Genomic DNA, 111,990 nt, shown 5'->3' on the forward strand with positions numbered 1-111,990 from the left:
CCCACTTGTTAGGAATGGCGACTGAGGGGATCTCATTAGCCCTGTGGCTTTGAACCAGGGAAGATTAATGTCAAAGTGGCTTTTCATGATCTGCACTGAGGCTGGGGCTGGAATTTGTGTGTGTGTGTGTGTGTGTGTGTGTGTGTGTGTGTGTGTGTGTGTGTGTGTGTGTGTGTGTGTGTGTGTGTGTGTGTATGTGTGTGTCTGGGGCGGGAAGGGGGATAGAGGGGGGTCAGTGGGCTACTGGAGTGCAAAAACTCTGCCACCCCCAGAAATGTTGGAAAGCTTCCCTGAGAGTCATTTTTTTAAGGAACCTTTGCAATACATGAGTGTGAACTATTTGCAACAGTTTGTGCTCTGCATGTTTTCATGAAAGCACTTATAAGAATTCAATGATATGTACATTAAGGACAATATTCTCACAAGGGCATCATTTTTTTTTAATGAGGTGAGGCAACGTTTGGAAAGCATACGATCACTGCATTGAGTACCTGAGTTCGATGTCTTACAGTCTGAATGGAGCCATGGGCCAAACTAATACCCTCAAGTGATTCAGTCGCGGCATCCGAATCCTCCTGGTGTCTATAACGTCTTTGAATAGGCCCACTGTAAATTTACAAATCTAGCTTTTCTGTCTCCTCACCTTATATAAGTGGCTTCTTCTCCTCTAACATTGTTGTAAAGTGAAGTGGACTTAACAATTGAATTAGCCTACTTCAACATGCAGTTTGTTGAATCTGATAAGCTGGCCTATAAGAGCGTGCTATAGAGAAGCCAACCAGCAAAGAAAAAAAAACAAAGTAGTCTGTCTCAAAGGACCTGCATAAAGAGAGGGTGGTTAAGGTTATACAAAGGTGAAAATCATGGAGAGGGTTTAAAAGACGTCAGGTCTGAAGAACTTCAGGTTTTATTTTCGGAAATTTTGACGTTTTATAAGCCTACCTAAAAAAAACTAAAAACACTTGGGATGAATTCCCGGATAATTAAGCTACTGAATTACTTGGATAAATGACCGAATTTCCCCCTGGGATTAATAAAGTATTTCTGATTCTGAAACTTCAGTTTTGTTCAGGGTTGGAAAGGGGCTGTATGGTGGGCTGATTCGGACGACACTTTTTTGTTCTGGTTGCATTCTCTGTCAATATGAATAGTTTGGACAGAGAAAAAAAAACAGCCAGGAGAGAAAGCGAAGAGAAGAACATTTCAGTAAGGTTTTTTTTTTTTTTTCCAGGTGTTGCATTCGTCCCCGCCCCCAGTCATCCCTCCTCCGCCACCTGTCCCCCCCCCCGGGTCTTGTGTGCGAGCGACCGGAGGGTGGGGGGGGGGGGGGGGGCTGGGTTACCTACACGCCAACTCCCCCACACTCGACTTCGTTGGGACATTGAGGAGACGCATAGCAGCGACTGGACAGTAATCGTTTATCAGGTCATCCAAGCAGCCTTACAGCAGGAGGAACACAGCAGGAGGAACACATCATCGACTGCAGTTATTCCTCAACAGGGTCGTTCTTTGTAGAGTAAAGTAGTCCAGGTCTCGTCTGGCTCGGAGCGGACGCTGAGCACAGAGACATCATGTCGGAACTTTCCGTGAATGACCACCTCGAAGGGATTTTATCAGATTTTGAAGGTATGTAGGCTGTTATCTTTAATCCCATCACTGATCTCTGCTTTGTTGGCACGTAGGCTATCCTAAATCAAGTATTGGATGTCAAATCTATCCTATTATGTCTATAAGGATAACTCGTGTGTGCTTCGTGGCCACAGGCTACTGGAGCATTAACTGGCACTTTCTTGTGAAGTTGATTTTCTTTTCTTTTTTTTTCCAATATTTTTTTGTTAAGTGTGCAAAACACTAAAAAAAAGAAAATAATAAAAACTAATAGAAACATGGCATTCAATATCATTCGTAGGATATTTGTTGTTGGAGTGCTACTACATATTATCAATGGACATTAACGCTCCTGCGAGGAGGATGGTAATGAAACACATTGAAATTAATATGACTGTATGAGCTACAAAAGAGATTTCTTCAGAAGACTTTTTATTTCATTAAGTTATTTAAATGCCTGTAAATGCTGCTGCAGGGGAGGAATCAGACAAAGGGGTTGATTTAGACCTGAAGCCTTTTTTTTTTTTTTTTTTTTTTTTTACTTTTTCTGAAGCCCAGATTCAGTAAGAGTCAAAGAGTCCTCCTGTTGTAAAAAAGACAATGGATTAGGTTTTGTTTTTTTTGTTTTTTGTCAGAAAACACTTATTACACAGTACAGCAGAGATAAAATGTGCACTGCCTAGTCAGCAGGGGGCGACAAGATCAACACAAATCAAAAGTTCCTCAGACGAGCTTTACATTTAGAGACAACATAATGAAATGTTTGCATGTTCCTTACCCCATAAACAACACTTTACCAGGAATGTTTCCTGCTCACCCCCTACTCAACAGGGATAGCCTCTGGATGTGAGGTGCCTCTGAACAAGCTAGTTAGGGGCAGCCTGTTTTATATTTTATTCAGTTTTTCAGGAGCACATGTGGAATTGGTTCAAGTTTCTTTTTATGTTTTTCGAACTTTTTAGCAACCGTTTCCTGTCATTTGGTTGATCTAAATAGCTAAATCAGTTAATGGCAAAAGTAGACTAGACTAAATGATATATGACACAATATCTAAAGTGTGGTATTTGTATCAGATACACTGGTTAATGATGTTTTGTTACCCTTTCCTTCTGTGTCTCCTCAGTTCAATTTGATTAAAATGGTTATAAAAGCTTTAACTTGGATTTGTATGCCTTTGAGTAAGACCTACACAATTATTACTGAGGTCAGATGTAAAAACAGGAAACTGCACTAATAACACAGTTCAAGCAAAGACATGAAAAGCCTTTTGTTTGCAAACTGTGGCTCCTGTGTGTGTGTGTGTGTGTGAGAGAGAGAGATTGAGTGACTGAGTATGTGAGCTCAGTCCTTTCAAAGACAGTTTGGGCTTCATCTAACTCCTGGTGCAATTCAGGGTGAAACAGCATCACTAGTTTTAGACTGGCACAGTCACTAGTTTTACACGGCAAATACCAAATGTGGTACATTGCTGTCATCAGAAAGCAACTTCACCTTTGACTAACAGAAACCTGTTCTCAAGTCATTTGTTTTATCCCTATCACTATTTAACAAATCATTACACTTTTGAAGGTGGGTTTGCACTCCCACTGTGATTGTCACACACACAGACACGTGCAGCAGAGCTCTTTCTCATTGGTTAATTATCACTTACTTTCTGAAAGAAATCACATGGAGTTTTGATGGGGCAAATGACTAAGAGAAGGTGACCTTCTGTTTCCTCTGTCTCTAGACATCATTTTACTGCTTTTGGCATTGTTCAGCTGTTTTGGTGATACAAGAAGTCAAGGATACACTCAACACTACCCCCTCCCACGCTTGCTTCACCTCAGGAAATCCTGCCGGAGCCCTGCACAGGGCCTAAAGTACATAGAGACGGAAAAGAAGCTCCTCCTCTTGTACACTCACTCAGCTATTTGCCATATTAGACCCTTTCACATACAAAATGTATATTTTAGGCCTTTACATAACTGCCAGTATCCCCAATGACCATTCCCACAAATAGTTGTGATATTCTCGAGTGTCCAATAAGCAAGTAATACAGAATATAAACCAGTGATCCATCAGCAAGTGAACAAAGTTTACTACAGCCTCATCTTCTTTGAATTTAAGGATGATGACTAACATTGGATCCTAACTCATCCCTTCAACCGCTCAGTTCTGCTGCTGTGCCTCAGTGCGCCTCATATTTATTTATGTTACAGTTTTTCATAAAGGGCCTATGTGTGTGTTCCATGTGTACATGGGTACATTTGTAGAAAAGTTACATGAGCGCAAGTCCAACCCCAGCTGTGTCTTAGTAAATAAAAAGTCACAAGTACTGGGGTAGCTGGTTGTCTTGGTTCCAGACTGGTGGTCTTGATAATAATAATCTATACTTTATTAATCCCACAAGGGGAAATTCGGTTTTATACTCTGTTTAATGAACATGCTACACACACATAGGCCCGAAATACACACACGAGGGGGCTGCCCACAGCGAGCGCTCCAGAGCAGTTTTTGGGGTTCTGTGCCTTGCTCAAGAGCAGCTCGGCAGTGCTCAGGAAGTGGACTGGCACCTCTCCAGCTACCAGGCCAATCTCCGGTTCCCAACCCAAGTCCTTACAGACTGGGCTACTGCACTTCCTGGGCTTCAATCTCTTGGTATAAGGATTCAATGGGGGATTTGAATGGGGAAATTTGCTTCCAGAACCAGAGCTGCCGAAAAGGCGGAAGTCACTGTTGATCTCTGTTAGCGGGTGCAATCCATTCTAGTGTATCTGGCCCATAGTCTATACCTGGGCATATATATAAGCAGCCTTAGCCCTGAGTAGCGATCTGTGTGTAGTCAAGTAACTGATCTCCCCACTGTATACTGTTTTCAGCAATATTTGAACAATTTGTAATTTTAGTTCATATTCATAAAATTCATAACATAGACTAATAATGTTGACTAAGAAAAATGCAGGTATTTATAGCCTATTACCTCTGCACTCTGAACAATTTGGCAATAAAGGGGCCACGCTGACCTTCATCTCCTGTGGCTAATACGCTTACTATTGACAAGTACCTCATACAACCCCACTTTAAAAAAACCATCCCTTTATATTAACTGTGCATTTGTGTCTGCAGTTCTTTACTCAACTCTGTTTCTATTGTGTGTCACATCTTGATGCAACCTAACACAAATGGTAAATGATTTGCTGTAATGTGTCTTCCATACCTAGCGGAGGTAAGTCTTTCTTCTGCTATACTTTTAGATAAGAGAGGGCATTCACATCTTTTGTCTGCACTGCATATAATGTTTGCCAGGATAATTGTAAAAGCATCTGATTGTGGTTACTTAAAATTTCCAAAAGGGGATCCTATCACATGGGGGTGGCAGGAGTAGTAAGATGCTATAGGGGGTTATGTCACAGCACGCAAGTGAAATTCCAGCATGCTTTGCAGCACTTTAAAAGCTGTGACCCTAATAGTACCCTCTGGGGCTGATAAATAAAGCCACTACAGCATTGCCAATTTAAAAGACTCCTTGAGGCTTGCTTAAAAGTATTCCCTTTAGGCTACATATAAAAATTGCCAATTTTACTTCATAATTTACTGTAACATGCTAACAGATTGGTACAAAGATAATTTTGATTCTTTGCATGAAAAGTGTACAGGAGGGGGAATTTTAAATGTTAAAATGACATTCAGTGTTTAAGTTACCCATACTTAGGGGCATGGTTGTTTTGATTGACAAGTGTTTGCTACTACCTGTCTACTTGATGTCAACACAACTAATTCCGTTACTCAACTTAACCCCTTAAGTTGACCCTTTAAGTTAACACCTTTTGGGCATTTTCGTGCAGCTATTGGAAAAATATTATGTCTTGCTGTGCAATTTATAGAACTAACAGAGCATCCAAGAAGCCTGTGCTCAAGCTTAATGCAAGATGATACCAGATATATGCATGGATACAGTATTGCACTGATAATTTGACAAAGAATTTTGTAATTTTAAGATTAATGTCGCTCTGGGACATTGGAGAAGCTCATCATTAATTAGAAGTTAAAAGTAGTTTTAAAAAATCTTGTAGTTTACACTACAGCATTAACTTCTGTTCTGTAACACCTTGACAGTCTAGTCAAGGTGAGGTCAGGCTCAAGTCTCTTTTCTGTGAATCAGAAGACAAAGTAGAGGGTGTGCAACTGATTGGAGGGACAGACAGGATTAGGGGCTTTAGTTGACAAGGGAGATTAGAGGAGGTCAGGGAGGCCAAGAACTGCCCCTCCCAGTCCTGTCATATCCTGGTACCACTCTGCAGCAGGGCGGAAACCCTACAAAGATCAGAGAGGGTCCCATGACTTATTGACCCAGTGACCACACACACATACACACAAAGCATGTTGTTTTTGGACATGACAAGTGGTACTCTATCCAAAGGAACCTCTCAAAGGTTTCCCTCTGACATTCCAACCTGCATTAACCCAGTGAAGCACAACAGCCTGAAAAACATCAGCCAGTCACTAGTTGGGTTATTCTGTTGCAAAGCACACATCAGAGTTTGGTCATGAATACAAAGTTGAGGCCCTGACACACCAAGCAGACGGCAAAGAACTAATGGCGACGAAGGCAGCCTGTGGCGTTTGGATACTACAGCAGCATGCTCAGGGGGCTTTCCCGAACCTTTATCGAGACCTGGAGATAAATGAAACCTCCGAACAGCCAATCAGAGAGATTCCTCTCACCGACCGCTGATGTCGATTCAACATGTCGAATCAGCGAAAAAAAGGCAGACGGGGGGGTGACAGATAGCGTCATATCGCAAAAACTAGGTCGACGACCACTCACTGACGGTCCAACTGGGACCGACGGCCAACGATCTAGTTGGTGTGTCAGGTCCTTTCTAGAGCTATTCAGGTGGCTGTAACATTTGCCAGTTGAACACTCCTCTCCTGATTTTCAACGTAATTAGCTTGAATTCTTTGCTGTGTTCTCACACTTCCCTTTCACAACATCACACAGGCCCACACATACATAGATGAACTGAAACACATACACACACACGGGTTGGTAGAGTCGTCGTCTCTCAACCGAAAGGTCGAAGGTCAAGGGCTCGATGACCAGCTCCTGCGGCAACATGTCCGCTGTGTCCTTGGGCAAGACACTTGACCCCGAATTGCTCCATCGGGCTTCGTTGGCGGCTTATGAATGGGATTTGTTACTTCTGATGGTCTCACTACATCGCAACCACTGCCATCAGTGTGTGAATGGGTATGAATGTGTAGGTGTGACATGCGTTGCAAAAGCGCTTTGAGTAGTCAGAACACTAGAAAAGCGCTACATAAACTTAAGTCCATTTCCAATTTACCATTTACACACACACACAGATACAGCAGTACCAGCCTGTTTCTCAGGTTCTGTAGTCTCCAGCCGCAGTTTTTTTATGAAGATAATAGTGTTGCATCGAGCAAGAGCATGCCGACTTGATGTGAGAGCTTTGTGTAGTTCCAGAAAAGCCCCTTTCCCCTTCCTCTGCTCTGTTTGCTGTTATGTGCATGTAGCACATGATAAAAGAGTAAACATGTCTTTAATGTAATCTAGGTTTACTCAGACAGCTGCTTCCCCCAAAGCTCTCATTCACCAGCTGAATTGTCAATGCCTTTGAATGGAATCTTTAGGACTCATTAGGGTAGTTACTCATTCTCTTTTTTTACTCACATTTACTGAGCTCCAGGATTGTCAGCAGTCACTGTCACTGGGGCTGTCTGCAACTGCTGGGTTCTGCTGATGATAGAGGTCTGCAGCCATCAAGTTTAAATACTCAAGACCAGTGGTACTGCATAATATGATTGACTACCCAGTCCTGCACATTGGACCTGTACCTGCCAGCTTTGTTGTTGTTTTTTTTTTTTTTGCCGGTTACTGCTCTGTTTTCCTCCTGCTCCTCGTCCTCATCACCATAACTGATTTTAAGCTGTCCCTCATTGCCTCCAAAAAGGACACATGCCTTGACAGCTAAAAAACATTATAATAATTCTTAGTAACCCCATTTACACAGGACTGCTTTGTTTTTTTTGTTTTTTAAAACAGTAAGCACAATGTTAACAAACACAGTCAGATGTCACAGTATTACTGAAGACAGAAGACTGAAGTTATTAATAACTGACTGAATTCTCACAGTCATTGTGTATGAACTATAATGTTTAGTGATGTAAGACTAAATGACTATTTGCATAGGCCACTTAACCAATCATGTATAGTCTGCACCCACAGCTATGGGTTATCTACCCTTCTGTGTGTGTGTGTGTGTGTGTGTGTGTGTGTGTGTGTGTGTGTGTGTGTGTGTGTGTGTGTGTGTGTTGGGTTGGGAGGGTCTTGGCAGAGTTTGCTTAGGCTACAAGTATGAACCTGCCCTACTTACAAAGATAAGGATTTCTGGTATCAGGTAATTGTCAAACACTAGGGAAATAATTGCTGTGACAGTCGTGCAACCTTGTCTTAGCTCTGTTACATGTGCAGTCGATGTTTGAAATGACAAACAAGTCTGAGAAGTTTGTTAATGCTTGGAAGGGGAGAAGATGCAGTTGAAGCAGTCTTTTACAAAAAGCCATGAAAAAGGAAAACAGAACAAGGATAACAATTTCTCTGAGAGGATGTCATTGCTGTGTGCGTGTGAACAAAACAAGACAAAAAAACATTAGGGGAGATAGTTTTATCAAATTAGCAGCTACAAAGTAGTAGTGCTAATAGTTATGGTGATTATTGTTATGATGGTAGTGAGAAGTGTTTTGTAGTTGATTCACTAGTTGAGTTGAGAGCATTGGCTCACAGGTGGAGGTGTTCGTAAACGTAATGCCCCAAGTAGATGAGTCCAAGTTGCTTCAAAGTAATATGTTTGGTCTTGGAGTGAGGCTGAGAGCTTTTCCATTGATATGTATTCTGACAGGATGTTTAACCAGTGCATCTTTCTTCGTGCACCAAGTTAGCTCCTGAATGGTGGGATGTAGTTATGTGGACACTCAACGAGGGGATTCTGAGTCTGGGCATGTCCACATTCAACCCCCCAGCCTTGTCTGCACATTCCATACAGGTGAAACTCTCTGACAGACTTGAGAGCATGTCTATTGACATGCATGAACACACGTGTTAACACACTCTTTTCAGGCACAAAACAGTGCAGACACTCTAATTCTCCCTCAGCCACAGTCACACACACAAATAAACACCTTAAAAGAACTTCCACTTAAGCACATCTGGAAGACACATTCCTTGCAGTCATTTCCAATGTTGTAACTCTGAAAATAACACAGGGCCTGGGGACCCATAGACACACACACACACACACACACACACAGATGTCTGCCCATTGACTCACTTCAACTGATGACTGAAATACATCAGACAGAGACAAGGGTCTATTAGGGTACAATAGATTCAAAGTTTCACTGCTAGTGCTTCCAGTGTTTTAGAGAAAGTTAGAACAGCACAGTGACAAAGCAGCACAGTAATAAATAAATGTTAGGGAAATTATGTGTAGGTTCTCTTATTAAAGTTTCCAATATTTGAGGTAAACCTTTCTTAAAAGAAGGGTTAAAATTTGATTTAAAAAAGAGTCTCTAAGACTTGATTAATACTAGGTGCATCTGCAAATGTCATTAGTGTGCATCATCACATCATACAACTGTTTAATTATTATTTCGTTTTTTTTAATTGTATCGATATATTTTTTAAACATGACATGCTTAGTCCTTCAATCCAGTTGGGGTGTATCAATCTGTCAAGATGGAATCAATACTGTTGTTAAAAACCTCTTGAAATGAAATGATTTTTTCAAATACGGAGTAACTGTGTGACACTGAGAGTTTGAAATTACGATTAACATCCTACAAAAAGTCTTAAGGCATTATTGTTTTTGTTTCATTTTATTGTGATTGTAGATTAATTGTGTCCATAAAGCCTTCCCACACCTATAGATACAGCTCTTCAGACTACTTTGGATATTAAGTTTTGGAGTGGTTAAGGTCACTGTTTTTTTTTCAAATTAATAACATAGAATCTTTGCGTACTCAATTAAGTTACATGTTAAATTTGGAAATATCCAAAAAGCCCATTTATCTCTAGGCCAAACAAACCACTACACTTGGTGAACGATTAAAAACATACCAGTTTTGACATGTAATTAGATCAACAATTAGATGAACTATAAAGATTTGAAACAAGTCCTCAAACCAGCGTCCTGATACTTTCCCTGCAGTAATGGTTTTGTCTCTGCTCTCTCATTGGTTCATTAGAACTGATCCAGTGTGCCTCAAGGGCCTGACAACCTCAGACATGTCTGAGCAAAGGGCTTCCAACTGTGATGTCTTGCCAAATTCTGAACCATTAGGGAAGAATGGCTTGGCAGCTAGCCATGTGTATGTGTGTGTGTGTGTGTGTGTGTGTGTGTGTGTGTGTGTGTGTGTTCAACAGAAGAAGGGACATTGTTTTCATGCTTAGGCAAATGGCTTAGATTATTCACCCCAGAAACTCAATCTCAACCCTTGTCAAATTATAAAAATGCAGTATATGTTGTTACAATTCTTGAGTTAGAGTGTTAACACTGGTAGACACTATGTTTACTCTGTTTGAAAGTAATGTATATTGCTCAAGTGAGCAATGGCAAACCATACAATTATATTTATTTTCCAATCAAATTTTTTCTTTTTGTTTAATGGATTATTGTCATCAGTTGTGATGTTAAATCAATTGTCATGTTATTTGTAAATGGTCGAATTGAAAAGCGACAAGATGGATCACACTTTTTTGAGCACCCACTTGTCCATTAATGTCCATCTCACTGTAGAGACAGTATGTAGCTCTATTGGCTCTGGTCTTAACTGTCTTAAGTAGCAATGACTATATTACTATATTAACTAAACTTTTTGAATTTCATACTACTAAATAGGTCAAGAAACATCAGCACAATTGGGCAAATTGTTAGCAATCCCAGCGAAATAACTGATGACCTGTTCCCATGTATATTTGATGACTCTCTTTGTTAAGACCAGAATGAAACAAAACCTGAAACCGAAATCTCTGGAGATGGGAGAGGCCACATTCTGCCAAATGTACAGAAGTAGTTAGTCAGGGAGCATATGAATGTCATAATGGATTAACAATTGAACATTATAGATGTTCATCACTTGTATATCTGACAAAACAAATCCACTACCTTGTGGTTAAAAGAGACATTTTATTTACAACTCTTTGTTCTCTCTCCCCTACAGCACTGAAGAGATCCTTTGATGTTGAAGATGTGGAAGCTATACCATCCTTTTCTACTGCTTGTCCTGTCTCCACCCCAGTTTCTCCTTCGTCCAGCCATTTGTTTCACAACCACGACAAGGTCAATAAGGAGCATGGAGGAGGAGGCCCATCTTCTTCATTAAATTTCACTGGCAACAACAGCCTGGGGTCTACAGCAAAACACTCCAATAACAGCCTGAGTCCTAAACCTAGTCAAGTGTTTAAGTCGCGTACTGTAGGCAGCAGCCTATCCTTTAACCGAGGGACCATGTTTAAGCCAGCCATCCACAACAATGGCTCCTCTGTGGCCAGAGCTGCATCCTTCCAGAGTAGGTTAAACCCAAATGGTAACTTATTGTTCTCTGGAGCAGGTAGTGACAATGACAGCCTTCACAGCTCCACATCCAGCCTGGAGTACACTGGTGGCGGTGGGAATGCCTTCCCACCTTCTAAGCTTGGATCATATCCTAGTACTCCATCTCGGGGGGAGTACCAGCACACCCATCCACAGCTTCCACAACAACACCTGGAGGAAGGTCTCAACTTGAGAAGCAACCCCAACCTGAAGAAGTTCTCCTCCCATGGTAATGTGTTCCACTCTGAGATGGACTCAGTGCCAGGGGTTCTGCTGGATGTTCCAGAGCCCTGGGGTGTGAACCACGGCTCAATGCCCAGCCTAGAGCTTCAAACTTGTGATGGAGGTGGAGGAATGTTTAATATGCAGAGGGGTGGAGGTGGCACTATGATGTCTCCAGGGTTAAGGTATGCCAATTCAAATGCAAGCTGGAATGGTTGTCTTCATAATGCCACTATCTTTGGAGAGCAAGGAGCCAAAAACATCAGTCGGCAAGGGCACCAGATGCTAAAGCCACCTGCGTCTAAGGTTACACGTCTTAACAAGTTTCCCTTGGATCTGGACAGCTTTGTAACCAGCTCCTCAACTTCTTCTCCCACCAAAGTTGAAGGAGGATACATAAGCCCCACTCTCCCGAAGCCTACTCTGAGCAGCATAGGAGGCCCCCAACACCCCACCAGCCCAAACTCCACCTCAGCTAGCTGTTCAGCATCTCTGAGCAGCCTGGACAGCTCCTCTGACAGCCCACCCCTTTCTGTCCACCATTCATTTGAGCCGTTTTACCTATGTTCTCCTACTCTCTCGAAAGGCTCCATACCTTCCCATGAGATGAGTTGCTCACTTGTGCCCCTTTCTACAGTTCAGAGCCCCCAGCTGGAGATTCTTTCAGAGCTTGACGTTATCCAGATGGTTTCAAACCTGCCCAGCCCTCACATCTCATCCAGCCCCTCCAGTCCCAAAGCCATTGAGTCTTTAGAAGATTGTGTAGGGTGTACGAGAGATAGTGTTGGCTCAATCTTACAGAGGATAGCTTCCTTCTCTCAGAATACTACAAATGACACTAAAGCAGCTGAGACCCAGCCTCCTACAGTCCAAAGCAATGAAGGGTTATCGTCTACATTTGGACGTCCTGCTGAGATTACTCCTGTACTTGCATGTAAATGGGAGAAGAAGGGCCAGGAAGGTAAGACTTTTGAAAAATTGTATAGAAAGTTGTATTTGCAGTGTTTTTCAATAATTTAAAAAAAGTTATTGAATGTTTATTTGACTGTGCCAAACATGGGCTACTTAAAGCCCTCTGTTGTTAGTGGTTTAGTTGGTTGTCACCTGTTTCAGTGAGAGTGTGTTTGGGGCTTCTTGGATATCTGGATTTATAGTCAGTATGAGTGTGTGTGTGTGTGTGTGTGTGTGTGTGTGTGTGTGTGTGTGTGTGTGTGTGTGTGTGTGTGTGTGTGTGTGTGTGTGTGTGTGTGTGTGTTTATGCTATATCTATTCAAAGTAGGGTTGTCAAAAGATTATTTTTTTAGTAGCAATTATCGCTGAATTTAAATAGTTAATTTTTGTGAGTCAAATTATTAATTGTATGTTTTATTTCTTTTATTTTGTATTTCTGTACTGTTTTAAGCTAAGGGTACTTCTTGTTTTTAATTTGCTTTTAATTGTAAAGACATTTTAAATCTTAGATTATAACTTTAACTTAACAGTGGAAAAATGAACTTGTTGCGGATCGGAAAGTAAATACAAATAGTTCTATTTTAGGTCTATCTTAAACAGCACAGCTATTTTTGCCTTTACAATAGAGATTGTCACACATGATACTGCTCAGCTAATCAAATGCTTGGAGGAACACACGGAGGAATCAGCGGGCGTCTCAGAAACAGAACAGGAGAAATTAGGCGAGTCAGGGAGGTAGGCATTATGTGCTCTGAATTTAGAAAAGCAAAAAAATGAATGTTCATCAAGAATGGACAGACTCGGGGCATAGGTGGACGAGTGGTTGCCAGCTGAAGCTCATTTCTCTCACTAAACAAGATAGTGTGAGATTGGGACATAAGGGGATAAAGAGAAAAAAGCAGGTGTTTAATTGTTTATTATAAAATAGGTTTGGAAAATTACAAGTAGCAGCATACGGCTGCTACTTGAATTGAACTAAAACTAAAAAATTTAACTTCTCAGACAGGGACATTTTTATAGAAAGGCCTGCCTCCAAGTACAAGCCTGCTTCATTTAAAATCCTGGTATCCTTCTGCAGTGTTTTGTTTTAATTGGTTAGTTGTTTCGAAAACTAAACATAATCAAGTTGTGTAAATGGTCTGACATTTTTCTAGATTACAAAAATTGATCTTATATTTCTAAACTATCTCCCAGGTCAGCTGGCTTTTGCTTCTTCTGGCAGCAAAGTGATTTTTAACATGCTTCGATAAATTTGAATTGATGAGTCCCCAAGATACTAAATGCATGCCTTGTACATCACAAAAACCATAAACCTTTCTTTCATCAATTTTAGTTATTTGTAAATCTCTATCTGGAACAGGAACTTATATGTTCTACCTTGTCCTAGTCCTTTATTTAGCCTAATCTGATGCCAGAATATGAAGTGGGAATCTTGTGTAGTGCAAGCCCAGTTGAGCTGTTGAAAAAAAAGAAAGGAGACGCCTGTGGGGAATTTCCACTTGTCTTCGCAAATGTCATCAGGGAATTAGTCCAATACTTATGTGATAAAACGATGAGATAAACAATGGAGTTAGTTGGGATTTTATTATGGTATATAGCTTGTTTCCTGCAAAAGCCTTAAGGCCCTGACACACCAGAAGCAGAAGGCAAAGAACTAGTGGCGACGAAGGCAGCCTGTGATGTCTTGTCTTGGCCAAAAAGTTGCACTAGACGGACTGCAAAGACTACAGCCGAGTAGTCAAGTGCATGCGTGAGAGGAAATAACTTTCCATGCCAGCAGGCGGCAGTAGTCTGTTGTTAAGATACAAGAAGACAATTTTCACACCCCTGCTGCGCACCACTCATAATATAGGTAGCTTACTAATCTAGAATAATGTCTGATAAAAAGTTGAAAATTGCACTGACATTGTCAGCCCTTGTTCTTTTAGTGGAAAAAGAAAAGAGGCGGAGGCAACAAATAAGGAGAAACCACATATTTTAATGTACTTTTTCCGCACCTGGCACTGCTTCAGCCTACACCATGACGCGTGCACCATCAGCGGTGCAACAATCATGGTCGCGGCGCAGAAGCTGCTCAGTTATTGTACGAATTTCATTATAAAGTTGTATTTATCTTTGAAAGGGAGGTTATCTGTGCATGGCTCAAACCTCTGTCACAGGTTGTGTCTCTGTGCGCTGAATGTTTGCCCTTACGCAATGTGTGTGACAAAGTGGAGGCTGGGAGACCTATTAGGATGGATGGCCTATTACGTTTTAACAAAAAGATGCTTTTATTCCGTTTGCAGTTTGCTTTCAAGGCGTGTGTCTGAAATTAAATGCAGCATACTGAATCTACTCTGTATAACAAGAAACCTGAAACCTGCAGTTTTATGAAAAAAACATGCAGAACATGAATCTAATGCGTTCTTCCTGCTCGTCTGTTTCATATTGTTTCATGTCAGCGAATTTATGTGCTGAATGTAGGCTGCCCACCTATCAGACATTGGAAACCTTAACAGCATTCTTAAATGCCATTCTGAATTTGCCGACCAAACTTTTTTTCTACCTCAACTTTTGTTTGAGCGGGCAAGACCCATGTTTGGATGGACTGAACCCACCCTTACCCAAAGCTTCAGATGGCCACATTCTATTACATTCTATTAAGTGTTTTTCATGAGTTTTAATTATTGCTTCTTTACAATGAGGGGACCTCTTTGGATTATTTTACTCCTAAATTGTACTGAATAGAGAACACCCACCCCACCTACCCTCATCCCCGTAGATTTCTTCATGGTTATACCTTCCACATATTTCCTCTGCCATGAAAGACCTCTTATCTGTCCTTCTGCTTTACACACTACATCAATTCTGCATTCCTTTCTTTCTCTCATTCTTTCAACAGATCATGTAAACTAAAGATTTATCTAAATGGAACCCCTGTACAACAGCTACTAAAATATGTGGTGTCAAAACAGTCCTAACAGAACCATTTTTATAGATATTAACTTTTATCTACTTTAATTTAATAGTAATTCTTCTCTGTGATTTGATTTGTTCGTTTTCTGTTTCCTACCTACCTCTATATATCCTTAGCAGTCATGTCCTGGCTTGTCGAAACTCCCTGACCCAATCCCTCTCTCTTTCAGATTCAAGCTTTAATGATAGTTATTTAAACAATAAATACCTCCCCGGTAGATGTTTAAGCACTCGTCTTCCTTTGCTTTTATCAACTCAGTAGGAGAAAGTTAATTTTGTATTCGGGTAAGTAGAGGTAATAAGGTGAGGGGCAGGAAGATATATAAGGTGCTTTCTATTAATCTCATGCTAACAGCTTTGCTGCAACCATTTAGAGAAAAACTTCCAACAAACAAATAGGCTATGCCTGTTATTTAAAAACAAAGTCATAATATGACATTGTCTCCATGTATAGTATTAGTGTGTTCCAGAAATGTTTAGTCCCTTTGAATGTTTATACATTGATAAGAAAAATTGCAGTTAACCCAATTTATTATTGGGCCAATGGCACGGTCTAACTTAAAGTATGGTAACAAAAGTCCCCCAAATTGCCTCTTTTTTTTTGCAAGTTAGTCAGTTTTAGGGCATCTACCCTTCCATAAAAATATGGTAATAATGCTTTGTATTTTGTCCCTGTATCTTGGAGGGAGTGCTAAGAGTTACACGTAACTAGAAACATTTAGTCTAGGTAGGACGTTCATTTGAATTATTGCAATTCGGCCTGAGAGAAAATTGGTGAGTTATGCCATCTTTCTTTAGACACACAAATATATTTATTCTTAAGTATTTAAAATGGGAAACTACTGGGATATTAGAACGTGTGCATTCATTTTTACTTATAACGTTTAAAAATAATATTGAAGACTTAGTCCATTTCATTTTGTAACTAGAGACAAAACCAAACTGTTCAAGTATATGTTAAAGAGGGTTTTCATATCGGAAGAGAATGACATCATCAGCCAAAAGGGATATATAATGTTGGGTAGATCTAATTTTGATTGGTGTGATTTTCTGAAATACCCTATTGCTAAGACTCAAGCAATAAAAAATATATAACAAAGATGAGATTGGATCGCCTTGATGACTATGCATAGGGTTTTCATAAATTGTTTTGACCATGTTAATAGAATCTGCACCCAGACCCATGTGTTTCAACACACACCACAGAAAAGGCCATTCAGGGCGGTCTAAAGCTTTCTCTGTATCAGATACTATAGCAGACGATGACAGATTATCGAAAGCCTCAAGAATGTGTAATACACAGCTGAAAGACGCCTTTTGACAAATCCACTTTGAAATGGATGAATCAATTTAGGCATGTAGGTCTCCAGACCGGCCGAGAGTACCTACCTAGAAAATAATTGAACGTCTGCATTTAGTAACAATAGTGGATGGTAGCTAGCACATTTTGTTTACTCTGGGCTTTTTTCATGAATATTCACCTAATTGTTAAACATACAGGTTATAAATGTGGATCTTGCAATTTTTTAATGAGGATGATCTTTCTCCATCGTTCCTTGCTGCTTGTTGATGCAGCGTTCTCACAGCCTTCACATGGGATGTAATGATAATTTTCACGATGATAATTCAGCCATGCTTTCTGGGGAGTCTTGTTCCACTGTGAACAGAAGGTCTATTGTGGATCACATGAGAGAAACAGAGATACAGGAACATGTTATTTTATATTATTGCATGTCCTCTCCTGTTTTTCTCCTGCTAATGCTTGTGTTTTAAGGGTCTAAGGGTTTTATTTATACTTTCAACTGTTCCTGCCACAGATGCACTGTCATGTTGTGAGAAACACTGACGGTCATAAACTGCAACAAGCTTGAATCAGGTAAACAACTGCTATACTGCGATAATTGCGATAATTGCGCTTATAGATGAAAAGAAACAACCAATTGAATCCTTACATGATGGAACAACCTCTCTGCTGTTGTTATTTTAGCTCGCTGGGGTGTCCTTCCCATCAGCTAATGTTAGATATATTTCCCGTCCAGTTGTTTGGGTCAAGGCCCTTCAATGTGTTTCCTGCAAGAGATAAGATTATCTCACCCTGGCCGTTAAGGGTTTTTATATTAGCCCTATTCAGACTGCTAGTTCAAGGTGCCATATGTACGCCACTGTCAAGTCTTGCCTATAATATGAATGTCACAGAGGTGTAATGAGGGGACAAAGTGATCCAACTTCTGTTTCGCCATCGGAGGTATTAACTGAGGTGTTACAGCAAAATGCTAATTTGCAACACCTGTCCACTGGATGCTTTTAGAAATTAACAGATAGAAATAAAGACAAATTAAAAGGAGAAGAACATGAAAACAGTTAAGTTATAAATACAGTGCAGTTCTGAATGCAACAGGGATAAAATACAGTTACGAAGAGAAGGCAGCAAAAACATACAACACACATTTGTGATCTCATGTACGTTTAGGTGTGGGAACAATGTTGTTTCTCCTTAAGCCATGATTTAATACCTTTGTTAAAAACATTCAAACTGTGTTGCATTTTCATTTCAGTGGGTAGACCATTCCAGTGATTAGCTCCAACAACAGAGAAGGATGATTGTCCAAATGAGTTTTTGGCCATTGGAATGCAACAGTTACTTAAGCTTACTGAAGCATGTGTGTTGACTCGACTTGAATCCTGACGTCTTGTTACAAATTCATCAAATGGAGAAGGTAGCAGACCATGCAGACATTTAAACAGTAATTTGATATAGTAGAACCTTTAATCCAAAGCAAAAAACATCAGGATCTACCATAAAGAATATAAAAGAATATAACATTCCGCATCACTTTGAAAAAGCCTGACTTATCCGGACTAAATTTCCAGAGGGATCGCAGGAGAGGGACGTTATATAGAGTTTGTCTTCAGCATATGAACAGAGATGTCCAACAGAGAGGCACAGCAGCGTCCCTATGAGTGTCATTCCATAACTCCAAGTAGTTAAGAGAATGCATGCTGTCCGTTGTAGATAAAGTGGTGGAAGAGGTGACAGTTAAAGTCAGTGTGGAATCTGCTATTTAATCATACTCCTTTCTGACACACACTACTATTCACAGTGTACAGATGTTTTTTTTAAATGCTGTTATATGAACTGATAAAGGCAGACGTCATTGTAGTCGATGAATTCCCAGACAAATCTGACATGTCATTTGGAGAACATTATTCTTTTTCTGCACTTTGAAATTTTTGGGTGAGATGTGACCGCAGTAGTTATTGTGTTTTCAGTTAATGTTGTGACCTTTTCGTCACGTTTCTATGGTTAATGGTAAATGGACTTGAGCTTGTATAGCACTTTTCTAGTCTTCGGACTACTCAAAGCACTTTTACACCACATGTCACACCTACCCATTCAAACCCATTCACACACTGAGGGCAGTGGTTGCTATGTAGTGAGACCATCAGAAGTAACAAATCCGGTATATACACATTCATACGCCTGATTGGACACAGGTGCTGACAGACAGTGCACAGGGGCGGAGCAGTTTTTGTTTTTAAGTAAATCAAGCTGTTCTTCAGAGTTCCAATCAGCATCAAAACCATCTTAAACATTGTCATTGTCTTCTTCAAAATAATCATTGTGATCATTATCATTCAGTGAGTAGGTGTTGATAAAAGGGTTTTAGATTTTTCTTAAAGGTGCTAAGGGACACTGTTCTTTCCACCAACAGGGATTGATAGAGGAGAAGAGTCTAGTTAGAGACTTAAGGCCCTGCTGTATTGACGGATCAGATGCCTTTAATTGTCAGAGCGTCGTGGGTGGAAGGCAGGGTAGACCTGGATGAGAGAGTTTAGGTAAGGAGAAGCCGTTTTTGTAAGTATTTCCTTCAACTGGTAAACACGGTGACATCAGCTGGGTATCGTCAGCATAGAAGTTGTATGAGAAACCATGAGAACGGATTACTGCACCAAGTGAGGTGGTGTATATTGAGAAGAGTACCGAGAACTGACCCTTGAGGCACCCCTATGGAAAAACAATAATAATAATAATGCATTAGAATTTTATGGCGCTTTTCTAGGTACTCAAAGACGCTTCACAAAGAATTACAACAAAACAAAACAACAAAGAAATAATATAAAAGGAGGAGGATGAGAATAGAGTTTGTTAGTGGTTGTAGGCAAAGTTCTTGACGGTAGTGGGTGAGGGGGAGTCTCTAACGCTTTTTGGGAGTGAGTTCCAGACGGTGGGAGCAGCAATGGAGAAGTCCCTGTCCCCCCATGACCGATTGTTGGTCCTGCAGGGGGGGGGGGGGGGGGGGCAGGAGGTTGCGTCAGCAAACCTGAGAGTGCGGGTGGGGGTGTGCCGGTGGAGGAGCTCAGATAGGTAGGGGGAGCCAGTTTATGAAGGGCTTTATAGGTGAAGATGAGAAGTTTGAAGTGGATACACTGGGGGATGGGGAGCCAGTGGAGGTTATGAAGGACGGGGGTGATGTGGTCACGGTTACAGGAGTGTGAGAGAAGACGAGCAGCAGAGTTCTTGATATATTGTAGTTGCTTCAGTGTTTTGATGATGAATGAAATTGTGCATTTATCCCTAACAAGACATTCTAAAGGATCTCCCTTACAGGTTATCATTATCAGAACTGTCTCTCTGAAATTTGACAACAGCCATATTTTAGATCACTTTTTTATTTACACAAAATCTATAACAAGTGTATGTTTTTCAAGTCTGAGAGTATTCTTTACCTTTTTGCTTGGATCCATCAAATATGTCAAAACAAAAATCAACAAAATGTGGAGGTGATGCTCGTTCTTGTACGGTCTATTTGAGAGAGGATGTCCCTGCTGTTCAGGAACTAAACACCTGTGGCAATGGACTCCAGGGGCTCCTGGTAGACCCCTAGGAAAAGTTTGGGTCGATTCAGGAAGTCAGAACACTTCTCAAGATAATGTTACAACCAGTTCAGCCTTTTCTCCCCATGTTCCTCCTTCAGCTTTAGTCTTGCTGGACTGTTCAAAGATGTTGATACCAAAAAGGCCTAGTCCACACGCAAAATTGAGGCTTTTCTGTGTGTTTTGGCCTTTCGCACACATGCAAACAGTTAATTTACAAGAAAAGAAACTGTTCTGTAAACAACCAACACACTTCGTTGAATTCTTCATGCCTATATTCTGTGAAGGAGCGACTTCAATGCCTGAACTTCCCTCCCCAGGAATAAATAAAGTATTTATGATGCAGCTTAAGAATGTAACAATTCATTGAGAAGTACACTGTGGGAAGGCGGCACAGAAAAAAATGAAACATGATGTTAAGTGATACAACAATTGTACAGCAGCGTGAGTGTTATTACTCTATAAGCAACATCCACTCAGTAGATACTTCGGTTATCCTGGCTTTGGACATATTTCACACCCTGATATATTACCAGTAACGTTAACAGCGAGCTCTGTGAGCCGTCATGAACAGGTTGGTAACTAAAAACTCTTCCTTTAGAGATACATTAATGTTTCTGTAAATACTACGATTGAACCCTTTGTTGTTTTCCTAAGTCCACTCAGCAGACACTTCAGTAATCCTTACTATGGGGGCAGTCTACACACTGTACTATTACTGGTGACTGGAATGCTTGAGAAAAGTATGATCCAGGTGGATTGCAAACCCTGCTGAACTGCATGACATCCATGCTTAGAACTGCTTAGAACTACTACACTATTGACCCTGACGTGCACTGGATCATCCTCTTGATATAGATAACAGCACCCGAAGTGATTGGAGAAAAAAAGACAAGCACCTATGTAAGTCCAATTTTGTGCACAACTTACACAGAGCACATGCGTGAATATGTGAATAAGTAAATACATAAATGTTTGCAGGTGTGGGACTTGAAATAATCAGATGTGATGTGCATGTGCTCGCATGTAAGTCTGTCTGTTAGTCAGGCTTTGTGTAGTACACTGTGGTGTGTGTGTGTGTGTGTGTGTGTGTGTGTGTGTGTGTGTGTGTGTGTGTGTGTGTGTGTGTGTGTGTGTGTGTGTGTGTGTGTGTGTGTGTGTGTGTGTGTGGTTAATTTATGTTTTGGGTCCCAGGACCACATGCTACTTTGCTTAACTTCACATCATTTAGGAAACTGTAAACTTCAAATACCACCTTGAGCAAAGGTTAAGAGCCTGACTCATCTTTAATGGACCCCTTAGTGTGGAAGTGAGTATTTTTGCATTCTTAAAAACACATGTTTGACTTCATGGAGGTTTGTCTGTTGTGACATGCTTTTTTTGTGACCAGCTTTTACCTTCCATGACTAATCTGCATTGAACGTCTTTCAGTTGTCATAAAACTGCACCTATTCACCAGATCACACATTGAACCGAGCACTTTGACTGCTATTGAAGTAGAATGGTGGCGCTGTGTTTATTTGCATATGAAGCTGGACAGAGTGTTCCCAGGTGGCAGGAGATATATATGGAGATGTGTTGTTTTGGCCAGGGGTGAACAATTGTGCTTAGAGCAATACTGTAATAGAGGTATTCAATCCCTCTCTTCCTCTCTCTGAACTGGCTTTACAATTGTTGTACAGACACTCTTCACCTCTCTGATTGTATTCATTTTGATGTATATTACGAGTACATTTTCTGAGACTCTGCACAAACATTTAGCAGTAGTACACTTACTGTACTGTACACTACGTACTCAGCAGAAAGACAAAGTCATAATTTAGTTAAAGGGAGCCTTATTTTTTCACCAGTTTGTGAAAACAATGACAGTTTAAAGGGGAGTAAAAATTGCAGTTAGATTAATTTGTGTAAAGAAACAAGACTGCAATGTTCTTTCTCTGTGTATGCTGGTTGTGGAAATAGACAACATTTTGCTAATTTGTCAAATAAAACAGATTTCTAGGCTTGTGAGTAAGATGTAATAAGATGTTTTGCTGCCCTCACATGGACAGACATTAATAGATGCCAGTCTGAAATCTGGAGAGACAACCTTGCAGAAACTGCTTTCCATTCACAGCATCTTGTTGACAGCACTAGAACACTGCACTGTGCAGAGTACTACAAGGTTATAGAAACACTTCAATCTGATAATCTGTTTTAAATTAGTTAAAAAATCAAGCCGAAGATCTAACCAGTAGACAGTTTCCCGCACACGCCAGGAAGTGAAACATCCTCTGACACACGTACACTCTCACCCACCCACACACGCCTCTCCACATATACCAAGGTACAGAGATTACTTTTTGGTCAGTTGAATATGTGTGTTAATGCTGACATTTGTGCTCGAAATAAGGTAAATAGCTCTTTCCTTCCTGTTTTTATTCTCTTAAACATTCAACTGGAACAAAGCCCTTTGTTTTTATGAGGCAAATTCTTTTCACATGATTTTAACGCTGTATGTGGGCAGTTGTATAGTGGTGCATTTTTTCAGAATACTGAAACTTCAGGTCCAAACATGTGAAAATACATTTTTATGTTTTACAAATGTGTGTGGTTTGGCATATTAGTGCAAATACATGTTGACGACATCTCAATTCTAGTGCGAAATATAAAACTGTTCAATGCTTCTCATAAACTAGATAATTGACAACATGTTAAGTTATCTGTGATTGTCGTCCAGGGTGTATGATTGGACTTTTGTTGTTGTTTTTAAGGCAAGTTTTGTGATGTAGCAGTGTTGTTAAGTACTGGCTTAAAAAGCACTTGCTCAAAGTTCAGTCCACAAATAACACAATAAGGGGCTGTGCACAGGGCATACACTTGTAGGATAAACAAAGTTGTTCATGTTCATAGTTACTATTCTAAATTTAGCTTGTATTGTCCAAAAAAGGGAACTACTTCATGTTAATTTCTTTATTATTCTAGCTGCACAGAGCTACTCTTTTTCATTAGACCCATCATTGTAGTCAGCATTCACTCGCAAGTTTTACCCAAATGACATTATATAAAGTTTATATTATAAAAGTTTTATTGGTTTTACATATATCATCAGGGCGAGCTAGAGAGACAGGATGAGTCAGAGAGGGAGGAAGAGAGGGAGTCAGAGAGGAATACAGAAAATGAGAGGGACAACAAGAATAAATGTTGCCTGTGACCTGACCTTTTTTTAATTATTAACATAATGTACATATGACCTACGTGATTTATGAAACCTTTTTAAATATAACGTTTCACAGGGACTCCAATACTGAGTTAAAGAGCTTTGCAAAGCAACTTCACCCTTACCCTATCTCTACTTCATTGCTAACAGAGGTTTTGCATTTGAAATTCCCTTGCTGTCCAGATTCTGGCCCTGGTCATTGCAAACTGCCTCCTTGTCCTTAAGACTCTTTTGGCGCCAGCCTCCCTAACTGAGGTTCTCTGTGAGCTCATGGTTGAGCACCAGGTCCATCTTACAGCTACTGTAATCAAAATCAAACCCTTGTCTCGAAGGTTCCAGATGGTTAGTGGGGACAGCCAGCTGCTATGGACCCCTCCTCCTGGCTCCAACTGTGGCAACTATTAACGTCAGCCTTACATACAGTATATTAGAAATAATATAAATATGAAAGCCAATAGAGCTGCTCAACTTCCACCTCTGTAATAAACGTTATTAGTCCTCCCTGTTTCATCATTGTTACAGCTGTTCATTAGACTGATCAGTCTATTATCATACTTAGCAGTTACTGCTAAGACTACACATACTTTTGCGATTATCCCTGGCATTGTAGCTATAAATCTATCCTATTCATTGTTGTTATTGATCCTCTGTTTGTCCTTATCCTCCTCCTTCTCCCTGCATCTCCCTCTATCCCACTTTCCAAGCCCAACACAGTTTCGGCAGATGGCTGTTCAACGTGAGTCTGTTACTGCGCGAGGTTTCTGCCTCTTGTAAAGGGTCCTATAACATTTGTTATGAATTTGTGTTATTCAAATAAAGACTGATGGATGGGTGGGTGGGTTGATTGATTGAAAGCCGATGGTGAGCTCTGTGCCCTTTGTGAAAGACCTCAGTGGATTTATGTACTAATGCAGCATGCCATCTTCAGTGACATACTGACTTCAGATTTGGGGATAAATGAGCGACAGATGAAGCGTGTCTCATTCCCAGAACTGCGAGCTACACAAACATCTCCAGTCCTTATAATTTGTATAAAATAACACAAAAAGGGTATGACCTTTTGAAGAAGTGACTGTTGTTTTAAAGTGATGGAAATCATAACTCAGAGCGAAATGAGGTGAAATACAATAAGAGAGTAAACAGAAGTTATCCTTCCACTGAGAGACTTACAAAGCCGTGTGATAAAATATATTGACAATGAGATGATATAGGTAATAATCACATACATTTTCTTTTGTGATTTGCTATATAATGTGACATTTTAATTTGTTGTTGGTGAGTAGCTGAGTCAATTGTTCATATGATTCAGTATAGTAAAAGATCTAATCTAACTCTGAAGTGAACAATGTTATGATTATTGATTAATGATACACTCGTGCTTTCAGCACACTGTTTTACAGTTCGCCACATCTATTAAGTCTAACATAAGATGCTTTTGCTTTTAACAGCAATATGTTCACTTCAATTTTCATACAGTTTTAAAGATGTGAACATGAGTCTGTAACAGTTTTGCAGCAGCTTGTAAGAACATTTACAGAAATTGCTTTCACAATCCAGTCACACTTCTCCATTTTAGTTCCCTCTCGTCACCTTTTCTCTTCCTGTTTGTAAAGCGGACTGTACGATAGAAGAGGATGTAGCCTTTGGGTTTCAAAAAAATGAGTCAATGTGAAAGTGCCTAAAAAACTTGCATCCTAATTTCTGATTTGATTGGTTCAAAATCAAGTCTGAGTGTATGGGTCCGGGGAGGAAATTGATGTAGTTCTTCTTTTTTTTTTTTTTTTTTTTTTGCAAAAGAATGCTTAGAATAGTCTTTTTCTGTAAACAAACCTCTTCTTTATTGCTGAGAACATGCAGATAGCTTGCATCTTTATTTCTTCTTATCTCTGGTCTGTCCTGTCCTAAACATGTGCTGAAGCTCTTATTGTGAACCACTATCACCACCTTGTGGTCAACTGTAACCCCTTTCATTTCTTGAAAATGTCCTTTTTGATCTATCTATCTATCTATCTATCTATCTATCTAAACACACACACACACACACACACACACACACACACACACACACACACACACACACACACACACATCATATATGCATGTAGGTGACAGTATTCCACGTTAAAAACTGTTACAGGAGTTGTTACGACAGCGGTATGTCTTACAGCACTAGACTGCTTTATGGCAGAGAGAACATGCTTTGGGCACTGTGTTATTGTCTCACCAGAAACTGTTGGAGTTGTATTTTGGTTTCCTATAATAAACCTGTGTGGTAAAAGTAAGTCTACCCTCGATCATTCAACAACACACAAATGCAGATACACACATAAATATATATGTGTGTGTGTGTGTGTGTGTGTGTGTGTGTGTGTGTGTGTGTATATATATATATATATATATATATTGCCCCGGAATCATTAGTGCAGGGAAAAGAATGTGGCACAGTGAAATGTCTTGAGAATGTTCTATTTGCTGTTATTGGTGATTTACAGACCCATGTGGAACTGCACTTTTGGGATGAAGGTACAGGGCTCAAGCTGACAGTTCAGCCACTGCTGAGTAAATGATTCTGACAGGGGAGGGGGATGAGGGGAAGAGAGGGGAGGCGTAGTCCTTCTCCTCTCAGGGATTAGTGAAAGCTTCTTCGGCCATTTGCATGTGAATGGGACCTTGAGCTGCTTTAGCGACCGAACATCACCCTCCCTCTCTCTGTCGGTCTCTCTCTTTGTCTCTCACTACTTGTGCACTCCTTACACTCCTGAGGAACCAGAGAGGGAAGGGGACATTGAGGTGGTCAGAGAGAGAGCAAACCTAGCTGGAAAAGCAGTTTAGAAAGCGACAACAGTCTTTCGAGAGTGCCTCACTTCAAACCAGGGACTCACAGCTTGCTTTTTGTAAATGAGGAGAAGGTAGGATCATTCTTGTTTCTGTCATCCCAAGCCCTTGCATATTGCTGGAGTATGCTCTGTCTACTAAGCTAACAATGAAAGCTGACAGAAATGAGCAACTTTGCTGGTTAGGGTGGGGGATGATGCGTGTGTGTGTGTGTGTGCGCGCGTGTGTGTGTGTGTGAGAGTGTGGGTTGGGGGGTGTCAGAAGGGGGAGGGGTTAAGAATTAATGAAACTTCTATGCAACATCTATGAAACTATGTAATAACAAATGTAGTATCTGAATGAATGGCAACACAATATCTTTTGCTAAAGCGCATTTCTTTTTGCCACTTTTTGTTACATCACACTTTATCGGGCCACATTTTCTTTTATCCTTTTATGAGTTACAATCAAGCGATTGCTGTTGCTGTTTTCACACGCGTGCTGTTATTACGCTAACCTTTCTGTTTTTTATTACAAATGCAATGCGGTCATAATTCTTATTTTCATAAACTGCATCGACTAGTATATTTACCCGACTCAAAATGCAGTGTAACAGCAGAAAACTGATTTGAGACTTACTTTTCTAAAGACCAAAGTAGCATCATGGACCTTGGAATAACACTTATAACCCAAAAAGTATTTCATTTACTACGTCACACAAGGGAACAACAAATTCAGCAAATTCTTAAGAGAAAGTAAAACAACCTAGGACTGTGTAAGCTTTTTTGCTTTCATTTTTGCCAAAATGTACTTAAATCACTGATTTATAAATAGGTGTCTAATACCACTTAATACCTCTTCATATAATTCCTGTTTCTTTTGAGATTTTGTATTCATGATAACGTGACTAAAGGATGAGTCCAGTTTATTAAAACTTGACATATTGCTACAACAAGAATAGATAGGTTAATCAACAAGAGCAGTAAGATGATCACAAAGCTATAGAAAAAAAGAACCTTAATCGCCCAACCTATTTAAAGGCCACTTTATCACGTTTGGTCCACTGTACTTATAACATTCCAGGTGTGCTGACTTTTGGTCCGATCTCAAAATAAAATGGTTTGGATAATCTGGATAAAATGTTTGCTTCTAAGCTGTCTGATTAGCTGCCTGTGCGTGTTGGATACTTTTTCAGCATTAAATTGAAAAGTCACAGTCTTTAAGAACAACACTGTTATAAAATAAAGACTGGATGGCAACAACTGCACAAAATGACTTACATCAACCTAAGGGGAATTATCCTCAACAGGCTAGCTAATGTAAGTAATGTTTATTAAGCTTTTCATAAAGAAATGACTACAAGTTCAAAGACCCGAACTTTGTTCAGACATTTAAAGAGAAGGCAAGAAAAAGTAAATTCAAAAAATCATTATGTATTAGTTTGACAGTACTGAAGTTTTTGCTGAATGAACAACTGGCAATGGTCAAAAAATGAAATGCATTATTTTACTTAGTTTGTAATGTGTCAGCAATTTACTTTCAATAAAATCCACTTGAATCACCTCGTAATGCTTATAATTTTGAAACAATCCTTGACATTACACCAACCTTACAAACTTCAGCAATTCGGTGATAAAAAAAAAGCAGTACTGTTCTGTGTATCTATGTATCGACCATATCTACGTATTGTAAGCTGTTAAAAAAAACTTCACAGGATTTTACTCAAAGCCAGATTGTCTCCTTCTGACTTTCTTTACTTGTCTTTCATTCTAAGTTTTGCTTCCTTCAGCAAATACTGCCTTTATCTGGTGGACACACTGTTTGCTTTTCACAAGTATCTATAGTGACCACAAAGTCTGTCTGATTTGTGTCTGTGTCTAGTGGTTCATTTGTATTCTACATTTCTCTGTGTTTCTACAGTTGGTCGGGCCATCCTATTTCAAGGGATGTACTTTAAAGTGACAGTAAACAAGATGAATATTCAATGAAAAAAAACACCTTCCACAATTCCTTCTGCTACCTCATAATACTACAGTAAGCCCATCCCACCAAATGACAGACAAAACATGGACACACATACTGCTGGGTTAGAACCAGGAAGTCAGAGTTGCCAAGCGTTGTCACTGCAAACTGTCTTTTCCAGTTCTGACATTTATTGCAATCCATCAATAGATATCTGCAAAAACGTTTACAGTAGTAGCCTACTTGTGTGCGCCCCACAGCCGTTGTTCTGTACATCTCTTTGCACCACCAAGGTGAGTAGAGATGTGGAGAGTAAGTAAGTGAGAGAGACGAGTTTGTGTATTTCAATACATACACTTTCACTTACAAAGACCAGGCCAAGAAACATATATGGATTTAGAATAGTTTATTGTAAAAAGCATGACAGAGATTGAAATTAGAAGTGAGGATGGATGATGGGAAGATCATTAGGGCTGATTAATGAAAGGAGTGAAGACTAAGCATTAGGGTTTGAAACAGAAATTGGTTGTTTTTGAGGCGTGGTCTATTCTCTCGAAACCAAGTTATAAAAATGATATTCATTGTTAAATGTGTTCAAGGACTACCGTGTTGATGGCCCTTTTACTTTCAGATGTTTTATCCTTGTGCTACTCTCAGCTGTTAAGAGCTTCCATCACATGTCAACAAGGAATAGGGCAAGAAGGAACCTTAGCATCACTCTTCAGCCTCTTACGCACCTGAAGCTGTCACCATCTCAAAAATGCCTCTTCAGTGTTCAGTGCTGATTCCTCTTTTATTCAGGACTTTTTTTCTCCTCTAATTTCATTCTTTATTTTGGCTTCTTTTGCGATAAATGAAAAAAAAAAAAATACAAATAGGTGGGCACTCAGATACAGATCAGACATATTTTAATATTGTTAGTGACATGCAAAGGTGATTTTTAAATTTTGAATTAATTCTGATAGAAATAATGTTGCTTTTAGGTCTCTGCAATGACATTCTGAGCTTTATACCAAACAAAAACCAACAAATTAGCAAAAAAGATAATCAAAACATCATCTCACATATTTCCTGTTACGTTTTTAAAGGACTCAATTGTAACAGAATACATTTTATGAAAAATGCAGGACCAGACACACACAAAATAATGAATGAGTTAAATAAAACTGCAGCTGTAAATACAGGAACGGTCCATTTATATTTTAAATAAGGAATCTGTTAAGACTTCATTTCAAATTTTTAAAGATTAAACTATACAGGAAATTGAATTGGATGAAAGATACCTTTATTAGAAGTGGGCAATAACTACGCATTAAAGGCCGAGGCATCACAACTTTTATTCGTTGGTATAATTCAATCTTTAGAAATGCAAGGTACAGCAGTATCAAGAATCATCAATATGTCTTTGAGCCTCGTCATCTGTGAAAATAACTTTTTTGAATTTTCATTATTCATTAACATATACATTTCATGTGTTTTAGTCATATTTTTGGTTAAAGCTAATGACATCCTGCTTATTTAATGTTTGTTTCAGTAGAGTTTAATACAAATGTAATAATGATTTTTTTTAAATTACTTAGTAAGGGTCTCTTACTCTGCCCTTCTCTGTTCTGACTGATGAGGATTAGTTCTGCTTTAATGGCTGTAGGGGGGGATATTTATAGCTGATTAAATTATGTGGACTAGCACAAACCAACAGCCAACACGTGTGTGTGTGTGTGTGTGTGTGTGTGTGTGTGTGTGTGTGTGTGTGTGTGTGTGTGTGTGTGTGTGTGTGTGTGTGTGTGTGTGTGTGTGTGTGTGTGTGTGTGTGTGTGTCTCTGTGTGTGTGTGTGTGTGTGTGTGTGTGTGGTCTCCGTGTAACTCTTTGGGTGTGAAGAATTACTCAAACAAACAAACAGGTAATTTATTTGAGAGTATTTAAGTCCATAGAAACGCACAGACAAACGCGCACAGGCACACACAAGTTCAAGTTCCCAAAGGGATTGTCTGTGCCATTAAATCCTATTACAGCTCCGACCAGACTGCACACACACACAAGCTCTGAAGAGGGAGGGACTTCTTTTAAAGAGCATGTAAACTGTGTTAACCTTGGAAAACCATATATAGTTTCTCATCATGCCTGATGACTGTTTGCACATTATGTTACATCCCATGAAAGTATAACCTTCATTCATTATAAATAGGTTTTGGAAAGCTCAGCATCTACACCAAATCATCTGAACGTATTTATTTGCATGATAAGTCAGTCTCCTATTTGTATCAAAAAGCAGTGTGGGTGTGTGTGTTGGCACATGTGCCCTATTTTGTCCAGCTACCCCTGGTTTCAAGCTCACCTTATGAAAACAGTCAATGTTTCTCTGTATTTCCAGTATTAAGCAGTAGACACAACATGTTGACAATTACTTTTTTCTATTTTAAATTGCATCATATATGACTGTTACAGAATACTAGCTTTATTTGCTTTCATCCAAAAATACTGGCATGGCCCTCCAAAAAAAGAGAAACAGATCTGAATTGTTTTATGATATTAATCGGGTTTTTTTACCTACAGAAGCAGCGGAAGAGCTTGAGACGGACTCAATCACCCCAATGGAGGAGAGACCGGAGACGGGGGGAGGCGGTGTGGTACATGAGCAAGGAGACAAAGGCAAGAGTCCAGGACAAGCTGCAGGCCTGAATACCTGGAATTCTATGACAGAAATTGGGAAAAACTGTGTTGAACTCCGATCAGAGATGGATGAGAAGGGGAAGGAGAAGGGAATGGAGGAAGGACAGATGAAGAAAGAAATTGAGCTAGAGGCAGAAGTAAAGGTGGAGATCTGCCAGTCAGTCCAAGACCTGCAGATGAGCTTCATCAGGGGCAGTGACCTGTTTGGCTATGTGGGCATTGAAGCAGTTCTGGACCAGATGAGGAGCAAGATGATGAAGGCAGGTGTTGAGTTCAACATCATGGTGGTTGGTGAGTCTCACACACATGAACACTGACCCAAACAATGGCAAGCTAATAATCACGACCTCTTTTTTAATTACATGTACATATGTAGGTTTGAACTCCCTTGCTGCAGCAGTTTGCTCCAAACTGTGTCTTATTTCTTACAATTTTTCAGTTTGACCAATGACATATGATTGATTAAATTTATTTCAGACACATCAAATAAAATCAAACAGATCAAAAATGCAAAACAAAATGAAAAGCACGAAAATACAATAAAGAAAAAACAATGTTCAAATTATTTCACAAAAAAAGAAAAAGAAGATTACATATATTCAATTGTTATGCCTGAAAAGGAGTAGGAAGAAGTATAAAACTTATTTAATCCTACCCCTTTTCCACAGCTCAATAATTAATATTTATTAAATTAAATTCCTGTGTTCCTTATAAGCACTCTATATATACAATCTATCTATATACAAATTGCTATACTATATTTATGATACTATATTTGATATTTACAATCCAATGATTTTCCAAACATATATATAACTTGATATAATATGATTTTTTATAACTTATATATTTATAGAATCCATATATCTATATATACATATCTATTTGTACAATTTGATGTACTATATATATATGATATATGATATATTTGATATACATATGATATGGTCAAGATGTTTGGACTGTGCAAACACACAGCTTGTGTCATACGTGTTTCTACAGTCATGAGGTTATGTTGTGATATCAAGTCTGTAAGCTTTGATGATGCCATGTTGCCATGTACAAGATTAATATGACATCTTTACATGAAGTCCAACACAGTGAGAGAGTTCTTGTTTTCTTGGTTCTTGGTCTATGATGCTCTATAACAAGCTACCCAACATGTTCTCTGGTAGTGAGAGAGAGGAGGTACCTTTAAGTGATTATCTTATAAAATATTTGTGCATTCGAATGAGAATGTGCTTGCATGAAGAGACAAAATGCAACACATGCCTTGGAACAAATAACATGCCACTTTGATCAGTAAGTTTATGTGTTATGTTTGTTTGTTATAATGTGCAGCAAAGCTATTAATTCATCTTTGCTCATGTCAAGGTAGCCATTTGATCAATGTTAGAAATTGACTACCAAAAGCTTTTGAATTGTAATCTCCAGACATGGAAAGAAAATATGCAAAACACACACCCTCATGCAAACACTTGCAGAAAGGTTGAAGCAGAATCTTTTTTTTTTTGATTTCATGTATCTTCAGGTCAGAGTGGTTTGGGGAAGTCTACGCTGGTCAACACTTTGTTCAAGTCCAAAGTCAGCCGGAAGTCCTGCACACCTAACTACGAAGAGACGATCTCAAAAACTGTCAAACTGCATTCAGTCAGCCATGGTGAGTCTCCACACACAGTGTGTGTGTGTGTGTGTGTGTGTGTGTGTGTGTGTGTGTGTGTGTGTGTGTGTGTGTGTGTGTGTGTGTGTGTGTGTCATTGCTTTATAATTAATAGAAGAACAGGATAGTAAAATAAGATAAGTAAATTTACTTAATTGAAAATGGTCACAGTGATGGCATCTCAAACAGTCTTGGGTTCGATTTTTATCACATTCTGAGCTCTCAGATAATTGATTCTTGATTTTGTGCACACACAGCATTATACATACAACACAGACATACAGAGTCACATAAACAAACCAATGAATGTGCTATCAAGTTTTGATGGTCATTTCTGTGCCTACTAGGGCAGGGGTTCCCAAACCTGCTTTCAAAAATGCTGCGTTTGTTGCGATACCGCGATACCTCACGTGCTCGTCACACGTGCTCGTACGTACACAAACGAGCACCATCATCATCGGCCGCAAAACACTGGATATTTACCGACATAATGTTTACAGAGGAGGTAAGTGGTCATACACATGTGAAAGTCTGTGAAGGAGTCTGTGTGTCTGTTTTCATTCTCCATCCTATAAACGACAGTCTCTGCAGGCACTGGCTGAGAGCGGGAGTGTGTGATGAGTTTGTCCGCCTTTGAGAGCTCGTAGGGCGGATAGAAGTGTGTTGAATTCGGCCTCTGGCTGTGGAGGTGAAGACCGGGAGTGTGTGATGAGTTTGTACTGTTGATCTCTATAAGCGGATCGGAGTGAGGAGGACGTTGAAAACATGTATAAAATGTCACTTCCTGGAGCTTTCGTGAAAAATACGACCCGGGGAAACATTTTATACAGGCAACACAGATAGACGGTGAACATCTACTTTTTCACATCAGTTAACCGTTCACTTATTAATGGGCGATAAAAAAAACATTTATACATTTAAAAAGTTACATACAGCCCCTTTAAGTTATCCTTTCCAATTTTTTAATCTGAAAACTGACACAATTTTGCGACATCTCATGAAAAGGTCATTACATTCAGTAACCTTCAGCATAGCCTGTTTTAGTCAAGAAAAGCCTAAATTAGTCCAAAATTGAGGCCTCTGGGCCCCTGAGTTTCCAGGGAAATAATCCAAAAAAGATTCTTTTTGCAGAAGCTGTCTTTCACGATTCCCACCTCCAGATGGAGTTCTAACTGTCTCTTTGCCCATGTACCTGAGATCTGCTGTTGTATGATTATGGCTGTTAAAATTTCTAGCCACAGATCCTTTAACATCATGATTGTATATAGAACATTTGTGTTCACAAATTCTTGATTCTCTGAACCATTGTTTAATCAATTGTTAGTCAACTACTTTGAATAGCCTCATCACAATGTGCTTTATAACACAGTAAAGGAGTTTATTTTGTAAATTATAAGATGCATTAAATTAATTTGCATATACAGTCCCTTTCAGTGAATAAGCCCTAGAAATGATTGCACAATAATCAATTGTAAATAAGTTCATGAAGAAGACATGCAGTCTAAGATGTATTTCATATATTATAGCCCGGTTAAATCACTGTTTGCATAAGATTAAGATTAAGATTAACTTTATTGTCCCAGTGGGACATTTGTCTTGGACTTCACAGAGCTCTGATGCAGTAGCAAAATAACAAAATACATTCATTCATCGGTAAAACATGTCAGTTAAATAATCATTAAATTCCATACAAGTGAATTACTAAAACCATAAATATGTAATAGTTAAGAAAAGTGATAAACAGTGCAGGTACATCTACACATCTTCACCCTGAGCTGGTACTCAGGGTGAAGAACATGAGATGGGTCTGAGATTCTTTTTTGTGCCTGTCTGATTATGGTTTGTTGAAAGATGTCTTGGAGGCTGGGGTGTTGATGAACTCTTGATTTGGGCCTTTGATTGAATGGTCAAATTTCCAAACCATGCACTAGCGATACCATATCGTAGGAGGCTCTCTACTACTGCATGGTGGAAGAGAAGCTGCACTTCCCGGGACACACCAAAGGTTCTGAGTCTTCTCAGTTAGTGCAGTTAGAGCATAACTCTTATTAACAGCAGTGCTGTGATTGAATCAAGTAAACAAGCATCAAAAATAAGCCTAGAAACCATTGTACTGTGAGCAGGTTGCTCGAGCATATTATTACATGGCTTTGTTAAATACTTGATTCTGATACATTCTTAAAATTGTGTATAGAAATATAGTTCTGCCTGTCACATTTGGTTCATGTTGTGGAACACTTGTTTTGTGATGGATATTGAGCTCTTTTTTTTCTTTTGAGGATGTATTTTGGGGCTTTTTGTGCCTTTAATTGAGAGATAGGACAGTGGATAGAGCTGGATATCAGGGAGAGACAGTAGGGTATGACATGCGGGAAAGGAGCCACAGGTGGGATTCGAACCTGGACCGCCCGCTTGTAGGACGACAGCCTCCATACATGGGGCATGCACACCAACCACCGCGCCACCAGCGCCCCGTCACAGCAGCGCTTGACATCAACATCAGCACTTAATCAGTATAGATACGGGTCATGGAAAGTGTTGTTGTAGGATTATTGTGTGTGTAGTAGCTTGATGTTGTTGAATACAAATTGTCAAAACATATTGCAGACCTGATGTTCAAACAGTAAATCGGTATATATATGAAAAATAAAACACAAAAAAAAACATAGTTTATTACATTGTTACTCTGGACATAATGGATGAGAGGTAAAAGATTTGAGTAGAGATATTAAATGGAAACAGAGTTCATTGAAATAATGGAACGTTTTGTTAGTATTAATATATGAATTAAACATCCAAAAAGGATGTCTATCTGATGGCCAGGTAACATCCTAAATGTCAGAAATAATTTCATTTTGAAGCCATGTTGGAACCATGGCATCACGTCTTGATTTGACGTTCAAACGAGGTTGATTTGACCTATCAGAGCTCTATTTATACTATCTGAAGTGCATAGTCCAAAGCTCATGACACAGATTGGATTTTGCTAGTTAAAACAGCTAGTTTAATCTTCAGAACAGAGTCAGAATTGTTTTTATTGGCAAATACATTTGCACATACAAGTAATTTCACTTTTAGTGCAAAACAATTAGTAAAGGACTAAAGCAAAAATAGTAAGAAGCTTTAAAACAGCATTGCTCCTGCTGACAGGGCACTTAAATAGAATGAGATAAAAAAAATACAATACAGCAATATAAAAAAATTATAATTGAATATAAAAACACAAAATGTACAAAAATTGCTATAGAGTAACTGTGCAGTCAATTTTCCAAAACAGATTTCAGTGTAAACAGAAAATATTCAAGTCCAGTGTGCATTAATGTAACTCATAAAATCTGTTTTAGCCTTGACAATACTGTAATGTTTTCATCTCTCACCATCTTCTTCGTATGAAACAGTAGCGAGCCGGTCTAACTGACATCTTCATAGGTGAAGGCTTAGTAGTGCAGTAAAGCCATTTCAATCAGGAGAGACTTCATTGAGAATGAACAATTATTTATTTAACAATAAATGTGCAACAAAAAGCAAAGTCTTTGGGGGATTAGACTCCAGATTAGAATCTGGTTGGTTAATTACTTAAAGAATAAACACTCATTCACACATGATCACCAGAGCAGGTAGACGGAGGAAGTAGTAGGGGGAGCGGTTATATATACACTTCAGCGAGATGGTCGTTGGCCACAGCCAAAGTTGCAGTAAACTGGTGGCCGGGGTGTTACAGCTGTATGTTTCCCTGTGCTGTTTGTCCTTTCTCCCGTTCAGTTGTCTCCAGCCCAGGTGAAGCCTCTAATTGAACAACAAGGCGCACCTGGCCTCAGAGCTTAAAAGCCCAGTGCTAGCTTCAGGAAGGGAGGCATTTGGAGTTGGTACTGCTGTGCTGCTCAGTCAGGGATCGGCTGTTGTGTTCTGTTACATTTGTTGATCTTTGCAATCATTTTGTTGGTGTAATAGTAATAAATCCATTCTTTTTGACTTAGTTAAGGTGTCTAGTGTTTTTGTACAGGGTCGATTTGTGTATCGTTGTTAGCCCCATAGGGCCGCTTTATGGTGGGGCATGACAAATGGGGGGTCGTCCGGGATCGAACGACCATGAGGTGCAGTTACTGTTTGTTTTTGTGTAACTTGTGGCCTTAATTAAGTTTCCTTTCTTGGTCCCTATTCTTCCTCATGGTAGTATAAGTTGAGTATAGTGTCTGAGTGCTTTGAGGATTTGTAAGTGATCTCCCTGGTTAGTGAGGGAGTGGGCCAGCTGGGCTGATTTATTCGTCCTTCAAACGGTCCACTATTTTGTTATTTTGCCTTTTTTATTTTTGGAGGTAATCTTAGGTGAGAGTAGGTGTGTCAGACCTTTTGATTACAACTGAAGGTCTGACGTTTGTCACCATTCTCCCTGGTACTAAAGGCCAGATCCACAAAAGGATCACGTTGATTTTGCAAGCGCTAAACCTGTGCAAATGAGAGAAAATCCACATAGCACGTGAAAGGGTGAAATGTGCTCAAACTGCACACAATTAAATGCAAAAAGATGGCACGTTGCACTCAGCTGGTGTTTACTGTGTTGCAGTATTTATAAGAGATGTCGCTCAAGCTTTCCAGTTATCAGGAAAACAATTCCCCCGCTATATGACTGAAAATACCTTGATGTGTAAATAATTTCTGTAAATATGACTTTGTAATTACTATTATTAATATAACCAGGGGTTCAATTATTCTGGGGCTGCGATTCAACATTTCATACACATCTGTGTAAAGGTTTGGAGCCGTAATGCACAAGGATGCATGTTTTTTTTTCTTCTTCCAGAGTTTCCCTTGCTTGCTCCATTCAGAGAAGCTTTGGTCTAAACAGGGAAACTCATTTAACATTTTTCAAGTCTGGTATCAATTTAATAACGATGATAAAGTTTCGCCTCCCCTCCTAGTACATCATCATTATTTTGGAAAAACAGCTCCATCACTTGAGAGTGCAGCTCCGCGCAGAGCAAAAGTGAAGATGGCTTTTCTCAACATTAAGAAACAAAACAAGAGCAAACTGTGCAGAGCTAATTCTCTACAGCCTGCGTAATGGACATGCATGTTGAGACCATGCAACCCAAACAAGCCAGATATGGGGCGGCTGTAGCTTTGGGGCGGCAGTAGCTCAGTCTGTAGGGACTTGGGTTGGGAGTCGGAGGGTCGCCGGCTCAAGCCCCGGCACGTACCAAGTCCGGAAATTGGCCTGGCAGCTGGAGAGGTGCCAGTCCACTTCCTGAGCACCATCAAGGTGCCCCTGAGCAAGGCACCCAACCCCCCCACCAGCTCATGTTTACCAGACAGAGTGTAAAAATGAATTTCCCCTCGCGGGATCAATAAAGTATAAATTAAATTAAATTAGATATGCAACAAAGTGAGCGTGGTTGTTGTAGTAAAGGCCAACCATTGAAGTGCAGCTGTGACTGTGTCAGGCCAAGGGAGTGAGCCATAGTAAGTGAGAGCAGAGGTCACTCCGAACTTGGAAAGCCTGTGATCCTGAGCTTGACCCAGTATAAGTACAATGTAATCATATCCTAACTGGCGACTCTAAATCTACGTGAGGTGAGATACAGAAATTCCATCACAATGGTGAGAGCACAAGCTGGAAAGTTTGGCACCGGTCACCTTTGGAGCTTTGGCCCATGCTGGGCTTGAGCAAAAGCAGGCATCTATCAGGCAAGAGATTCTTCACACCTGGATCGTTTGAAGAAGTTCTCCCGAAAGAAGGAGGCATTTTCTACTAGGCCTGGTTTATTTGGACATACAGTATGTGAACACAGCAATCGCACTCTGATGTGGAACAACGCAAGCGAGATTGTCTAGATGGGGTGGTCTCTGCTTGTTTGCAGTGAGAATGCAATCAACACAGCAACTGGCTAACTGGTTGACTCATCACTCAAGCAATCAATCTTTAACTGAAAAGCGGTAATTCATCATAAATGTTATCTCAAGACACGAAACAAAAACAGAAGGTCTAGACTGTACACTTGGCTATATTATTTACAAAGTCCCAACATTAATCCACCATGAGCACAGCACTAAGCAACATTTAGAAAAGTTACAGCAGCAAGGAAAAACTGCCTTTGAGGGCGCACTCACACTTGCCCAGTTGCCCCGTACTGTTCTGAAGCACGATTGTCCCCCCTTCCCCAGTCCCCCACAGGCCAGCGCTCACATTGCTCCAGGCCCAACTGATCACTGCTGAACCCTAACCCTAACACTGGCTGCAGATTTGAGACACCAGCATGAAGATGTTCTGGATTGTGCAAGAACTGTAAACCTTTCAGCCAAAGATCTGTTTATAACCCTTTCCTCTTTCCTCTCCTGTCTTTTCTCTCTAGTGATTGAGGAGAAGGGGGTGAAGATGAAATTAACAGTGACTGATACTCCAGGATTTGGTGACAATATCAACAATGAGAACTGGTGAGTAACGGGTCAGCGAAGATAATAAAGGAAAAGTGAATGAAACAAAGATGACACTTTACAAACTAGCTACAGGATTTTGAGTTAGTTGATTTCAGTTACAGTAATTCAAACCCAGAGTATCATTGAGGGGAAATGGAGTTTTTATTAGGCAAATCCAAAACATTTATGACCCTATTGGTAAGACTGGACGAGTCAATCACAGTCAACTTTTTCAAGTATGTTTGTGGGAACTGAAAAACTGAAAGCTTCTGCAGTCATATGCCATTGGATAAGCCACTGAACCCCAAATTGCTGCTGTGTTGGCGTGCGACTGTATATGAATGGACACTTTACACACAGCAGCCTCTGCCATTAGTGTGTGAATGTGATGTGAATGGTAAAGCCATTTAGAAGACTAAAAAGGTGCTATTCAAGCACAGGCCATTTACCATTTACCATATGGACATCCATATTACCTTGCATCAGAACTGCTTCAGTCAATGTTTCACCGACAAATTCAAGATTGTGCAAACCCTTACATTTTTTTCCCCAAATTGTTCATTTAACTCCCCCTAGTCTTATTTTATTTTGTTTGATTGATGTTTTGAATTTTCAGTTAGTGCAGCTCAAAAAATAAAGGGAGTAAGAGTTGTTCATATGTTGGCTTTGTTGGCTCCAGAAACCCCAAAAAAGTAATCATATTTCAATTCAATGCAAAAAACTTTATTCGTCCCCGGGGGCAATTCAAAGGCACACAGAGCTGTAAATTAACGACAGTGCAGGCAGATAAAAAATATAAACCAAAAATATAAAGTGTCAATTTAAATACCAAAGTTAAAAGAGTATAGATAAAAAAGAGTTGATATGTGTTGACAGTGCATGCAGTGAATGGGAATTAAATAATATACAGTATGTATATATATATATATATATATATATATATATAGAGAGAGAGAGAGAGCTATTTACAAGTTGGTGTCACATATTGAACTTTTTTTGGAGTTGTTGTTTTTTATTTGGTCTGTAAGTCTGCTCTGCAGAAGTAACATACGTCAGTTGTATTCAAGAATAGGTCACAGATTTCTTCTGAGTTTTCTTGTCTGTTATCGATCAATCAATCTTTATTTTTATAGTGCCATTTTTTAACATATGTTATACTCTTTGTTATAATAAAATACAAAAGAACAGGTAAAATACCTTACATATTGTTATATTATGGTACAAAAAAGCAACATTTAGCAAAGTTACAGTGTAAAAAAAAAAACTTCATTCTAAGAGGCAGAAATCGTGGGAAAATATGTTTGTCGTGCAAAAATATAGCAGCAACGATCCAGAGGGACCTAAGAGACAAGAAAGCTATGGAGCTCCCAGGAAAATATGTGGTTAGTAACTAGATTAATGCATTGTCCTCAATTTAAGGGACATTGTGTAAACATGTCAAGGTATTATTGTTTACATCTAGTATAGATAAAATAACCGAAAACAGGATCAAAACCTCAGACTCAGCCATGTATTTTAAATTCTCCAGTTCTTGTCTTCTTGTCCCTACCCCTTACTGTTAATATTTGTGGTAATATTTTAGGATGCAGACTATCTGTGTTTTTTTCTGTAGACTATAGTCTCTTGATGTCTGTCTTGCACAGTGTGCTTTGACTCTGTAGCTTACAATATACTCTCAGTATCTGCAGTACATGTTGCAGTGCATCATACCTGAGCAGATGTTGCTCTGCACTAGAACTGGTTGACAACGTATAAGAATGTTTACTACTTTAGATAAAGTTACAAGTTAAAAAAACAGCCTCTTGGCATTCCTTAGCTTAGCCGTACTGGTGCCAAAAATCAATGGAAAATCCACGCAGACAAGGTGTATTTTCATCTTGCTCAAAAAATACATTTTTGAAACGAAGATTTTTTTTATAAGCCTTAAAATTCCCCTATCAATCTTGGTTTGACCATCAACTCAAAATGTGCGTTATATTTTGACTCAATTATACACCATACTTCTGTACAAAAGGAACACTACTATGCACAATCCTTAAAACATGTGTTTTTTTTAATAGGGGGGGGCTTGTGTCCTTTGTTAGAAATAAACAGTATTTCAAAGTTTCTGGTCTATTCACTAGTGAAGTCTGAAATTATTCATAAACAGAGAAGCACAAGTGGATTTTTGGTCTTTCCTTACAGATTTGTGTATGAATAAATAATATACTGTAGAACATTGTCAACCTTATCCTTCAATGAAATTAACAGAATATCTCTGTCCTCCTCCGACACTTCTCTGCTGCTCCACTTTCCAGTTGGGAGCCAATAGTGAAGTATATCAATGAGCAGTATGAAAAGTACCTAATAGAGGAGCTGAATGTCAACCGTAAAAGGAGAATACCAGACAGCAGAGTCCACAGCTGCATCTACTTTCTCCCTGCCACAGGACACAGGTCAGTACATATACAGTATTTAATATTTCAATGACAATTGTTTGTACACTGTGAAAAATGACAAATTGTTCTTTGTTTCAAAAAGAATAAGGTTAAGTTCTGTGAACCAGCTGCCAAGGCCCAAGAAAACCTGTGTGAAATTTAAATGCTGGTTTCGATTTGTCTTTAAAGCTTCAACAAAAAGTAACAGCTAGAAACTGAATAAACACAATTACAAGGCTCTTAAAGGTTTTTTTTTTAAACATTACTCTACTTGAAGATAGAGCCAAGAAAAAAGATATGAACTCTACTCACTACATACACGTAGTCTTGCACAGGTAAGGATGACATTGAAATTAAACTAAAAATTCTTAACCTTTAATAATTTAGCCATACAAAAGGTTAAGAGTGATAACGGGAGAAAAGCGACCTCTACTGCTTAATGGTCCAAAGCAATTTCAACACGCATTCAGTCTTGAGGTCCCTGTCAATCAAGCAAACATGCTCAACAATATTTTGCTGACCAAATACATTTATTTGTTTCCAGGTTACGCCCCATCGACATTGAATTTATGAAGAGACTGGGTAATATAGTTAGCATTGTACCTGTCATCGCCAAAGCGGACACACTGACGATTGAGGAGAGACTGGAATTCAAAGAGAGGGTAATGGAAGACACATACATACTCACAGCGTGCACTGGTAGAACCCTGTCTTTTCCTGCAGATGTTGTTCTGATTGTGAAAAAAAAAAATGGTTTCATACTTGAGTATTGAGAGGTGGCTGTGGCTTCTGGTCCTCCAGAAGGCCGGGGAAATCCCCAGCTCCTGTAGCCACATGTCCTCCATGTGTCCTTGAGCAAGATACTTAACCCCAAGTCGCTCCCGCTGCTGTAGCGGCGGCGTATACATGTGTATTAATGAGATTACATAGCAGCCTCTGCCACCAGTGTGTGAATGGGTGTGAATAGGTAGGTATGACCTGTGTTGTAAAAGCACTCTTGAGTAGTCAGAAGACTCGAAAAGGGATATACTGTATAAGCTCATATACCAATTTTGTCTTCTCTACAACATCTGTCACCATGCATATTTTAAATTGACATATTTCTACATTAGTATTTAGCTTTCAGTGTAAACCTGTAAACCTGACCTGTTTAACCTGTGTTTAACCTGTGTTTAACCTTTGACAGATAAGGCAAGACTTGACAACCAATGGGATTTGTGTTTATCCCCTGAAAGAGTATGATGAAGATCCAGAAGAACGAATCCTCAATAACAGAATCAGGGTAACATCTCACAGTAGAAACTTTTCTCTTTTTATCTTAGTTATACTGGTGAAGTTGTTTTCAGGAAACAAGTAAATTTTTTGGGGAGAAATCTAAATATTACAACCTCAGTGTAATTTGGTTGTTAAGTTTAACTTTCAGTTTCACATATTCACATCAACCTCAACACTTTTCAGTTCTAATACATGAATATCTCAGACCAGACTTACAGTGAAATGCTAATATTCTGTTTCCAGGATAACATTCCCTTTGCTGTGGTGGGAACGGACAAGGAGCACCAGGTGAATGGAAACAAGGTGCTGGGTCGTAAAACAAAGTGGGGAATAATTGAAGGTAAGGCATCTGATTTAATCTTTATGCATCATGCTTCTTACCTTAGATATTTGGCAACAAATAGCACACTTTGCTCATATTGAGCTAACCAGATACATAGTGGTTTTGGAGGTGGTTTCACACAAAGAATAAAGCATTCACCAGAATTATGGTGATAGATGTCATCACAATAATGCAGTATTTCAAATAAAGATTGAATGCAAAATGTATAAAAAGCTCAAAAATGTGTAATTTTATCAAACATCTATTATGCTTAAACTTAAAATTAGATCTTTATTTAGTTAATTTTCATTGGCTAATATAAAGTGAAGCATTGTGATGTACAAGGGGCTTGATTTTTTTATGTGTAAAATATCAAGAATCTTCCTGAGGACAATGATGATGCATTGCAAGTGTATAGTGTTAATTAAACACATATGGTACGGTCATTTATATGGTTTATTTGGTTTTAACAGTTGCTATGGTGCCACAATCAGGAATTTAACCAGTGAGGCCAGTAAACAAGTTATGCATACTATGTTGGATTTCTATTTTAATTTTTTTATTTATAATAAAACATTTGATATCAATAAATTTGACGTATAAAGTATAATACCTTCAGAATTAAAAAACAAAAAATACAAGTCATGTTCATCACTTTGAAATGCCCCCTGGAACTCATTTTCAATACACTGTTGAAAAACATCAAGATTTAAGAGTTTTTGGAATTTCAATAAATGTTCTCAGAGTAGGTAGAGGCAATTACATAAATATATTAAAATGGGACATTTATCGTACACATTTTAACCATGAGTTTAGTTTAGTTTAGTCTTACTTAACTGACAAGCTTAGGAAAGTAAAAACAAATTAGTTGATACTTAAGTCACCGTTTTAAATGCTCTCATTTGGACACATGGTCTCAAAGTTTGTACCTTTAAAGCTGACAGTAAAACTTATCTCTTTCTCTGTCAACAGTTGAAAATGTGGCACACTGTGAGTTTGTCAACCTTCGGGACCTACTTATCAGGTAAGATTTACTGCACTTCTACAGTTGGTTTTTTATAAACTCTGATGAGATTTGAGTAACTTATGAGGACATTAGAAGCAATTAGATAGAGGGGATCATGGTGCCACCAAGCGGCAACCTCCGGTCTTGAATAATGAGGCTAGTGCAGAAGTGGAAAATCCTGCAGTTACTCGAGTGTCCGCTTGAGGCTGGCTGCAGGAACACAGGAAGTCACATACACATGGCTGGCAAAACAGCTGTTTTTACAGCATACATTAACATGTTACAGCCTGGTGCGAACAACAAAATAGGTCTGATTAGTTATTGTCATCACTGACACACACTGTGCAGGGGTTGATTTTTTTTAAAACTGCTCCATTTTCATTTTGAAAACAATACCTGTTATTAGGTGCTTAGCTGACATGATTGACAGGTGGAGGCGATGTAACAGTTTGTCAAGAGGCTTAAAACCCACCTCCTCTTCGGCTCTATGCCTGTTGTAAGCTTGACTGAAAGTTAAGGTGAGTCAGCATTTCCAGCATGGCGGCGGCTGCCGATGAGCCTCCGGAGCTCCCTGCCGTAACAGATGGCTGACGTCACTCAGGCTTCTATCATTAATATTTACAGTCTTTGGGTACCACACATTCAGTAGAGATGTCAGGGTTAGTGTAACACTGTATTAATGCCAGCATAGGTCAAAAAATAGAAAACATTTGAAGTATTTATGCCATACCAGGGGAAGTGGATGACATTCCTTGAGAAAATTAACAATTTCTGAAATTAAAGTAAGTTTACGACAAAAACATGTTAATCCATTGTTTTAAAATCACACATTTTCAGAAAAAAGGAATGTGGGAAATCTCTCTGTGGAACTACATGGCCTTGATAAAGTTATGATTGTGGCAGTTATGAGGATTATAACACTAGTAATCTCAGGTGTAGCTGCTAGTGTTAAGGAATGAATGCAGTGTCTTGCAATCCCATAGATTTGTGAGAAGGCTGAAAAATATAAAAATGAGGAGATTTGGACAAAAAAATATTCCAGCAGTCTAGTCCTACTGGAGGATAACTAATATCAGGTTCAGGTAACCAAGGTAAATCTGCTCTGGTGGAGTTATACAGAGAGTATGTCCAATCAGTATCACTTTTTCATTCTTAAGACCTTTTATAGTTTATTGAACTGATTGACTGATCGGTCAACTTGTCAGCAGAGAGTTAAATAAACTACATATTGTTGTGAATCTAATTTAAAAGTGAAACAGTATCAACATTAACTTTAGTCCTTGTTTATATGTTTTTGCAAAGGTCTCACCTGCAGGACCTGAAAGATGTGACACACAATATTCACTATGAGACCTATCGTGTCCAACGGCTGAACCAGAGCAACGTGAACTTCAGTGAACTGGGACTGTCCACCTGGCTGCTGGAGAATGGAAGTGGGGAAAAATATGAATCAGAAAGCCACCTCTGATCTCTCCATCAGCCACCTTCATAGATCAAAACGGAGAATTGATGGTGCTCCTCATCTATTTAGAATGCATTTTGGGGAAAATAAAATCTATTCTTTTACTCTTTAAAAAAAATAGATTGAGAATTTTTTTATCTGCATAACTTGTTTTTTAATGGAACAAACTTGTTTATTTTCTTCAAGTGACAAATTATGAGATTTAGAGATATGAGAAATGCATCAAATATGGATATATTTTTTTAAGGCAGCCCATTAATAGTTTTTACAGATGGTGACCTGTACAGGGCAGTGAAGAGAATGCTGCAAAATATGACACAAAGAGAGGACGCTGACACTTTGTCACCCATCAATATCTAAGCTTCTTGATATCTCATATATAAATGGTATACTAATGGCCTAAAGTACGGTATAGGAGTTCAGGCCTGTAGTCAGATGAACTGTTATAGCATCAGATTAATCACGATCGTGTCCACATCACAAGTTCAGCAATAAAATAACAGCTGAATAACTGGGTGTCTTTATACTATATACTATACTATTAATGGGAGTCTACTATCTTTTGATACCGTAATGTATCATTTCAGTTTATGTCATTAGAGTTTCTGATGCTTATTCTGGGTCAATAATACAGTTTATAGAGAGAGTGACCCATATGGTAACTTGATTGCTCTGCACCATGTTGGAGCAAACAGCTCTAAGACTTGACTTTTACTTAAAGAGAGTTTTTGAATTCATCTGACATTACGAACAGCAATCAAAACAAGCAGGAGTAAATCTCAATTTCCACTCCTGGGCAAATAAAATTAAAATGATTTTAACCTATTTAAAGATTTTCGGCATAGAGCAAAGGTTCAATTCAGAACCTTTTCAAGAACTTCAACAAGTGCAGCTGCCTTTTGTTTTAAATTTTGAATTACAATAACGTGGATGAGTGAGAGCCTTCTCAGATTAGTGTTTTCCGTTCCTTCATTTTCAGTTTTAGCAGCTTTTAACCTTCTCAGAACTGCAGCCTTGGACAAGAGCTTTCTTAAGGTGGGCTGTTTAAGTCATTATACAAAAAAACATTAATAAAACATATAGCATGTATGTTCACCAACAATATATTTGGATACATAGAATGAACCAATTGAATCTCTTAATTGGAACTTTTTCATAGATTGGTGTTGCCTGCCTTTCATTAATTAATAAGCCTTCACAAATACGGAGAGAGAGCATCATTTTGAGGGAAGACATCTCATCTGCCTTCATGAGTTTTTTTCCTTCTAAACTTAATTTTGAGTGTGGCCAATTAGAATAGGCATAATTACTAATGATTTCTGGTATACTTATCAACAAGTCATTGAAGTACCTGCCTCCTCATTTAAGTTTTGTTTTATTGCCTATTATACCTAACATTGATGGTGACACAACAAGTAGAGTAGTTATTCCACTGTCAGCATAAACAAGCTCGTCTGTTTTTTAATTGTTTGTTATTGGTTTGGCAAACAGTAACGAAAATGTGCCTTGGCCTTGACCCAACTTTGTATGTAGCTGTGCACTGTAAAGTGTTTGAGACAATGAAGCATGCAGCAGCAACAGTAGGACTTTCAGCAGGGGGGTGAATTCTTGTAAATAACCAATTCATGCCTACATATGGTGTGTGTCCACTGTTTTTCCATATTTGTAGTTATTGGGCTTGTGCTGTTTTGTATGTTATAGCCACATCATTTCTGTATACCAGTTCACCCAGATTTTTGTTTCAACTGAGCTAATGTTCCTGCCCGTACTAAAGGTACAATTTGCAATGTTTTCATTCAGTTATTGTTATTTTCCCATTAATTTATTATTAAATCATGTACTTCAAAGATCATATTTGACATTTCATTGTCCAAGGTAAGCAATTTAAACAGGCTGTCTCTGCGCAGTAGTTCAAGATTAATTTCATGTGGAAAAAAAAAGTCTCAAATCAAGTTTGTCATTGGTTACAACATCATACTTAATGATGTGTAACCATTTATTGTTGAATCAGATCCAGACTGGTTAAGACATCTTCCAGTTTAGCAGAGTTATGGAATTATCAAAGCGGGGTACTGCCTACTTTTCCATTCAGAGCCGGTACCAGATCATCTCACATTTTTAACTGTAGGAATTTACTTTATTGTACAAATAGTTGTATGAAATGCTGGAACAACTGCTAACTTTTAGATGAAAAAGCATTCTTAGCTGTCTTCCTAAGGATAAATTAAGGTTAAAACATTTTTAGAGATCCTTACTATGACTTTACCTTTTTCTGTCATTTATCTACGCATAATCAAAAGTGAGAGTAGGCTACATGTTTTTTTATATATGTCTACAGTGGACTAAAAGTAGAAACCCTATGGGAAAATAATCATGAGAATATTTTGGCTTGGTCACATCTTACTTGTTTTTCTAAATCAATTTTGTGTGTTTAGAAATCAGAAAATAAATCTTCCTTTTTTCAGTTATCACTCATCAACCTGGTCTACAAAGTATACCTTTTTCTTTGAAGACATCCACAATGAAAAATATTGCATTTCATCTGAATCTGATAACACACAGCAATTCCTACTTTCAGTGTGGCTGTTCTCTTTCCTCTCAGCTCTCCTCCATGTTCTAAACCTGTGGTAAATGTGGTTAACACCCTTGTGTCTTATACTCAGCATGTTCTAACAGTTCCTGTATGATGTCTTTGTTATTGTTGTCTTTATTGTAGTATTAATATAACCCCTGCTGACACTGTTGATGTGAAATTAAATACTTGTTACCTTTCCAGTCCATTGTGAAGTAATTTTAATAAACATTCTGACTGTAGCTCGTCCCACTGCATCCCAACAATGGCTTTAGATCCAACTTTAATAACTCCTAATGATGGTTATGAAGCTGCCATGATAATTTATAAAGTGAAAGATTTCAGTGTTCAAGGGCAGATTACATCATGTGTGGGGTCACGCAGGCAAGGTTCCATCTTAAGGTCAGTATTGTATTGATGATTACTGAATGAGGCCATTCATGGAAAAGTTCATGAAGTTGAGGACTGTCTACCTTGTGCTTTCCATTTAATCTGTATTTTATTTTTCATGAGCTCTACTGGAAAACTTGCAACACACACTTTTCTTTTCTGTCTATTCTTAATACCTCTAAATACCAATGGGAATAGGGAAATATGCATGTGTGAGAGCAACTATGCAAATAATCATCTTCGTTTTTCCCAGAAATCCGAACCGTTAACTGACCACATCAGGTTTTTGTTCACAGACCTGTTGGTGTGATGTTGGTATGAGTCAGTCCTTTATTTAAATGGTCTAAAACATCTGCAAAGTACCAAAGCACAAAAGCTGCTGGTCATCAGTCCAAAGATGGTCTTCAATCAAAGTAAGATAGTTACAGGCACAGGAGAGCTAAAAACACTGAAACCAAAACAGCACACACATTCTTCCATTTTCAATATTATCAGTAAGCTGTCTGTATTTATTTTACTGCTTACTAAAGTTGTGCTGTACAAGGATTGTAACAAAATGGTAACAAATTATGACCCAAGACAGTTGGCAATGATAGAAGTGACAGGAATCATTTTCTTTAGAAAAAGTACCCTAGATAATGTACACCAGAAAGGTTCACTGTTGGATGTTTGTATATGAGAAATACATGACTGTGCATGTCTGAGTTCAGAATATGTAAACTTACATTTGTATCATTTGGAAGCTTATTAAAAGCAAAGATCTGAAAAAGTGAGGAAACTCTGTAAAGATTAGTGAACAAACTGGGAGCCAGAGTTTGAGAAGGCAGCAACAGACCAGTTTGTGCAGTACACATTTTGAAAAGAATGTTTTCAGCATGATAGAGTACATTATGTCTGGCCCAATTATCTACTTATTATTTCACTTTATACAACTCTTCATCACTGACATTGAAATGGCACATGAAACATTTCGCATGCTTATCCGACACAGATAATTAAACAGAGGATTACAGTAAACAACTGTCAACTTAGTTTAATGAAAACAACATCATTCAGTAATAAAAAAAAAAATACAAAACATGAAATTTTGAATGAACCTTTCAAATTTTTCGTTTTTCTTTGGAAAAGCAAAACTGTAGTTGAATTTGATCAGATGCAGCCAATTTATGAATGAAATTCCATGATTTGTACAAACTCACACAAGTAAAGCACAGTAACTCTGCAAGTAGGCCCAGAGCAGTAAAATATGATCAAGAATTGTAGGTGTTCCTTCCAGGTGGCCATTCATAAGTAAGATGTGACATAATTATTAAGTTCCCATTGAAGGTTAATGTCAATAATATACTTTATTAATCCCCACGAGGAAAATTAAAAATCTGTGTAACAGCACATTTTCCATCTTAAAACTTATGCTTTCACAGAGCTAGTGAGCAAGGCGCTAGTGTAAATCCTGACTCTTACCATGTTTAAAACTTCCCTTTTCAGCAGTTTTGTCAATAATAAGCTTCCACAGGATCATTATCTTCTTCATGAACAACTCTGAGATGTAACCCTTTGCCATATTAACAGATAATGTAAACATTGCTTTTCCACCACAGGGTCAATCTTAGAGGTCAAATGATTTAATATATACCATACTCTGTATTCCCACAGTCAAGACAATGACAGTAAAATACAACTTGTCACTCTTGGTTTCTGTTCTTAATAATGGACCCCATAGCAATACAAAGATGACACACTAAAACAGAGGAAAATATACTTTGCGCATGATGAAATTTCAAAATTGAAGTCAGTCTTAATGATGTGGTCACTGGTGTTCAAAACAGTGTATTTTCAATGTAAACAAGTGGATTGTTTTACTAAGGATTCTGAAATGTAAAAAAAAATAAAATAAAGAGTTTTATAAACAAAACCAGTGAACATTGCATAACCCACTGCAGGCCCAAATTTGAAGCAAAACCCATGTAACAAAATCCTTTGAAAGAAAGGCTCCTTAATAAATAAATCCTGAAAATAAGCAAGACATTGTTTTAAATAAATACATAGATAAATAAATAAATATACTTATGTACAATAAAAGATTCAGAACCTCTAAAATTAGCCTATCCAAACAAAAACACAGACCAACCAAACACATGCATGGTCTGCCATGTCAATAAAGTTATCAGTCCACTTCAGTGTAGTCAGCAATCAGCCAGAGGCAAGCAGCCACATGTGTATGTGCTGTTACAGATGCATTTGGCACAATCTAACACTGGCTGACACTTATCCAATCCCTTCAGATGGCAGTCAGCAACATCTGGGAACACACAAAGAAGTAGAAAGCAGCACAGTGGCTCATTGTTCCGTTCATTCAGTCCCCTTAATAAAGAAAGATTGCGGGAATGGGAAACAATTTCTGACTGAAAAGTTAATCGATTTTTACTTGATAGCATCAACAACCTCTTTCGATGTTAAATAAAAATACTTAATTAGAAACGTTAAATCTTCCCTTGTTACGTATAACCAGAAACACTCTCAGAAGCTTTTAAGTGTCCATTTTTTCAAAATGAGAAACTAAAGCCTAAGAAAAATAGTACGTATTTAGCACTCACCTTCACCTTTTCATAAATAACTCTGAGTAATCTTTTGGTCTTTTTACAACTTGTCTGATCATCTGACAGTAGTTTTCCCAGATCCAGTGATGAACTTTCTAGTTACATTACATTAAGACTTTTCATTTCTCATAACAACCAAACTGCAGAAATAAGAATTTGAAGCCAAATTTCCAAGACTTCATCTTAAGACATGGAGTTAAACGTTCCAGGCATAACTTCATTCTTAACTGCCTCCCACAACATCCTCCATCTATTCAAATTGTCAAAATAAACATGTAAATCCTCACAAGACAACAAGTTACACCGTATCAGGTTGAAAAGCAACAATTTATGAATTTCTTGAAAAAATGAAGCTTGTTAACCCTTTTGTAGGTTATTTTATGCTGACGTGCTTTCAAAGGCATGTTTTCCCTTTGAAGGCATTGTATGGTATTGAGTTCAATATAAACTCACATCTCATTTTATTTTATTTTATAAACGTTATGTTAATCATAATTACAATATTTCAATTGCAATTCAACCTTTTAGTGTTAGACCAGTCGTCAATTGTAGGGCTAGTGACTAAGAGGAGCATTTACATGATCCCATTGAGCTTAAGAAGGTTAAACATGATTCAGGATTTAAAATAAATAAATAAATGAAAGGCAATTAAATAAAACATTCAGAACAGTCCAAACAAAGTCTAATTTTCAAACCTGCCACTTTACAGGGACCCTGAGGTACTGTCACAGTATGACCCTGGTTTTTAGTGGACATTGATAATACTGCTGATTTTAAATACTTGTATCCCTTTTTACCTTTGAAATAGCATCACTGCAGCCAATGAAGATCATTTGTTTTAATTTGCACAGTTAAAAGATTGAGAAGAGTTTAAATCAAATGATGATGCCAAATGGGGATAATATCATGGTCTGTTTTGGACATTCTGCCCTCTCTTTGATTCACTTTTTTGTTCTTTTTGAGCTGCCACAGCAACCAGTTTCATGTTCAAAATCCCAACTTTCACAGTTTACAACAGCTTATCCTTCAAAACTGTAAATTCTGTAAAAAAAAAGTTTTAAAGAGAACATGTAAAACAATGAGCCCATTAACTTCAACACTGTAAACTGTAACCATTTTTCTATTCAAAGTTTTTTTTTCTGATTTCTGATAAGACACACCAAGGGAAAAGTGTGTCCAAAAGAGAGTCCAATTTACATACTGCACACAATAAGGGAGGGAAAGAGAGACAGAGAACTACGATCTCCCAGTTTTACACTTTATGATCTGTATCTTTAGTTTTCTCTGATTCCTTTTTCTCCAGCTGTTATCTGGAGTATCCCTCTAAACAAGAGAAAACAAAACCTTTGTACCTTCTGAAAAAAAAAGAATAACAGCATTTATATTTCACAGAATGTAGGAAAAAGAAACATCATCACTTATGGTCTTTAGGACTTACATTTGTTTCACTTACCATATACAGTATGTGTATGTGTGTTTACAGTTCATGAGCTCACGTATGAGTTCTGCCATAGCAGTTAAAACCTTTAAGTCTTAATTTCCCTTTTATGGATTAATCTATGCTGTAACTGGATCCACATGTCACCCCTTTAAGTATCAATTAGCCGAAAAGAAAATATCAATGTCTTTAGAAATGCACCACTCAAAAAACAAAAGCCTTCTGTTGTTTAAAAAAAAAGAAAAGAAAAAAGAATCTGTCTGTGAGACAAGACGTTACACCAATCTCTTTCCTCCCCAGCGTCTTCTTAAACGAAGCTCAAACTCTATCCCATCATCCTGGGCCTGACATGTACCATTATCTGCCTTCCTGCTTCTCTGTCAGCCTGTGGATCAGTCAACTCAATCGGGTAAGGAGGAAGACAGAGGGCAGGTAATGAGTAACTACATGATATAGTAGGAGCAGTTCTGTATCTTTGCTGACATTTGAGAAAAGAGTGATGAAAAGTTATTAAGAAGAAGGAAGAAGATTGGTGAACTATTGGTTGTTGAGAGGGGTTAGTGGTCTTATTCAATGACCATGCAGTGTGGCAGATGCTGGGAGTAATATTTGAAGAGCTCAGCAGTGGCTCCAGGGCAGTTGGTCAGTTCCAGCTCCTCAAGCTCCTGCAGCTGAATGAGGCCTGACAGACCAGTGGTAGTCAGCAGAGGGCAGCCTGAGAGACAGCAGGAAGGGAAAAACTAAAGAGTAAGCTGAGTAACAGAAAGGTGCAGATTCAGCCAAAAGATTACAAAATATTTCACTGCAACTAATAGCAGATTCGTCTCATAGTTCAATTACATTGTTTGTCTCAATTAATCAGATTTGGCAAAGTTAATCAATAAGTTAACTCTAAAATAAAGACTAAAATAATTCTTAATTAAAAAAAAAAAACACTGTTTATGTTAACAAAGACATTAACTTTGATATAAGTTACTCAGTTAATTCTGTTAATATTTACTAGAAGTTAAAAATTACTGTTTATGTTCACAGGGATAATCAAAAAAAAATATGCTTTTTGCAATGTCAATAAAATAGAGTTCTTAAGAGACCATGATCATCAAAATGACACGTGTGTCATGAAAATCTTCAAATACTAGAAACTTTTTTCATATATCAACTCCCCTGATGGCCGACCTGCCAGCAGGCTGTAAGTGCGTTTTGTTTTCACTGTCATTTAAACAACTGCTTTTCTGTATATCATTCATGCTACACATTGTTGGGAAGATTCCTGTGACTCAGACAATGATGTCTATTTTAAGATCCACTAAACACACAAGCCACAATCTAAGCATCTGACAAACAAACAAGTCTTTCTGATTCATTTTTCTTCCCAGCTCAAGATTTACTGTACTAGTCTGTTCATAATATTCCAACAAAAATGGTCCTGCTACATCGGCAATCGACCCCATGATTCAAATCAGGTTAAAGGTTCAATTCCAACATATTACATCCATAATGATCCACAGATTGCTTAAAATTATCAACTGCGGTTCGCCTGTTTTCTTTGAACTTATTCATGTACTCGTACCTTTCAACTGACACCTCATCAATTTACCATTTCGACTCAGTGTTCCTACTATAACCAATGAAAGCCTGAGTGGAGACTTTCTTTTCCTCCCCTTCATGCCTGGGACTACACATAATACAGATGTGTGAGGCTGACTTGAGTTGACCAAATTTAATTCAAGTAGCAAAAATAAGATTAACTGAAACCAAATTTATAAGTTAAATGTTCCCATAATTAAATGTTCTTATTAACAACCATGTTCAAAATAAAAATTAAAAAAATACATTAATGCCGATAAATAACAGAGTAATAGACATGTGCCTAGCTCTGAACTTAATCCATCACTCCTTGGTCTACAAAATGTCAGTGAACTTTAACAAATATCCACAAAATCTTTTCAAATCTAGTACTTTGTTTTGTCTCATTATTTTCATAAACCATGTAATGAAACTAAAATATAGTCACTTACTGTGACTTTAAAATGAAAATGTAGGAAATTCTTATAAATAAGTCAGTGGAACAACAAATCATTTGGCATTTTGTTTTACACTATGACTGTAAATAAACATTACGAATAGTTGCAGATTATATTTTCATGAATTTACTAATAAATTGACGTTTATGAAGCCCTTAAGTAACAACTGTAAAACATTTGCATTTTCTTATAGGTTGGGCTTCTATAAGCAGGCTCAGGAAGAGTACATGTAGATTTACATAAACTTCCACAGGATGGTTCAGTGGTTTGTGGACTTACGCTTTAAAATGTTGATGTAGTTACCTAAACCTAGCTCACTTTTTGCTCTGTGAGATTGCCTGTAAAATGTTTTCTATTTTACAAGGTCATTGGCATTTACTTTAGGCAAAAGCCGCCTGAATATATTGATGGCTGTAAGGTAAGAAGAAGCAAAAAAAAATACCTGCAAGAGACAGAAGACGGAGACTCCTCATTCCAAACAAATGTTGCAGTCCAAAATCTTGCACCTGCAATTACACACCCATATACACACACAATCACACATCAGAGCCACAGCATCGAAAATCCTTTTCATCTTGACTGTGACTGGCACTTTAAGGACTATTGTTTGGACTTAATATATTCACTACTACTGTATAAATGAAGAATCATCACATTAGCATCAAATATTATGTTAAAAAATAAAATTTTAAGATTACAGTTCATGATTATTGTTGCAGTATAAGAAAGATCAATTGATCATGGAAACCCAACAAGGTTCAAACAAAAGTAATTATGGACAGAAACGGTTAATATTACACATGTAACCCATGTTGATGTTGTTGCTGGAATGTAGGTTGCTTAAAGCATATAGTGTACCTCATGCTTAATTTTCTGTTTGTTTTTTAACTTAATTTTCTGTTTGTTTTTTAAATGTCTTCATCTGTGTGTGTGTGTGTGTGTGTGTGTGTGTGTGTGTGTGTGTGTGTGTGTGTGTGTGTGTGTGTGTGTGTGTGTGTGTGTGTGTGTTTGTTTATTTTACCTGACAACACCAGCGCAGATAGAGGCTCCGTAATGATGACATGGTTGACAAGTAGCCTAAGCCAGTGTCTGTGATGCGCACACACCTACAATTTAACACAATATTAAAATTAGACATGACTGTCCCTTTTGAATAATTCACTGAAAATGAAAGCTTTCCCACATCATCAGTCTTTTAACAGACAACTATTTATATACTGTATTGTCACATTTCATAATTAATAAGAATAACATGATCAGTAGACACTCAAAGGCCCCTTTCATCAGCTTACATTGAAGCAACACTTAAAAAGTATGCAAACATAATAAACGTATGCATGCAGTAAAATGTCCCCTTTTGTCAGAAATGAGCACAAAAACACTCACCTCTCAGACATAAAAAAAAAAGGTCTCACTATAAGTGGAACATATAGTACATAAACTCCTATTTTGCATTCTAAATTGGATTATTTGTGTCTGTGAGTTATGTGAGATGCTGAATTTCAAAACTTCCTGGTAAATGATTGGACTATTACCTCCAATTATAACAGATACCTTACTGAGCTTAAGTATGCAAGGATACCTAAAATAAGTTATGGCTACTTGGCCCCTCTTATAGGTACTGACATGAAATTTACATCAGATACAATTTTATTCTTTGTCATTTCTTTTGAAAACTACCTTAACTTATATTTGTGTAGACTTGGGTACCGTTCATATCCCCCTCTATTTGCATTTTACATGGGTGAAAGCACAAGATCACAAGAAACTGACCTGTCCAGCACTAGTTCTTCCAATTTATGCAGGTCACAGGCAATGTACTCAAGGGCCATGTCAGTGATCCGAGGGCACCAAGATAAGTCCAGGCTGCGAAGCTTACGCAGGTTCTCAGCAACCAGCTCCACACCATCGTCAGTGATCTTAGAACAGCCAGAGAGGCTGAGGGCAGTCAAGTTGGGAAGGCTATGTACCATGTTGACCACACCGTGGTTGGTGATCTCCCAGCAGGAGTGAAGCCGCAGAGTGTGGGTGGTGTAGCCCTGTTGATTGGAGGGTAATTTTGAGTATGCTTCACTTGTGGCACATTTTGTAAACTATCCACTCATTCTGAATGGGAGGAGGTAGGTAAGGTTTCTCAAAAGTAAAGCATTTCTACTCTATTCCAAGAGTACATCCTCATAGCAAAATCAGAAATCCTCAGTTAACAATGCCTCAAACAAGGTTAAAACATGTTGCTCTTTGTATGAAAAACGCCAGAAATGTTTACTTTCACTCCTGAATCAAACCACTGACATTTACCAGATTGCCTTTTTAACATTATCACACAGCAAATTGCACAAGATTAAGAAGTAATTCTCCTAGAACCTATTTACATTTTTCCAAAACATTTGAAATTGCTGTGTGTCAACGTGGAGAGTACATCACCAAGTTGTTTTTACTTGTTTTGAAAGCCTACCTGTTTGGCTGTGAAATAGGCCATGGCTGTGTCAGTGACATGGTAGGCCTGAAGGCTCAACTCTGAAAGGTTGGGCAGGAGCTGAGAAATAGCAGCAATGGCGTCATCTGCCACATTAATGCAGTCACTGACGCTGAGGGAAGTTAGCCGGGCATTCAGACTGGACCACAGGCCAGCCTCTGTAAAGTCGTTGCAGCCTGAAAGTTCAAGGTGCATCAGGCCTTGCATCTGCTCCAACATGACCTGCAACAAAAAAGCAGTTTCAGTTTAATTCACTAATGCAACTGACAACTTGTTGCTACAAAGACATAAGAAGTAGTTAAGGAGAACATATCAAATCAGAAAAGTAATTAAATCCTGGATTTGAGAATATAAAGACCAACCACATTGAAGGAACACAAACGAACACCTTATAAATTTAGTTTTTGAAAGTACCCTTTTACTGTATATGTGCCTGTACAAAGTGGTTAAAATGTTATATGCTCTGCATAACGTTTGAGCCACATCACAGGACAATTTATGTCTCTGTTGGAAGAGACAATAAAGATTATCTGTCTGTCTCTCCTTCCCTCTATCCATCTATCCATTCCAATCCATCTATCTAAGTTTAGTCATTTCCCAATTTAATGTTTTTCCAAAAAACAGTTTGGCTCTCAAATTCTGTCACCTTTTAATGTGAAATATAAATATTCCCTTGACAAAAGTTGATTTTTGTTTTGAATGCCACCAAATAAAAATCTGCTCAAAGATTCAAGGCAAACCACTTCTGGGACTCTATTATTCATCCTACTATAAAACATGCATCATCTCTGACACTAACAACACAAACAGTGAATCTGAAGTATTACCTTCAAACAGAATGAATCCCAAATCAAAGCACATTGAAGGCCTCTGAATATTAGTGTGGTGTATGAATGTTGTGTTACAACAGCATCTAAAAATAATTGCTGCTTCTTATAAGGACAGCAAAATCATTCAGAAGGGGTGAAATAATTGTTGTCTAATTTGCCCTCAAGTAAATCTTTTAACGGCTCTATTTCTGTTTAAATATTTTTTACTGAGGTGGCAATAATAAAACAATATTATATATATTTTACTCCTTTTAAATTAAATAGAAAAGAAAAAGAAAATAACAGGCAAACATACAAGTCAACAGGTGTAGTGAGTAACACTAAATGAACAACTAATGGCTCTATTTCTATCAGTCAGAGACATGTCACTGCAAAAACTGCTGCTAATACTCTTTTTTTTTTAAATAACATTGTTTTGTTTTTCAAAATATGAACTATATCTTATCCTTTGCAATCAAGGCTTTTCAAGCAAGTTGTAGCTATTGTAAATAAACTCAACTCATCCTGAATATGTTTCAAATTAAGGGCTTACCCAGAAAGGCTTTTAGCTTGTGGTAAGTATCTGTGTGCAAATGATCAAGTTATTATGATAAAAACTTAGCACTGAGAGCAAATAAGGCAAAGTGGAAGCAAATGAAAAAAAGACACCAAAAGAAACAGCATTATGCTAAAAATCCTAGGAGGAGGCTGAGTGGTGTGGCCAAAATTATTAGAACACACAAATGTATTAGGTTTCAGTTGTTTTTGTTGAATTGGGCATTAAAATACCCATAAAACGAATGAAATATCTACAAAGTCATCGTTATGCTCTATAAATCATAGACTAGAGCCATCATAAGGAGATTTAGGTCATTTTCCTTTCAAAAAACAAGCTAGGCCTATTTCACTGTCAATGTCACACAATCATGTTCCTTCACAGAAGAAGCCAACAGGCCTATCCCGCTCATTAAGTGATTGGTAATATTAAGGTTTTGTCAGTGAGGCCACACCACCAATTGGTATAAATTCAAAGCCTCTAGAAGTAGTCTTGAAGCACATGTTTCTCTTCTTTGAATATGGCTAAGGTGAAGAAGGAGCTAACGAGTGAGCAACGGGTTCGAATAAAGGCCCTTTGGGATGTTGGCTAGAGTTACCGCCGCATAGCCAAGGACTTGAGATGCAGTGTAGGGTAAAGAAGGGAAAGAAACTGTAAAGTATACTTTAGACTGCCATGATGCCACCAATTCACACAAGAACCAAAAGGGGAGAGTTAGAAAAAAGAAACTTTCAGATAGACAAATGAAGCATCTACTTTCATCATTTTCATCATTTTCATCATCATCAATCTCAAAATTTTCGTTTTTTTTTTTTTTTTTAGTGGCCCTAATACTCCGTCGTACAGTAGGACTCACTTCATCTGATATTTGTTGTGCTAAGAGCAACCATCTGCATATTTCATGAACATTCTGAAATTAAATCATGTTTCAGAGGCAAAAAAAGTTCAATATTTTTAGATCTGTCAGGTGTTATAACAATTGTGGCCACCACTGTACGTTGGGCTGAATTCAGAAAAAACAGGTGAAATGGCTTTAAGTAGGGTTAAAAATAAATAAATACCGGTAATACAAACTGGAAATTTCCCAAGCGAGGCATGTTGACTATTTTCATGGACACATGAGAATGTGAAAGAACCAGAATGGCTCTGAGTACACCTAAGAATGCTCTAATCTTCCAGGCTTTTTTTAGATATATACCTCACTTTTCAGACCAGGCAAAAATGATCATCTTGTATGTCATTTCCAAAGAAAACCTGACTCACCTCCAAACCAGCATCTGTGATGGTAGACCTCTTAAGGCTCACCGAGCGAACACCTTTCTTGGACAGTGGGTAATTGTCGATGAATTCACAAATGTCCAAGTCTGACACACCCACTAAGCAGAAGGACTGGAAGCCACGCAGGGCAAAGGCCTGCAGACTAACAAATTCCTTCTCCCCATTGGGCAACAGAGTATATAACTCCTTGGCGTGCAAGATGGGTGTAATGCTCTCCCAGAACTTGGGCTGGTACAGCACTTTGCGCCATGTCTTGCATACCTGTGCCAACACACATTTTTCAGCTGTAGTGAAATACCAGAGCAATCGGTTGAGCAGCTTCTCATCCAGGACAAGCTGGCGCTCCAGCAGCATAGGTTTAGGTAGAGTGAGAGGGGGAAGCTGACGAAGGGATGGCTTCAAGCCCACTATAGGTTTTCCAGGCTCAAGATCAGAGCCCAAGAGTGAGGCTGCTGAGTTGGGAATTCCAGGGCCGTCCAGGTGGTGGTGTTGAAATAGAAGAGATGATGATGGAGGGGGCAGGATGGAGGGTACGGAGGAGGACTGGCAAAGGCGATTCTTGGCAGCTGGTGTCCCCTTGGTTATACTTGCACTTCCCAGACCATTGGGCTGGCTGGGAGGCAGCTTAACCATACCATTGCGAGTCACGCAGGGAGACTTCAGCTCACTAGGGGTGGACATGTTCAACATTGGGAACCTAGTAAAAGAGAAAATATGTCAATACACTCATATCTCAAATACTATTCACACAGGACTATGCTGAACATTGAAACATATATTGATTTGAAACTATATGATATGAGTGAAATTTTAAATAAAACATTTTGTTTCAAGCCAAAGGCATGCTTAACCACTATGAATGTACAACGTTCCATGGAAAAAGCGATTACCAAAATGCCACCAAAAGTAAAACTAAACAAATTTAGTCATTGTTCCAAAATGACAAAGGCATTTGGGGATTGACTTTTCCATTTGTTTCCTCTAGTAAGTACATGATATCCTATTCTAGGACATATTGCAAAACAATAAGCAGATTTGATATGGCTCTATGTAATGTGATAACGATAATCCACTGGTGTAATACGTTGTGCAAAATATGTTCCCCAATTAAAAAACGGTCGGTCAATTTGACAAAATAATCTTTAGGTACGGTTCTTTTACTCATCAGTTTCAATCAATCAGTTTGAGTTTGCTCAGTTTGAGTTTGCTCAGTTTGGTAACGGTTGCCACTTTTCCCTTTTTATTACCATATATGGAAATTATCTCATTAAAATCTAGTTTGGATTTTTTTTTCTGTATCTTTGAAAACAAATGATGTTTTTGTTATAACAGAGTATACCTTAAACAGCCTTAATTAAATGATGACTATCTATCTAAAAAATGATTGAAATTGATTGATTGAAATTAATTGATATTCTATAAAAAAGACCATGGATCTACAGTATGCTGACCTAAACAAATCTATTTCCATGTGTTTGTTGTTGAACCACAGCAACTTGACAGAGCTAAGCAATTTTTAACATCAGGAAGCATTTTTCCCCAGATCTCTGATACATTTCTGTTCATAGAGTATTTATGTGAATTCAAGGTGGCATGATGAGGATGTATAAACACAAGCCATTATAACAAGACTGTTAAAATAAAACTAGATCGTAGATCTTTGTCGTACTTTAATTGTTTAATTCTGATCGATCTTTATTGGGGCTTGAGCACTGTCTGTGGTTCGTGGACTACTACTACTTTTAAGACTAAAGTGGTAAATGTTGCTAGAACCTTCTTGGATTGCAAGGACTAATTTATTAATTTTTTGACAAAATGAATTGAATATAAGCAGTCTTAAGATATAAAACTCTTAAATTTTGAGGCTTCATTCGTCATTAAATCTTTTCCTAATATTAATCCATACACCACTAGTGTAACAGTATGGTTCAGTGTCTTGCCCAAGTACACATGAACATGTGACTGCAGGAGCAGGGGATCGAAAAACCCCTGACCTACCAGCTGAAAGACGACAAACTCAACCACTGAGCAAACAAACATCCAGTTTAAACTGCAATTAAGACTAGCGGTCTAGCGTTCAACATGTGAGGTCTAGAGCTCTGCAGACCACTTTTATATTTACACCTATTCTAGCATGTGACATACTCATATTTCTTCACATACTCTTTTCTTTAAATTTTTTAAAAGCTGTGGAAAGAAGTTAGGCAGAGGGAGAAGTTCACGCATGATAATTCATCATTAACCATGGACCGTGCATCCCGCCCTCATTTTCCCCTGAGATGGGAACTCTTTGTATTTCTGTATGTCTGAAAAGGAGCTTCCAGTGACGCAAAAATCATCATTTTGTTGTGGTTAGCAGGGTGAAAATACAACGCTAGTTCATCATATTTTCGACCACTGAAGCCACAGACCAATCACAGATCAGTGAGTGGGAACTCACTCCCAGAATCGAAACTTAACGTCCGCCATATTGCTTGGAAGCTTTGCTAACAGGCTCTTTGGAGAAAGTTGATAATGGTGAAAATAGAAACATAGCGGCGAGACGGCTGCTGCCGACAGGCTGGTCTTGTGCTGGTTTTGCCGACAGGCTGGTCAAAACCAGCCTGTCGGCAGCAACCATCTCGCGGCTATATTGCTGGCCGCCGCTGAATGATAGCAACCGGGGCCGCCACTGGCCGCAGCAGCCGAGAAACAAAACCAGCCTGTCGGCTGCAACCAACAACCAATAACCCCGCATTGCTCCCGCTGCTTTGGTGGTGGTGTACGAATGGATTAGTGTTGTTCTTACTCTTTGATATACGTCGCTTTGGATAAAAGCATCTGCTAAGTGAATTGTAACATTGTAACATTCTCCCATTTAAAATAACAAAGGATAAACTGAACTATCTGTTCACATATCTGTGACAAAATTCCCACTCTCAACTGCTTAAGGCCAATTTTGTCCCACTCCTTGATCATACCCGGGAGGCTTGAGTCTTCTAACTTAACATAAACAAAGGGATAAAGAATCATTTTTAGTTCAAATAAATAATGAGACCATCAATGTGGTTAAAGATGTCAAGGGATCATTCTGGACTCACATCTACAATTCGAGAAAAACACGTTACTTACATCTGCAAAAACGATAAATCCAATCGCTTCAGAATCATCAGAAAGTATCTCTCATTTAGCACTGCCCAGCTCTATATTCATGCTATGATATTATCACAGTTATCATACTGCATCAGTTCTTGTTCTCAAGCCTCACAAACAACTTTGTTATTTAATGTAAATATTGCTATTTCTTGTATATATCCTATTATTGTAGCCCTAATTGGTACTTATTGCTTATTTTATTGCTCATTTTATTGCCTATTTTATTATCTCTATTCTATTTTATTTCCTACTGCTGTATTGTGTGAAGAGCAATGGTAACACCGAATTTCCCCCTGGGATTAATAAAGTATTTCTGATTCTGATTCTGATTCCCCGCTTGACGTCATCTTTTGTTATTTTAGTATTGATTGAGAGCCCCCTGGCAGCGGAATCTACATATTCTTTAAGGAAAGATGTTGCTTTTCAGATTGAATTTCCATAAATAAAACATCTCCAATTAAAAAACGAGCATTTAGCAAACAAATGCTTACAAACTGAGCATGTAACTGCAAACTTAGGTACCCTAAAACCATAGTTATACAAGGGAATTGAGATTCTTTGGAGCTTCACATAGCATTGATATTGTGGTGACTATTTTAAAACAAACCCTATATTGTCCAAAGCAGTCACCACTGAGATGTGAGCTGTGAAACTGTTTCCGGACGTGTGCTCCTGGCGCAACAAACAAATGTCTGATACTGATAGAGTCTTCAATCTGTTAATTTAAGTTCATGACCGGGGTTCAATAATGCCCATAAATGTCTCATTCTGTCCAATACATAATGGAACATAAACTGTTATATTCAAGTCAAGCCAAATTGTGATATATGCCTAACTCTACTCTCTAACACTGCTGATTCACTGTGCATTATTGCCTATGTCCTCAGCCTATCAGAATGCTTGTTATTCAAACATCATTATCTGCCTAAGTCATCTCTTTGACTTAGGCATTTTTGACGCTACATACAAAGATGGTGGCCCCCATAAAAACAGGGCTCTGCTAACCACAAGTGAAGCATTAGCTCTTCTCGTTGATTCATCTGTTAAGCTATCTTTCGACAGTAAATGTACTTTCAGTTGAACATTTGAATTATGAACAGCAGAGGTGTGGACTCGTATGACATGACTCGGAAAGTGTTTTTTCATCTTTTCTGAAAACCTTAAAATATGACCTAGGCAATGAGGCTAATGAAATGCTTCCAAACACACACCTGAATCCAATTACCTGGAGCCTTGGCTTTACGCACAGCACAAGTCAAGACTCCACCCAGTGTTCAGTATCAGAATTACACTTGAATTACAAATTCACAGTGTTGTGTTGGGTTTCTTGCAAGGATCAATAAAACCAAGCATTTTAGCTCCTACAGATAGTAAGGCATATGTTTTCATTATATCATCATATAGCAGACTATGTTACTGCCACTTCAGCTTTGTTGTTTTTTACGTCATGTCTTGCCTCAGGAGACCAATTGGCCCCCCTCCTGTCCAACAGGGATAGTCTCAGCGTATAAAGCTGTTTTAGTCAAGGACTAGAGAAAGGAAGAATAACATAGCCCACTCATTGCTTATTTGGATGTCATTTAAGTGTCTTTAGATTACAGTCATTCAGTGTCAATTTATGTACAATATGAAGCTACGAGTTAACCACAGTGTGGTAGCATTAGCATGCTAACATATCAATGCAGGTCAAAGGTAATTGCAGGTCGAGCAAAGGACACTTTTGTCCGCCACTTGTGCTTAATGGTGCATTCTAATTCATAACTTCTTCGTGCCAACGCAAGTGAAGGGGGGTTGGAGGTGTGCCGCTGGAGTAGAACAAGTTTAGTGCTGGTGTTCAAGGGCGACATCTACTGGATCAAAAAGTCACACATTCTTCCTGGGGAAATTATCTGCAGAAATGCAAGAACTGTCTTTTATTTTGAAAAGCTCACATCATCACTGATGTTGAATATGTCACACCCTTTTCTGATAACCTTATTCCAAATATGGTCATATTCTGAGTAAACAATAATCCAATTAAGACATGTGGAGTATGTCAATCTTAGGCGCATTATTGAAGATATGTAAAGACCTCAACTGCACTATCAAGTTCTTGCAACATTCTTGTGACACATACGGCAGTTACCAACACATTTCCCTGAGTGGGCTCCAGATATTCAAGTTGGCAAGTGGTAAGGAGATGCAGTTTTCGGGGGAAGGGAGAAGTAATAGGCACGATAAGGGTTTTAAGTTGCAGTGTGTCTGAGCTGCGTTGATCTGTGATATGTTGTATTGCATGTTATCAAGGACCGATGGAAATGTCATCATGGTGTAAAATAACTCTACTGATGCTAACTCCCTGTACAAAGTCAAGAGTTTTTAGGCATCACAAAGATCCACTTTACACGTAAATAGGAAGACAATTCAGTCTCTTAAAAAACATTTTTTAAAAGGGTTTTGCGGGCTTTCACCAAAGAAACAATAATAACACATGAATTTAATTATTTACTCTTATCAAACAGTGCTTCAGCTGTTTTATCATGTTTTCACCATGCCTGTACAGTATATACTGTATCATGCAGGTGTGAACACAATCAGGAACTTAAAGTGATGTAAACCTACATCCTGTTGCCGTAGGTGTAAACTGAGCCAAACAAACTCTGTTACTGAGTTCTAAGTTCATTTCAAAAACTGAAGATTTAGTCTCTAAATGCACAGATGGATGGATGGAAGGATGCCTCCGACTACATAAAGTTTTTATTAAATCCCTATATTGTTACATGATCACAAAGGAACGCTCAAAGCACAATTTTGAAAATGTGCTCAGGATGTTGTTAGGCCGCCGTTTTTTCCGGCCAGAAAAGCGCTGTATGCTCGAGAGTGTTTGCATGAAGCGTTTGTGCGCTGAGAAGAAAAGCGCTGTATGTCCTCCTGTCTCTATGACAACAGTCTGTTGACAACAGTCGCTGTATGACCAACACTGCTCTGTTATTTTTTCCGGATGTTTTATATTTGAGATCGTTTTTTTACCCGATCAGACACAGAGTTAAGAGGATGTGGGTACAAGACACAATCTGTAGGCAGCAAAAATACAGGGAATATCATATATTTGGAAAAGAGCGCCAATGACGTCCACAGCGCCTCTCTCTCTCTCTCTCTCTCTCTCTCTCTCTCTCTCTCTCTCTCTCTCTCCCACCTGTTTGTCAATTGAGCACGCTACATAAAGCATGCATGCGTTGTATTGCGACATTATGTACAAGAGGTAATCGTGCTTAAGCACGAATAGTCCTGTGTAGTGTGGCCATGGGCCGTGTCGGCCAGCGTGGGAATGGCGCAGCGGGGGGCCAATCGTGCTTGATTACGGCATGGTACGGATGGCCAGTGTGACACTTGATACTTTCCTGAGCGTTTTTTGCCCTCCACACTGGTCATGTGACCGAAAGCTATGAATAGAATACTTGGTTGATTCTGTAACTTCCGACTTGTTCTTCTTTATTTCATATCTTGCCTCCTGACCCCTCTCAATACTCTGGTTTGTCAGGAAGATTTCAGAGGCAGTGTGCCTGAAATTTTCCTAAAATTTTATAGAAATGTTCTTGAAATTTCAGGAGCGCACATGTGAAAACGGCTAGAGAGCCGTAGAGAGAGAGTGTGTGTGTGTGTCTGACTCTGCTTCAGAGTAACTTGTTAAAACACTGATGAAGCAACTCTGCATTTGTGTATGCACGTACGTGAATGGGTACATGCGTGTACATCTGCACAGGGAAAGAGGATGGAGGAGAGAGCATATGTGTTCACATGCCTGTCACATCCACTGCTGTATGTCTTTTACTGTTGACCTTGTTAGAAAACTCCAACATGGTCAGTGGATGAAACTGCATGCAGGCAAGGCACATTTGTTCCCTGAGAGTCTTAGCCCCAGGGTGCTCAAAGCATGTGCCTTACAGCTCTGTGGAGTGCTTCATGGTGTTTCCAACATGTGCATACCAAAGGTCCCTGTGCGGTTGAAGACAGCGTTGTGCCTGTGCAAAAAAACGGCTCAAGGGACTATGGACCAGTTGACCCAATGTGTAAGATCATGAAGACCTTGGAGTGACTCCTGAAGTAGCTCCGGCCCAGGGTCAGGCCTCACAGAGATTCCCTTCAGACTCCCACCAGACCTGACTGAGAAATGAGGATGCTTCACTTTCCTGCTCTTCTGCAACTACACTCATCTGGATAGGCCAGAGAGCACTGTGAGGGTCATGTTTTTTTTTTAACTTTTGAAGTACTTTTGACAACATCCGGCAGGCTCAGCTGGGTGAGAAGCTGACAGTTGCCACTTACAGATTGCCAGTTGAAGACAGGATGGTAATGCCCCATTATGCCTTTGTGCAATGTCTGACAAGTCACTATGACCCTGATCCACCATCGAAGGTAGTAACAAAGGCCAAATGGCGGACAACTAAAGTTAAACACTGCTTGTGTGTCTGAATGTGTGTTGTGGGCAGTTGATCAATAGAGGGCACTAGTGCACCGCCCCACCACTCCCCACAAGGAGAATTACAGACCATCATTAACACAGCGCTAACAAGGAAGAGGAGAAAACTTGTCTGGACTATCCGACAAACTCAAGAAGATATTCCAAAGACACAACATTCCGTTTCACATCAAACCCTCCAACACCTTGAGGCAGAAGTTGGTCCACCCCAAGGACAAAACTCCCAGGCAAAAACACAGCAATGTTGTTTATGCTATCCAGTGTGAAGATGAATGCAGGGTTTTATACATTTGAGAGACTAATAAACCACTACAGACGCATGGAACAGCATTGGAGATGCTGCTCGGCAGGACAGGATTCTGCTGTCCATTTACATCTGAAGGACAAAGGACGCTCCTTTGAGGATGACAAAATGCACTTCCTGGAAAGGGAAGAACGTTAATTTGAATAATTTACTATGACCTGGATGACTGAGAACTTACAAAGACACTCCGTTAAAATATGCTTGTTACATTTACAATTTGAAAAGGGGAACATAAATATAATGTAGTTATATTCGCTCCTCATCAATGCAAGAGATAGAAGCAACATGGGGCACAAAGAAAATGAGCAGAAAATGTGTGAGACCACCATTCAATAGTTTGAGGTGGGGGTATAAACCCTACAAATGGAGACATAAATAGTGAGGTATGAAGTGTCTAGTAATATTTCAATGTAATTGAAATGGACAGCAACAAGTTAAAGTGACAGCATAGTGATTATTGTTAAATATAGTGATAGCAAAGTTAGTTCCAGTTTTCTATGACTCTAGTAGTCGGCTACATCAGCAGGGATTTGGAGGCTAATTACAGGCCAGTGGATCTGTTTCCATCCAGGGGGTCAGTGTGGACATTGTGGAGGATTACAGCTGAGAAGTGTACTTGAACAATAAACCAGACTGACCCAAGAACACTGAGGCTGTCCAGAAGAAGGGCCTCGGCAGTCTCTGCTTCCTGAGAAGGCTGAGGCCCTAAAACATTTGTATGATGATCCTGAGGATGTTCTATGAATCCGTGGTTGTCACTGTGGCTGCTGTGTAGTAGCAGACACAAACAGACATAACAAACTGAGGGGTATTCCATGGAGTAGGATTAAGGAGTATTCTCGCTTATATTGATAAGTCTGGCTCATGTAAGTGGGAATTTCGTTCCATCACCGTGGTTTATATGAACCCCCACTGAGTTACCATGGTGACTTATGATGGTGAACAAGTCGGCTCCGGGCCAGGCTAACTGTCGAGCTTAATTAAGCTGTGTGTCAATGAATGTCGGTTCCATTAGGTGAGTCTCCATGCTCACATCACTCATGTCATGTTATAATAAATAAAATAAAAAACATGAAACTCATGCAAAAGACAAATGTGAAAATAAGGTAAAAAGGACACGATTTCATAAATGGTCACATTTATGGTCACATCCCACATGGACCCACCCTACTCTGTCTCTAAATGGCTGTGAAACAAGAGAGACAGGCAGACAGACAAAGACAGAGAGACAGAAAGAGAGTAGGGTGACAGAGAGAGAGAGACATGCCAATAAAGCTTAATAAAGTGAAAGGAAAATTGGGTGAGATCATTTAATAGATAGAGAAAGAAAGAAAGAAAATCACTATTATTTATTTTTATTTTATGGATGGATTTATTATAAATTTGCACACCCTCCATTCAGACCCTGATAGGCTACCTTGCCATATACATGCTGCTGTGCCACTGTATAACAGAGGTCTACACTGTATTGGACATGTCTATGTGTTTAATTGTATAGTTTTGTATTCTTATTCCTGTATGGGTTAATTCACATTTTATTGGTTTATGTCATTTTTTTTAATTGTAGGCCTACATCTTTAATGTTGCTCTCTTTAGGGATTTCTTTTAAACTTTTGTGCAGATTAATTGGCTATATAAATAAAGGGAGGGGGAGCAGCAGGTGTCATTAGATGTAACAAATGTTTCTTGTCATGTGTGTCTTATAAGCTGCTACTGGACACTTACATTTCTTTCAGGATGAATTAAGTATCTGTCTGTCTATCTGTTGCCTCAAAGTTCATTTATTATAAAAATAGCAATGGAAAGTTAAGTTATTTGTGCAGCACATTGAATACAGAGACAATGCCAAGTGCTTTACAAAAGATAAAAGAACACAGAATAATATAGAGTGAAATGCACTTGAATTGAAACATTTGCATAAATTGCGCATTTAGTCTGCATTTTCTGACATGTCATCTCCATGGCTTATTTAAGTCTGCATTTCCTTGCAACATTATCTTTAAATTCTTCATACTACTGCACCAGCCATTGAAAAAAAGCTCTAACTCTCCCATCTCTGTGACTCAATTGATCGTCTTTACAGTCATCCATTCATTTGGGCTTCTTATAAACCTCAGGTGCGTGCACACAGCCAGGGTTTTGCAAGCCTGTCTTGAGTCAGCCATGATTAAATAAGGCTGGATTGCGTTAGTGGAACGACTTTAGGCTTGGACTGAAGTGAACTGGGAGATGGCATTAGCTTCAGCCTGACTTTTCCATGTGAGCCTGGCTTTCTTCTTTTGATGGAATACCCCCCTGGTCATCAAGCTCAGTGATGTTGTTGGGGTTAAGCTGAATTTCTCCCACCCACACCTTGACGTGCTGGCAAAGCCCATTTAGTCAATCAATCTTTATCAATCAATTCATAAAAAAATGTTATGTCAAGACACTTTACAAAAATACCTAACTATTTAATATCACAAAAGAGCAGATAAAAGACCTTACTTGTTATTTTACAAAGAGCAGGCAAATGACCTTATTATTGCTATACTACAAAGACCCAATGTTAATCCATCATGAGCACAGCACTAAGCAACATTTAGCAAAGTTACAGTGGCAGGAAAAAACTTCTTAAGACACAGAAATATTGTCCAAAAGCAGGCTCATGATGAACAGCCATCTGTCAAAATTTCACCAGGTTTTTCACCAAGGGACAAACAGAGCAACAACAACAACAACAACAATGATAAAGATATATTTATAAACGGGGGGCAAAGCAGCAGGCCATGAACGATCCGGAGAAACCTAGAATTCAGTGCTAGACTCATTCCCCCGCAATGCACGACAGAATGCTACAGGAGATCATTCCTGGCTGTGGCCATAAAAATGTGGTTTTTATTTATTAAATCCTAAACTATTTGAAATAATTTATCTTGTCTAATATTTGAATGAAAACAAGTGAGTAGTCAAGAGAGTCAAAATACCACTAACATCACGCTGTTTGACAAAGCTGCTCTCTGTTTTCTTGTTTGCATTCAACATAGATTGACATAGTGAAAACATTTCTTAGTGGAAATGAATGCAGTTGCCCATGGCCTGATATCGCTGTTGCTGTCATCTCTCTACATCAGCAGCAGGAGGACTGCTCCCAGGTTCCCACCACTCTGTTATGTAATATGCTGACTTTAGCCCTTCCCATAGAACAGAATATCACTGTCCCATTTGACTGACACAGCTAGCTGCAAAATTGATTTCCACATGTACCTGTACATAAATTCAATGTTTAAGTTATAAATGACATTTTAGGAGACCCGTGCGATTGTATGATTAACCAAGAGCAACACTGTAGTTGCTTGGCAGATAAATGCTCTGCAGTACAGGGTTATAATGTTACAATTACATTTAGCAGATGCTTTATTCCAAAGCAAAGTACATCTGAGGGTAAACACAACACAAGCAAGGACCTAGACAGTATGAAATAGGACAGTACATCCAGGTCATCCATTACCAGCCAAAAAACTTTGTTAATATCAGATTAATCCTGCCGTTTAAGGATGCTGCCTTTGTTTCATCTAGGTTAGGTTATAGACATTTTATACTGTCAGGTCTACCAAAAGACCAGATGGTTTAGACTGCAGCAGCTCAGGTTCTGACCGGAGCTTGTAACAAAAGACCATATCACCCTGGTGTTGGCCTCTCTTCAATGGCTTCCCATCCAGGTGAGAGCCGACTTTAAGGGCGCGGTCACACAGGCCATCCGTACCGTGCTGTACTCTAGCACGATTGGCCCCCCACTGCACCATTCCCACTCTAGCCGGCACGGCCCACGGTCACACTACACAGGACTATCCGTGCTTAAGCATGATTACCTCTTGTACATAACGTCGTAATACAACGCATGCATGCTTTATGTTATTATTATACACGCTGTGTACCCGCGTGCTTGTGCTCGTGCATGAAGTGTACCGTTCTGAAGCGCACCACTCCGACGTGTGCCAAGGCCAAGGAAGTGTACCGTGCCTGAGTACGGCACAGAGCGGTCACACTGGTCAAACGAACTGGACTTTAGGGTTAAAGCATGCTTGGGCACGGTACGGATGGCCAGTGTGACCGCGCCCTAAGTTGCTGCTGCTAACCTATAATAGCTTATAATTGTAAATGGCAGTGCACCAGCATACCTGACTGACTTGGTGGCCCTATATGTCCTCTGCGCTCCCAGGGGAATGGTATCCTTATTGTCCGAAGGTCAAAAAGAACAAAAAGAAGACAGTTGGAGAGCGGGCTTTTTCATTCCGTGCTCCAACTTTATGGAACAGTTTATCAATGGACATCAGGCAGGCTCGTTCTGTTGAGGTGGTTAAAGCAAAGATAAAGACTCACTTTACTGTTGCTTATGAGTCAACAGTTATCTGTATGCTTCACTGATGTTCTCTGTCTTAGTGTGTTTTTGAAATGTTTTTGAAATGTCTTTTTTATGAGCTATGTACAACACTTTAGTTGGAAGTGCTATATATATAGTATTATTATTAACAGCAAGAAAAAAAATGCATATAAATTGCATTTTTTTAAAAAACTGTCAATCAGAAACACAAAAAGCCATCAAACCCTGCTTTCACAAAAAAGTCCTCCAGATCTGTAAGGGAGTCTGGTGGTCCAGCTTTTAATACTGATGGGAGTGAGAGAGGGAGATAAGACGGTGAACTCATCGATTATTCAACCACTTCCAGGTAAATGATGAAGGAGCTCATTATGTCCAATGACCACACCCCACTGTTGACAAAATCACAACTTTATAAAATGTTTTAAAAAACCAATCAATGTTACTCAAAAATAGTTTCTGATGGAGAGATTGCTCTGCTTGAGCTTCGTCAGCCAAGTGATGCCAATTTTCAGCCCCTCCCTATAAACAGAACAGGAACTGTGCATGGGGCTCTGTGGGGCCTCATGTTTGGGAAGGGCTTTTTCATTATTTTCTCTTTGTTTGAAAGCAGGCCTACGAAAACAAAAACTCAATCAAACAGCTCTTACTCATTTTTCTATTGTACACATCAAGCTGGTGTCAAAATGCCCCATTTACAGATGTATGTCTACAAAAAAATACAAATTTGTTTTCTGCACACTGTGGTGTAAAAGGCCACTTAATTACATCCCTCCTGCATGCACCTCATGCAATTTGGTAACATTACCGTGTTGATTGTAATAGTTTTGATATGCAATACAATCAAGCTTCCTCCTCACGTGGCTCAATACAAAAACAGATGAGTGGTGAAGATGAATATAAACTTCAGTTTGTTTAAAGTTGATTTAATAAAAAATAATGCTAATGAACTCAGTCATGAGACATGCAGTGAGTGACAAACAGAAAGAGGCATACATATTATAATATATATTATAATTTCATTGGAAAAAATAAATAAAGTGGATGACAAGTTAATTAGGTAAATATATCCCTGGCATATAGCACCAAGTAAATTGGAGGAGGGAGAGACTTGTCCTGTCATGTGACACCTAAAGCATCACTGCAATGATCAATCACTTTCTAAATAATCAATCTAACTTATTTGTGATTTATTTATTTGGGGTTAAAGTTACCCTTGTGTTGAAATTACCGCGGTCTGGCAGCTACTGAATCGTATTACAGGTTTAAGCTAATTTTAATAAGAAACATCTTTCTTGAAATAGCTTTTTTGGTAATTTGTAACTTGTGCTTTGTTCTCACAGATAAAGAATCTTAAGTGAAAGCTACATTTTGTGATTTTACTTAGGACCCCACTTTGGCCAGCTAGAGTCCTGCTTGAGTTAGCTACAGATCACAGTAAGCCAAGCAGCTAGTGGTCGTAATAGCTGACTCTGCCCAGTGTCAGGAACTGGGAACAGGGGTTGTCTTGGTGTTTACTCCACTGATCAGCACAGGAGCTTTGGACTGCCAGGAGATTAAAGTTGTGAGCCCCAGGGCTGGTTTAGTTGAGAGAGTGGCATGGTTTGACAACAGGGATTAACTTTAATTCAAATTACTGTTGAAGGCGATGAAAAGACACCGTGGGGGTGAGAGAGAAGTGAGAAGCATGTTGGGCATCTCTTTGCGCCCATTTCCAGAGACCTGACTGGAAGTTCAGCTATGGGCCCCTGGATGCCCATAACCAAACCTGCAGAGATCTCCCTGAGACCTCATTTGGACATTGATATATTGCTGCCTGTAAATATGCATTTGAAAGTATTATAGCCCGTCCGATTAATCGGCCAGCCGATAATATTGGCCAATATAAGGATATCAAGTGACTATCAGTATATACTGTATCTATGCATATGCATGAGAATTTGCATCTATGTAAATGTGCTTAGGACAACTATATGGAGCTCAGCGTAAGTTCATGCAGGAAGCCTGGTTATATTCTCTAAAAATCAATTTCTTCATTCAATTTAGCCGCTCCCTCTCTACCACTTCCTCTGTCTCCCTGCTCTGGAGATCAGCTGATTTTGGGCGTTTACTCTTTAAGTAATAATCCAACCCGACTCTGCCACAACCTCTCTCAACCAATCGTACAGCTGCGGTCAAATTTTAAAACCTGTTCTCTCTTCCACAGTCAGTTTGTCATTTCAGTGCAATCGCTGCAACCCTCCTCGGCCCCAGTCACCTCCATTCCAGCTCAGCAGAGTTCAGATACAGCCTCAGAAACCCACTCCTCATCATATCCTGAATTCTGCTATCATCACCACCACTCTAGACTCCATAAAGGGCGTCCTATCCTGCTGTCGGTCTCATTACCATGAAGTCGTCATGATGGAGTATAATCCCCAAAGACTTTGCACATTTATTTCCTATATTGTTAAATAAGTAATTGTTCATTCTTAATTCAGTCTCTCCTGATTGAACCATTTTTACACACACGTGAAGAAGTAAAAATCAGACTGGGGTCTTCTCCTAGGATTCCTATAGGCCTGTACCAAACGTGATTACAACACACTCAGGATTTCCTTTTTTCTTAAATGGCTTTGCTTATCCTTTTTTATAGTGGCTATTTACAATTTTGGTCATTGCCACTGGTTTTTAAACTCTATGGCAATTCCATCAGCATGCTTGCATAAAGGTGATGAAAGAAGATTTGCAGCACTAAACCCAAATTTAAAAAAAAGAGTAATCAACTAGTAGCAGGGCAGCATATTTTCCTAAGCGAAAGCAAACTTTTGATATAAGAAAAATATGAAAAAAAGAAAAAATAAACCAGAAAAACGCAGCTGCAGATAGAAAGCTCCCAAAATGAAATTTTGCATAATTACTTAAATGTATACCACTGAACTTGTGTATTACTCAAATGTAACCTATAATTATAATGATGCGTATGACAGTATCAAACTTATTTTTCAGCTTCCACCCCTGGTGATATTCAAAGGCCTCAGGTGTAAATAAATGATAAAAAAAAATAAAAAATAAAAAAACATTATTCAAAGTCAATTAACCACAAATTGCTCCCGCTGATAACCTGGCGGCATGTGAATGAGTGTGTGTGCACTGCTGGGCACTTTATATAGCAGTCTCTGCCATCATTGTAAAATCAGAATCAGAATCAGCTTTAACGGCCAGGTATGCTTAAACACACAAGGGATTTTTCTTCTGTGCTCTCTATGTACAAAGTATAAATATTAAATATAAACAATAAACACAAACAGTGGTTAAGATATTAAATCCCCAGATTACTCTGAATTTACAGCACATGTGATTGATATGTTTTTGTAAACTGCTGGCAGATGTGGTATTACACATATTTGATGTGGAAGAACTGACAAACAAAAGACAATTCCAAAAAATGGTCTTGTTTTTCACATATATTTTCTACATGTGGGAATGCAAATAAATCATTTCTGATTCACATGTGAGAAAACCAACAAGATACATCTTCACATGTTGGACTGTGTGCCTGAAATCAAATTGCTTAAGATCAGTACATGATGCCAGCCTACACACAGCTGTGTATTTGAAGTGGACTACCTATGTCTATATGAGCGTGACATCATCATCTAATTGTTCAGGCAAGTTGACCTCCTGTTTAAAGTAACTCAGCATGATTTATTTTGACTGACCATACTTTAAAGTATCTATGTGCAGAGGTGCCCTTTTTGTTAATAGCAGCCTTTTTCAGATCATTATTCTGTATAGCACCATTATAAAACTCTGCTATCATTATGCCGTTGTATCTACATGTCGATTCCGCAACGGAGTAATCTTGATGTACCAGTGAATTCACATAGCTTTGTCGTGAGGTCACTTTGTCCCCCCCAATTTGTCTCAGTTATAGGCCTGGGCGATTTGACTAAAAATGTTATCACGATAAAAAATGTCATATCAGTCGACATTGATAATTATCACGATAAATGTCAAATCATTATTTCTTCCAAATTGAAAGTCTGACTTTTGCTTCAGAGTGAAAGATGAAGAAACCAGTTTAGTCTAGCCTTAACTAGCTGATAACATGTCTGTAGACTTATTTGCACTTTAAAATATGTATCACTGGATTTGCACATCTCTTTAGTATGTAAGTGCACATTTAAAACTGTGATAACTTTTTTGGTCATATACACCTCTACCCTCCAGCAAAGTATGTTTACTTCTCTGACCTGCAATAATGTCATGAAGAGGATGACTAACATTGTCCAATATATTCTGTCCTTACTTTCGCACGCATCGCTCCACTTCAATCCTCAGTGAGTCCTTGCACTTGCCTAAAACTGAGCTAGCCTTTTTTTATCAGCTGGTCAAGCTGCATAGTGTTCTTGTCAGGCATGTACCCTCAGGAGATCACACCATAAATAAGAACACTCTCCACCACTGACTGATAGAACATCTCCAGCATTTCACTGCACACATCAAAAGACCTGAGCCTCCTCAACAAAAAGAGTCGGCTCTGTCCATTTCGGTAGACAGCGTCAGTCCAGTCAAGTTTGTTGTCCAGATTTTGCAGTGTTCCGCAGATGGCCATTCTTATCACTCCAGTCACTGAAGGCTGTTATCAGGTCCCTGTACTCACCTTCCGGCCCATTCCTAATGCACGCCACAATAGCCATGTCATCAGAGTATTTCTGAATGTGGCAGAATTCAGATTTTTGTTGGGAGTCGGCCGTGTACCATGTGAACAGGAATGGAGCTAGCACAGTCCCCTGAGGAGCCCCTGTGTTGCTAACCACCGTACCAGAGACACAGTTCCCCAGCCTGACAAACTGTGGTCATCCTGTCAGGTAATGTGTGATCCAGGCAGTGAGAGAGGAAGTTTGTGTCTTAGAAGAGGGGGCTGGATGGTGTTGAGAGCGCTCGAAAAATCAAAGAACATAATCCTCACATAACTACCCAGCGCCTCCAAGTGGGAGTAGACCCTGTGGAGCATGTAAAGCACAGCATCATCCACTCCAATATGCTGCTGGTACGCAAACTGTGGAGAGTCCATTGCATGTCAAACCTGTTGTCCAAGACTGCGAAGAAGTAACCGTTCCAGTGTCTTCATGATGTGTGATGTGAGAGCCACCGGCCAATAGTAATTTATCTTGTCTGGACGGCCTACTTTAGGTACTGGTACGAGACATGGTGTTTTCCAGAGATGCGAAACTTTCGCCTTCCGTGGAGTGAGGTTAAAGATCCACTGGAGTGGTTCCGCCAATTGGGCTGCACAGACTTTAAGCAGTCTGGGACACACCCCATCAGGACCAGCTGCTTTTCCAGGATGCAGCCTCTGAAGCTCTGACCTCACATCACCAATTGTGAAGAACAGGGGAGGGGGTCCCAGGTGAGGGGGAAGTTGCAGCAGCAGTGTGAGGAGTGCAGCTATGTGTGGAGGAGATAGGGAGAGGAATCTTCCAGCTAAAGTAGTGGTAGAGGGAATGAGTGAGGCTATATCTGCTGGTGCTGGACACACACTAACCACCATGTCAAGACATTGGCTTTTATCAACATCATCATCACTCGTGGTAAACTGGCAGCTATTTTTACTATAGCCAGTGATGGTCCTCATTCCCCTCCACACCTCTTTGGTGTCATTTTGCTGCAGCTTTCTCTCTACTTTCTTTTTGTAGTTCGTCCTTGCCTGCTTTAATCAATAAATCTTTATTTGTATAGCTTCAACGTATCTTTAATGCCCTCTTCATCTCATGTTGCACACTCTTGAGCTTCACCCTGTCTCCATCCCTAAAGGCCTCCCTTTTTCTTGGATGTTACTAGTGATCCAGGGTTTGTTATTGGGAAAGCACCGTACAGTCCTTACTGGTATCACAGTTTCCCAGCAAAAATGAATATAGTATGTAGTGTGTTCAACTATTCTGTCCATGTTAACGTCCGAGTTGTTCCCTTGTGACTCCAGCAGTACACTCCAATCTGTGCGCTCAAAGCAGTCCCTTAAAGAATCACTAGCCTCTGGTGTCCACTTCCTGGATGAGCAAATGGCTGCATGCTGACTAAGTACACAGGGTTCATAGGAAGGCTGAAGAAAGACCAGGTTGTGATCTGATCTGCCTAGTGGTGGTACAGCTGAAGCACTATAAGCTTCTTTGATGTTAGCATACAGCAGATCAAGTGTTTTATTTTCCCTTGTGTGACAGTCAACAAACTGTGAAAAGCCAGTCAGATGGGAGTTGATGTTGATATGATTAAAATCTCAGGATATTGGGATGAACGCATCAGGGTGATGAGTCTGTATTCTTGCCACAGTTTCATGGATGACATCACATGCCATCATAGCAACCACTGGTGGTGGAATGTAAACAACAATGGCGACCATGTGAGAGAACTACCTCGGTACATAATACAGTCTGAGACCAACTGCCAAAAGTTCAATATCCTGACAGTACAGCTTTCACAGTTATATGACCAGGGTTACACCACCGATTGTTCTCAAACAGAACCAGGCCCCCACCTTTGCACTTTGCACTCGCATCTCTGTCCGTAGCGAAGCCAGTTTAGTCGACAGAAGTGTCCGGGATGTTGTTGTTCAGCCAGGTCTCCGTAAAACACGAGACTACACTCACGATATGTCCCTTGGTGTTTTACAAGTGCCTCCAACTCTTCACATTTGTTGGACAGGGAGTTGACATTCCCCATGAGGATCGAAGGTAGGAAAGGCTTAAATCTCCGAGCCTTACGTTTAGCCCGTTTAGTACCCGACATGCCTTCTTAAGCTCAACCGGGATGTGATGACTAACTCCACGTCTTGTCCGTTGCAAAACAGCAAACCTACCAGCATATCAGTTGTATGAATATCATTTTAAAGCAAATGTATCCTATATATTCATTATTTAACTTAAGCAATTAATTCAAGTTTCTGCAGTTAGCCTGAGTAATTTTCTTGAAATTAATGTAGATAAAGTTTTTAAAGAGCAGTCCAGCTAAAAATACATAACAAGTATTGACTTTGACTGGTTCACTGTAGCTCAGTCTGCTACATTTCTTAGTAGGTGGCTTCAGTATTTTGAACTTTGTTTATATCCACTTTTTGTCTTATTTCAAGCTATTTACAATATTTCATTGCTCTATAAATCACATTTTACTCATGTTACACTTCTGCTACTACTAAATTTCAAAAATGTTTGTGTTAGCAAAAGATTATTTGTAACATAATGGTGATGAACACTATTTGGAGGGGGCCCCTGTAAATTTTTGCCTATGGCCCCAACAGACTCTAGAATCGTCACTGGCTTTGAGGAGTTTGTAACTGTTTATGAAACAGACTGAAATTAATATTGATGCCTTTTTGTGATATAAAAAAGCAAACAAGCATAAACATTGACTCAGATGGGGTTTGGACAAAGGGAGTGACAGCATTCTGCATAAAAAGCCTATTTTGAACACAGCAGATGACTGATACATTTGACTATGGAAAGAAAGCAGGGTGACACTTTTGTTCAAAAACAACCCATGTCAGCAAAGAGATTAAAGGGATACTTCACCCATTTGTATTAAGCTTTGTATCATTAGAAACCTGATAGTATTTTTGAATGGTCGTGCATCCCGCCCTCATTTTCCCCTGAGATGGGAAATCTTTGTATTTTTAAGTCTAAAAAAGGAGCTTCCAGTGACGCAAAATTATGATTTGTGCGTCACTGGAAGCTGTTGTGATTAGCGGGGTGAAACTACAACGCTAGTTCCTCATATTTTCGACCACTGACGCCACAGACCAATCACAGATCAGTGGGTGGGAACTCACTATTCACTGAACTTAGTGAATAAATGGCCTTTTGAAGCAACAGTAAAACTACATAAATAAGTTAAAAGGTTACTGATTTCATCAGAAATGTGTTTAAAAAATGAATCTTTAGTAGTAATACCTTTATAACACTGTCAGTGTTTCAAAGCTTATTTTTCATCATTTGAGATGCTGGCCACACTGAACTATAGCCTTCACAGAGTGTGTTTACCCTTAAACCGCCAGAAGCTCTCGTCTGATGTCTCCTCCTTAAGCCTACACAGACATCTGCTGCATTTCACATTTTTATGTTTTACATTTATTTTTTATAAAAAGTTGTGAAATAAATGTTGGTAAAGTGGCTGTTCTTGTAAATCTGACAACAATCATACATTTTTATAAGTAAGCAGTCTTTTGGTCATAAGCTGCACCTCTTTTTATAATTTAAAATCAAAACATATCTTGATTGAAATAAGATTAGTGCAATTCAGGTTGGTATGTAAAGTAAGTCATGAAGGACTGATCAGATGCTATCAAGCAGTTAGTGCTAACACTATACTAAAAGTACAAACTAAATTTGTGAAAAAATTCATTTGCATTTGTTAACAACTAAAAAGTGAATTTAAAGTATTGGTGTGAGAAAGTCATTGGTATTTGCAGGGCAAATTAAATCAATATATTGTACAATTTAACCTGAAATTTGGAAAGTGTCAACTCCACAGACCCCTTTAATCACCTTATATTCAACTTTAGCAACTGTAAAAAAAAAAATTATAATAAAGCTAAAGAACGTTTTTGGGATCACAAAGTTCACTAAATCAGATTTTTTTTTTCCAACACTGAGGGGTTTCAGGGAAAAGAGGGAGATCTTTATGTCAATTGAAACATATTTGACTCCTCGCTCATGCTCGTTATCATTAGGAGGTTTAGACCCATGGCATGGACACTCAAAACGAGCTGACAGAGCACACGGGATGGTACAATGACAAACACAGCAACACCAGTGATACACCTGCTCATCCCACATGAGCAGAAATAAGAAAATTACGTTGCTGCATAATCGAGAATTCAAATGGTTACGTCACTGACAGACGCTGACGTCATTATGTTTGTTAATAATACGCATCTCGATGCGGCTGATCAGCTTTGTCTAGTAAAGGCCCCGTTGTGCACACAAAGAGCTGGAACACCCAGCGCCATTCACCCACATCACCCAAACCTTCCGCCTCGTCTGAGCGGAGGAGCCGCAGTGTGGGTGCTGCTGCCATAACCCACCATTCCATGACATATCAAAAGCACAGACATGCAACACAAATCCCGCAACCACAGACCCATCCTCATCGTCAGGCCTGTTTTTTTTTTTTTTTTTCGCAGTATCTCTTACCTCTCAGATGAAAATTTACTCGAGCATTAATCCATGATAAGGACACTGTTATCGCTGCCTCTCGATCACGTTTCTCTCAACGTTGCGGCACAGATAGCGAAATAAATAATTATTTCGAGGTAGCCCTGCCCGTTATGTCCTACTGGGAGGCGAGAGATGCGCCTACCGAGCCCATGGATACAAGAGAAGCACACGGGTCCAAAATCAGGCAAACGAATAGATGAGCCGATACACAGCCTCTCCAAAACAGCTTGAATGTACACCAAAAATATCTCTTCTGTAGGCCTATTTGATATCACCTAGTCCTCCTCCACAACAGAGGGGCCCTCTCTATCTCGTAATTTCTTCTCCACGCACACGCATACACACGCAGGCACACACGCAGAGCAGATCTGCCTCATTTAAAGAGACAGGATAGGGCAGCTGGAGCAGCGCTGAGCACAGAGCCACTCTGTCAGCGTCTTATGTAACAGCCTCTGCTTCTGATTGTTCTGCAGTCCAGAGAAGCTAAATTAAAAATTAACCACAAGAAACTGCTTTACCAGTATATCAGATCATTTAATTTGCTAGTCATGCAATCAGATATTTAAAACCAGGGGGAACGCTGCTTGTCTCGGTAACATCTTGGAGGATGAGTTGAGTTTCCTCAGTCAATTGCCTTTTTGAAAAATGTTCCAGCAGCATTATACTGTGTCATTGTAAAACAGATGATCATTGTGTTGTTGCTCAAAATGAACATGTCAAACTGTGATGTAAATGGTAAATGGACATGAGCTTGTATAGCGCTTTTCTAGTCTTCTGACTACTCAAAGCGCTTTGACGCTGCATGTCACACCTACCCACGGTGGCAGAGGACTCCATGTAATGTATATGTAGCAATTGCAGGAGTTTCACCTGAGCTCATTCATTTTGGCATTGCATTTGGGGCCTTCAATTACATAACAAACATATTTATGTAACTATTCAAATGCATCCCCACAAAGATGGACACAAGAAGTTATATTTTAGCTGCGCCAGTGGCTGAGTAATTTGGGCAAGTACCCCACGTGCAGAGGCTGTAGTCCTTGAAGCGGGCGGCCCAGGTTTGGGTCTAAACGGATGTGCTTTCCCATATGTCGTTCCCCACTCTCTCTATCCATAATTAATTAATTTTTAAATGTATATTTTAGTCCTTGGTGCAATGTGCAACCATTTGAGATGGCCAGTCCATCTCTGGTGAATTAACCATGGTTGATCCTCCCCCTAACTCATACTGGGTTTCAGGGGGTTTCTATACTATTTACAACTTTAAGTTGTTTAATTTTAAATCAGAGTCCCAAAATTATAGTTCACTTAGTAAGACTGAAAATATTGGCTATATTTTTCTTTAAACTAGATATCCCTATACGTTATCTCATTGATTCTCCCAAGAATCCCATCTCCACAGCCTAATCCTGCACTCATGAGTTAATCTAATGTTGGATTGCGAATTGCTTCTACATTTGTGCAAGAACCCTACTTTCAGCTTTTTCAAAACTTGACTATATCTAGTTAGCCATGTTCTTTCAACAAGTATTTACAATCCATAATCATAGTTAAACTGTGTAAGACTGACATTTGGAGCAATCAAGACCAGGAGGCAGAAGATGACGCAAACTGAAAATGTGATTCATCCTATAATTCCTGCTCTGAAAATAATTTTATCTGATGGATTCCTCTAAGACTGAAAAAACGGCACTCCTTTTCCATTAAGGCTTTGTTACCTTGTTGAAGGTATACAGGTAGGTGTTTGACATTTTACATGAAGGTATTCGTTTTTATCACACATTTAATCTAAATATATTGATTCAATTCAACAAATTAAGTAGGCCATTAAACAGTTGTTCCCAGCTCAACGTATTCACATCTTACTGTATGAATTAATCCTGGTGGAGAGAATGGGCAGCAACTTGATTCACTGTTTTACACCTTGATGGTTTACCACTCCAAAATGTACTGGATTTGTTTCAGCAAACCAAAACTCACCAATAGGGTAGCACTTAACCTGACAGTCAGGGGCGTCATATAAACCAAAATTATAGTTCCATTTGAGCAATTTGTAATCAATTAAAAAGGGTAAACTGTGTATGACTTCTCATCAGACACAGTCTCATTCAATGTGAACTCATTCACAGGGCTCATTGCACTAAAGTGAGACCGTCCTAAATCTACAAAGATGTGAAAGAAGTTTCCTGAAAATCTTACTTCATAGGACTATATAGCCTTGTTGGCAATTCAATTATTTTTGCTCAGATGGAATGGTAAAGCTATGGTAATTAGATTCATTGTTTACTTAGTTGTGTTAAGTTAGAGAATATTATACACACACTAACAGGTTCCCTGAACAAATTCTATGCAATGTGGTCATGTAATTTGTTAAATGACTACATTTCACTGCAGCTCTAGAGTGATGCTTGTATAGTACCTTGTTTCTTGCCTTCTTGACTACTCAAAGCCCTTTTACACTGCAGGCCACACCTTCCCATTCACACACTGATGGCAGAGGTTGCTATGTAAAGTGACCATCAGAAGTCGACCATCGACCACACTCCACCGACAAAGCAGCAGGAGCAACTTGGGGTGTTGGAGTGTCTTGCCCATGGACACATCAGACATGCAGCAGGACCAACAAATCTGACTATTAAATGTGGTCTGTTAAATATTAGATAATTGGCATCAAATCTCTATCAGTTGATGATCTGATATCAGACAATCATATCAATTTACTTTTTTAACACAAACCTGGCTGTGTCAAGATTAATACATTAATTTAAATTAATCTTGCTTCAGAGTGATGTTAGGACCACCCACCTCATTTACATTTATTAATTTCCTCGTACAACATGGACACAGAAATACAGAAACAAATATAAGTGAAAAGGTAAAAATGTCTGAATATATAACTGTAGAAATAGTCAAATATAACAGGAATAAATATGAAAATACAGAAATAGATTTTTTCATTAACAAAATGTATTGATCCATTAATTCCAGCAAATATTCATTTTTCCTAAATGTACCTATTCATACTTTTTTTTTTTATTAATTATTTATTCATTCATTTTATTTTATTTCTTCTACTTCAGTCATTTTTTGTCCCTCATAGCAGCGGCCTGTTGTTTGATTTCTGATAAGCGCCTGAATTAAATAAAAAAAGGGTTTAATTCATGTTTCATTTTGTTTATAATCCATGTTTCAGCACTTGTGAAATGTCCTTCAGATTCATGATGGAGAATAACAAACATAATAATTGTGAGAGCTTGAGAAAAGTTAACAAGGCAGGTTCCAGGACCTGATATTAACCTCGACTGTTTTTCTCCAATCAACCTTTCAGAACTAAATTCAATTATTTCTGCGCCCAAGCCGTCAACCTGTCTTTTAGACCCAATCCCAACCAAGCTGATTAAGGAAGTATCTCCCTTAGTTAGCAACTCTATATTAGATTTGATCAATATGTCTTTACTGGCAGGCTATGTACCACAGTCATTTAAAGTAGCGGTAATCAAACCTCTACTCAAAAAAACTACATTAGATTCAGGAACTCTAGCTAACTATAGGCCTATATCCAACCTTCCTTTTATCGCAAAGATCCTGGAGAAAGTGGTAGCTAATCAATTGTGGGAATTTCTCTGTGGCAACGGTTTATTTGAGGAATTTCAGTCAGGATTTTGAGTCCACCATAGCACTGAGACTGCACTAGTTAAAGTTACAAACGATCTGCTTCTAGCTTCAGACAGCTGACTTCTCTCTGTGCTTGTCCTGTTAGATCTAAGTGCTGCTTTTGACACTATTGACCGTCAAATCCTATTACAGAGACTAGAACAATTACTTTGAATGACAGGGACTGTTTTAAGTTGGTTTGAATCCTAGATCGATCTCAGTTTGTACATGTTAATGATAAGTCCTCTATGTACACCAAAGTTAGCAATGGAGTGCCACAAGGTTCAGTGCTTGGACCAATTCTCTTTACATTATATATGCTTCCTCTGGGTAATATTATGAGGAATCACTCCATAAATGTTCATTGTTATGCAGATAATACTCAGCTTTACGTATCAATGAAGCCTGATGGCACCAATCAGTTATGTAAACTAGAAACGTGCCTTAAAGACATTAGGACCTGGATGACCAGAAATGTTTTGCTACTTAACTCAGAGAAGACTGAGGGCGCGGTCACACTGGCCATCCGTACCGTGCCCAAGCACGCTTCAACGCTAAAGTCCAGTTCGTTTGACCAGTGTGACCGCTCCGTATCGTGCTCAGGCACGGTACACTTCCTTGGCTTTGGCATACTTCGGAGAAGTGTGCTTCGGCACGGTACACTTCATGCACGAGTACAAGCACGCGGGTACACAACGCTGACAGCCTTCATTATGGAGAAATCCAGAGTTTCATGTCTGTATCTGACTAACATGACTCAATATAAGCCACAAAGTAGCTGTCATGTTCTGTGTCTTGTTCTCCGATTTGTGTGGGCGTCCGCGCGGACTTGGCTGCGCGTCTATTTTTTTAAAAAAAATTTTATTGCTGTGTCTGATTAAAATGGCTTAAAAATAAGCTGTAAAGTCAGTGAAGTAGCTGTCATGCTCTGTGTTTTTCTCTGATGTGCAGACACGGACTCAACTGCACATCTTTTTTTCTCTCTCGCTCTCTCTCGTCCGCCTGTTTGTAAACTGAGCACACTTCATAATAACATAAAGCTTGCATGTCTTGTATTACGACGTTATGTACAAGAGGTAATCGTGCTTAGGCACGGATAGTCCTGTGTAGTGTGACCGCGTGCCGTGCCGGCCAGCGTGGGAATAGCACAGCGGGGGGGCAATTGTGCTTGGGTACAGCACGGTACAGATGATCAGTGTGACCGCGCCCTGAAGTTATTGTGCTAGGCCTTAATAAACTTCAGAGATACTTTATCTAATGATATAACTGTCCTAGATGGCATCCGCCTGGCCTCTAGCACCACTGTCAGGAATCTATGAGTTCTATTTGATCAAGATATGTCCTTTAACTCTTACATAAAACACCTTTCAATGACAGCCTATTTTCACCTTCGTAATCTATCTAAGATCTGGCACCATGGCTGTTTCGTCATGAGTCTGGGATCCTGCCGAAGGTTTCTGCCTTGTAATAAGGCAGTTTTTTCTTACCAATGTAATTTTTGCTGCTTTGCTAAAGTGCTCATGATGGATTAAGCCAGGTCTTGTAATGTAGCAATAAGTAAGGTCTTTTACCTGCTTTTTTTTTTAACATAAAAATGAGTACGGTCTTTTTACCTGCTCTTTTGTAATATTAAAAAACAAAGAGAAAGGTCTTTTACCTGCTTTTTGTAAAGTGTCTCGAGAAACTCTGCACATTCAAAAGCAGATGCAAACTCCCAAAACAAATGCAATGGCTGAAACAAAGACACAAATGTGCTGCAAAAGAAAGAAACGTGCTGCAACGTGCCTTGATCCAAGACAGTCTATGAGCCTGACACCGATACGGTCCCCCCGGAGTCAAACGGAACATGCACCATTTTAAACTATAATTAAACGACAAACTCATAAACCAAGCGAGAATAAACAGAAAAGCCTTCTCTCTCCTTTGTATAAAAACGGAGATATGAAAATATTTAAATATTGACCTATGATCAGAGTCCCTGATTATGCCAACCTAACGAGAGATTTTAATAATTTATTAATTGGTAAATTAAATGTGCCTAAATTCGTCTCTCTTTAAGGCTCCCTTCATTTCTGATGTTATGTGAATCAGCGGAAATCTGCTGTTAATATTGCTTTAGAATGTGCAGCATTTCTGAAGCTGCATGTTTTTCTAAATGTTTGTCGTTTCATCAGTTGCTGAGCGAGTGACCCCTACTGTCCACCGTACATGAACCCTACACTCCCTTATGACTTCCATACATATTTCCTCTATCATCCCTGCTGAACACGACCAAAATCATCCTCTTAATACAGATAACAGCCCCTAATCTCATACTTACACAACCCGCGAACGTGCAGGCATACGTTCAGCGTGCATGTACATGAATCGAACAGTGCACCAGTTTGATTGCAGTTTGTGTAGGGTTATTTTATTGGTCTTTTTTTACCAACACACATGTTTTCCTGAACTTGATGCATATATTTTTTATCTGCATAAAGCCTAATAAAATATTTGGAGAAAAAAAATTGCAAATGTTTGTTTTTGGAATCTTTACAACAGGAAGCCCTTTGCTTCTTTTAGGCACATCTTCCACTGAATTTGAGAGTTTAGCTTTGTTATTTTGCAAGACATGCACATGTATTACAGATAGCTCATCTTTATTATCAGAGTCTATGTGTAATTGTTGCAAATTATTGTTTGCTTTTTAATGGAGAAATTAAGAAAATGTTTAAATTATTGTTTAGGTCGTATTTAATTTTGATTTTGGTACAATATTTAAACATTATAGTTAAGTACTATATCAAATACAAGTTTTAAGATTTTATGTGTAAGTTGCTTCTGAAGTAACGTTGGACTGCTCTCCTGTGAATTAGATTCACAACAGCATGTGAACAACAGAAAGCATGGACTCTAACACTCAAATCAAAGTTTGATGGACTTCTCATGTTACATGCAGCCAACAAGGTAATTTATTTTATTTAATCTGTACTCTACTTTTGGTAAATTCTAATCTCATGCTGTGCATGTTATCATTTACTGTATGTTTTGCTTACAATGTCTGATAATTTTCACGTTTGTACTGTGTTTTGTTTTCATGGTGGATTTGGAGAAGAAGCTTCAAATAAACCAGTAGAAAGAGCCACTGGGGTCTGCCTGTGCTTGGAGGGAATTACACTATGTATACTATCAAGTTGGTGTATTTATTGAAGCCTGCAATTCTTCTCCAGTCTCTCTATGTGTCATGATTGGGTCATTTAGTTTTGTATTTTGTATATTTTCAGAGTTTAGATTTTCTTGTTTTATTTTGTCTCATTCTTCCCTTGTGTTTCATAGTTTAGTCTTTTTACGTTTACTTTTTTGTTCTGTAATTTTGTATCTTTGTGTTTCCATATGTCGTAGTGTGTAATTTTCTGTTGATAATCCTTAGTTTTCATTGTTTGCTGATGTATTTTGTAGATCTTTACCCAGTGTTTTATAGTTTAACCTTGTGTGTTTTTCCTCCAGTTTGATTGTCTTCAATCTTACAATCCTTCAATTGCCTACTGTGGCTCGTCACACAAAGACAGAGGCTGTTCTCGAAACCACATACTACATACTACTATGGAAATCAGTATGCAGTATATACTGCAGCATACTGCATTCAACAGAAGTATGTAGTATTACTGCCGGTCGTCGGTTATTTGGCAGTATGCTTGGTCGGTTAAACTGGTTTCCGGTCCTGGAATGCAGAAGTAAACAACAGCCCATCTGGAGGTAAACGCCGCTACGGTGTAGTCATAAGATGACAAGTGATTCATTTTGTCCTTATTTCATATGGGACAAAAAAATGTACCTCTGAGATTGGGTCGAAGTAAATCCAGTGGTATTTGATTTTCATCGGGGCGCTCTAAATGTAAAGGACATTGATCTGATTCATCCGGCAAAGGTTACATCCAATCATTCTTGTAATTCTGCTTTAACCAAACTGGGTGCCCTTTCATTCAACTTGTTAATTGGTAGTATGTTTGTGTGATTTACTCCGACTTTTATTATCGACTATGTAACAAAATAATGAACATAATCACAATAAAACAGTCAATAATCTCTCATATCTTCTGTCTTTTATACATAATACCCTGGGTTGAAATATGATTAGCATGCTATAAGTAGTAGTCATTTATTTTGGTCCACATATACACTATTAAATATACTATTAAAATTGTAGTATACTTTTCAGGCTTTCAGGTCTAATTTTCAGTTGGCTGTGAATAAAATGTAATAATAGAGCAAGCCAAGGACCCTGTAACTGCAGCTGCTTGTCCAGTGCTGTGGCACATGCACTGTACTGTACAGTCTTAAATATGAGGTGATAAGACATATAAATATAGGAAAATGTCACACTTGTTAATGTGGCAAGAAGAAAGAAGAGACAAGCTGCCAACAGGAGAAACATTCTGGCTATCCTATTACAAAATGAAGACCATATAACTAAACTGCATATTAAATATTTCTAAGGGTAAGATACTCTGATAAGTCAATAAATAGTACTCTGTGACAAATATGTCTATTAGTAACCACTTCATTTCTTAACATTGAACTACAATCAAACAATGACATTTCAAAGCAAACTCACAATAGTACTATATCAGAAATCAAAAAGACTTCAGAAATAGGAAAACAATTTTCACTTTGGAAACACAAGTTCAGACAACTAAAAAACCTTGTCCCTACTCAGTGTGGACTTAGAGGACAATACCTCCAATTTAATGCCCACAGCGCTATTGTCCGCCTCTACCTGGGAGATGGAGAGCGTAAGAAAGACCTCCGCCTGTCAAGGCAAACAGTGAAGGCCTTGTTGGAGTGTCTTGTGTACTCCAAGGACCATGGTTGGAACAAAGACCTCGAAGTAGGGATATATTTTTACTGGCTAGCCAGTGCCACCTCATATCGGGTGGTGTCAGTGGCCTTTAATGTGCCCATCACCACTGTTCATGATGTAGTGCATCAAGTCGCTTGCAGTATCATCAGCATCATGAAGAGGGTGGTTCTTCTCCCTACTGCTGATGTGCTAGAGGGCATAGGGGAAGGCTATTCCCACCTGGCTGGCTCCCATGCCTTCTGCAGAGTGGCTGGCAGCATTGATGGGACACACATTAGAATCAAGCCATCTGCAGCAAACAAAGAAGACTACCTTAATAGGTAACCTGCATACAAAATACCTCCTATATAAACCTGTTTTTAATCACATATCAATGTGAGTGACTATCAATTCCATTTTGTGTTGTTCAACAGGAAGCTCTTCCATTCAATTCAGCTGCAGGTGGTGAGTGATCACAAAGGCCGCTTATAGGGCCACTCACGTGAGACCTATAATTAAGCTTCGCTAGGTGATGATCATATTACCTGTTATTGAATATAGATTAGAATGTGTTACATAAGGATACTATTTATTTTGTTTTCATATTGTATTGATCTATGATGGTTATCAGTTTTGTTACCGTTTAATACATGTACAATGTTTGTCTTACAGATTGTTAGAGAATAATACACTCATAATCCATCCATCCATTTTCTTTTACTTATCCAAGGTCGGGTCGCAGTGGCTGCAGGCGCAGTAAGTCAACAGTCTGGCACAACGCCTGCATTACTGCTGACACTGAGCCACTCTGTCAATCTCATGTTCCATCCTACCCTCACTCGTGAACAAGACCCAGAGATCCTTGAACTCCTTCACTTGGGGCAAATACTCACTCCCCTTCCGGAGAGAGCAATCCACTGTTTTCCGGCAGAGAACCATGTCCTCGGACTTTGAGGTGCTAACCTTCATCCCAGCCGCTTCACACTCGGCTGCAAACTGCCCCAATGCCTGCTGGAAGTCCAAGCATGAGGAAGCCAACAAAACCACGTCATCTGCAAAAATCAGAGACAAGATTTTGAGGTCCCCAAACTGGAAACCCTCCTCCCCCGGGTGCTCCTTGAGATCCTGTTTATGAAAATCACAAACAGGACCACTGACAAGGGGCAACCCTGGCGGAGGCCAACACACACTGGAACATGTCTGACTTTGTGCTAAGGATGCGAACACCGCTCCGACTTTGGTCATACAGGGACTGGATGGCTCGTACCAACGGCCCCCCATATTCCCGCAATACCCCCCACATGATCCCCCAAGGGACTTGGTCAAAAGCCTTCTCCAAATCCACAAAACACATGTAGACTGGATGTGCAAATTCCCATGCTCCCCCAAGAAGCCTTGCGAGGGTAAAGAGCTGGTCCACTGTCCCACGGCCGGGACGGAATCCACATTGTTTCTCCTGTATCCAAGGTTTGACAATTGGCCGGAGCCTCCTTTCCAGCACCCTAGAGTAAGCTTTCACCGGAAGGCTGAGAAGTGTGATACCCCGATGATTGGAGCACACCCTCCGGCCCCCCTTTTTGTGAAAGGGAACCACCACACTGGTCTGCCACTCCACAGGCACTGTCCCAGATTTCCACGCGACACTGAAGAGGCATGTCAGCCAACAATGTCCAGAGCCTTTAGCATCTCAGGGCGAATCTCATCCACACCTGGTGTCTTGCCACTGAGGAGCTTTCTAACTACCTCAGTGACCTCTGCCAAGGTTAGTGGTCAGGCTTCACCCGCATCTTCAGACTCTGCCTCCTCTTCAGAGGACGTGTTGTCTGGGTTCAGGAGTTCCTCAACGGTGCAAGTGAAACATTAAACTCCCATTTAAATAAAAAAAACTTCCCTCTCGAGATAAGACACAGCAAAACCAAGAGTGCAGAATCACATCAGCTTCAGAGAGAAAGAGAAGGTCCACTGTCCGAACACCCCTCTTGTAAATGCAGCGAGCTCCGAACTCGGGGTCCAAGGAATCTCAGATTCTGTGGGAAACACTGCCCCTTATCTTGCTTGCCTCAGTCGACTGCTAGTATCATGAAAGAGGACGGCGGTGGTTGCAGGAACGACACAGTCCGATGGTTGTTGCTGGGCATCAGGGATGTCGGGTGGTAGTAGTGCCAGATCACCTCGCTGAAGGTTGGGCGAGCTCTGTCTACTCGAGATATGGCTTCTGATGCTGTGACCTCCTGGGCTTCTTACACATATAAAGATGCTTTCATATAAAATATGCTGTCTTCAGTAACAATGCAAGCTGTTCAGCTGAAGAAATAGTGTGTGTTTTTGCGGTTAAATCTTAGTTTAAAAAAATCACAAAAACACACCACAATATTTGCATTTATTGTGTGAATGACAAGGATAGCTGTCAAACTATCCTGTAATAAGCATTACCTTGAGTAAATGTATTTCCTACTCTGTTTGTTCTATATGTTCCAAGCAAGCAACAGCAGCCCCCTCTGACTCTCTCCATTTTTCTTTTTGTGTGTGCCTCTCTCTCTCCAAAGAGGCCGGGAGCTGGAGAGCTTTCTATTTATAGTACCATACCCGCCTGTTCAGACTCACACCCCCTTCAGCACAAAGAGTTACACCCACAGACACACAAAAAGTCCATGGACAGTTGGAATGCAAGCAAACACACAGTGTTGCACAATCATGAAAAAAAAAAAAGCACGCCGCCGACACAAACAAACGCACACGCACCAATATACTGAAATTGTAATTGTAAGTAATTTTATGCATCTATTCTGTAAATACAGCGACAAACATAAACAACATGTACAGAACATATATGCACACATGAACCAAATGTCAAGTGCAAAGAAAAAAAGCATCTTCTTAATGCACCTTCTATGTTATTAATAATGTAGGTATTCTGAGTGAAGAAAAGAAACGTTACAATGAACGGAGGTGGCTAGGGCCTCTAAAATGTAGAATGACTATAACCCATACATTTCTTCATCTGTGCTGTGTGTGTGTGTGTGTGTGTGTGTGTGTGTGTGTGTGTGTGTGTCTAGACGTATGGTCTGTTGATTAAAATATTGGACCACTTTTACTTGCCTTTTTTGCAACACACCTTAAAGCTGTGAACCCACATTGGGACATCAATACGCCATGCTTTATAGTGTAAAAGTATAAAGGTGGTATAATGTTGGAGCTTCATTACGGCTTTATTAGGGCTGTTGCAGAATCCCCCATGTTAAAAGGACTAGGGGGAGGCATAAAATGTTCACTGGCAGACGGGACTTGTTGCATAATAGTGGATTAAAAGTACACTACTTTACACCAAAGCAAGCTTTAAAAACATCATTGCCATCAGCCCCATCCAGTGAGTCATTTGCTTTTAAAGAATTCTAGTTATCATTTTTAAAACTATATAAAGATGAAAATAGTAACACTAAAACAAAACAGACAAATACATGTGTTAAGGTATAAGAGCACATGCTGCAGTGAATATGACTCAGCCAGTGCTGATGCCATGGAAACACTGCCTGTTTGCTATCAGTCTCTTAGTAACTGTGGTTACTGAGAAAGTAAACTTAGGTGTATGTGTGTGTGAGTGTGTGCGTGTGTGTGTGTGTTAACACATGCAATATATTACCTTTACAAAGCACATCACATTCACCCTTTCACATATGGAGTCACACAAAGGCTGCTTATTAGATATCATTTATACAACATAGGCTATGTCTTCAGGAGCAACTTGGGTTTCAGTGCCTGTGCTTTATGAACAAATACATGTGCCTTATTTTATTCAAGATGATGTGACGCTCATTGTACCTACGGTCTCTAATTGTTCTATGGGAGGTAGAGCCTTCGGTTATCAGGCCCCTCTCATTTGGGATCATCTTCCATTCAGGGTCGAGGAGCCGGCAGACACACTCTGTACTTTTAGAAATAGACTTAAAACATTCCTTTTTTGATAAAACTTATAGTTAGGGCCAGAGAAACTGGGAAAGTTGGTGTCCTCTCTGCCCTGACACTTTTTTGCCTTCATTGTAACACCTGGATTCTCCAGGAGTTGCCACTTAAGAGTTCTGCAAGCTAAAGGCCCAGCGCCTGATCCCTGCCCGTCTATTCTGCTTCCCAGAGACAGTGACTGCTAATACAGGATCTTACTTAGGTTGCATCCTGTCCCTCATTCCTCAACAGCTATATACAAACGGCGACAAAACCCATTACCACAGTCCACTTATTCTCTGGGCGGCCTACTCTCAATCAATCCAACAAGACTGTAACGGCCAACTTCCACCAGATGTGTGTTAGGTCTGTCTCTGCTCTGTTACGTAGCAGATACACAAGGCCTCTGTTTTTGCCGGATACCGGAGCAGGACACATCAATTTTCCACAGAAAAGCAGGACCGGAAGTCAGTCACCGAAACAAACATCCGGTGTATTTTCAGAATAAAACACTCAGTTTTGACGCAAGATGGTATTTCACTGCACTACATCAACAAATCGTCATACTGGGGGGAGACAGGCACAGTGTCAACAGGTCAGAGGGGTTCAGAGGCCAGTGAAGACAAGATGGATGAGGAGAAACTTATAATGGAGTTTGAAAACCACAAAATTATATATGACACCACGCATCCTTTTTATAAGGATCACAGTAAAAAGGATATGGCGTGGAACAACATATCAGGAGCTCTGGGAGTGACTGGTGAGTTTTTCACAATTTTTTTCAGTAAATACTGATTTAATTTAATTTGTCATGTTATTGTAAAGAGTAATTATCTAGTTATAATTTGAAAACCCATTAAAAGTGCTGTGAGGGGTTAAATGAAAAATAACGCTTTTAATGTAATCATTTAATGTTAATTTATATGTATTTGAACCATAAGTATAATGTTTTAATATTAAATATATATTGTTGTACTCGAAATTTCTTGACACACTGAAAATAACTAAAAATAACTTTGCTAAGTTATAAAATGTTTCTAGAAAAGCTATACTGTTTAACTAAAGTCTACTGGGATGGATTGTCCTTAAACTTTACCTTGCTCTTGTTGGTTTCATGGCCTCTCTTCACAGGAACCTCTCAAGCAAATGTTTTCTCAAACTTTTTATTTACACACAATTCTACAACTTTTTACATTACAAAATAAACAACCCCCACCTGAAAAAAATACATATTTACAATTGCCCACACCAATGTGTGTGATGTCATCACACCATCCTGTCCTGCCCTATGGTCCTGCCATGATACTGTGCCTTCGGGGGAGGTGAAGAAAGTTACAAAGCACTCCCTCACAGCACAAGCCTCCCTTGAAGCCCTGTTTCCTCCCATGTTTCTCACTGAGGGCATTTGTCTACCCAGCTCATCAGCCTCTTCTAGCAGCCTCATATTTTCTGTCGGGGCAAGGAGGAAATTGTGCAGGATGCACGCAGCCACTACACGCGAGTCCTCATTTTTGGGTTGGAGGTTTATCCTGCGATGAAAAATCCTCCATCGGGATGCCAGAATACCAAAGAGATTCTCAACCACCATCCTTGCTCTAGAGAGTCTGTAATTAAAAAATATTTTCTTGTGGCTGAGATTCTGTCTAGGGTAGGGTCTCATGAGGTCAGGATTCTAAGGAAAAGCTGCATCAGCCACTATGGCATAAGGCACATCACCTATGTGAGCAGCACCAGGCAGAGAGGTATTCTGGGGCACATGTAGTGTCTGGTTTTCCAATCCCCTCCCCATGTCAGATCCTACATACACTCCACTGTCGCTTGTCCTTCCAAAGTCTCCCACCTGAATATAAATAAATCTATATTCTGCATCCACAAGAGCCAAAAGCACAATAGAAAAAGGTCTTTTAGTAGTTGAAGTATTGGCTACCGGACAGTGGGCTTGAATCACGATGTGTTTTATATAAAGGGCTCCAGGGCAATTTGGAAAGCTCAATTTTTCCCAGAAGCGCTTTGCCACCTCCTTCCAGGTGTCTTGGGTCGGCCTGGGCAGGAAATTCTCCATCATTACTTTTTTCTATTGCTGCACACACCATATGAACTAAGTTAATGACTGTTGTGACCCAGGTGATAGTTGAATGAAAGACTGTTAAGAGAGTCCCCAGAAGCCTAGTATCTGTGAGGGAATACACAAAACAATTATTTTAATTAATTATTTAATTAACTTTTCTCTTTTTTTCCGTTGCTCTTTGCAATAGCAAAATGGAGCAATCTAAATGCTCCTCAACTGGAAGAGGAGAGATGTTCAACACCACTTTCAGTGCACCAATCTGATCAGTAATCCAGGTGGCAGTGCCACCTTGAGAGAGAGAGACCATCATTTTGTTTGCTTTTTGTTTTATATTTGTATTTTTCTAAAATAAACATTTTCTCAAGCTTGTTGTCAGTGATTAATTGGGTATAATATTTTGAGCTCACCTCAGTGCAACAGCCAGTCTCTGCTTTGGTTTTATTTCAGCTCTGTAGTTGGTAGATTGCCTGGTGAGTTTGTGCCCAATGAGTGATAGAAGGTCGTCCATTTGCTCTGCACTCATCCTAAAATACTGATGGTGGCATTGACTGTCTAGCCCCAGTTCAGCCACAAGTTGATAAAAATCACCTTGTTTATGCCTGCACTGGTTCAGTGGATAGACCCAATGCAGACTCCTTCCTGATGATTACGATATTATTACTGTGTAAAAAATAAAACCCATCAACAGCATTATTGTTTTACATGTTTTATTTATACTTTAGTTTTTTACATTTATATTTTGTATGCTGTATTGTTATCAGTTAATGTTTTCTAGTGCAGTTTTATCTCATGTAGGTGGGTAGAACAACAACAAAATTTAGATTAGGTAAAGTTAATAAATAGCACTTTCCAGAAAAAAATCTAGAAAAAAATAGACAGTTCCAAGCAAGTCCACTCTTCTTTAACTCCTTATGTCGGGAACAAGGATCATCTGTGTGTTTGTTGTTGTTATACCACATACATCACATTATCTCGTGTTGCCTAGCATGAATCTGCAATTACTGCGGTAACTCCTCGGACTCGCAAGTCCAGCTGTCCTGCGCTGCTGCTCCTTGACTAAAAATGCAGCCGGTGGTTGTTGACAGACGACGGAGCCAGACCAAACCGGAGTGGACACGCATTGCACACTTACTATATCTGGTGGAAGTTCAGGGTAAGAGGACTACGCAAAGATTGACCAAAGACTAAATCATTGGGGCTAAACCCCGTTCTTTCCTGGACCACCTCTCTGGCTGCCAATATGAGCCATGGCAGACTCTCAGTCCCTACCCATCTCCATACCATATGCTCGCAACATGGACTTGTACCAGGAAAACGCTCTAGCGCCCCATGACTCTGGGCATGTTATGCAGATGCACGAATGTGCTTAACCCCTAGCTGCTTCAGAATCTGTTTAAACATATGGAAAGTAAAGTTAGAACCCTGATCACTCTGGATCACACATGGAATCCCAAAAGTGGAAATAAACTGTGTTAGAGCCCTAACTACAGACTTCACAGAGATTGAGTGTAAGGGAAATGCTGCAGGATATATTTTAGTCTGGCACATCACAGTCACCAAATAAGCACAACCAGACCTGGAAGGAGGCGATGGCCCAACACAGTCTATATTCAGATGCTCAAAAGGTTGGCTAATGGAGCAGGTTTAATAGCCTGATTGGATTTTCCAGTAAACTGGCAAATGTGACCAGACTTAACATACTTTGACACATTGCACTTCAAACGAGGCCAAAGAAGTAGCCTAAGACATGGTTATAACTTTTTTATACCCAAATGTCAGCAGCAGCGCCGCGCAGCGAGTCCGGCTCGCGAATTGTCCCTCCAGCTGTGTCAATCGCTCTCCGACCGTGTAGCCCACTGATCTCGTATAGTCAGCTCAATCCTGTGTGTCCGTCACTCCTCCTTGTCTTCCTTTCCTGCCTGCTTGTCCCACCTGCATCCCTTAAAAGTGAATTACCTTTCTCCAATCATGCACCGTTGGGGGGTCTGGTCCACATATATATATATATATATATGTTTTTGGCAACCCAGTCTCATGTCAAAATGTGTAATACCTACGTTGGTCCACAGCACAAAACGTAGTAGTTTCACAATAAGGGCTCTAAAATTGTGACATGTCTACGTTTCCTTTTGTCTATTCTTTTGTATAGGCATACCTCAGGTCACGTGACTGCCCAATTTTCCCCTGGCGAAAAAAAAAACATGGCAGACATCCCTTCTATTTTCGGTGGAAAATGCAATATTTTAAGATAGTTTGAAGTGTCGTTTTAATAACCTTTCTGGCGACAAATGTACATTGTATCTTCATAATTTTTGTTCGGTTTATGATCTTTAGTTTGTTCGTTTCGAAGATTCTTTTAGGTCTCGATAGAAAAACGTTGGGATATTACGTTTTCTACTGTTGCTATGGTGGTTGCTATGGACACTATCAACAACGAACCGGAAGGAAGTGGACGTTCGGTTCGTGGCTCTTAAAACGGGTTATATCAGACCGTAGACATCAAACTAAGATCCTATGCAATAAATAATGATTTCTGTTACATTTTTATGGATGTTTTTCATTACAACCAAATTTAATAAAACAATTGGAACAGATCGATGCATATTAGCAACATTATTGTGCAACATATAATTTTGTGCTGTGGACCAACGTAGGTATTACACATTTTGACATGAGACTGGGTTGGTTTTTGGTGTCAGCAAAACAATGGTGTGTCCTTGTGTGCAGGACTTTTGCAAGGCTGTGTGCATGTTGTTGGTTCCAGAACAAATTTGTTTTCCAGACTGGGACAAGCTCAAAGACATGGCGGCCTACATTGAGAACAGGTGGGTGCTTCCACAGTGTACTGATGCCACTGGTGGCTCACACATACCCATTATAGCCCCGCAAGGGTACCACTGTGACTACTTTAACAGAAAAGTCTGGCATTCAATCATCCTTCAAGGAGTTGTGGACGGAAAAGGTCTGTCTTGCAGTGTAAATGCAGGACTGCCTGGGAGTATGCATGACGCTAGTGTCTTGAGACTTTCCACATTGTGGGAGTGAGTTGAGCATGGAGGCCTTTGCCCAGCTTGCACCAGGAACGTCGGTGGGGTGAATGTTGGCTATTACATATTGGGAGACTCTGCTTATCCTTTACAGAACTGGCTCCTTAAACCATTCTCTAACAATGGCTGCCTGACAGCCGAACAAATGATGTACAACAAGAAAATGTGCAGGGAAGTGCACTGAAGGGGAGGAGGTGGCGTTGCCTTCTGAAAAGAAATGACAAGTGACATTGAACTGGTAAAATCAATGGTGGTGACTTGCTGTGCTCTAAACAAAGTCATCAAGAGGACTACCAGAATGAATGGGACACCAGTTTCAGCAGAGCTTGTGGTTGCATTGGCAACGGTGGACAGAGAAGGAGGGCAGAGATGTACGTGAGGGTCTGATGCTGTATATGAACAGATAATATTTTGCTCCTTTGAGATTGTGCAGAAGACCCACCTGTGTAAATTGCTGTCACATGTGTTTTTTAAATAACACAAAGACATCATGTTTACACTTACCCTGTCTCTTGATGTTTTGTGGATCAATTATAAAAAGGAAAGACTTAGTGCTGTAGATGCTCCTACAATGTTACATTACTGTAAGTACTTTTATTTTTCCCAGGCCAATAATTTTGCTCTTGAGTATTTATTGCACCACAAACACTAATTACTTTCACAATCTAGTGTTGAAGTTGAAGTAAAAACACCTGACTCAGCCACATATATTCAAAGAAAACATCACATGATTGCATAATCATGATGGAGCAAAGGAGCCAAAAGGTGCTAGGGGCTGACAGGTGAGCAGATTGTCCCTCCTTCGTGCCCCACTCCTCTCCTGGAGGTCATTCAGGTCAGCTGGAGCTGGGGGACCAGGTTCCTCAGGTGGCTGCTCTGGTTCCTCCATTATATCGCCATATGTTTAGCACACTGTTACACCGCTACACAAACCCATAGCTAAATGCTATCCTTGCGCCTGACGCTAAGAGCCCGTAACTTAATGCCTCTCCTTACATGTTGCGTAAACGTGAAGGTATATTCTGCCTTACCTGAATGTGTGTGCAACTGTCCTGTCTGTTTGAGGGGTGCGTGTAGGTGACTCACCTCCATGATCCTCGTACGTGTATCCTTCACGCTCCGCCGGAACTGATGGCAGACGGCACTCTGCTGGAACAGGAACGAAGGGATGCCGAGGCTTGGGCTGGTACACAGGCTGTTGAGGTTGAAGCTTGGGCTGAGGCTGAGGCTTGCACTGCTTGGACCAAAGCTTGGGCTGGCTCAACGACTGAGGAGACTTCTGAGAGTCAGTTCTTGGAGATATGAGGTTGAACCGGGAGCCATGGTTTCCAGTTCTTTTTCTCTGGCCTCCACGAGTCCCAGGAAAAATGGCCAGGCGAGTATCAGTCCAAGGAGACCGCTCAATCTCTCCTAAGGAGGCCCAACGAAAAGCATCTGGTATATAATTAATTTTAGAAAAAAAATTAATTGTGTCTAAAGGTTCTGCTGGGTCCATATTGTTGGTCAGATCATTCAGTCATGAACAATGTTGAGAAACCAAAGGAGGTGGACCAAATGCAGAAACCAAAAAAACAATTTATTTTAAACAAAAAAGGCAAAACAAACTTACTAGCAAAAATCAAACAGGAGAAAACAATTAAGGAGCCACGAGGAATCACAAAGAGACACTAGTAAACTCTGACAACTGACAAACATACAACAACAATGATCTGACACAGAGAGGAAGAAACACTGAGACGAAATAGACATGGGGTAATCAGACACAGGTAGACTAATGAAACAGGTGAAGACAATCAGGGCAATCAAGACAAGAAACACTGAGGACAACTACAATATACATACATGAAACACCGAAGACACAGAGAAACTCAAGAATGTAACATCAAGACACACTAGATAGAACATAGAGGGACACAAGGATACAAAATTACAAAATAACAGGAAACACTGAAGACTAAACTAGGAAACAATCAACAATAGGAACCATTCATTTAAAAAAAACACACAAGGGAAACGAGTAACACCAGGGAAGAAGAAACTCAACCAAGAAAATCTAAACTCTGAAAACACAAAACCAGATCAAATCATGACAATCTCTTTATCAAATGAACTTTGAATGAAAACTCAGAACATTGATACAATATTAATAGCAGTAGATGTTTATCAGCAGAGAACAAGGGCTATCACATTTGTGAAGTCCATCAATTGTCTAAACATCAAAAATGTTATGTATCTACCCTCCATACTGCATGCATGCTCCTTCCTTCTAGTCCCTACTTTCCTTCCTCATCCTGCCTGCATGCACCATGCATGTTTTTTCCATGTATTTATCTTTGCCATTCACCATGCTATGGCATGCTATTAAGAAAAGCTAAAGGCAGCAGAGCAGAAGCTAGCAGGCCCAGCTAACCCATCCAAAGCGGGCTTCTCCTCTACACAGAGCCCTGTGTGTTTGGATGCATTGACGTCATGGCTGACGCATGGCTGCCTGGAGTAGCTTGCACCATCAAAGGCGTGTATGCTCAAGCTTGAACAGAGGTATTATTAGCCAGCAGAGGGAGAGAAGCACAGAGAGAATGGGAGACAGGACCAAGGGAGGAATGGTTTAGGAGGGGCTCTGGGCTCATTTTGAATGAATAGCAAGATGAAATGCCGTAAGTTTGGTGTCAGAGCCTTACAGGATAATAATTGTTTAGCTAGTGAGACAGTTCTCAGGGGCAGACAATATGGATATTTTATATGTTGTTTTGCCAGAATGAAACCAGACTGGCGTGCACACATAGACTTATTATGTATGCAGAAGACAAAAGAAGAAAAAGAGTGTCAGACAGACAGCAAAAATAACAATATTTTTAATAATAATAAATATATATTTTAAGGACTGGGGGGGATGCACTTTAAAACTTAGCGGTCTAGCAGTCTTAGTCTCTTTAATGTTTCTGTAATTTTTTATGCGATGAACAACGACCTACTGCACAGCAAAGCAAGTTTTTGAGGCTTGCCTACACACAACTCTGTCTCACTGACTCACTGGCCCTCACCGGTGTTGCCAGATCTCGTGAGAGAAACAAGCAACCAGCTCGATGGAAACAAGCCCAAAAAAAGCGACTTGGCTCCTCAAATAAATAAAATAAAGCCCAACAGGTGACCTAACCTACTACATTGTGTAAAACAGAGGTTACTTAATAACAGTATATACATTTATTTTAGTTTGCATATAGGCAACAGTAAATTGAAAGTAAACACAGGCAACTGTCTTTTTAAACTTTGAATAACTTACACTCTTTTACACTGATTAAAAGAAAATTATGACGACGACATATGCATTGTGCATAAGCGACATTAAATTGAGAGTAAACGAAGTCAACATAAAAACTTTAAATAAACATTTAAACTCCTGAGGTTGGCTCCAATACTTTAATGCACTCTCTTTCTTTCACTCTTGATTATATTTTCTTCCATATTTTCCCCCCTTATTACCGGGGATTGTCACTCTGGTAGTCGTGCATGTGTGTGTGGCGGTGCGGGCGTGCCTGATCGGGCGGGCGTGTTAACTGAGAAAACGGGGTTGTGGATGGATCCTGGAAAAGGACAAACTAACTATCCCTGTTTGTGATTCGCTTTTATTGTGGAGAGCCGGGAGAGAATCAGTAGAGGTTCATACAGGGAGCAAAGTAAGCCCAAATAAGCAACTACACTTTAGAAAACAAGCCCAAAGACGCTGATAACAAGCGGACTTGGCAACACTGGCCCTCACTTATCAAACGTATGTACGACAGAAAAATGGGTGTACGGTCATTTCCACGCAAATTTCAGCACTTATCAATCTTGACAAGAGCAGAGGATACACTCAAATCCCACACAAGGTTTCAGCTTGTGTACACACATGTTCAAGTCGGTGTGAACTTCTGGCCGTGTTGGAAAATTATTAGATACTAGTGCAGTGCCCGTTCACACAGACAGATAGAGGTTTACAGATTCATTGTTAGAAATAGGAAATTTATTTTTAAACAGCTGTGATTGAGTTCAGGTTATATCAGGAAGACGGCTGGTTCTGTGTGAGTTTATCAGCTGTCAATATAAGAAAACAGAACATTAACATTCAATCACAACTAATCGCTATATCAGTGGATTTCAATAATCAATGTTTTTGGTGAAGTGCCACGTGAGTAAATGCACACGGCAGACGCACTTACACAGATGTTGGTTTGTCTGTGCCTGATGCCTGATATTGAGGCTGAACCGATGAAAGGAAGCCACTCGCTTCTCGGTCTGGGATAACTTCAGGCTGGGGTCCGGCTGACCTCCTCCAGTCTGCGATCTTATGGTCTGAGCACTTTTTTGAAAAATTAATGTGAATAACTGTGATTATATTACAGCCTAGATTATTCACGTTACATATCACAGATCTTTAAATTGAATATCAAAACCTCTTGGGGAAGGCCACAGTGACTTTATTGTATCACCAACAGGTGGTATAATATTTTGACCCCTGGCGAGGGGCGAGGGGCCCTGGCTGCAAAACCAATCAATTATGGAGTTGTTGCTTATACACTGCGTGCACAATTGTTAGGCAATTGAGTATTTTGACCTTATTACTTCAGTGAACACTTTCTGACTCTCAAACATAAACTTGAATGCCTATTGGATTAAATCATCTTTAGCTGATATGTATTTTTGTTATGAGTGAGGTTGTGGTTTAAACTGATTAAAACCTTTTATCAAGTGTGCATAATAATTAGGCAGCTTCATTATTCCAGGTAAAATTGGCCAAAAAAATAGATGTCACAGTTCTACTCAAATATCATAAATAATAGCCCCAGCAACTCAAAGCAACTTTTCTCCACCATAAAACATCTCCTAAATCCACCAACCCCCTCATACACCACAGAGGAGCGGTGCAACGATTTCATCGACTTTTTCCGAACAAAAGTTGACACCATCCGCTCACCATCCCTCTCCACCTGTCCCGACTGCCGACCCACAGCCGGGGACCGCCCAGCCTCTCTGCTGCCTCTCTGCAATTACGCAGCGAGAGACTGAGGAGATCATCAAAAATTGAAACCTTCCACTTACACCCTGGATCCCTTTCCCACAGCCCTGGTCAAATCAAACATCTCTGCCATAAGTCCCCTCATCACCAAAGTCGTAAATCACTCCATACAGACTGGCCATGTTCCATCTGCCTTGAAAACTGCTGTCATATCATCACTTCTCAAAAAACCCACCCTAAATCAAGATGTCTTTGCCAACTACAGGCCCATCTCCAACCTTCCGTTCATTTCCAAAGTACTGGAAAAAGCAAGTTGCAGCTCAACTTCAAGACCATCTTCAACACAACAAACTATTTGAGAAATTTCAGTCTGGTTTCCGTTCTGCCCACAGTACAGAAACAGCTCTGGTCAGGGTCACAAATGACGTGCTGATGGCAGCTGACGCTGGTTCTCCATCTCTCCTCGTTCTCCTCGACCTGACAGCAGCATTTGACACCACCTTCACTCTGTCATCGGTCTTTCTGACTCAGCCCTAGACTGGTTCTGTTCATACCTCACTGGAAGAACCGAACATGTCTCCCTTGGAGACAAAAAATCCCGGACTCACCTTGTCACCTGCGGTGTTCCTCAAGGATCAGTCCTCGGCCCCATCCTGTTCAATATCTACATGCTACCCCTTGACCGCATCATCAGCCAACATGGAATTTAATTCCATTGTTATGCTGATGACACTCAAATATACCTAAAAAAAAAATCAAACCCCCTCTGCACCCCTGTCATCATCGACACTGACCACCTGCCTGCAGGAGATAGAGGCGTGGATGAAGAACAACTTTCTCAAATTAAACAGCTCCAAAACAGAAGCTATTCTACTTGGCACCCCACACCAGATCAGGTCATCCCCCATAACCACCATCACCTTTTCTGGCCAAGTCATCCACCTCTCTCCAACAGTCACAAATCTCAGCATCAAAATAGACCCTCAACTGAACTTTGAAGCCCACATTAAACATCTGTGCAAAAACTCATTCTACCACCTCAGAAACATTGCCAAACTCCGTCCTACACTCTCCCTGTCAGATGCTGAGAAACTTGTCCACGCCTTTGTCTCCTCCAGGCTGGACTACTGCAATGCACTCCTCATCGGGATCCCTAGCAAGAGCCTCCAGAAGCTCCAACATGTCCAAAACAGCGCTGCTAGGGTCCTGATGAGGGTGCATAAATATGAACACATCACACCCATCCTTCAGACACTACACTGGCTCCCTATTTCATTCAGGATTCAATACAAAGTCACCCTTCTCACCTACCAGTGCACCCATGGAAATGCCCCCCTCAATCTCAAAGAACTCCTCACCCCACAATCCTCCACACGAAGCCTTCGCTCTGGAAACACCAACCTCCTCCATCCCCCCAGGACTAAACTCCACACCATGGGTGACCGGGCCTTCTGCTCCTCTGCTCCCAGTCTGTGGAACGCTCTCCCCGAGCAGCTGAGGGCTCCACAGTCTGCTGATGCTTTTAAAAGGGCCCTAAAAACCCAACTTTTTAACAAAGCCTTCTGCTTTTGCTTTTAGTTTCGTTAGTTGCTTAAATTTTTTTTTTTTTTTTTCCTGTAGCATTTTGAGATTTTTTTGCAAAAATGTAAAGTGTATAACAAATTAAATGTATTATTATTATTATTATTATTATTATTATTATTATTATTATTATTATTATAGTGCATTTCTTTGGATGCCAGTTGCCTTTAAAAACCACAAAGATGAAGTCTTATCCATAGCCCCTTTTCGACCAAAGGTTCCAAGAGCTAAAAGTTACAGGGACTTCTCTTCAAGGAACTAAAAGGTTCCTGTGGCCCATAGTTGTCAGCATTTCCAATGCTGCCTGAAGTCCTGGATAGATTATGCAAATCAGAATGTATTGCTTTGCAAATGACTTCATTCATTAACAATGGAAAGAAGACAAGTGCTGTGTGTCATTAAAAAGGACAGAGTACTATAATGAAAAAGTTAGAAGAATTAGAACTGGATACCTGATTCTCCCACTTTACCCAAAGCCAAAAGAAAAACTCTTTTTAGATTATAATTATAAGATTATAAATTATAATATATATATATATATATATATATATATATATATATATATATATATATATATAAATTATATTAACCCCAGCAATATATTTCTCTTAGAAAGAGTTAATATTGAAAAAAAGAAATGTATTTTTTTTATTATGACATTCTAACTTTAGATCATCTGTTTTTTTAATTGCAAATACACATGATCTTTGTAGGGATTTATAAAAAAAATTGTATTTCTGGAAAAAAAAAACAGTCAACAAAGTTATAATATAATTTAGTCAAATGTGGTATTTTAATGGAGGAAAAATCCCTTAATATTTTGGCCAAACAACACAAACATCTACTTTCTTTGGAAGTCAAACCAAGTTTTTTAAATCTTCATATGTGAGTTATTAAGCTCGAGAGATAAACAAAACTACACAGGTTTTGATTCCAGATTATTATGTTCTTCTTTTGTTGTTTGCTTTTCTATTTATTTTTAGTTATGTTTTTTTCATTTGTTCTTTGAGTCATGCGTCAAGTGGGTTATCAAAAAACCCTGATGTGCCTTACCAATCAGAGACATTTAGCACTGCATGCCCTGACTTCCAAAGTCCCTGGACCTTTAGAAAGTGCTACCCAGCAGGGTCTTTTTAGGGGTATATCTTTTACCCAGGACTACATTTAGACCCTGGTCCCTGTTTTTGAAATAATGCACATATTTCCTCAAAGGGTCCTTAGTTCGAGGGCATAGTTCCTTGGCTCATAACTGGAATGATGGTGTTAGCTGAAATGACTTACAGTCTTTACAACTGGGTTGTGCGTGTAATCATCCCTGATGACAAGCAAATAGTCTCTATTTGGAATTGGTCCCTGCATCCTCGTATGCCAGGAAGCTTCTAGCTGAACTTTTTTTTAGCAGCTCAGTATGTGTAACTGGTGTGATTGGGCTGACGTCAAGACAGCTGCACTCTGCTGCTTCTACTGTGTGATCAATATGGAAAACAAACCTTGGTCCTAAGTAGTGCTTTGATATTAACAATGCCCTGAGGTTCTGCATGGGCTAAATAGCTATCTTGTAAGGCAGCAGGAATTACTATAATGGTGGTCCGCAGTACGATGGCTGGTAAATGTGATGTGGTTAGTTTACTGCCAACCTGTCTGAAATGCTTTAATCTGTCTGCACGTCAAGACTTTTCAGCTTTGGGCCATGTACTGTGTCTGACATGAGGGCGGACCTCTTGAAGGACTGTGTCTTTAAGACCATCCATAATAGTTTTAAAATAAAAATAGTTGACTTAAATAAAGTATTTCATTAAAAAAATCAAGTACATTCAGTTCAGTCTTCAGTTTTATTGGACTGTACCATACAAGAACAAAATTGCATATTAGATTTTATGCATCATCAGAACACATTAAAATATGTCCTGTGATCACACATTAATTGCTTACTGATTTAAAAAGTAGCACCTCTTACGTGATAAGTGGTCAAGTACATCATCTTAATAGTCAACGTGTTTGAAGAATGAATGTCAGGGTCTGACTTATTACCCATATTACTGTTTTCGACAATCAGGATCTGAACTCTCTCATCGCCAATATGTGTCAGGTGTGTAAATGATTAAGCGCGTGAGATAGAGCGATTGCTGTTAATTGCTATTATCTGCCAGAATTTCTTTTTTTTTCCTTATGTTACTATTTACCTGTAGTTTGCTATTGTATTTGTGAGACTAGCCTACTATTTATAACATAACATGAGACTGCAGAATTTGGGGTTCCTCCCCATATTGTCCCATTCATCATCTATACTGCTTGTCCCGTTCGGAGTCACGGGGGGCTGGAGCTTATCAGCTGTCATTGGACGAGAGTTGGATACACCATGTACTGCCAGTCAGTCACAGGGCTGACATCTGAGAAGTGGCGACTGGTCAATAGAGGGCACTAGGTCGCCCTGTCTCGGTTTAAACAAATTGAAATACCAAAAACACCAATTTGTCTATGTACTGCATGTCTGGCATGTAGCCTAGCCCACTGACTTATGCTCTTTAGTTTACAGTTTTATTTGGGTTCATACTTGTACAGGAACTGGCTAAAACATAGCATCATGGAATACTATAGCTAAACTGAACAGTCACAGAGCGACCTCAAGTGGCTAACCAAAATCACCAACATTCAAATCACATCACATCTCACCCTTTTGTTAAGTCTTTTTTTAAAGACACACATAATAGGTAAATACATCAATGTAACTTTTTGCAATAACTGAAAATGCAGAACAAAACATATGTTACTGCTGTTAAGTTTTACACTAAAGCAATAAAACATTTTATTTTTCAAATATATAATTCAAATTTCTTCTTTTTCTCCCTCACTTTTTTCTAAGTGACATTAACACAGTGGCTCAAACACTAAGACAGCTACTTTTTATTTTAAATAATTCTTTATCAAGTTTACGTCAGCTGTACTAACCTAAACTTAACTGACCTGTCTTTTTTATTCTCTAAAAATTTAAATAATGAAAAAAGTTTACTAAAGTAAATATCATTGTTTTCTATTTTAGCAGTTCACGATCACTGTCAATGAGGAGATATTTGTAGTGTTACTGAATAATGTCATTCATAACAAAAAATTATGATTGTAAAAACAAACTACTTTGAAAATACAAAAGTTGAACAATGGTGCTATCAGCAATTACAAATCTAAGTTATGATGTGAAAAATTGAGAAATACAAATCCTGCAAGAGAAAAACCAGGAGGAGACTCCCTTTGGGATTACCATGACAACACCAAACCTCAAACAACATATAAATGCCTACGGGGGTTATCCACTATGGCATTTGGCAAAATTCAGGCGAGCATCAAAACATTTTCATTAAACTAATTTAGAAAAAAATGTATCTTCACAGACCAGGTTCAAATCCCACCTGTGGCTACTTGCCCGCATGTCATTCCCTACTCTCTATTCCTGATTTCCAGCTCTATCCACTGTCCTATCTCTCCATTAAAGGACCAGCCTGGCCCCAAACCAAAAAACTGGTTGCTGGATGTTGGAATTGGACAGACATCCAAAAGGCCAGTTATCAGACGGCGTTCAAGTGAAGACCTTTTGGTTACCATGGGAGTACTGGTTAGGAAGAAACCACTGATATGGCATTATCAGTTAAAGGTTGAATGTTGAGAGTTAGACCAATTTTTTGAGAGTATTTTTTTGCTGAAGAACATTGTCATTACAATTACAAATGATCAAGACATTAGTACATATACAGCGTACAACATTCTTCTGAGTTCTTTAAAGTAAGATTACAGTTTAAACCTTATATCTGTAGATCTGTTAAGGGATACTTCACCCATTTGCATTAAGCATTGTATCAGTAGTAAACTGGTATTATTTTTGAATGGTCGTGCATCCAGCCCTCATTTCCCCCTGAGACTGGAAAGTTCTGTATTTCTAAGTCTGAAAAGGAGCTTCCAGTGACGCAAATATCATCATATTGTGTCACTGGAAGCTGTTGTGGTTAGCGGTATGAAACTACAACGCTAGTTCCTCATATTTTCGACCACTGAAGCTACAGACCAATCACAGATCAGTGGGTGGGAACTCACTCCCAGAATCTAAGCATAACGTCCACCATATTGCATGGAAGCTATGCTAACAGGCTCTATGGAGAAAGCTGATAATGGCGAAAAAATATAAATATAGTGGTGAGATGACTGCTGCCGAGAGGCCGGTCTTGTGTTTTGGCTGCTGCGGCCAGGGCTGTCGCTGGCTGCCGGGGCCGTTGCTAGCCGCCGGGGCTGCTGCGACACAAGACCGGCCTGTCGGCAGCTACCGTCTCGCGGCTATATTGCTATATTGCTGGCCACCAAGAATTTATTTCACATTTCTACTACATATATGACCCAATGTCAATACAGATTCATGTTTCAACAGGTGAAGTATCCCTTTAAGGAAGCCGTAATAAAATGATATACATCCAGAGAGAAAGTGACAAAAAAAAGAAGTAAATCAAGCAATATCAGCACTTTGGCTTCCGAGACCCTTTTGAATAATACCAATTTATTTCTTTGTGTCTTAATACCAAAAGTATTAAGACACAAAGAAATAAAGGAAATTACAAAAAGGAAAAAAGATATGCACCTTCAATGCATCTAATCAACAAAGTCAGGTCTCAGAGGATTGACATATTCACCCACTCTGCCCAGTGTGATCTGAACATTTTTAGCCTTAAGTTTAAAGAGAAAGTGACCTTTTTTTGTAGGTCCAACCTGCATCAACCATCTTCGGGTGAGAAAAAAATATATATATATATAAGGAGGAATAATTTAAATTTGAGGATAAAAATAAAAATAAACATGACAGTTATTGTACATTTCAATATTGCACTGAGTTCTAGCTGTGTGTGTGTGTTTGTAGTGTGTAGCTTTGGGGAAAAAACTGTTCCGCAGCCTGTTTGTGCATGTGTTGAGGGTTTTCAGTCTACCTGAGGGGAGGGTGGTGAAGAGGGGGTTAGCGGGGTGTGAGGGGGTCCTGCAGGATGTTTTTGGCTCGTGTGAGGACAGCTTTGACTTCAGGGTAGATGTAATTTAAATCCATGGTTTTAAAATCAAAGGGTATTTTGGTGTGAAAAATGCCCTGTATAGTTTAATGTATTTCTTTCCAGTAATTCTGAATGTTAGAGTATTTTCTTCAACAAATATTTACATAAAAGTACTATCTGTTGCACTTTTATTCTGCATGTACAGTGTGTTCTTGCCTCTGGTAAAGTCACAGCTGAATCCCTGCAATTATCTATAGAATAGTTTTACATTTTTTAAAGCATTTTGTTTTCTTGTATTGACTAAATCATATTGTGTTAAACTTAACCTAAAGCAAACAATGACTCTTTATAATGATTTAGATCCAGCTTGAAATGGATTAGTGAAGGTGATAGTGGACATCCTTGTCTAGTGCCTCTGCCGAGTATGAAATTTGATGAGATTAGGTTGTTTGTCATAACTGTTAGTCTTGGTTTGTTGTAGAATATTTTGATCTATTGAATAAATGATTGTCAAAAAAACAAAATTGTCAATTTTTTATATAAGAAATGTCAAGTTTACCTTGTCAAATGCTTTTTCTGCATCTAGTGAGAGGAGGACTACTTTATGGTTACTTTTTATTTATTTAATGGCTTTTTATGCCTGTATTTCAGAGATAGGAGAGTGGATAGAGTTATAAACTGGGGAGAGAGAGTGGGGAATGACATGCGGTAAAGGAGCCACAGGTGGGAATCAAACCCAGGTACTTACTAACCGTTAGGCTACCAACACCATGTTTGGTTACTTTGATGAGATAGGTGTATAAGGTTAAAAAGACGATGTGTATTATTTGGTGGGTGCCTGCCAGACAATTTTTACAATATATACAACTGCAACAGTCAATCAAGGCAAAAATAAAGATCACTAACACTCACCGTATTCAACCATAACTACTGATCAGCATTAATAAAATAGCACAATAAAAAAAACACTCTCAAAACTGTATAAGCTTTTATCTTCTACCGATCATGCACCTCATATTCCGATCAACAAATGGGAAAAAGACCTCAACATCGACACTGCAATCAGTCTTTGAACAAAATCTGCAATAACATTTTCATCATGTCCAATAACACTGACATACAGCTAATACAATACAAAATCATCCCCAACACATCTCACACAACACAAGATGCACATCATGGGACTAACTGAATCAGACATTTGCACTCACTGCACATCCAACACAGCCGATAACCAACAATACATAACAAGAAATAACCACCACAGTATCCCAACTCTTTGGTTACAACATTCCACTATCCCCCTCTGTTTGTATTCTTGGTAATCTGGATGAATTTAACACAAACTCAAAATAAATCAGTAGCCCAAACTATCGCCAAGAAAACCATACTGCTCAACTGGAAAGGTAGTGAAAAGATCACCACATCACACTTGTTAGACCTCTTTACACAACAGATATCAATGAAACAACAATCAGGCCACACGTAAAAACCAACTCCAAGAATTCAACAAAATATACTCCAACAATTCTCACCACCATTTTGATGCTGAAGAGTTAATGCCACAGCAGAAATCAACGCAGGCAGGTAAACAAGGAGGAGAGAGGAAATTAGAATACCAACAATTGTGCTATGTGTATTTGGCAATCGTTATGTTTGCATCCCTACTAAGGAAAAAATAAAATAATAATAACACCAAAAATCGCTACCCTGTGTACAACCTAACCAACCAGTATTATTTTGTGTTCAGGCTAGTGGTGCAGCAAATCAAAGCTTGATAGATAGATAGATAGATAGATAGATAGACAGATAGATAGATAGATAGACAGACAGATAGATAGATAGATAGATAGATAGATAGATAGACAGA

General features: G+C 39.3%; 2 protein-coding genes across 6 annotated transcripts; one reads left to right on the top strand and one right to left on the bottom strand.

The window, feature by feature from the left end:
* The first annotated feature begins 1,388 nt into the window (after nt 1–1,388).
* Nucleotides 1,389–48,229, top strand: septin12 (septin 12). 5 transcript variants are annotated; one of them, XM_065964908.1, is made up of 11 exons: nt 1,389–1,626; nt 10,837–12,393; nt 30,743–31,150; nt 32,391–32,519; nt 38,870–38,951; nt 41,231–41,368; nt 41,895–42,012; nt 42,537–42,632; nt 42,869–42,965; nt 43,920–43,971; nt 45,256–48,229. In XM_065964908.1, the coding sequence occupies exons 1-11, from the start codon at nt 1,572–1,574 to the stop codon at nt 45,419–45,421; spliced, it is 2,898 nt and encodes a 965-aa protein (XP_065820980.1). In that variant the 5' UTR covers nt 1,389–1,571; the 3' UTR covers nt 45,422–48,229. The 5 variants fall into 5 exon arrangements, with proteins under 5 accessions (XP_065820980.1, XP_020505271.2, XP_065820981.1 ...); XM_065964909.1 differs by lacking the exons at nt 1,389–1,626; nt 10,837–12,393 and adding exons at nt 22,565–22,605; nt 24,117–24,148; XM_020649615.3 differs by lacking the exons at nt 1,389–1,626; nt 10,837–12,393 and adding an exon at nt 22,511–22,605.
* Nucleotides 48,230–48,689: 460 nt separating this feature from the next.
* fbxl16 (F-box and leucine-rich repeat protein 16) lies at nt 48,690–81,367 on the bottom strand. The gene is made up of 7 exons (XM_020649613.3): nt 80,978–81,367; nt 59,541–60,252; nt 56,892–57,134; nt 56,210–56,475; nt 55,458–55,542; nt 54,879–54,942; nt 48,690–53,127 (listed from the first exon to the last, which is right to left on the bottom strand). The coding sequence occupies exons 2-7, from the start codon at nt 60,243–60,245 to the stop codon at nt 52,979–52,981; spliced, it is 1,512 nt and encodes a 503-aa protein (XP_020505269.2). The 5' UTR covers nt 60,246–60,252; nt 80,978–81,367; the 3' UTR covers nt 48,690–52,978.
* Nucleotides 81,368–111,990: the final 30,623 nt, after the last annotated feature.

The sequence above is a fragment of the Labrus bergylta genome, chromosome 16, assembly GCF_963930695.1.
Source record: "Labrus bergylta chromosome 16, fLabBer1.1, whole genome shotgun sequence".
In the NCBI taxonomy this organism is placed as follows: domain Eukaryota; kingdom Metazoa; phylum Chordata; class Actinopteri; order Labriformes; family Labridae; genus Labrus; species Labrus bergylta.

What these genes read in the sequence shown, in the direction of transcription:
- septin12 (XM_065964908.1), top strand. Translation starts at nt 1,572, where the DNA reads ATGTCGGAACTTTCCGTGAATGACCACCTCGAAGGGATTTTATCAGAT. An exon ending in ACTGCATTCAGTCAGCCATG is followed by an intron (nt 32,520 to 38,869) that starts GTGAGTCTCCAC and finishes TTTTCTCTCTAG; the next exon opens with TGATTGAGGAGAAGGGGGTG. An exon ending in CTTCGGGACCTACTTATCAG is followed by an intron (nt 43,972 to 45,255) that starts GTAAGATTTACT and finishes GTTTTTGCAAAG; the next exon opens with GTCTCACCTGCAGGACCTGA.
- fbxl16 (XM_020649613.3), bottom strand. Translation starts at nt 60,245, where the DNA reads ATGTTGAACATGTCCACCCCTAGTGAGCTGAAGTCTCCCTGCGTGACT. An exon ending in GAAGAACTAGTGCTGGACAG is followed by an intron (nt 55,543 to 56,209) that starts GTCAGTTTCTTG and finishes GTTAAATTGTAG; the next exon opens with GTGTGTGCGCATCACAGACA. An exon ending in CCGTCTTCTGTCTCTTGCAG is followed by an intron (nt 53,128 to 54,878) that starts GTATTTTTTTTT and finishes GCTGTCTCTCAG; the next exon opens with GCTGCCCTCTGCTGACTACC.